This window comes from Sciurus vulgaris (genome assembly GCF_902686455.1).
Source record: "Sciurus vulgaris genome assembly, chromosome: 12".
NCBI lineage: Eukaryota > Metazoa > Chordata > Mammalia > Rodentia > Sciuridae > Sciurus > Sciurus vulgaris.
In genome coordinates, this window is record NC_136473.1 from 65,160,525 (window position 1) to 65,304,703 (window position 144,179).

At 38.9% G+C, this 144,179-nt stretch overlaps 1 protein-coding gene, 1 long non-coding RNA gene and 1 pseudogene across 3 annotated transcripts; 2 read left to right on the top strand and 1 right to left on the bottom strand.

The window, feature by feature from the left end:
• The first annotated feature begins 6,826 nt into the window (after positions 1 to 6,826).
• Positions 6,827 to 8,447, top strand: LOC306641744 (cytochrome c oxidase assembly factor 7-like; annotated as a pseudogene). The gene is made up of 2 exons (XR_013766851.1): positions 6,827 to 6,932; positions 7,021 to 8,447. The product of XR_013766851.1 is annotated as a cytochrome c oxidase assembly factor 7-like (transcript).
• Positions 8,448 to 32,237: 23,790 nt separating this feature from the next.
• LOC306641629 lies at positions 32,238 to 112,193 on the bottom strand. The gene is made up of 2 exons (XR_013758221.1): positions 111,954 to 112,193; positions 32,238 to 32,602 (listed from the first exon to the last, which is right to left on the bottom strand). It is a non-coding gene; the product is annotated as an uncharacterized lncRNA (long non-coding RNA).
• On the top strand, positions 87,379 to 88,921 carry LOC306642467 (26S proteasome regulatory subunit 4-like). Its single transcript, XM_079108227.1, has one exon. The coding sequence runs from the start codon at positions 87,408 to 87,410 to the stop codon at positions 88,728 to 88,730; it is 1,323 nt and encodes a 440-aa protein (XP_078964353.1). The 5' UTR covers positions 87,379 to 87,407; the 3' UTR covers positions 88,731 to 88,921.
• Positions 112,194 to 144,179: the final 31,986 nt, after the last annotated feature.

Genomic DNA, 144,179 nt, shown 5'->3' on the forward strand with positions numbered 1-144,179 from the left:
TATTTTATTTAGAGACAGGGTCTCGTTAAATTGCTTGGGTCCTAGTTAAATCGCTGAGGCTGGCTTTGAACTCGCAATCCTCCTGCCTCAGCCTCCTGAACCGCTGGGGTTACAGGCATGTGCCATGGCACCTGGTTCATTTAGGATTTTGATGTCTTTTTCCTGGCTCAAGTCAGGGGCAATGTGGGGTTAGGGCTTCCTAACCTACACTTGGAAGATTTCATGTCAAAGGAAGTTAGGATGGGGGAATCTGTAGGAGGCAGACCATGAGCCAACACTGCCAGTTTAAATAGATTCAAGGAATTTTCCTAACCTAATTGTGAATTATTCTGGCACCTAAGAACGAGAGGCTCCTTGATCCTGAGTTTGGTATATGATAGAGGGACAGCCCTGGTGATGTTCACATGAGGGGGTGATGGTGGTGAAGCAGGGACAGAAAGGTGTTCTGCACCCAGAAGTCACTCCATAATTAATGACTGAATGAAAGGTAGTTGGTGATAAACACTGACAAATTATTGCCCAAGAATATTTGAATAAGTGTTCATTTTTGAGGTTCACAGCTGTTTCCTCTTTCTGCTCAAGCATCATATACCTCCCAGTAGGTAGAAATGTGGAGATCACCCCAGGAAAGCTTGGAAAGTGAGGAGATTTTGTTCCTCCTTATTGCTTTCATGTCAGCCACAGTCTTCTGATATTTTTTTTAAAGGACAGAGTGTAGATACCGATTTTCTCATTTCCTGTGGAGATGGTGTAACTCAGAGAAATCTCTTAGGAAGCCAAGCAATCATAACTCAAGGTAATTCACTCTTATGAGAGCCGTCCAATGATGATTTAGATTTACAAAGTTAAGTGATGCCATCTTGAAGACGATATATTGCTTGGAAATGGGCACAGGATCAGGTAAACCTGATGTAGGGTGAGAAGTAGTATTAGCCCTTGGAGGAGGCCAGTGACCTGTGTCCGCATGAGGTGTGACATTCCAGATTGTTGGGACTTTGTGGTACAACATGTGAGGGTTCCTACATTATAGAAATATTTGAACAAATGATTGGAGGAGAGAGAGACAGAGCAAGAGAGAGAGAGAGTGAGTGAGCGAGCTACGGATTCTTTTTTTGTCTCTGAGTAATGAACCTCTCGAATGAAAGGCTACCTTATTATATATGTGTGTTTCGTCTTCATTTTCCACTTCCTGTCATCTAGATCTGGGCGGGAGAGCATCTTTAAAGTGGGTGGCAGTTCAGTGTTTCTAATTTCACCCCAGACTGGTTTCACATTGTGCACGAGCTGTTGGACACACGGGTAAATTACCTGAGCGTCTTTGAGTCCTGGAGAGACCAGGGAAGATGCTGGCCTGAATGGGGGGCTGTGGCTCTCAGTTCAAGTGGAGGACTAACAAGAGCTGGCCCATGACCCCAACATCACCCAGTTGCCTTTTTCTCCTGCCAATGAGCCTGAGAGCTCAGGATAAAGTGGCTGGGAGATCACAAGGACCAATGTGACATAAGGCAGAAGTCTGTCCCAAGCTTGCCAGCTAGTTTGCATTTCCTCATGGGACAGGAGCTTTCTCCTGTGGGGTGGAAAGGCAATGAGATCGCCACACAATTTTGGCATCAATTTTCACTTTTCCAGATGCAACACAAGGAGTCATAATTACCTTGCATACGTTTCAATAATATCCCCTGGGCAAGGGGAGGGAGTAACTCACAACAGATAAACTCTGTTTTTGCTCCAGCATGGTCTCCTTCATCTCAACATGGGGGTGTTGAGTGATGGCACAGGCAGCTGGAAGGGCTCATTTATTTGACCTAATTATTCCCAATGTAGACCTGACTCATCATAACGGGCTCTTCTTCAAAGGAAATGAGAGCCAGATTGTCTCCTTGGCAGCAATGGAAAACAAATGCTATCCACAGAATGGCTGTTAGATTAAAAAAAGGTGCAACCTGCCTTTGGGGCCAGGCAACACTTAATGATGTTACCAAGAATAGAGGACTGGAAAGAGAGCAGTGTCAATTTCTGACATTCTAGCTTTCTAAAAATGTTCTTAATAAAATTAACTTGCCCTTGGATGCCATGGACAAAAGTAACCACATATTCAGAACCCAGGGGGAAAAAAAAAGGAAACTTTAGGATGCTTTTATTAGTAATTGACTAAATCCCTATGGGTATCATGGGGGACTTTTCAGATGGGGACCTTATTATTTCTTGGTCCTCTTGGATGCTCTATGGAAGAATTCAGATTGTCTTCTTTTTAAGGGATGAGGAAATGGAGAAAGAGTTGAAATGACTCCTATTACCCTTAAACAAATCAACCACAAAACAGAACCAGCATGCCACGTTCCCTCTGTGAAGCTTCAGGACATGCCGTGTCATCTCCAGGATGTAGTTTTGAATGTTACAACTTTATCTTGGATCATCGCTGCAAATTTTCCATATTGAAATATGGGTAAGCTGAAAAAAGATCATTTAAACTTCCCTGGGTTCCACCTTCCTGTCTTACAGTACAGGCTGAGAATGTCACAGCCCTAAGAACACAGGAAAGATGCCTACTTGGCTATTGAGCCCCATAGCACAGGCCAACGCGCTGCCTTTTGTTCAGCAATTTCCCAGTGCACTGGACCGCGTCCATGCCCTGTTGACAATACTGTTCAAAAATCAGCCTGTTTTTTCTAGAACCTCCAAGAACACTCTTTTTGATTGCAGCCTGGATCCTGCCGTGGAGAAGGAGAGGGAATCCCCCGAGCTACTTGTAAAGAGGATTGTGTTGTTCAGTCAAGTCCTCTGACACTAGAGCTGTCCATGCATGCAGTTGAAGTTGGCATTTGACACGTGTACATAGTGTTTTCATCTCTTCCCTAGAGTTGCAACTAGAGCCTGAGGTTCCTTTTGACATAACTCGGAGGAAAAAAAAAAAAACCCAACTCTGGATATGTGCTTCCTTGTGGTCTGCAATAATACACCAGCCCTGCGGTGTGGCCAATGTTTACTCAATTGGTGGGAGAACTTTTTAATATCAAAAAGAAAACATTTCTTCTTCATTCCACATAGGTAAGATGTGGTTTGCTGTTCTGTAGGACTGAGGATTTGGGGTGGGGAAAGAATGAAGAAAATAAAAAATCCAGTCCCTCCCTGCCCCACTCAGGGCTAAAGTGATGGGTGAGGGTGGGTGAGCAAGAAAGAGAATCAAGCAAGGGGGAAAGATGAAAGTTCATCAGACATTGCTTTAGAGTCAGAGTCATGACAGCACACGTTCCCTTTGCAGTTAGTTCCAAAATAGAGGGTAAATAGTGAGAAGCAACTCTTTTCTGATGCTTATGTGAGGTTCAGGTGATATCATTTCCAACTGTTGGGGTAAGGTGTCGGGTAGGCATTCTATCTATCTAACAGAAAAGAGTCACTAAACTTCACGTTGCCTTGCATTAGATTTCACAGAGCTGTTTGCTGGGAAGACAAAACTGTTAGTGGAGTAAGAGGAATTTGCCTAGGTAAAAAAGGAGCTGGCAACTTACAATGGTCATTCCAGATATTCCTTTTTTAAAGAGCACTAATCTGTTGGCCATTGACCAGCCATGCAGGACTGGGGGTGGGCAGGATGGGTGAGAAGGGACACACTGCAGACACAGATTCCACTGGGGCAGTTAGGACACTGCCTTCTCTGCAGACTCTATCATGGGCAACACACAGGCCAGAGATCTTCCAACCCTTTAACATTACCCAGAAATTCAAAGAGGCCAAGGGTGCCCTGTGTGCAGGAACGAACAATCTTGCTCCAAGTTGTATTGTTTAAATGGTTTGACAGTTCAAAAAATATTCCAAAGATTCTCCCCAGGATCTGCCCCACTTATTATACAAATCAGGAAGTACCAACAGGACAGAAGAATTTGGACAGGTAAGAATAGCACTGGAGGTGAGAATATGGCAACAAGAGATCCCAGGACTTAGCTAAAGTACTGATTTGGCTTATTTTCTAGACATAAATAGTATAGTGCCACTATTTCTCCTTAAAATGATGGCAGTGCTAGAGGTTTTAAATTTGCTTGAAATACGAGTCCTTGGAGTGGACTGCAGGGACTTACGATGGTTGTTGTAGACTTGTAGACGAGACACGCTTCACATGGAAGGTTACTGACTGTGCTTTGGTCCCTAGGGCTAACATTCCATCTATGGATTATTCTATGCAGCTTGCAGGTTCAAGTTAAACTCTGAACAGCTGTTAGGGTCACATCCCCAGAGCACAGTCTTGGAGTTGGCTGCTTGTTGCCAACTCCAAGTACCTAAGGATAGAAGAGTTGCATACTGACTCAGTGATGCTTTGGTCTGGGAATGATCCAGGTCACTTCCGATCAGATTTTCTGGTTACAAGGCAAAGAAATGTGGGTGACCTTATGGGTATTTGGTGAGCATGCTACACTAAATAAATTAGTCAGTGCTTGCTAACTAGTGCTGTAATACCCTGAGGAAGTAACTCCAAGTACTCCAAGAACCTGGTACCATGCACTCTGGGAGTAATGTAGGAAGCTGGAGGCCTGATCTCCTTCTTAGGCACTGGTAGGGAAAGGTTGAGTTGGTGAGGGCATGTGTAAGAATACAGATTGATTGGTTCTTTTATAACATAGCTTTTCTTTTCAGACTGAGGGAAACAATATAGCAAAGTTAGTATATTCTACAAATACTTATTGGGCATTTACCCTGTGTGAAACTGAGATTCAAAGTTTAATAAGACAAGCAGTCATCAAGGAATTTTTACTTGCTTTATTTTCTCTCCCTTCACTTTACTCAGCTGGTCAACCTCAGTATTATTTTTATTTATCTTCGAATCTCCAGCACCCAGCATAGGTCCTGGTCCATAGTGGTTATTCAATAAATATGGAAATTAAATGCACAGAAAAGTTTGCCTTGATACATATATATTCCCCTTTCTCCAACAATTTCACTTCACACAAAACAAGCAACCTTTTTCTAGTGAAATATCAGAAAATGTCTCCCCTGGGCTGCTTATTTACCATTGAGTCTCTTACAACTTCTGTTATGAGAAACAAATCTTTCCCTTTATGCAAGAGTAACTTCCCACAAGTACATATTATGTCCCATAAAGGCAGACCGTTTTTGTCCTTTTTGTTCACTGTTATATCCTTGCATTGAGAATACTGCCTGTGATAGAGTAAGTTTTCAATACTTATTTGCAAAAGAATATATAAATTGAAATTAGGACAAAAGATTTTAGTCAGGTGAGGTTAAGTTTTGCTGCAGTAATAAATAAGCCTGGCAATCTCAGTGTCTAACTATAGAGAGGTTTATTTTTCTTTTGTACAATGTCATCTGTGGGTCCTGCAGTTTTCCTGGTCAGTTGCTTTCTCAGGGACAATTTAATGAGTTAGTCAGATTGTATCCTTTAGCTATGTAATATGGAACATGTAGCTTTTGAGTTGTGGTATGGGAAGAGAGGATAGAAGAGTTGCATACTGACTCATCGATGCTTTGGTCTGGGAATGATCCAGGTCACTTCTGATCAGATTTTTCAGTTACAAGGCTGAGAAATGTGGGTGAGCCCATGGGTATTTGGTGAGCATGCTACACTAAATAAATTAGTCAGTGCTTGCTAACTAGTGCTGTAATACCCTGAGAAAGTAACTATTGATATCCCACCCCCAGTCTTACCACTTCAGTGCATGTAGGCCATCTGTACTTTGTTTTGCTTAAAGTCTATTTTGGGAAGCCAAAGGTTGCTTTGGCTCTTGCAGAGGAGACTCCCAGTGACTCCCTGTATCAGGTTGGGATTCAAAGTTTAATAAGACAAACTCCATTAATGACTTTATATTGTTGAATTTTCTGTCTCTCCCCAAATGGACTAAGATGTCAAAGGTAGCATTGACTGAACTAATGACTGATAGAAGTATACATACACAGATCCTTTACTACTCAGGTGAGATGATTTTGAAGTGCAGTTTCTACATGGCTCTCAAAGACACCCGTTGGATTAAACCCCAATCATCCACTGTGGTAACTTGATGGGCAACAAACCTGTCATTGGCTATCTCCTCTTTCTTGTCTCATTTCCCTACTTCCCTGAGAGTGTTTCTTGAGATTCCCTAGACAATTAACTATTAGTACTTGAATTCTGTCTTAGGATCTGCATATGGGGAAACCCCAAACTAAAAGAGAAAGAAGTTACTTAAATAGTTCTCTCTCTCTCTCTCTCTCTCTCTCTCTCTGTATGTGTGTGTGTGAGGGGAGAGAGAGAGAGAGAGAGAGAGAGAGAGAGAGAGAGAGAGAGAGAGAGAGAGAGAGAGAGAGAGAGAGAGAGAGAGAAACATACTTGAGGCTGATTTGGGAGGAGACACTAGAGACGCCTTGTCCACAATGTGCATTTGTACAACTGCTTAGGCAGCTGAAATGAAGGATGTGAAGGCATGCAAATCAGGGGAAAGGAGAATGCCTGAGATGCCTAAATGACTTTCTCCTATACTATGTGCTTAAACACACACACCTGGATCCTGTAATGAAAGTACTGTCTACCTGAAGTCCAGGTGAGAGGAATTCACAAAGGCCTTCTGAAGTGGCACTTCCAGGGCAGTCAACATGAAACCTCAGGTAACTGGAGCATTAGCCATCTCAGCATTCCTTACAGGCTCCCACAAGAGTATTTGGGAAGGTTGGCAAGAAGCTCGGGTTCATCATAATGACATTGTAGGGCTGAGAGTCCAGGCTGGACAAGGTACTGAAGGGGTAAATCTTGTTGCTGTTGGTTTGCCATGTTAGCAATAAGGAGGTGCAAGAAAATCAAACACGTGCTCAAAAGCTGGTGGTCAAGGAAGGAGCCGGAGTCATGGCGGGGCTAGTGGACTTCCAGGACGAGGAGCAAGTGAAGTCATTTTTGGAGAACATGGAAGTGGAGTGCAACTACCAGTGCTACCGCGAGAAGGACCCGGAAGGCACTCTACCAACTGAGCTATTACCCCAGCCCGAGAAACTGGCATTTGAATAGTGCTTGAAGAAGCCTTGAAAGAAACCTTAAAGAAGGTTGCTATCGGCTGGTGGACTATTTAGAAGGGATCCAGAAGAATTTTTATGAGGCTGCCAAGGTGTTGAAGTTCAGCTGTGAAGAGAACAAGCACAGCGATAGCTGCTACAAACTGGGGGCCTATTATGTGACTGGAAAAGGTGGACTATCTCAGGACCTGAAAGCTGACTCAAGCTGTTTTTTGATGGCATGTGAGAAACCTGGAAAGAAGTCTGTGGAAGCATGTCACAATGTTGGTCTCCTGGCACATGATGGACAGATCAATGAGGATGGCCAGCCCGACCTGGGCAAGGCCAGGGACTACTACACAGGGCCTGTGATGGCAGCTATGCCTCCAGCTGCTTCAATCTTAGTGCCATGTTCCTTCAGGGTGCCCCTGGCTTTCCCAAGGACATGGGCCTGGCATGTAAATACTGCATGAAAGCCTGTGACCTAGGCCATGTTTGGGCCTGTGCCAATGCTAGCCCCATGTATAGAATGGGGGATGGTGTTGATAAGGATGAGGCCAAGGCAGAGATGCTAAAAAAATCGCGCCCGACAGCTGCACAAAGAGCAGCAGCAAAGTGTGCAGCCGTTAACATTTGGGTAACGTGTCACACTTTCTCTCCCAGGCAACAAACAGCTTGAGGCTGGCACCTTCTATTTCTGAGACCTGATGCAGCCCTTAAAGGTCAACCTGCTGGGGCAGGAAAACTTGTGACTTAATATTGTAGCTCTGGTTACATAAATCCATTTGCTTCAGAGTGTCATGTGGATGTGGCCCGTAGTGAGTGTGTTCTGTCAGTAATCTTTTATGTGGCTGTATTCTGTGAAGACTCCCACATTTATGGGGTCTTAATATTCAGTCTTTTGGAGCTCTGTGAAAAATGGGCACAAACTAGGGAGCCATAAAGATTTGTGTGAGGGATTAGAGGGCTGAATACCAGGAAGGTGAAAATTAGCAGCCAAGGCATGAAGAATCAGCTGTCATGACCACCACCACCACCACCATCATCATCATTATTTTAGTTGGGTGGGCCTTGAAAATCAGAGTGTTTTGATTTATATAATGGAGGTCTTAAGGAGCTAAGAACACTTAAGTAGTCACGACTGCCGCCCTCTGACTTATGTAATCATTGGTGTGGGCTTCCTTTTTGCCTTTAGATTCAGATCTTTCAAGAAATTAATATAGATCAGGAAAGCCATGCAACATGAAGATTAAAGGCTCGTGTTGCTAAGATGAAACGGAAACCTGCCTTCCCATAGAGGAGACATTCACAGCATCCCAGGGCACTCACCTAGCATAGCTCATGCCAAGGGCAGACCTAGAGCAGTTCTAGCTAGGAATTCGTAAGCAAAGACTTTGTGACATATTTTGCCTACTGATACTGAGCCTTTTTAACTGTTTTTGTGAATAAACTATTTTGATTGATTAAAAAAAAAAAAAGCTGGTGGTCAAAGCAAACCTTTGCTTCTGGGAGAAGGGCGTGCCACCTAGCAATGGCGCCTGTGTGGGAAGTCCACCTGCTTATATCTCTAACCTAACACAGGGCTGCCCTTCACTCTGATTGGAGGCGTTTGGGCTTACTCTCTACAGTGATTGGCTAATTTTAGAATTAGGGCGGGCAAAAGGGAAGGGCTACAGTTGGATCCAATTAAGGCTCAATACTATATTCTGAAAATGGACCACCAGATTTTCTATTTCTCAGTCACCTCTTCTTTGAGTGTCCTCTATTCCTTCTTGGTAACCTTCTATGCCTCATACTTATATAATAGTCAAGTGTTTTTGACGTTTATTATCCAAACCAGGGACTTTTTTAGTTACCTCCCCAATAACCAATGAGAAGACTGAGGAGAAACATAAGTGCTCCAGAGTCACCCAGGCAGCATATGGTGGTGCTGCTTAAGGTAAGACCTTTTTTTGGTTGTTGTTATTGTAAACCTGTTGGGATTTTGATTGATGTTTTGCTGATTCTATTGATAAATGTGAGGAGAATTGACATCTTAACAATATTGAGTTTTCTGAGTTATCAATGTGCAAACTGGGACACATATGGGAAAGAAGGGGACCACAAATAAACTAAGCAGTTATGGGGCAGACTGGGAAGTATGGTCATCCTACCTTGTGCCTTCTCGTTACTTCATGTAATGACCTCTCACTGATGGCTTTGTTTCCAGAACTCTCATCTATTCTCATCTCATCTCACTGACTTCAAAACTTATTATGCTTCCAGTGGTATTAGATACATTCCTGGCACTAAAGTATTGATAGATAAAAACCTAAAGTCACAGTGTCCCCTTGACTATTTCCCTGCTTGTCAAGAATGATAGATTTGTCTGATCAATCAGTTCCTAGTAAGAATTATGTCACAAATATGTTATTCTATTAATTTACTAATTCTCTTCACTCATAAATACATTCAACACATACATGTTGGATACTCAATAATGGGCACCACTTGGGAGAATTCTTTAACTTTTTTTTTTTTCTTGGTAGCAGGGATTGAACTCAGGGGCCCTCAACCACTGAGCCACATTCCCAGCCCTATTTTGTATTTTATTTAGAGACAGGATCTCACTAAGTTGCTTAGCACCTTGCCATTGCTGAGGCTGGCTTTGAACTCATGATCCTCCTACCTCAGCCTCCCAAGCTGCTGGGATTTCAGGCATGCACCACCATGCCTGGCAGAATTCTTTAAATTTTGAGAACTAATTTTGAAGGCAAGTTATAAGGAAAGTGATGTAAATTGCTTTTAAGCATCCATCTCTCCAAATTAAATAATAGATGTGAAATGCTCAGTACTGTTTCTTGTGCATGTCAAGTCCTCCATGCATTCTCCTGCCTTGCAGTACAGTAGAGACTGGATAGTTCCTTTGGCCAGTCAGGAGGGGCTTTCCTGGGAAGTGAGTAAAGGATGTGAACCCTAGTGTTCCTATATTCTTCTGGGTGGATCAAAAGGAAAGTTCATGTAAAGTTGGCAAAAGGAAAACTCAAAATATATTGTAGCAAAAAATCTGGCTTAATTCTTGGTATCACTGCCAACGATCTTGCAAGATGCGTGAGGACATGACCTTCATTGCTCTTTGCTGTCATGCACTCAGGGGTCAGGGTTTGGGTGGAGTAAGGAAAGAGATGGTAACTTTGAAGCTCTCTGCCATTATTGTGAGGAGGAAGTGAAGTATCAAGGATGTTATTCAAGAATTCTCTCTCTGCTTAGTTCTGTGTCACCATGGTTTCCTGTGTATCCCTTCTGTACTATGCCCTTCCTCTCTTCCTGTGAGGTTCTGAATCCATTCAGGTGGTCAACATGATTAGCTTAGCTGGTGAGGTTATGAGGCTAAGGAGATCAAGCTCACAGATTTAATTTCCATGTAGCTATTTAACCTGGTACCCAGAGCAATCTGTCCAAGTCCTCAGATTGCCTCACTGAGTCTCACCAGCTGGCTTGGAAATATGTGCTGAGCAGGGCCTGGAACAGGGATGCCTAAACAACAGGCCCATCCCCAGCTTGGTACAATTCCCTTCAGATGAGGACTCCAGACGTTAGAAACCGCTCATTAGATTCTGGAACTGTTCATTAATCTGGCAGCACTTCACTTCAAGGCCTAGTGTTTAGTGTTTATCTTGAAGTAATTTACGAGTGGCTGAGGAGTTTGCATTGTTGTAAAAATTGGTTGTTGATAGTGTACCAGCCTACTTGATAAATGATTCCTTGCTTCAGTCTGCTGGAATGCAGAGTCAACTGGATGAGACTTGAAGAGGCAGACCGCAGGCCAGCCAGTGTGTATGGGTATGTGTGTATGTGTGTGTGTGTGTGTGAGGGGGGAGTTCTGAGATGTAGTTAATCATTTAGAAACTTCCATAGGTCACCTTCTATGGGCCAGGCACATTCTAGAGACTGGGAATTCAAATAATCATCATATCCACAAATATTTCTTACCTATTGTATCTTAGATATTGTGCCAGATCCTAAAGGATCAGCAGAGAAAGGGGCACAATCCATGCCCTCAAAGGAGATCTGGGTTTAGGGAGGGGGATATTAATGTTTTTTTTTTTTTTTTTTTTTTTTTTTTTTTTTTTTTTTGTATCATGGACCCCTTTGGCAATCTGGTAAGGACTGTGGAAGCCTTAGAATAATTAGAATAATGATCGTAGTGACATGCAATTAAGCACATAAGATTATAAAAGGATCCAGTTGTAATATATAACAGTTGTCAAAATATTAAACAATACATCAGTGCTAAGTATTGAGCATGTAAACCATGCTCCATGTCTGCTCACAGTTATTTCTCAGGGAATTGGCCCTAGCCTCAGCTCTTGCTGCTGGGGTGGTCCCAACTGTGTGCCTTTACCATCCAGGCACAGCTGAGTGAAGATAGGGAAGCATGGACCTGAAGGCTGCCCTCCCATCTCTAAGCAACTGAGATGCTCTGGCAGATCAGAAAAGAGCTAGCTCCCTGCTCCCTGTTTAAGCCTCACTCTGAGGTAGAAGGCAGGACAAATTTTGGCAAGGACAGGGAACTGAAGATTTAGAAATGCAAAAAGCAGACTCTGATATGGAGCTGTAGTCCTGAGGTGTCATGGGCAAAGTAAAGTGAGGAGGCTTAAACCAACGAATAGGTGGAAGGTACTAAGAAACAAAGAAGAGAGTGAATATGTTATTCACTAACTTACACTAACAAGCAGAGGCACACTAACAAGGTATACTAACAAGCAGAGGCAGCAATGCAGAATAGCTGAGTGGGATTTTAGCAGGGACTTTGCTAAAAGTAGTGACTTCTTGGATCTGCAGATGCCCAATGGGCAACTAAAAGCAGGATGGAGCTTGGCATCTGCCTTCCTTTTGTGCCTGTGTCCTTTATTATTTTAAACTGGTGAGCTTTGCACTTTGGAATGTTAATCATTTAAGGAATGTTCATCTAAAAACTGGTAATACAAGGTTTTCTAGCCATAAATTTACCTAATCCATTTCATCCCTCTTTAAGATTGAGGCAAGATTTGTAGACATCTAGGGGGTCCTGTTTCAGGCCCCTGGAGTGGTGCTTAGAAGTCACCAGTTACTATCCTACACCTTCCCAGTACAGCTGCACCTTGCAAGCATATCTGCACCACTGAACAGCAACAATTATCTCATGGGAACCAAATGATCCCCTTCCAGGATCACAGATTTGGTAGGTAAATATCCTGCAAAGCCAATGGAAGTTGCCTCCTCAAGTGATAAAGACTTCTCCAGAGCCACCTCACAGAAGTGGAAATGAGAGAATGATCAACCAGATCAGAGATTAACCAAGACCGCTTAATTCTGCATACCTCCTACACCTTTCCCCACTTCTTCTTCTGTTTAACCAAAGCTCATGTTGTTACTGAGCTGGGGCCTTCCAAGAAACTGAGGCAGTGTGAAGATCCCCTTTTTAGATCTCGATTCTCATAAAAAAAAAAGTCAGGAGGATTTCAGCCATGTCACTCAGAGTAACATGAATGAGTTTGTTGAAGGGAAAAGGGACAGTCTCAAGGGAGAGAGTAGGTCTTCTCAGGGAGAAGAGAGATGGTGTGCCTCTCCTGCACTCTAGTTTTACTGGGGATTCCAGAGAAGTTTCCAGAGACTCCTGCCCAGGACCACCTCTTCTTTAATTTTTTTTTTTTTATTAATTTGTTCTTTTTAGGTACACATGCCAGGTCCACCTCTTGACTTTTGGCTAACAGGGTGATATCAGACTTTCAAGTTCCCACAGTCATGGCAACTCTGGGTCACCTTTGCCCATGCCGACTGGTTCTATTTGGATTTATTTATTTATTTATTTATTTATTTATTTATTTATTTATTTAGTGGTGCTGGGGGTTGAATCTAGGGTCTTGTACATGGGAGGCAAGCACCCTACCTGCAGAGAGCCCAAGGATGGTGGCTGGCATTGAGCCAAGAGGTGGCTCATAATAAGTGTTAACAAGGCGTGATCTACTTTTGCCTGATTAGTTAATGTCTCATCTGCGCTATTGTTCAACAGATGTTCCTCATTCTTAATTGGTACCATGGCGCATGCTCCAACTGTGCTACTTAATCCTAAGCTGATTGGCTGCCTTAGGGTATATAAGACATTCTCTTCGCCTGGGAGATCACAGAATGCAGGACTAAGCAGACAATCTAGGTTGCAGATTGCAGGACGGAGAACTAAGAACACTCCTCTAGGTTGTAGGTCGCAGGTTGCAGGACGTAGGCTGCATGCCGCACCCTGCACCTCCAAGAAGCCACCCACCTTTAAGAAGCAGTAGACCTTTGATAAGCATAGCCTCTCTGAAAGAGTAGCACCTCTAAAATTAAGCAAAGTCTCTCTTCCTCTAAGCAAAATCTCTCTGCCTCTAAGCAAAGCCTCTCTTCCTCTCAAAGCCTCTCTTCCTCTAAAACTAAAAGTAAGCAAAGCCTCTCTTTCTCTATAAACTAGCGAACAAGCAAACAAGCAAGGAAGCAGCCCACTAGATAAAGTAATAGAAGTAGTTCATTTCCAGTCCACCTCTGATAAATTACCACGGGATTGTTGCTGTGGGCAGCAACACCTCCCAACTGAGCTATAACCCCAGTCCCTCTAATTGAACTCTTAACCATACATTCTTTTACATTTTATGGTTAGGAAAAACTATCCTTATCTCCCAGAGTTTCAGATCTGGTCACAAAAATCTCCTGAGTTCCTCCCATTGATATTAACTTGGGCCTGCATTTCTCCTGTACTGAACAGGTACTTTGCTGAAGAATGCGATATATCCTGTGCAGTTAGGCTGGGCAAGGCTGCAGCTAAATTACTTCTTGGAATAATAAGCTTGTGGGGGTCAGCACTGTGGACCCATGTTGTAGAATTATTCTCTTAACCTCGTGTTCCCACCGTCCTCATCTACCTCTCCCCTCACGATGTTTGCACCCTGAAGATAGGGTTGAGAGGCTGGATCTCTCTTTGCCTTCCCAATATGGCCATGTTGATTAAAGTTCCCTTCCTGCTTTTCACCATCACCTTTCCTGTTTGCTTTTTTGAAAGGAGTGACTGGATATGGTTTGTTAGAACTCCCAGAAATGAGTTTTTAGCCTAGCATTCCAGACAGGAACACGGTTAAGGGAAGAACCTTAGAATGAAAACCCAGAAACCATTCTCTTGGGATCCCTCGAGGTGGTTTGAATTCAGAACAATGCTTTAGTTTGTGTCTCCATGGGCCTGGAGTGTATTGAAGGCTAACTTCCTCACTGACATCCCTATCTTCTTTGTTAAACTGAAGATTTTCACATTCAACTTTCATTTCCTCAGGCAGCTAGATTGCATCTCTGTTTCTTGTGATTCAAAGAGTCAAATCCATATGTGCGGGGTGGGGGTGAATCTGGAGGGGACAATGCAGGCATCTGACCCCCCTCCAGCAGTGGGTGTGGTCAGGGTATACTAGCTCCCTTCTAAGTTGATTTTTGGATTTGTCAAAAAATATCCAGTTAGTTCAAAATTTTGGCAGAAAATTTCGCAGTTTATTAAAAATTTGCTTCTTTTTCATGTTGATGACATTGTAATTGTATTGCATTATGGCGTTCGTAGTAAAAGCTCATTTGGTGTGTTAGCAGAAGGGTATGGCAAAAGGGAAAAGTCAGTATGGGGAACAATGCAAGGTAACTAGAAGTCGTATTTAATCCTGAAGTCTCATGCACACCTAGATCACTTGATAATTGGTGGAAAGGTGAGAAAAACCAGTCAATAACCTCTAAAATTGGAAATTGTACCTGAAGCATTTTAATAGAAAAGACAGCCTCTCCTAGATGGAAGGAAGAAGGAATCAGAACCAAGTAGGGGCTCATTCGTTTATCCACTGAAGGGCTGCTATGCTGTCAAGCAAAAGCAAGGCATTCCCTAAGGAGTGCACATTCTAGACCAGGAAGATGAGCAATGCATACAAATACATACATGCATTGTGAAATGGGCTGCTAAGAAGTATATAAAAGGGGACATGATAAGAGAAGGGTTTGAGATCAGATGGATAAGGTGAAATTTGAACTGAGGTTTGAAAGGGAGATCAGCAACCATGGGCAAAGCTGGAGGAAGTACATTCTAGCCCAGGGGGATGTGGGTGCTCCTGGGGGAGATTGGCAAGACAAGAGCATGGGGAGGAAGGGGGAGGGTAGCACAAGAGAGGCTGGAGATGAGTGAGGGCTCTTGATTAAACAACTATGGATGGAAGGTCCACAATGAACCAGACTTGGTGCCAGTGCTGGAGATACAGTGGTGAATGAACCCGACAAAAATCTGTCTTCTTCTTTTCTAGTGTGGACCAGGTTACAATGTGCCTTGTGGGTCATAATAAAGACTCTAGATTTTTGTCTAAAGATGACAGAGAGCCTTTTTGAAGTGCTCAAAGCTGTCTTGTGATATAATCATATCTGCCTTATAGGAATACTGGTTCTGATACTAGTGTGCAAAGTATTTGGACAGGGTAGTCTATAAACAAGGAGACTCTAAAAGAGGCTGGTGCAAGCAAGATGGTGGTATTTTGAATTTAGATGGTGCAGCATGCTAGAAATAAATGGAGAGATTCCAGAGATATTAAGAAGGTACAGTGGACAAGGTCAAATCAGGGACAGGTGAAAGAACTAGAAGGATATAGAAGTGTAAGATCAGGTTTCTGACTTTCAAAAACTGAATTGGGGCTGGGGGATGTAGCTCAGTCATAAAATGCTTGCTTAGCATGTACATGGCCTGGGTTTGATCTTAACACTGAAGGAAAAAAAAAATTGAGCAGATGTTGTTGTTTTTATTTATGGAGAAAAATCAAATTTTATCTTGCCTGTCCTAGAAGAACTTTACACTTTATCCAGGAGACAAACATGAAAATAAGACCAGTCTATCAGTCAATGCACCAGTCAGGATAAGCTGAATTATGTGGTGTTAATAAACAACCACCAGAAAAGGGGTTTAATAAGGTAAAGGTTTATTTTTCTTTCACGCTACATGTCTAATGTAGACAGGGTGGAGTTGGGGGGATTCTTACTGTAGTCAGTGGATGGAGGCCAACATGGGTTTCATCTTGACACACGTTTCCACCAAGACAGGGTAAAAAAATCAAGAGTAGTGAATCACATGCTGGGTCCTAAATCTTAAATGGAATCTGTGGAGGATATCTCTGGCTTCTCTTTCTCAATTTCAGCCTCAAATGAATTTATTTTGAAAAATAAGTAAGTAATGTAAGTCCTTTTACTCATTTCAGAGTTATCTAAAGGTGAAATGACTTGTGTCACTTCTGCTCATGTTTCATTGGCCCCAACAAGTTATGGGGTCATGCTTAACTTCCAAAAGTGGGGAAGGACAACCATTTGTGTACTGAGAAGGAGGAAGACTTTTTAAAAATTGGATCCTTTCAGGCAATATACAATTTCAGTTTTTGTCCTTTATTGATAGCAGTTGTTTCTGTAGCTTGATTAAGATAGTCTCTGCTAGACTTCTCCACTGTAGGATTCTTTACCCCTTTAGAATGAAGGAGCATACTGTAGAGAGTTACCTTGAAACTATGTAAACCTTTCACTTCTCACTAAACTTTTAATTAATTAATTTCTGAACAGGCTCATGGTTTCCTGTTTATTCAGTGAATTATCATTCATTATCATCATTTACTTTGATATTCTAATTGTCCCAGATTTGGGCAAGGAGAAACCCCTTCCATCTGACTTTTGTGTTCCTTCATCACGGCCCCAACATTTTTTGAGCACTCTCTTGCCTCTGGCTCCAGGCTCATTTTGAACTTTTCCTTGATTTGGCTGAAGCAGTGGAACCCGCCATTTCTTTAAGGAGCTCTGATTGTGTTTAGTGGAGAATGGTATTTAGAAGTGAAGATCAGAATGCTTAGTGAGCTGTTTGCTTTTGGAATGTTGCTGCTTCCAGGTCCTGAGTGGACAGAGCTATAGGATGTAGTATGTATATATGTACAAACACAGACACACATGCCATATGTACATTTACATCTGTATGAATTCTGTTACTAATAGCATAATTCCACAGTCTGGGTAAATTATGAAAAAAAGAGGTTTATTTTGGTTGCTGGTTTTGGTTCAAGGCTGAGGGACTGCATCTGGTGGCCTTCTTGCTGGTAGGGTCCTAAGGCAACCCAGGGCATCCCAGAAAAAGATAGGGAATGCACATGTGACATGTATGTTTTGGTCTCTCTCCCTCTTCATAGAAAGCCCCCAGTATTCAATCATGGGAGGTCCATCCTGATGTCCATATTTAATCTAAATCACTTCCTCAAAGATTCCACCTGTAAATACCATAATTGTATTAAGTTTCTGTCCTTAATAACTCACAATGGGGATTATTTTAAAACCAGGAAGTATGTTCTCTCACCTGGCTTCCTTAGCTCTTGTGAAAGTAGCATGGCATGTGACTAGCTGCTCACGTTGTGTCTGTGGGGAGACAATTGCTGAAGGATTTTACTCAGCTGTCATCTTGTTTCATTCTCCTCCACAAGGGGATTAAATTTCAACACATGGAGTCTTGGGGGACACACTCAAACCATATCAAAACAATAGCAACCTCTATACTTGTATACTTGTATCTATATCCATGTATTATGTATATTGAGAGCCATGAGTTCACAGGGACACCTCCAATTCTAATTCAACACCATTTCGATACCATAGTATATATTCTGGTCTTCTATCTTTCTATATTAACAAATCCTTTCTCTTCCATTGAGAAGCTGATTCTCACATACTAATATATTTATTTCATCTGTCCCTCTCCCAATAGGTAACTAACTCCCATGGTCAGTGCTAGCCTCTTTCTTACATTGGAGCCCTCCTCATCTCTGGCCTCCCATGCTGGCTACTGCCCTGATGTGGGTGCCCTCCTTGCTCTGCTTGGTCTCATGACACCTGGCTCCTGCATGGACATTCTCCCTGTGATCTCCCCGTCAGTGAAAACCTTCAATTTGTTGGGCTTTGACTTCTTACACCAGGTTAATGGGAGCGTTTCATCAGCAAAGACTTCAGTAGATTTATATTCCTATATTCTATCAGGTATCTGCTTGGGGCTCATTTTTTTTTTTTAAACAGAGTGTGAAACTGGGGATGGGTTTCAACCAACTAAGAATTAGTAACTCAACTTTTCTGATTCCCATTTCTTTTTCTCTAAAGTCTCTGGCATCAATAGTCATTAGTGGAATCCATGGAGAATTTCTGTGGCTTCTCCTTCTCAGTTTCAGCCCCAAATGGATTTATTTTGGAAACTAAATGTAAGCCCATTTACCCATTTCAGAGTTATCTAAAGGTGAAAAAAAATGCTATTTTTCCAGCAGCTCAGAAATTTTTCAAATGCTTTTTTGTCTTCAGATTACTCAAAAGCAGCTTTGTTTGGAAATTTCAAACTTGGCATCTTTGGTATATAACCCTGAGTGAGGAATGTGTGCTTTGCCTTGTTTGAAGAAATTTGGTTTTGAAATAACAAAGTTATGGATGTTTAAAAATACTGCACTGAGCAGACACTGGGTTATTTTCCTTTGCCTTTGAAACATGCTCTATATTGTGAAGCTGGTAATTTTCATGGGTGGGGGAATTTAATGGCATTAACTGATGAAAATGTGAGATCATTTGATAAGCCACATGGGAATCTAGTTGAGGCATCTTTTCAATTTTTACTCAGTAAATTCATTTGATCTCTGAATAACAGAATCCTTGGGCACAGTGCCTGTGTACATATCAGGTGCTCAATAATTGCTGAACTGATGGGAGTTGAATATGCATGTTCTCATTTGGCTACTCATTTTTCCTCCAGCACTGTTTCTAATAATGGTCTATAACAGAGGTTGGCAGGTTACGGTCCAAGGGCTGAATCCAGCTTGCCACCATTTTTTTTTTTTTAATGACCTACAGGCTGAGAATGGGTTTTGCATTTTTAAATTGTTGAATAAAAATGAAAAAGACTAACATTTCATGGTATGTGAAAATTACGTGAAATTCAAATTTTAATGTTCATAAATACGGGCATGTTCTTTCTTTCATTTCTCATTGTCTAAGACTGCTTTCCCATTAAAACCTCAGTTGAGAAGTTGTGACAGAGACTGAATGACCTGTGGTGTCTAAAATATTTACTCTCTGGTCACTTGCAGAAAACGTTTGCTGACCCTCAATACATTATTCATTATTAAGATTACTTGGTATAAAAGATAGTGCTTGAATATTTAGGTCTTACAATATGCTCATACAAAGCCTGAAATAATAAATATCTGTTGAACGCATGAATGATTTTTCTTAACCTTCATTATCTGTTATATATCAGGCTCCTATTAGTTGCTATAGACAAAAAGAAAACTGAGATGCAATTATATTTTTATCTAGGAAGTATAAATAAGCACCAAAAAGCATTTTCAACTAAGGCACATACAAGGAAACAGGCAAAAGGAAAAACAGATAAAAGCACTAAACCAGTTTAGAAGGGAAACACAAAATCCCAGAATGTAAGCTCCATGGGGCAAGGAACTTCTGTTTAATCTCACTTTTATTTGCATTAGCTCGAGCAATGATTGGCATAGAGTTGGTACCAAAAATGATTTGTTGAATGAACGAGCTTACTGAACTCATTCCTTGTAACATCTTTGTGTTTGCTGTTCCTTCTGTTTGGTAGACCTACACTTGGCTTCTTCTCCGTCATCCTATAGGTCTCAGTTCCAATTACTTTTTCAGAGAAACCTGCCGGCCTTCTGCTTCCCATCCCTACCCCTGTGACTGTCTAGTACAGAGAGAGGCAAACTTTTTCTTATTTACAGGGTCAAATAGTAAGTATTTAAGGCTTTGAAGGCAGAAGCTCTACTTTACAGGTCACTCCATCCTCAGTTTCTACAACATTGGCTATCACCTGCCCAGACTGGAGTTGCTCCTGAGACCCTGTCCCTTCCCCATAGCCTTAATGCATCATAAACTTCTTCATGTTCCTCTTCTGTATTGACAGCATCTGCCTTAGGAATTCAGAGTTCATTTCAGGAGAGGGAACCAGTAAATTCAGTAGCTGGATGGAACAGAAACCCAGGCTTTCAGTGAGAAAGAGTCCAGTTTATCTTGATTTCAGCTGAATTGCCAGCACCAAATTGTTCTGATGGTGTCCTCTTCACCCTGCAGTAAAGGAGGTATCCCCCTCCATAAATAGTATGAGATGGTCATGCACGAGGCACTTGACACTAGGCACATACGACTGACGGAAGTTTATTAGTCACACATATTCATTCACTGTGGAGGTGAAGGGCACAGCATGTCATGCAGGGCTCCCTGACATTGCACTCAGGGACTGTGAGAGGTAGGGTCTGTAGTGACAAGGGGATGAGGTGAACTTTGCAAGAGATATGATTGGCTTCTTTGAATAATTTAATGGGCTTGGAGGGGGAGTGAAACCTATTAGGTTGAGGACTGGGTGGGATGCAGATGATCTGGATGAGAGGAACCATCAGTGTGGGGACTCTTTCCTGCTGAGTGGGGGGCATGTTTGGTGAGAGCAGGGAAACTCATGACCAGGTCTTTGGGGACATGTGGAATTTGAAGATGTCCAGGTAGAACCTGAAATTTCAGTCCTTAGAATCTACTACAAAGCTTGGGATGATAAATATCTGTTGAATAAATGAATGATTTTACTTAACCTTCATTCAGTATGATGTATCAGGACCCATATTAGCTGCTATGAACAAAAGGAAGACTGAAATGCAGTGAAATTTTCATGACTGGGTGCTGTACAATTACAGGGAAGAATGGTAAACACTCTGATGAATGTGTGTCCCAAGATTGGTCGGAATTGCTGATGACAGGCTGGCAAATGGGGAGGATGGAAGCAGAAGGGATTCATTGAGTCATTCTACCTTTTTGTTCTCATCCAGCCATCCGTTCACTCACACATCCATTCACCCAGCGTTGTTGGAGGGTCTATCACGTGCCAGACTAGGAAACTAAGCTTTCATTGTTTTCAGTCTAATCTAGGAGAAAAGCTCTCATCAAGAAATACAGGGGACAGATTGGAATTAGCATATGAACAAGAGCACAAAGCATGGGGGTGTAAATCATCTGTAGGAATGTGGAGGTGACATGTGTTCTCATGCAGGTTTGGTGAGTCAGTGTACACCTGGGAGGGACTTTAGGAGTTCAGGGGAGTGATGGTCATGGATTGGCAAGAAGGAGAGTAAGGCAATCCAGGCATGAGTCACTCTCTGGTTGATTTCCTTGTTAAATGGATTTCTCAGAGGGAAGAGTCATCTCCTGTCCAACTACTTTTCTCTGCTGGATTTTCACAGCAGTAGACCACACCGTGCCTCTGTTTATGAGCATTATAAGTCTGTCTTTGCAGCTGAAATTTAGTCAGACAGAACCTCTCAGGATCCAGAGTTTGGACATAATCATAAAATATTAGCAGGAAATGGGAACTACAACTTCTTGGCTCTCCTGGATCAACTGAGTTTTGTAATTCTCTAGTCCTTATTTTTCTCTTTGTGTGGAGGGAATTTGGATATATATTAATTTAGCAAACGTTTATTGAACAACTGCCAATTATACAGCTCAGGGCCAGGGTCAAAGAAAAACAGTAATAATATTCACAGCAGACGTCCTTGTCCTCAAAGAACTTGCAGTTGAATGGGGTGGGGGGCAACAACAAAAATAGCAAATTAAAGTACAATGTGATAAAGTATGAGGCATTGACTCTCAAACCAGAGAGCTCTTGGGTTGAGTTTTGGTTCAATTATCTACTAGCTCTTGGACTTTGGAAAAAAAAGAACCTATGTGCTCTTTTTCTAAAATGGGAATAATAATCCAGGTAACTCCTAGTGTAAAAGTGAGGATTAAACAGAAGAAATTAGAGCAGAATCTGCACAAAGCAGTCAACAATTGGTCATTATTATTGTGACAGACATTTTCAGTGTGCAATCAGTGCACCTAGGATGGCCACTTTAATAAGGAGGAAAGGTTTGATGGAAGGTTTCCTGTAAGCAGCGATGCTTGAATTGAATCTGAAAGAAGAGTAATGAAAATAGTTGTGCCCCATTCGTGTACAATGAATCAAAATGCAGTCTGTAAAAATAAAAAAAATATAAATTTATTAAGTAAAAAAAACTGAGAAGAAATAAATGATTTAGAGCTTATGATAAATTTCGAACTTTTAAATAAATGTTTTATGCTAAAGTGAAAATGCTCACATAATAATCTAGATGAATAAAGAATATGTGGTAATTATAAAAATAAAAAAAGAAAATAGCTAAAATGTATAGAGTGCTGCCCCCAACCAGGTACAGTTCTGAGAATATAAATGAACAATCTCCTTTTAAGTCTCACAACAATCCTCTGAAAGATGTGCTAATATTATCTCCATCATGTCAGATGAAAGACAAGTGGGACATAACTGGGTAGAGAAGTAGATGTTGGGGAAAGCCTTTTGGGTAGTGGTACAGATGGAAAAGTCCAGAGATGTGAAAGAACAGACCGAAGGAACTGAAAACAGTGCAACATGGCTGGAACAAAAAGGATGCAGTGATGTGAGATGAAGCTGGAGGAGCAGTCAGGTCAGACTGTTGCTGTCGTCTGGAAGATTTACTGGACTCCCAACTGAATGCCGTCCAGCACTGTCTCCCACAAGGCTCTGTCCATCCATTTCCCATTGTATTGATGGGAAGCAGATGTCATGGGCTCTTCACTGGAATGATGTACTCTTCATTACAGAAACACATCACAAGGTTCTTGGGAATTAATTGCCAGAAACCATTTGAGCAGAGACTGGACCAAGATGCTTGACTACTGTTGTCTCTTTTTATGTTGTCTAGTTCAAGTAACAAACCCAAAAGTTAAACCTATATAAAAATAAGCTCCCTTTCAGGCTCAGAAATACATGCACAGAAGTGGTTCTGTCTCCACTCTGTGACTTCCTCTGAAGTTTGTCTTCTTCATAGACCTTAGTCTTTTTTTTTCCCCCCCGATTGCTTCACCCAAAGTAATGAAGTACTGATGTAACTTACCTTCAAGGATCCTAGGAAGTATAAACAAACTCCAAAAGGTATTTTTATCCAAGGTACATATAGAGAAACACGCAAAAGGAAAAACAGATAAAAACACTAAACCAGTTCAGAAGTGACACACAAGAGCCCAACATAGCTTAGGGCAGTTGTTTGAAAGGTACTGAAACCTTCTTATTCTTAGGAACCCTAAAGCCTCCAGAGCAGGTGGGCAGCACATTTGCAGACAGACATTGGACTGGCTTAGTTAAAATTTCAGCTCACATTCTCTGGTTTGTGATCCAAGAATGACTGAGAAACTTATTACTGCCTAACTTATTACTCTTTCCCCTCTCCCCTGCCCAGTGCACCACTGGGGACTTTCATTAATAGCATATGCTATTCCAGTGACCTGGGAACTTCAGATTTAGACATCATTGCCTTTCTCTGCCTCTCCCTCTGTTTTATAACATTACTTCTGGAATAGTACATGAAACCAGGGACACTCCAGTGTGTCTACTTACTTTGATTACGAGACCAGGACATTGAACATATCTCTGAACTTGGGGGAAGAGACAGAAAGGGCAACGTAGAAAGTCAACAAATAAATAATCTAGCATTACATCTCAAAGCCCTAGAAAAAGAAGAAGAAAAAAAAAAAAACACTAAAAGTAGAAGACAGGTAATAATTAAAATCAGAGCTGAAATCCATGAAATTGAAAGGAAAAAAACCAATCCAAAAAAAAATCAATGAAATAAAAAGTTGGTTCTTTGAAAATATAAATAAAATTGATAAACCCTCAGCCAAGCTAATGAAGAGAGAGAAAACTCAAATTACTAACATTTGCAATGAAAAAGGAAATACCACAATGAACACTATTTTGAAAATTTATACGCTAATAAAATAGAAAAATCTTGAAGACATCAACAAACATCTAGAGACATATGATCTACCCAAATGGAATTAGGAGGACATAGAAAATTTAAGCAGATCAAATTTTGAGCAATGAAATTGAAGATGACGTCAAAAGCCTACCAACAAAGAAAAGTCCAGGAACAGGTGGAATTTAAACTGAGTTCTACCAGAAATTCAAAGAACTAACACAAATACTCCTCAAAGTATCCCATGAAATACAAAAGGAGAGAACACTTCCAAACTCATTCAATGAAGCTAGTATCGCCCAGATACCAAAACCAGACAAAGATTCATCAAAGAAAGAAACTTCAAACCAATATCCCTGATGAACATAGATGCAAAAATTTTCACTTAAATACTGGAAAACTGCATACAAAAGCATATTAAAAAGATAGTGCACCATGATCAAGTGGGGTTCATCCCAGGGATGAAAGGGTGGTTCAATATACATAAATCAATAAACATAATTCATCATATCAATAGACTTAAAGACAAAAATCACATGATTATCTCAATAGATGCTTAAAAAGCATTTGACAAAATACAGCACCCTTTCATGTTCAAAACACTAGAAAAACTAGGGATAGTAGGAACATACCTCAACATTGTAAAAGTTGTGTATGCCAAACCCAAGGATAACATCATTCTAAATGGAGAAAAATTGAAAGCATTCCTCCTAAAAACAGGAACAAGACAGGGATGGCCTTTTTCACTACTTTTATTTACCATCATCCTGAAAACTCTAGCCAGAGCAATTAGAAAAAAGAAATTAAAGGGATACAAATAGGAAAACAAAAACTCAAACTATCCATATTTTTTAAAGACTGGTTCTATATTTAGAAGACCCAAAAATACTCCACCAGTAAACTTCTAGAACTCAAAAATGAATTTAGCAAAGTAGCAGGATATAAAATTAACACCCATAAATCAAACACGTTCCTGTATATGACTGATGAATCAACTGAGAGAGGAATTAGGAAAACTGTCCCATTCTCAATAATCTTAAAGAAAGTAAAATACTAACAAAAGAAGTGAAAGACCTCTACCATGAAAACTACAAAACACTAGAAGAAATTGAAGACCTTAGAAAATGGAAAGATCTCCCATGTTCTTGGATAAGCAGAATTAATATTGTCAAAATGGCCATACTACCAAAAGCACTATATAGATTTAATGCAATTCCAATTAAGTAAGGTTCTGATGACATTCTTCACAGAAATAGTAAAAGCAGTCATGAAATTCAGTTGGAAAAATAAGAGGCCCAGCATAGTTAAAGCAATCTTCAACAAGAAAAGTGAAGCAGGAGGCATCACAATACTAGACCTCAAAACTATATTACAGAGCTGTAGTAACAAAAAGAGCATGGTATTGGCATCAAAACATATGTAGACCAATGGCACAGAATAGAAGACACAGAGACAAACCCATGTAAATATAGTTATCTCATACTAAACAAAGGTGGCATAAATATTCATTGGAGAAAAGATAGCCTCTTCAACAAATGATGCTGGGAAAACTGAAAATCCATATGTAATATAATGAAGTTAGAGCCCTATCTCTCACCCTGCACAAAACTCAACTCTAAGTGGATCAAGGACATAGGCATTAGACCAGAGACCCTATGCCTACTAGAAGAAAAAGTAGGCCCAAATCTTCATCATGTCAGATTAGGAACTAAATTCCTCAACAAGACTCCTAAAACACAAGAAGTAAAATCAAGAATCAGTAAATGGAATGGTATCAAACTAAAAAGATTTTTTAGAGCAAAGGAAACAATCAAGAATATGAAGAGAGCCTACAGAATGGGAGAAAATCTTTGCCATCTGCACCTGAGATAGAGCATTAATCTCTAGGATATATTAAAAAATTCAAAAAAACTTAACACACACACACACACACACACACACTTGCACACACACTTGCACATGCACACAAACCCTTCCCCCCCCAAAAAAAACCCAAAAAACAAATAGCCCAATCAATAAATGGACAAAAGTGCTGAATGGACACTCACAGAAGAATTATGAATGGTCAACAAATATATGAAAAAATGTTCATCATCTCTAGCAATTAGAGAAATGCAAATTAAAACTACACTGAGATTTTATCTCACTCCAATCAGAATGGCAATTATCAAGAATACAAGCAACAATAAATGTTGGTGAGGATGTGGGGGAAAAGGTACATTCATACATTGCTGGTGGGACTACAAATGAGTGCAATCACTCTGGAAAGCAGTATGGATATTCCTTAGAAAACTTGGAATGGAACCACCATTTGACACAGTTTTCCCACTCCTCAGCATATACCTAAAGGACTTAAAAATAAGCATACTATAGAGATAAGGCCATGTCAATTTCATATCAGCTCAACTCACAACAAATTATGGAACCAACCTAGGTGCCCTTCATCAGATGAGGGGATAAAGAAAATATGGTGCATATACACAATGGAATATTGTTACTCAGCCATAAAGAAGAAGGAAATTGTGGCATTCACCAGTAAATGGATGGAACTGGAGGCTATCATGCTAAGTGAAATAAGCCCAAAACCAAAGGTCAGATGCTCTCTTTGGTATGCAGGTGCTGACTCACAATAAGCGGGATTGTGGGTGGGAAGGGAAGAGTGGAAGTTCAGTGGATTAGACAAAGGGGAGTAAGGGAAGGGGGGGATGGGAATAGGAAAGACAGTAGAATGAATCATCCATAACTTTCCTATGTTCTTATATGAATATACGACCAGTGGAACTCCGCATCATATACAAATACAAAAATGGGAAGTCATAATCCATGTGTGTGTGATATGTCAAAATATATTCTACTGTCACGTATAACTAAAAAGAACAAATAAAATTTAAAAAAAAGAAGAAAAGAAAGGCAGTGTCCAAATGGAGGAGAGAAAGAATATGGGTGCCCACAATATAACTCTTGCAAATATTTTCTTTCTTTTATTCTTCCTTTTGTTTTCTCTGAACTGAAGTTCTTGGGACAGAGAGCTTGGGAGTATCATGCAGTTGATTTCATCACTGAATGTTTAGTTTAAAGGATTATGCCCCCTACTCCACCTCTCCACCTCTCCATTTCTACCCGCCACACCTACCTTAACCTTCTCTTCCTCTTATACTTCCTGGTTTAAACATCAGCATTCCAGAACTCTCTCTTTCCCCTGGTTGTATCCTCCCCATATATTATTGGTTACTAAGTCCTAGTGGTCCTGCTTTTTGTAAGCATCACCCACCTTTCTTCCCTTTCTGATCCCCACCACTCTTGCCTCATGGAAGCCCTTATCTGTGCTAGGCATATGGCTTCTAAACTAATTTTCGTTTCTTTCTCCTGCTTCCTCTACTTGACCATTGTCAAAAGCCCTGGATGACACCCCATTATATTGAGGGTAAAATGAACTATAATTGTTATGATGTTTCAGAACCTTTATAAATCAGCTCTAGGCTAACTTTCCAGATTGCCCTCCTGCGCCTTACTAACCACCCCCCCCCTATCTCATCTTGGGGCTCACTTTCCTGGGGGTGCCAGCATTTTCTTTCACATGTGTCCCTCATGATTACTAGCAGTGTAAAGCTCCCTTTGCTCAACTATGCTCTCTGTCTAGGCTGCTTCTCTGGCCTGGCTGTGGTTTTATAACTTCAGGGCCAATCTCAGATTTCATCTCCTCTCTAAAACTTGCCTGTTTGTGGACACAGAATAATGCAATTATTGTAGCATTTCTTACATTTTATTATAGTAAATTATTTGTGTCTGCAGTTCCTATTAAGAAAAGGGATTTTCCCCCTTTTGCTCCTCTATATCTGGAGAACTTTCTCAACAAATGTTTGTTGGATGAAAATATGAGTTATTTTGGATTATCCTATGTAGACTGGAATAAATTTTCTTTAGAAGGTATAACTTTAAATATAATTCTATACACTTTGTATTTATTGTGAATTGAGTTGGCTTTTAAGGGAGGAAGAATAGCTCGTTTTGGTATAGACATCTTTGTCACCTGGAGTACTTATCAAACATATAATCTTTACAATTCAGCAAACTGCTAGACATTGGCAGTGGGAGGAGGGGACTATTGTTACTCTTTAACTGGTACTAATGCAGAAGCTCAGGGAGGTTGTAGGATTGGTGAAAATCACACTGCACATTTAATCATCCAGGAATAAGAACCAGATGTGGGAGAGCTGACTTGCAGATGCCCAGGGTAGGTAAAAAAGATGATAATGAATTGGCTGCCCTGAAAGACTTGGAGTAGAAAACAATTATCTAGGTTTAGTGCAGACATGAGCAGTAGGAGATTTGGAGCTGTTAGGCTGCTGGTGAAGATGGGCCAAGCCAAACAGGTTCTCGTTGTGGGAGTTCGAGGGGGGTGCCTGCCAGGGATGGGGTGGGTCTCATCCTAAAATTAATATGAGACTGGCAAAAATCCAGAGCTTGACTCAGAGATGAACTCGAGTCCTTCAAGAAGACTCTTTCTAGGAGGCAGAGGGCATGCTTGTGTTTTGAGCTTATAAGACCAACTAGGATCAGAAGAGATGCTGTGCTGGAAGAGCCCTGTTTAAGTATCTTGCAGACTGCTGTGCTTGTTGTTTTTCCTTAGTCAACTCTCTAAGTGATGGGGATTTTTCTCCTGGTTATCCAATATCATGTCAAAGTTCCTGAATTATTGAAAGAAAGGATAAATTAAGTAGAGAATGAAAAACGCCCATGGACTTTTATTCAACCTCCTCTGTGTTAACTTGAAAACTCACCCTAGTCAAGATTGTCTGTGTAAGTTTTTATGTCTTTTTTATCTCTAGTTTTGGAAGCTCTCTGTAGGCAGCAATGAGATGGCTTGGTTTAGTCTTTCTTGTATCACCTCAGTGCTCAGCAGGTTTAAAAAAACAAGAGTCCTGTGCTGCAGAGTCCTCAAGACTACTTCAGAGAATTGAAGTGGTGGTGACCTAGGTAGAGTTGGTGGGGATGGTGGGAGGTGGCAGGACAGAGAAAGAGCAGACTTTGCTTGTGACACAGTGAAGACTTCAAGGTTTCTGTCTTTTGGTTTCTATGTCATATCTTCTTAAATCTATTCTCATATTCTCTAAAGCTTCCTATTATGGTTTGGATGTGAAATGTCCCCCAAATGTTCATGTGCGAGATAAAGCAAGAAGGTTCAGAGGAGAAATGATTGGGTTGAGAGCCTTAACCCAGTCGATGAATTAATCCCCTGATGGAATTAACTGAGTGGTAACTGAAGGTGGGTAGGGTGTGGTTGGAGGAGATGAGTCATTGGAGGCAAGACTTCAGGGTATATATTTTGTATCTGGAGTGGAATCTCTCTCTCTGCTTCCTGATCATCATGTGAGCTGCCTTCCTCTGCCATGCTCTTCTGCCATGATGTTCAGCCTCACCTCGAGCCCCAAGGAGTTGGCTGTCAATGGACTGAGACCTCTAAAACTGTGAGCTCTCAAATAAACTTTCCCTCCTCTTGTTCTGGTTGGGTCTTTTAGTCACAGCAGTGAAAAAACCAACTAGACCATCTCCTTATCTTCTATTTCTATCCCCAGTTCCCTGTCTAGTGGCTGTCACATACTGAGGGTTTGACAAATACAGTGAAAGGTAATGAAAAAGACCTGAGGTTGAGAAACATGAATTGACCATGATTACAACTAATTGCTAAATTTTGCAACTCTTTTTCCAATAAAGGATATCTTTAACTATTCATTTTCTTTTGATAACATTGTGAAGGGCATGGAGTATAATTTTATCCAAATTCAGGACACTTCCCACATCCAGATAATTGTGGGTTTAGGGTTATGCAAAATGACTTTTTGATTGAGCAGCTTGAGTTCAGATTCAGAAGAAGAGCATTTTGTTTTCCTCCCACCACCATGAAGCTTGACCTCTGTATGGCCTGAAGTAGACTCAATCTCCTGTGTCCCTCCCCATCCTCTTGACAACTTGCTGATCTGGTATTGATCTGGGGCAGTATCTTCAAGGGTTGACCTAAATTGAAAAAAAATGTTAGAGTGGTCCTCCGGGAAAGTAGCTCTTTGTTTAGCTTCCTTAACCTGAGTGTTGAACTTCCTTAGTCATTAGCCAGTGACAAAGGTCCTCATATATTTCTTTTCTTTTTTTTCCTAATAAGAATACAATTTGTATGGCACAAACTGGGCACTCAAATATATACCATGAAACTAATATTAATTTCAATAACAGAAAAGAAAAATAATGTCTGTGGAATACTTAAGCACTGTGTTGGGGTTTTCACATATATTTCATTTAATCCTCAAGTAACTATGTGACAATGATTTTACTGTGTTGAAGAAGCCAAGGATGAGAGAACTTGGTACCTTTGCTGAGAATCTGTCCACAGTACATGGTGGAACCAAATTTTGAGCCAAGTTTTGTGTTTAGATGTGGTTTCAAAATCCAAGGTCTTCCCAATGTAATGCTGTAACCAATCAAGCTGATTAGCTTGTGTTTACATGATTTTTGCATTACTGGTTGATGAGCAAACATTCTAACTTGTATCCCTTATGAGTACCTGTAAAGCAATATGCATGAAGCAGAGCTTACTATATTTACATGGAAACTGCTCCTCCTCCTAGCATCCCTAATGTAGTCCAAAGTACTGCTTTCTTGCCAATCACCCAAGGTTAAGGCACTGTTTCTCAACCTCCACACTATTGGCATTTGGAGTTGGATGCTCCTTTATCATGAGGTATCTTGTTCATTGTAGTATGTGGAGCAGCACCCCTTGCCTCTACCTCCAAGATACAAACAACACCCCTGCTATCCCAGTCATGACAATCAAAAATATCTCCAGACATTACAAAGTGTTCCCCGAGGGACAAAATCATCACTGGTTGAGAACCACTGCTTCATTAATTTTTTTTTTTTTATTAAGCATGTTTTATTTAAAGGTAATAATACAGACTTCTCCCGGCAGGAAGAAGGGGGCCATGGCTGATGTTCTAAAGTCCAAAGAAGTGAGTGCACCCTACATCTTTTATAGGTTAAATTTTCTTTTGTTCTCCAGTTCTTCCCCCCCTTATCTCTCCTTCCTGCCTACGTGACTAGGCCTGGTTTTGCATTAAGTGAGAAGCCATGGGCAGGGGGAGGGCCAAGATGATTCAGCCAGGCAAGGGCCCACAGGGCATTAATTAGCAGCTCCTTGCTTGCAGTCCTTGATAAAGGCAGGTAAATCAATGAGCTCCCAAGATCCTTGACATTCCATTCTTCCAGGGGCAGTCTCCAACTTCCAGAGGCAGATGGCTTCATGGCTTCATTTCCTCGAATTGACCCGATTTCCTATTTCTACACTAACAACCTGTCCTTAATTCTGGCTTCATTTCCCCCTTTAGCTTTAGGAACTCCTAACTGCTGTAAGAAAAAGAAAGGGGGCGTCGGTCATTCTGACTGCTTCGAAGCTGAAAGGGGGCAGAGAGGGGCAAGCAGTTTGGAGTTCCTTTTTTAAAAAAATCGGGTCAATTGAGGGGTCCAAGGTAGAAGTCTGGTTGGGGAAAGAGCAGGTTGTAAAGTCATCTGGGGGTGGGTGCTTCTATGATAGAAGAACAAAAAGACATGAGTACTGAAATGAGATTAGTACAAAGTAAATGTTGCAGCATCTGAAATATGCCACTGAGTATCATGAAAATGACAGAAGTCAATCTCTCACCAGGAGGTGGAAGAACTGAGAAATTGTTCCCATAACTAGGCCTAGCAAAGGCTGGAGAGGACAAGGCCTTTATTTGGGGACTTTAACATTGTCCAGGTTATCAGGAATGTAAACACAACATTTAACTTTTAATGTCATAGATGTCCTCAGAAAATATAGTTAAGCTACTTAATGTCATCTGATTTTGTAAAATATCTCTTTATTGGTATAACCTGTGTTTAGTAGAGATCTCTATACTTCTGTTACTTAGGGATAGATAATCATACGAGCAAACATAGATTAAGTCTTCCTGTGTAGCTTAGGAAGGTCTGCAGGCCTTAAACTGACTAAAAACTTCTGACTCTGGCAGTTTCTCTTGAAAGTTATCAGACACATTTGCTGAAGAATCTTTCTTTCATTTGTAGCTTCCAGTCTTTATTCTAGTGGGCTAATACAAGTGTACATCTTAAGTTACATTTAACTATTATTTCTTTTAAATGCCCAAGAATGGCTATATTTTGGTTTTAACTGTTTTGCTGGGTGTCTAAGATCAAGCTGTTCAAATTGACCTGGTTCCTGTCTTGTTAAAGAGTCAGCTGAGTTCCCACAGGGGCCACTCGTAGAGAACTTAAGAGCAGCTTCTTAGCTCCACCAGTGCCTTTGGTTAGGCAGGGTCTCTTTGATCAGGTGGCTTCCTTTGGAAGCATCGAGGGATGTCTCCCTTTTTCCATGACCCTCCTCTGCAGCAGATGCACTGAGTGATTTTTCATCCTCTAGTCTCAACAATCTCCTTGATCAGGAGGTTGTGTGACCCAGAGTGGCAAGGCTCCTTAGAGAAGTTCTCTTGTTCGTGGGTTCAGGCTGACTGAGGGCAAAAGATCCAAATACTGGTCTGTTTTGCCTTCTGTATTTAATTCCAATCTCTAAGTTTGATCTTAATCATCCAACAAGCCAGTCTCACCAGTCATAAAGTAAGAGTACTGGGCTTTAACTTCAATGTCCATAACTTTACAGTTATTTACCTTTTTATCTAACTGGAGTCTGTATTAGTACTGGAAGTTACCACTATCTGTTCTATAGGTGATGGCTTATTATCACAAGTTACCTAGGTTGTGTGTTCTTGAAGCAGCTACTTCTGCAAAACATTAACAGGTAACAGTTTTACAAAATGAAATTAGCAAGAGTAAAAATATATTCAGCTTTTATAATAGCTATCTTGAATTTTGACTGAGAATCACATTATATCCCCTATTTGATATCACACTACATTTACAACAAGAACCAATATTTTGACTATAACTTTAAATAAGCTGAAGTCTGACTTATTTTGGAGTCACTCTCACATGCAGTAAGGTGGGAGGCAGAGCCTTATCTCAGGTAAGGCGTGGCTCCTTACAGATCTTAAGTGTTCTAATTCTGATGTTGATCTTTGCTTCTTTCTTAAATGTCATTTTAAGAAGTTTACATATATTGTTTCCTGAGCCTATATATAAACTTTATAATTGACACAATTTAACATTGTATGTAAAACATGAATCAAAGAAAGGCTGAGAGAGCTTTTAACTTTCCTTTTGTGTGTCAAAGTGGCAAAATGTTTTCATGTTTCACAAAATTAACCTTTAAACAAGTCAGGCTCTAACTTTTATAAATACATTTATATTTGAAATTCTTTATCTCAGTGTAAAAAGTAACAAATTTTACATATACCCTATTTATAGCAGGTCCTATAATAGAACATTAAATGATAGAAATAAATCCCTAATAAAATTTACTCTTTATAAGTTTAAAATTACCATTACAGACAAGTTTAATCTGGAGAATAGCAGAACTTGATAAATTCCCTGCTTTAAAAAGTTGTATACCTGGAAAATATGAACACATTTAATATACAACTAGTGACCATTTCACAATTACCTTGACACTTTTATCTTACCAAATTTAGTTTTTAAAGAAAAATGTAGACTCTGTAACATAGTACAATACTCTTAACAGTTGTTTAACCATAATTGTATAAACCCCAATTTTTAAGACTAATTGTTCTAAAGAATAAAACTTAATAGACAAAGTTAAAAGTAAATTAGTGTTTCTAAGAAATCCTTGTCATTTTACCATATAGATTAAACTTTGGTTTACATCAGAACATTAGTATTTCACCTTAGGAAAAACCTTAAATAGCTTTAGCTGTCTCACATACATACAACCAACTTAGTTTCATGCAAACTTGCTGAAACTTGCCCTTTACTTACACATAGACTTTCTTAGTACTTACTTAGACCCTCATGTATTTCATCACACAAGCACTTTCTTACCCAGAAACATTTCCTTTTCCCTTTTACTAAATATATTTCCATACCCATAACCTTTTCTTTTCTTTTTCCTATTTGTTGACCCCTTTTTGTTCACATTCTGAAACAACTCTTATGAAATTTCTGAATTTAGATAAATTACTCTATTTTAATAAGATTAAATATTTTGTTGTTTATAGTGCTCTAATTGAAGCACAGTGGAAACTTTTGGGACCCTTTGTATATTGAATTGCACTTGTTAGGACATAACTCTTAGTAACCTTGTTTTTAGTTTAGTGATGACACAAAGCAAGTTTAAACCCTTTTATTTACTAACCTATGAAAACACCAATAATGTTTAAGTATGATACCCCATGGAATTTAAGGAGTTAAAAGTACTCGATGTTATTTAACAATTGGCATCTTAACTTTGTAAATTAATCCGATGTCTCTACAAACACATTTGAGTAATCCCATACATGTTAACTCTAATTCACTTATTCTGCAAAAATCAAGATATCAGACATGTGTCCTGAACAGTATTTGCGGTCTCTTTCCTGTTGAAGAAAAGTCCTAGAAACAATTGATATTAGACATTTTATTAACATCAATATTTTATTAGCTTGACCACCTAGAGACTTGCGAGTTATTTTCAAAGACATTTTACTTTTATTAGTTTACCCAATTTGAACCTTTTAAAATCACATGAATTAAGAGTATCTGGATCCATTTTTAAATTTTAATTTTAGGAGCGCTCAGTTTTGATACAGACAAAACATGACATTAGACAGCACGACATACAAATAACACAAAATCAAAGGCCTTGTACCTTTATAGGTGAATCTCCATTGCAATGTAACAGATGTTCAAAAACTCTAGTTGAATAAAAAATAGAACTGATCAAAAAAATTATGAGCTCAAAAAAAATATAGAATTAAAAAAAAAACAAGAGTCCTGGAAAAATGATACGGCCGTTAATTACTTCAGTAAAGCACCATAAAATTTACTTTTGCTTGAGTTCAGGTAAGACTCTTTACCTTTTTTCCTTGGGTTTGAGACCAGTCTCCTACTGAGCCTTTAGGCTTCTTTTATTTACATTTCAATGTAAGCCTTGACTGAGATCTGGAAGGATCTAACAGGTTTTAACAGAAACCTTGTGCCTAGGGCATTTTAGCCATCTCATCAGGACAGGTTGGAAGTCAAAGAAAATTATGAGACCTTATTTTCCATTACTTTTGAGAATGAAGCTACTTTGCTAAGTTCCTCACTGAGATATGCCATTGGTTATTGAGCTGTCTATGGCTGCCTATCTAGGATTTATTTTCCCCTTTATGACAAACAGGTTAAATCTTGCTTCATAGGTAAGCTGAGGACAGGAGCTTGAAGTAAGGTCCCTTCTTGATATTTCTGGGGCAGAGTATTGTCCTATGGTGGCTATTTCCTGTAGTATTGAACCTGTTGATGACATAATTAAGCTTTATTTTTTGAGATCTTATAATTCCTATCAGCTAAGAAGTTTAGGAGTTCTGTAATGGCCTTTTGATATAACTCCTAGGTGGAGGCACATAAAGGATGTCATTTACTTACTGGAGAACAATTACAGATGTTTTATCTCTGAATTTTGTTAAGTCCTTAGCTAAGGTTTGTCCGGAACAGGTGAGGGCCATCTAAATCCTGAGGCAATACTGTCTAGGTTAGTTGAGATACAGTATCTGGTTCCTCAAAGGCAAACAGAAATTGCCATTCAGAGTCTAGCATAAACAGGAAAAGCCATCTTTTAAATCCAACTTAGTAAACCAAGCAGCAGTTGGAATCCAAGATAATAGTGTATGAATTAAGAACTACAGGGTGGGGGAAATTACTGCTTCATTATTCTAAGGTTCTGAACTAGGCAGTTTGCTTTTTAACTCCTAAAATGGGCAAATTGCATGGACTATTGCAAGGCATTAAAAGTTTCTGAAATTTTGAATGATCTTTAATAAGTCCTTTTTCTTGCCTATATGTTCCCTTTTCTTTATTTTTGGTGTCTATTAAAAAAACGGAAGACACAAGCTGGAGAAGATCATCTGAGGATTGATCAGGGCCACATGCCAATTTTTGTAATTTCCTCTAAATATTTGGGGCTGACTAAATGATAAATTTATACTTTAAAAGTAGGTGGCCCTTTATGGATTCAGGATTCAGAGTGGTGTGTTTCTTATTGCTTTCCTAAGTCTCTCCATGAAAATAGCAGGACTTTCCTGAAGGCCACATAATAGTTTTTTTAGGCATCCTACTCATTATTTGAATCCCAATTAGGATGGTTTCTGAATCCCAGTTAGGATGGTTTCTGGGAACTACCTGTGCTCTAGATGGTTAATAGCATAATTTTCCAGGTGAAGTCTGTCTTGTCCAGCGAATACAATGAAGACTCGGCCTCAGATGAAGTTTTAAGGTCTTTATTTTTATGGGAGAGCTTCTGAGCCGAGTGCCTGGTTCTTCTTCCTCCTCCACCGCCGCCGTCTTCTTCTTCTTCTCTTGTCGCGCAGCTCTCTCTCTCTCTCCTTCTTCTCTCGTCGCGCCGCCGCTGCCTCTCTTCTTCTCTCGTCACGCAGCTGCTGCCTGCCTGCCTCCGCCGCGCAAAGTGCGCAGCTTTATGGGATGTAACAGCCAATCACCTTAACGGGTCAGGCATTTGGCTCGTGGAGACTTAATGGTGGGTAATGAGGACATGTACTGATCACGAGCTAAGCACGGATGTGGAGGAGATCAGTCAGCCAATAGAAAGCACTTCCTTAAAGTTGTTTTTCTTTGTAGTTGGGCTTCTCGGTGCCATCTTAGGGCGAGGCCAGCTACCACTGCGGGCCCTACAGGGCAGCAGTCTCCAACAGAAGTCAAATACCTGGCATAAGTTTTGAAACATCTCAATATTTATTAGGATCCTCCAAAAGCCTCCTTAATTTTATTTTTGTCTGTCTTAAGTTGGGAGGGTCCCCTCGATTTTCCTCCCTTAGTGGGCGATTCCTCAAGGCTTTCTCCTCTCATGGCAGAGATTATGCTGTCAAGCATGGTAACATATGAAAGGCACTTTTCTTGATCATTTGTAATTTAGCAGTATGCAGGCTAGTGGTGAACCTGGCAATACTGTTGAGAGAGAAGCTCCCTTCTGAGTTAGAAGTATTAGGGATATCTCCCTAACTTTGAGCTTCTTTACGGTCCAGAAAAACCCATCTCTCACTACCTGGCTTTGCCAAAGTTATTTTTGGCTTTCTTTGGCAAAGTGCTAGGGTCCTAGTTTGCCCTGTGCTAGAGACCCTGGGAGGATTCAGACTTAAGGGCATTACTGCTTTCCTCCTGCCACTATAAACTCCTAATTATGAAAAACGATAAAAAGTGTGCCTTTTGCCTATCTTCTTGCCCTGTAGACTAAAGGAATCTTTGGAGGGTGAGGGGACATCTATTGGTTGTTAGGCGTATAACGCCCTTTGCTTGGAGGGTCACATGGGAGGGGTTTTTAAATGCGCCCCTCTTGCAGCTTAAAGAGAGCACATTTAAGCACAGGAATAGTAATGGGGAGACTCTAGTGTCTAGACTAGTGAAGGTTAACTATGTGGACAAAGGGAACCTGGGCATTTTCATACTAATCATCCCAGGCCTTAATCCTACAGCTTGAATTCCTAATGTCTGACCGGCAAGGGAAGGGGAACATCCAGGAGGGAGTGGATGTGCGGGAGTGTTGTGCACTGTGCGGCCCATACGGAGGCAAAGGTAATTGGTGCTTTCCCTCAGTGCCATTCGTCTACCCATCACCCTGGATACCCCTCAGGGCGGTCGGGAGGGGGAGTCCAGAGAAGGAACCTTTGGGGTCCACCCGAGAGTAGCCCAGGCCGAGAACCCCGCAGTTGTTCCAACCCTTCCTCCACCTCCACACATCCTGGGCAGATCAGGACTAGGGACACTGTGTACTGGCGGCAATTGCGCTCTGGGCCTGGACAGAAAAGTAGGAAACGGCTTCAGCACAGTCCAACATGCCTACAGAGCAGGTGATTGGAAACTTGCCTGGGCCGGGAAACCTTTCACCCGAGTCTTAAGAATGGCGGCTGCACTAACTGCATTTAAGTAGCTGACCAGTGCCCACTTTGCCCTCCAAATATAAAGAGACAAAAAGATGCACCTCAAACAGATGTGGGGTGCATGGAGAGAGAAGCTTACTTACCTCGGTGTAAATCTCGGTGGGACCTCCAAATCTGATACCGCCGTTTACTGGTGACGAGTTCTGCTCCTTCTAATGTTGAAGGTTGAACACTAGAGAAGCACGCCATGGCAAGCATATTAAGCAGGTTTTATTTAAAGGTAATAATACAGACTTCTCCCGGCAGGAAGAAGGGGGCCATGGCTGACGTTCTAAAGTCCCCTTCATTAATTTTTATTTGAAAGTTTCTTTTCTTCTATTGTTTTTAACTTATTCTCTTTTTCTAGTTTCAAGAATTGAACATTTAATGCTTTGGTTTTATTCCTTTCTAATTTTAAATAAATGTATTTGAGGAATAAATTTCCCTAAGAAGATGACTGATTATATATATCCCTTAGTGTTTTAATTCAGTACTTTTGTCTCTTTCCATTTCTAAAAATTTATAACCTCTATTGTGATTTCTCATGAGTTATTTAGACATGTCTTATAAAGTTTCTCTAACAGACTGTTCTGCTTTTGAATTTTTATTTTTAGTCTGCCTGTTATCTGGTAATCTTTATATTGCTAATAGTTGAAGTTAAGTCATTTTATTTTACAGTTTGAATTTTTATCAAAGGTCCGTAGAGGTGTTGGGACCCCTGCTCCCTAAGGATATTGGGTGTATTGCAGATCCAGTTATGGGACCAGGGTATGGCTGCGTTCAGCTTCAGGTCAGAAGCTTGGGTTTTATTTGTACACTCCTCTAGGTTTCCAGATTCCTCTAAAATCACAGACCACCTCTCCCCTCCAGTTCCTTTTCTGGACAGGGAGGGAGAAGCATGGCATGCCAGATCCTCCCCTGAAGTCATGGACCTGGCTTTGACCTGCGCACTTTGCATCTCCAAGTCTCTGCTTCAAGACTTGGGATTCCACACCCTCACAGCCTAGTTGCCTCTGTGTACCTTTGCTTCTTTTCTTGCCCATGACAATGTTTTTGAGCCTGTCTTAGGTCTTCTGGTTTTGGTTTTTTAAGTATTTTATCTTGTATTTCTTTATGGTTGAAATAGAGGGGTGCACCTAAATGTATTCACCTAACGTCTTGTTTGTAAACTCCTGAGGATAGAGAATTTATTTTCATCTTTGGATTCCCCACCATGATTAGCAGGATGCATGGCTTCTAACAGATGTTCAACTAATATTCAAGAGTCCACTAATAATGAGAAGACTCTATCATTAGTTTATTCAGTGATACTTGGATTATGTGGGCAGGTAGAAGAGAGAGGCAGAGCGAGGCTACGTTAGGGTAGTACCAGAGGATGGGTTCATATCATGGAGATCTTAAACTTTGAGTTACGGTTCTCAGAATTATGGAGTTGATATGTCCTTGATAGTAAACTTTCTTCCACTGGTGATTTGTAAGCAGAGGTTGATGATTATCAAGAACACAGATGCGTGATTTCCAAGTCAGATGGAAGGTTCCTTAGATGTCTTCTAGGGTTTTCTCTACTAAAGTATCTGGGTCTATGATTTTATAGGGTAATTGGATTAAAAACTGGGGCAGTGAAGGTTGTTGAACAGAGAGGACAGCTTCAAGTCCTGTGTTTGCGTGTCTTACTATTTACCCTCCTGGATCAGCTTCTACTGGAGGAGAGAGTTTTACAACTTAGGAAGAGGCTTAAGTGTGAAATCCTGTTTTTCTGGTTCTTCACTCCCAACTCTCCTGGTCCTGGAGTGGAGTCAGCACGTTGACTCTCTGCCTACATAAAGCCCAAGGAAGGCTTCTGGAATAGATGCATTGCCCCGCCAGGCACTGTCCCACTGTCCTGGCACTGCACTGACATTGCTCACAGGAGCCTAAGCTGAGAAGGAGCCAGGTTTCATCTGTAGGGAGGCTTGCAAACTTTTGGTTTCACTCAACTGAAAAGAAATATGCAGACCTCCCTGAGAGAGCGGATGAGATTTTCCAGATTTAGGGAGCCTCCTGTTCTTGGCTTGCTAGGGCACGGTTTATTTTGTCATTTGTTTGAGTGACCTAATGCTTGTAAAATTGTCCATTCCTTTATCTATCTCTGTGCTGACAAAATTTCAGTTCCTCTGAGAATTTAGTGCCAGGAAAAGGCTCATCTTCTGCAGAAAAAATAACCACAATGTTATCTCTTGAAGTCCAATGGCGAACGAGGTGCTTTAAACATCTTTAGTAATGATATTATTTTCTTCATTTTTTACATGAGGGAACTCATTTTTACATGAAACCCAGAGCATTGAAACCCTGAGTCTTAGGTTCTACAGCAGACCTGGATTCAAATCCTGGTCCTTCAACTCCAAAGTCCAGTATTCTTTACCAAGGCGTAGTTGTCAGCTTCTTGTTACAGCACCTTCTGGATTTCCTTGTCTTGTTTTGGCTGCCAGTCAGTGATGGCCAAATTTAGTGTTTTTAGGAAGTAATCATTATCTCTATATATTTTTTTTTTATTCTAGATTTTTTTTCATTGTTTGGATTTGGTTTGTAACATTTTTTTAATATATGTTTGAAGTTCTAAGTATAATCTGCCTCAGATTGCTGCTTTATCTGGAGAATCACTGTAGTTTAGATCATGAATAGATGACTAAATGAATTCATCCACTCTTTGCTCTTTATTTAGAGCTAATAAACTTCATTGTTGATATCAAATTTTATTTGGGGATCCACTTGCATGTGCTATCTCATATTGCATGCGTGTTTCCACACGGTCAGAGTCCAACTCTTAGGCCAGACACCTGAGTCAATCCATCCCTTCTCTATCACTGCCATCTGCAATTAGCCATTTGGCTCTCCTGAGTCTACTTCCTTATCATGTCTATAACTTTCCCCTCCTTTCTTTCACAAGTAGTTCAGGCCTTGCCATTCCTCTTGAGTGTTGTAATTATTTTCTGACTTGTTTCTGTCTCTAGAAACAAGAGAGCAATCTTTGTAAAGTGACTATCTGATGTAGCATTCATTCATTCATGTACTTGTGATCAACAGATCAAGACCAGCTCTCTCAGTATAGTATCTAGAATCATCTGAAGTCTTGCCCCTGCTTACCAGATGCCCTCCCTGCCTTTCAATACTGTTCTACAAGCTTTCTGACAGCATGAAGGACTTTGAGAATGCTGTGCTTTCTCACTCTTCAAGTTTTCCTGTGTGTTGCCGTCTCTGTCTAGATTGTTGTTTGACTGCCTAGACTCATCAACTCTGTACATTTTCTACCTTAAATATATATAACTATTCTCTTTTATGTTCACCTTAGGTCTAGTACCTCTATCTATTACTCCATTCATCCTGTAGAAAAGTGATAGTTAGCACTTGTTTATGCATCTGTTTCTCCATGAGTATGTCATCTCCTTATGTGTCGGGAACAATATGAGTAGTGCTGAGTAGTGCTCTGATTGTATGTGGCAGTCAGAAAGCCAGATATGATCCCTAGAATGAAATTAATATACCCTTCATAATCATCACACACTTAAAAACTTAGTTGCAAACTTTTAAAACCTGAGATTCTAAGCTGATTTTTAAAGAAAAGTGAGCAGCTGGAAATCAAAACTGCTCACTTTTCTTTAAAAATCAGCTTAGAATCTCGGGGACTCCATTACTGCAGAGCAGTTATCAGCTGAAGAAAGGCAATGCTCTCCGGTTCATTTCTCTGATTAAGATTCCATTTCTGGTCCACTGGAGGTATAGGAATTTGAAAACTCTGGCAGGTGTATGGGACTTGACCTGGATTCTGATTCCACTTTTTTCCATTTATAGGTGGTATTACATAGTCAAGCATCTTAACTTCTCTGAACTCCAGTATATTTAGTTGCAAAAAGTGGACAATTGTAGAATGTATCCTAAAGGATTTTGTGAAGTTTAAATGGAAAGTGAGCACAGAACAGTTAGTTTATGGTAAGAATTCTGTGTTAATTATTAATATGATATTATTATTATTGTCTTTGTTTTGGAAAAATATCAATTAATGAACAGGAATCTTCCTTCCCCAACTATAAGATGCCTTTCTTGAAGACAGGGAACAGAATTGTTCTTTATAGGAAAGAGGCTGTATTTTATATTTGGTATCTTGTGCTATGGGGTAGGCAGTATAAATGAGGTTTAAAAAACAATAAAAAACAAAACAAAACTTGTGCCATTAGGTTTTCTCTATGTTCCTTAGGGTAAAGTTTTTGTTTTCTAGGTCTGCAGAAAAGTTAAATGTCAGGGAAGCATTCCTTAACATCCAATTTGGGTAGCATTTTTCTGTTGCAAGTTTTTATATCATCTCATACTTGTCTTTTACAGTGCTTTCATTAGTTTGATTAATCAACAATGATCCTGAATGTATGTTTCATCTACTAGTCAGTATGGTCCACAAGGCAAGGATCATGCCTATTTTTCATCACTCAATAACTAGTTTCCTGTGCCATGCTAAGCCCACAGTGGGCACTTGGTGGAGGCAAAAGATGATATGGTAAAGAGTGGACATTGGCGTCATGCCTGTTTCCTCATATGTGCAATAGCATATCCTTGAGGACTAAGTAGGATAACTAAGGTAAAACCCATGGAAGAGTACTTGGCATGCAAAAGAACATAGAAGAATTTGCTATTCTTTTCTGCAAATATCTGTTGACTTTATGAATGAATGAATGCATATATTCTTCCTTGTTAAGTATGCAAGGGTGAATGATCAGACAACATACCCAACTGCATTCTGATGTAGAATCTGTCAGATGAAACTCATGAGGACAAGACCAGAGGCAGGTATGCAGGTCTTTTGTTGGTCATTGCATGCATGCTAGGTCAATGCACAATGATCTAGCTGGGATCATGTCAGATTCCAGATGAGGAACTCTGGACCTTGATCTCTTACATTTATGTGATATTTTCCATGTCTTATATTCTATTTTTGTGCAGTGTACCAGGATATGACCAAGCTAATGGATGGCCTGGACCATTGGAACTGGCAACCTGTTACAACAATAAAGTTGAGCAGTATTTCAGTGGCTTAGGCATAATGTAGTAAAGGAAACTTTGAAGGAGCCAGGCTGGGTCTAGAAGTGGTAATCAGGTGGAACAGAACAACAGGGATTGTTAAGAAGTGGAGATTCAATCTAATAGTATCAGTGTCAACTTTACGGTCTACTTTCCATTTTGACCTGAAATTCCAGGAGATACAGCAGAGACAAGTTCTGGTTCCCAGGGAAAGCCTGGCAAGTGCTTAGCAGGGACTCCCACCAAGTGGGCTTGGGACAGGGTAGAACTGTTTGTCAGGTAGAAAATTGATGCAAAACATCCTGAAATGAAAGCAGCCAAGTTTGAGTACAGAAAGAGGAGAGACAATGTGGCAGGTTGGAAGGGGAGTAGTTGGTGTTGAAGAGCCATCCAAGGTGTGCTGGCCATCAGGAACTGGTCAACAACTCATGCATTCCTGGTCCTCCTTCTCTCTGCTTGTCATCTTACATCTCTCAAACGGCAGCAGACCCAGTCGTCAGTACAGTTGTACCTTGGTATCTTGCAGGGGGTTGATTCCTGGACTCCCACAAATACCTGATCCATGGTTGCTCAAGTTTGTTGTATAAATGGTTTAGTATTGCCTTACGAGCAAAGGCCCTGGGTTCAAATCCCCATTACCATAAAAAAAAAGTTTTCGTATTTACATATAACCTATACACATTTTTTAAGATATTTTAAATAATTTCTAGATTAATTATAATGTTTTTAAATGTATTTTTTTATTGTAAGCAAATGGGGTACATCTCGTTTCACTGTTTGTACATAAAGTAGAGGCATACCATTGCATAATCATACATTTACGTAGGGTAATGGTGTTTGATTCATTCTGTTATTTTTTCCTTCCCTCCCACCCCTCCCACCCCTCTTTTCCCTCTAAACAGTCCCTCCTTCCTCCATTCTTGCCTCCCTCCCATCCCCCATTATGTACCATCATCCACTTATCAGCAAGATCATTCGTCCTTTGGGTTTTGAGATTGACTTATCTCACTTAGCAGGATATTCTACAATTTCATCCATTTGCCTGCAAATTCCATTGTTTTATCATTCTTTATGGCGGAGTAATATTCCATTATATACCACAGTTTCTTTATCCATTCATCAATTGAAGGGCATCTAGGTTGGTTCCACAATCTGGCTATTGTGAATTGAGCAGCTATGAACATTGATATGGCTGCATCTTGTAGTATGCTGATTTTAAGTCCTTTGGGTATAGGCCAAGGAGTGAGGTAGATGGGTCAAATGGTGGTCCATTCCAAGCTTTCTAAGGAATCTCTACACTGCTTTCCAGAGGGGCTGCACTAATTTGCAACCCCACCAGCAATGTATGCCTGCACCTTTTTCCCCACATTCTTGCCAACACCTGTTGTTGCTTGTATTCTTGATAATCACCATTCTAATTGGGGTGAGATGGAATCTTAGGGTAGTTTTGATTTGCATTTCTCTTATTACTAGAGATGTTGAACATTTTTTCATGTACCTATTGATTGTTTGTAGATCTTCTGTGAAGTATCTGTTCATTTCCTTAGCCCATTTGTTAACTGGGTTATTTGTATTCTTGGTGTAGAGTTTTTTGAGTTCTTTATATATTCTGGAAATTAGTGCTCGATATGAAGTATGAGTGGCAAAGATATTCTCCCACTCTGTAGGCTCTCTCTTCGCATTGTTGATAGTTTCATTTAGAGAGAAATCTTTTTAGTTTGAATCTATCCCAGTGGTTGATTCTTGCTTTTATTTCTTGTGCTATGGGAGTCCTGTTAAGGAAGTCAGATCCTAAGCCAACAAGTTGAAGATTTGGACCTACTTATTCTTCTGTAAGATGCAGGGTCTCTGGTCTGATTCCAAGGTCCTTATCCATTTTGAGTTGAGTTTTGTGCAGGGTGAGAGATAGGGGTTTAATTTCATTCTGTTGCATATGGATTTCCAGTTTTCCCAGCACCATTTGTTGAAGAGGCTATCTTTTCTCCATTGCATGTTTTTGGCACCTTTGTCTAGTATGAGAAAACTGTTTTATTTGGTTTTGTGTCTGTGTCCTCTATTCTGTACCATTGATCTACCTGTCTGTTTTGGTACCAATACTATGCTGTTTTTGTTAATATTGTTTTTGTTAATATTGCTTTGTAGTTGAAGTTCTGGTATTGCGATACCCCCTGCTTCACTCTTCCTGCTAAGGATTGCTTTAGCTATTCTGGGTTTCTTATTCTTCCAGGTGAATTTCATGATTGCTTGCTCTATTTCTATGAGGTACATCATTGGGATTTTAATTGGAATTGCATTGAATTTGTATAGCACTGTTGGTAATATGGCCATTTTGACAATATTAGTTCTGCCTATCCAAGAACAAGGGAGATCTTTCCATCTCCAAAGGTTTTCTTTAATTTCTTTCTTTAGTGTTCTGTAGTTCTCATTGTAGAGGACTTTCACCTCTTTTGTTAGATTGATTCCCAAGTATTTTATTTTTTTTCGAGGCTATCGTGAATGGGGTAGTTATCCTAACTTCTCTTTCTGAGGATTCATCACTTATGTATAAAAATATATTAGATTTATGAGCATTGATCTTGTAACCTGCTACTTTACTGAATACACTTATGAATTCTAAAAGTTTCTGGTGGAATTTCCTGGTTCCTCTAAATATATAATCATGTCATCAGCAAATAGGGATAGTTTGAGTTCTTCTTTACTATTCGTATCCCTTTAATTTCTTTGGTCTCTCTAATTGCTCTGGCTAGAGTTCCAAGGACAATGTTGAATGGAAGTGGTGAAGGAGGCATCCCTGCCTTTTTTCAGGTTTTAGGGGGAATGCTTTCAGTTTTTTCACCATTTAGAATGATATTGGCCATGGGCTTAGCATAGATAGCCTTTACAATGTTAAGGAATGTTCCCTCTATTCCTATTTTTTTTGTGTGTTTTGAGCATGAAGGGATGCTGTATTTTATCAAGTGCTTTTTCTGCATCTATCACAATAATCATGTGATTCTTGACTTTAAGTCTATTGATATGGTGAATTACATTTATTGATTTCTGGATGTTGAACCCACCTTGCATCCCTGGGATAAAACCCACTTGATCGTGGTGCACTATCTTTTAAATATATTTTTGAATATGATTTGCTAAAATTTTGTTGAGAATTTTTGCATCGATGTTCATTAAGGATATTGGTCTGAAATTTTCTTTCCTCAATGTGTCTCTGCTGTTTTAGGTATCAGGGTGATATTGGCTTCATAGAATGAGTTTGGAAGGGTTCCCTCCTCTTCTATTTCATGGAATACTTGAGGAGTGTTGGAATGAGCTCTTCTTTAAAGGTTTTGTAGAACTTGGCTGAGAACCTATCTCGTCCCAGACTTTTCATTTGTCGGTAGGCTTTTGAAAACTTCTTCTATTTCATTACTTGAAATTGATCTGTTTAAATTGTGTATGTCCTCCTGGTTCAGTTTAGGTATTCATATGTCTCTAGAAACCTGTTGATGTCTTTGAGATTTTCTATTTTGTTGGAGTATAGATTTTCAAAATAGCTTCTAATTATTTTTGTATTTCAATCATGTCTGTTGTGATATTTCCTTGTTCATTTCGAATTTTAGTGACTTGGGTTTCTTTCATCTTCTCTTTGTTAGTGTGGCTAAAGGTTTATCAATTTTGTTTATTTTTTCAAAGAACCAACTTTTTATTTTGTCAACCATTTGATTGTTTCTTTTGTTTCAATTTTGTTCATTTCAGCTCTTATTTTAACTATTTCCTGTCTTCTACTTTTGGTGTTGCTTTGTTCTTCTTTTTCTAGGGCTTTGAGCTGTGGTGTTAGGTCATTTATTTGTTGATTTTTTCTTCTTTTATTGAATGCACTCCATGAAATAAATTTTCCTCTAAGTACTGCTTTCATAGTGTCCCAGAGATTTTGACATGATGTATCTTTGGTCTCGTTTACCTCTAAGGATTTTTTATTTCCCCCTTGATGTCTTCTGTTATCCATTCATCATTCAATAGCTTATTATTTAATCTCTAGGTGTTGGAGTAGTTTCTGTTTTTTTATTCTGTTATTTATTTCTAATTTCAATCCATTATGATCTGATAGAATACAAGGTAGTATTTCTATCTTCTTGTATTTGCTAACAATAACTTTGCGACATATTATATAGTCTATTTTAGAGAAGGATCCATGTGCTTCTGAGAAGAAAGTGTATTCGCTCTTTGTTGGATGGTATATTCTATATATGTCTGTTAAGTCTAAATAATTGTGTTATTGAAATCTGTGGTTTCTTTGTTCAATTTTTGTTTGGAAGATCTTTCCAGTGGTAAGAGAGGTTTTTTAAAGTCACCTAGTATTATTGTGTTGTGGTGTATTTGATTCCTGGAATTGAGAAGTATTTATTTGACATACATAGATGAGCCAGTGTTTGGGGCATAGATATTTATGAATGTTATGTCTGGCTGTTTTGTGCTTCCTTAAGCAGTATGAAATGTCCTTCTTTATCCCTTCTGACTATCTTTGGCTTGAAGTCCACATTATCTTATCTGATATGAGGATGTATACTCTGACTTTTTTGCTGAGTCCATGTTCATGGTATGTTTTTTCCCATCCTTCTCCCTTAGTCTGTGGGTATGTCTTTCGATGAGGAGAGTCTCTTGCCGGCAGCATATTGTTGGTTCTTTCTTTTTAATCCAATTTGTCAGTCTATGTCTTTTGATTGATGAGTTCAGGGCCATTAACATTCAGGGTTTTATTGAGATATGATTTGTATTCCTGGTCATTTGGCTCATTTTTGTTTTTTGACATGATTTGGTTCCTCCTTTATTTGGCTATTCCTTTAGGGTAGTTCCTCCCTTTGCTGATTTACATTGTTGTTTTTCATCTCTTCCTCATGGAATATTTTGCTGAGAATGTTCTGTAATGTCGGCTTTCTGTAAATTCTTTTAGCTTTTGTTTATCATGGATGAATTTTATTTTGTCATCACATCTGAAGTTTTGTTTGGTATAAGATTCTTGTTGGCATCCATTTTCTTTCAGAGCTTGAAAATGTTGTTCCAGGCTCTTCTAGCTTTTAGGGTTCTGGGTTTAAAAATTTGCTGATATCCGTATTGGGTCTTCCCCTGAATGTAATTTGATTCTTTTCTCTCACAGCCTTTAAAATTCTGTCTTTATTTTGTATGTTAGGTATTTTCATAATAATGTGCCCTGGTGTGGTGTCTGTTGTAATTTGTATATTTGGAGTCCTATAAGCCTCTTGAACTTGATTTCCATTTCATTCTTCAGACTTGGGAAATTTTCTGATATTATTTCATTTGAATAGATTGTTCATTCCTTTGGTTTGTTTCTTTAAGCCTTCCTCAATCTCAATAATTCTTAAATTTGACCTTTCATGATATCCCATAATTCTTGTAGATTCTGTTCATGATTTCTTACCATCTTCTCTGTTGGTCAACTTTGTTTTCAAGATTAAATATTTTGTCTTCAATGTGTGAGGTTCTGTCTTCCAGGTGTTCTATCCTATTGGTTATGCTTTCTATAGAGTTTTTAAACTTGGTTTATTGTTTCCTTCATTTCAAGGATTTCTGTTTGTTTTTTTCACTATGTGTAATTCTATCGAAATATCTTTTGCTTCCCGCATATGCTCTTTTAACTGTTGATTGTTGTGATCATTCACGCCTGCATTTGCTCTTTCATCTCATCATTTGCTTCTCTGATCATTTTAATTACGTACATTTTGAACTCCCTTTCTGACATTTCTTCTGCCATGGATTTTATTGACGTAGCATCCAGGTTTGTTTGTGATATTTTCTTCCTGTTTTTTTCATATTGGTCAGGTATCTTTCCCTCTGGTAGTGAAACTCTGAGATATTGCAGATTTCCTCTATGGACTTATAGTGTCCCTGTAGATTTCCAATAACTCACCTCCTAGTCTTCAGTAGCCTGACGTCTTGGAAGAACTTGATAATGCAGTGATCCAGAAGGAAGCTGCCCCTCTAGGGATGTGGCCTTAGGTGGGGTGTATTCCCTGCTGGTAGGCAGAGGTGCTCCACTTGTTGACCAATGGTCAACCAAGGGGGACTAGACTGCGGGCTGGGGCATGGCCGGTCTGGGCCTGTGTCTCTGGTTATACCGCCCCAATTGGAAAGCCTCGCCTGGCGGGGAAGACTCACCCAGTGGGGCAGTCTTGCTGGGCAGCTCTCCTCTGAGAAGTTCCGTTTGGTCCAGAACTACCACCTGGGCTGGGGCATCCTTCCTCTGTGATGTTCCCAGGGGTCCAGATCTACCACCTGGGCCTGGGACCCTCGCTCTGTGCCGAAGACTCTTACCGAGTGGGCCCTCTTCTACAATGCTCCCGGTTGTCTGGGTTCATGGCTCCAGTGGCGGAGTCTCACTGGGCAATCTACTCCACAAAGTTCTGTGCGTTCTGGGACTTCCGTCCTGTCCAGGGAGCCTCACCCCATGGGAGAGCCTCACCCAGAGGCTCTGAGTTGGTCCTATGTCTCTCAATACCCCCTCTTCTTGAATCCTGCATCCTGGAGTGACATGAAATGCAGTCACCTCTAGTTTGCCATCTTGAAAACTAATATAATGTTAGTTCCATATAAATGTAATATATAAATAGTTATGTATAGAGAATAATGACAAGGTAAATGTATGTCTTCAGTGGAGATGCAATTTTTGTTTCTAATATTTTGCAATTTTCATTTTTGTATCTATAGATACAGAACCTCACCCCATGTGCCAACTGTACTGATTTAGGAGTTGGTTGGGCTGAGTATCCTACTTTTTTTTTTTTGAAGAGCAAGAAGTGCTTCCATGGGAAAGCCAGTTCAGTTTATTATCTATTCCAGGGTCATATCAAGTTACATTGGGTTACATAGTGCAGTTAGCTTTGCACATGTGCAGATAACATAACTTGCTTGCTTCTCAGAGTCCACTAGTACCAAATGTTATTATATAAGATAATGTCTCCAGGACTTAAGGACAGAGGAATTGCAAAGCATTTCTAAGCCATTCAAATAGGGTGCCTATTGTCCTGAAGAGTTGAGAATCCTACTTTCATTACCAGATTCTGAGTATTGGTGAGAAAGGTGGAACTTACCAACTCAACTGTATGCCCCCTTAAAGTACACTTGAAGATGTGATTTCCTAACCTCTCAGACCTGCTCTGAATGATTTTGTCTTTTGTGTTAGTCAGCTTTCTGTTGCTGTGAACAAAAATACCTGAGAAAACAACTTAAAGGAGGAAAGATCTATTCCGGCTCATGCTTTTAGAGTCTTCAGTTCATAGTTGCCTGGCTCCATCACTGAGGGCTTGTGGTGAGGTAGAACATCATGAGGGTGTGGTCGAGCAAAGCTGCCAGGAAGGAGAGAGAGGGAAAGAGAGATGGGGGGGGAGGGCGGGAGGGAGGGGGAGAGAGAGAGGAGAGAGAGAGAGAGAGAGGAGAAGAGAGAGAGAGAGAGAGAGAGAGAGAGAGAGAGACGAGAAAGGGAAGGAGGAGAAGAGGGAAGGGAAGGGAAGGCAAGGAAAAGGGTTGGGGACAAAATATAGTATTCAAGGTCATGGCCTAGGGCAAACTAGACTCTACCTCCTTCAGTTGTCTACCCTTCTAATAGTCCATTCAATTATGAACCCATAAATGAATTAATCTTTGGTGAGATCAGACTCCTCACAGTCCAATCACTTCCCAAAAGCCCCACCTCTTAACACTGCTGCACTGGGGACCAAGCCTTCAACACATGGGCCTTTGGACATTCCAGATCCAAACCACAACATCTTTTATTGATTTCAACCCTTTTTCTGCTCAGCCCTGGGGATGAGCTCCCCTGAGGAGGGGTCTGGCCATTGCACACAAAGCTGTTGCCCTGACATCCACAATCAGATTGGAGCCAGGAATGACCTGTTAACTCATGATCAAACTCAACTCCAAAAATTTCCATTCGCAAAACCATCCAAAGAAGCCTCAATAGTGGTTAGAATCTTTGAAGTTTAAGTTAGCTAACCTGATGGATCCACTCTAAAGTCATTCAACTTCTCAGGGTGAAGGTCAAGTGGGTTTTTTGGATGAAGGACCAAGGGCTGAAAAACACTAGGTGGGGGTGCCTGCTCTAGCTTCTCTTGATTTTGTCAGCTGCAGTGCGGAAACCCTCTTCCCTGATTTTTTTTCCCTTTCCCTCAAGCAGAGTGGTATTTTAAGGAGTGTTTCTTTGAATATACATAGAATTCCCTGAAGATCTGTTAAAGGCAGTTTCATGTTCAGGTGGCCTGAGGTGGGCACCCCATAGTCTCTTACTGCTAGATGCTACCATGCTGCTGGCCTAAGGACCACACTGTGAACGGCAAGGATTCAGGTTGTATTTCATGTCCATCAGCCAAGCAGTGACTCCAATCAAGCCTAAATCAAGCTAGATGTATTGGTAGAATTTTAGCAGAATTAATTGCCTGAGTGGTAGAATCCTATTATGAAGTAAATTTGGATTTTGAAATTTATGACAGAGATGCTTCAGTCCATTTTTTTTTTTTGGGGGGGGAGGACACATCATGTGACCTACCATATGACCAAAGTAGTATTACAGTGAGGCACTTCAGAATGGCATTTAATTTTCAGGTAGACTTAGGTTTCTATTGCAGAAACACATTTTGGATAAATGCCTGAAAAGGAGAAACAGAATGTTTCACGCAATTTGAGTTTTATGTGAGTTTGCAAAGAAGAGACAAAGAAGGGGAATATTTGTAGGGTTGGGATATAGCACAGAAGGGAAAAAAAATTTAAACAAAAATACCCAAATCCAGTAGGCCTATCATTTAGGTCTGAGCCAAAAAACCAGGCTTGAGATCAATCAGCCTGCAGCCCTGAATTTTGAAGGCAGGAGAAAGGCTAAAGTTAGCATGTGTGGCTTCCTACACACAGGGAGTAATCTAAAACAGATATTCTCCAAAGGACACTTCCAGTGTTTCCTGGCCGTGGGCCAGACACTTCAAAGCTCCATTATCAGTGAATTGTGGTCCCTCTGTTGGGAAAGTTGGGCGATGCTCTGAGGAAACGTCAGCTCTGGGTCACAGTTTCCTTTCACTTCAGTGCAAAGAGGTCAGAGTAGCTGAGGGCTGCCCATACTCCACTGACCAGGCCTGCTGCCAACTCTGTGTGCCTTGAAGCTTGCCTTCAATTTCGTCATGAGTTAGGATGCTATCTGACAGGAAGCAGAGTTTGAAATGGTGTTCTCTGCCTGATTGATGATTCCTCTCCTGAAATCCAACTTTGCCAAAACCCTCTCACCCTCTTAATGAAAGGAGTGCAGGGAGATTTTGTCTGTGGCTTCTCAACCACCCCTTTGTGGGTCAGTCCATGGGAAGCACTGGGCACCCATGCATTGGTGGTCATCAAATGTTAACAAGGTCCTGGGACAGGGAATCACTGAAAGTTGATTTTGAAAATCTGAGGATATTGCACATTTTTGTTTCCTCTGTCTCTTGAGTTTTCTCTTCATATCTGAGCAATAGTGGAGTTGAACTTTCTCAAACCCAAGCACTCCTTCGCTGGGGAGCAAATATCCTCCTTGTAGTTTAATGTCCCAAAATGAAACCTCCTCCACAAGCAAGTCAGAGTCCTGACTGTAGAGCCAGACACAAACTGTTCCCAGATTTGGTAATCTGTTTCCCTCTCTTGACCTTGAAGGAAGAAGTATGCAGAGGTTAATGTGACTAAAGGGAACCCAGGAAATTCTATTATTTATGGAATTGATTGATCCCTGTTTCAGGGACCAGGGTGGAGAGAGGAGAGAAATTGTTAAGGGGCACAGAGTGAGAAAAATTGCTCCAAGACAGGTACTAGCTACCCCTTCATCCTGCATGGGCTTGAGAGGCATCTTTGGGTAAAAAGGAAATGTCTCTAGTACATTCAGTATTATATGCCTTTGCTCAAACTTCTGTCAGAGTTTCGGGTTGTCTACTTTGTCATCAGTACCAATTTTGGAAAAATTATGAAGTTCTTAATATTAACTTTTCATTTTATTTCCCCAGGGTGGTATTATCTGATAAGGCTTAGGAGTATGATTTCTTTCAGGGATATTGGTATCTTATTAGAGCACATTGTTCTTGTTTGATTTTGGAAATAAAAGACAGTTTAATGGAGGTTTAATTGATATAAATTACTCAAATTTAAAGTGCACCTTGTGATAAGTTTCAACATATGTTTACATCTGTGAAACAATCACTGAACAATAAAAATAATGAATATATTCATTTCCTCCTAAAAGTTTCTCATGCCTCTTTGTAATCTCTTCTTGTTACCCTTCTCTGAATCCCCCCGTCACTAGGCATTGACCTATTTTCTGTCACTATAGATTAGTTTGCATGTTCTAAAACTTAGTGTAAATATTATACATACCCTTTTTTGGTCTGGCTTCTTTCAGTCAAAATAATTGCTATTAGATTCATTCATGTCATAGCATGCATCAATGATTCTTTTGTATTTAATGTATTAATATGCCACAATGTATTTATCCATCCAACTTTTGATAGATATTTGGATTGTTTCCAGCTTTTGGCCATTATATTTCTGTTATGAGCATACCGGCTGCTAGTAGCATTCCTGTCCAAGTATTAGTAGGGACAGATGGTTTTACTTCTCATAGGTGAATATCTAAAATTCAATCTGCTGGATCATGTTATTGAAGCATGCTTAACTTTTTAAGAAACTGTAAAATGTTTTTCAAGGTGCTTGCATTTTATATACCTATCAATTCCTCTACATCCTCACCAATACTTGATATAGTCAGTCTTTTTAATTTGATCCATTAAAATATACATATGGTGGTATTGCATTGTGGTTTTATCTTATATTTATCTAGTACCTAATGATGTTGAGCATGTTCATGTGCTTATTTGTCACCTGTGTATTTTCTTTGGTGAAGTATGTATTCAAATCTTTTGCCCATTTAAAAAAATTGTTTGCTTTTTCATTTAGTTTTGAGAATCCTTTACATATTTTAGATACCAGTACTTCATCAAACATATTGTTTGAAACTATTTTTTCCAAGTAAAATGGCTTGTTTTCTCATTGCCTAATCAGTATCCTTTAAAAAGTAGAAATTTAAAATTTTGGTAAAGTCTAAATTTTTATATTTTTTCCTTTTATGAATCCAACTTTGGTATTATATTTAAAAAAAAAAAAAAACTTGCCTAACTCAAGCTCACAAAGACTTTCTTCTATGCTTTTCCCTGAATGTTTCATAGTTTTAGGGTTGACTTTTGGGTCTATGACCCATTTGAGTTATTATTTTTATATAATGTAAAACTTTGATATGGATCAAAGTTTATTTATTTTGCCAATGAACATCTAATTGTTCCAGAACCATTTGTTGAAAATACTATCCTTTATCCACTGAATTATTTCTGCATTTTTATTGGAAATCAATTGTTCACATGTGTAAGACATAGAATCTCAGTCTGTTCCACTGATCAACTTGTTTGTGCTGACGCTAATACCACACTGTCTTGATCCCTGTAGTTTTAAGAAGTCTTAAAATCAGATAGTATTGGTCCTCTAACTTTGTTCTTTTGCAAATTTGCTTCAGCTAGTCCAGATCCTTTGCATTTCCCAATAAATTTTAGAGTTGGTTGCCAGTTCTTACAAAAAGTCTGCTGAGATTTCTTATTTGGGTCTTTCAACCCATGAACATATTATACTTAATTTTTACTTAAACTTGGTTTAGTTTTCTTCGTAATGTTTTAGGTTTTTGACATACTCTTAAATATATTTCATGGGATTTACACCTAAGAATTTCATATTTTTTTTGCTCCTATAAAACATGTTTTTAAAAATTTCAAGTTCAAGTTGGTTATTGCTAATGTATAGAAATACAGTTGATTTTTGTACTGTGATCTTGTTTTCTATAACCTTGCTAAACTCATTTGTCACTAGTAAGCTTTTTTATTTTGGTAGATCTTATTGGATTTTCTACACAGACAATCATGCTGTTGAGCATTCTTTCAGACTAAAATTACTTTAAAAGCAGAAATTTTGGCACTTGCATATGTGATCTTAATGAAAACTTCTCAAGGAGAAAAGTGAGTGCTTTAACAATTCACTTGTGATGGTTGTTCCCTAGGAAACCAGCAGGTGAAGAGTGGCACAGAGGTTTCATGAGCACATGTGGATCCTATATCTTTGATTTCTCTGCACAACAGTGGATCGTCTCACTTTCACTTGCTGCAGCCCAGCCTGGCACTGGGCTATAAATTCCACTTTACAGTCACAGTTCATGTGCACTTAGAATAACTCTGCAGACTACACAGGAACACTCTAGATGGGTGGCTAGCTGCTAGCACACATTTCAGATTAATAATAGCTTTCAATTCATTGAGGGTGAGTTATAACATTTTAAGCTATTTTATAAAAGTAGAAAATTGAAAAAGAAAAACCCAATTCCAGCAGCAGGTCTTTTACCTCTTCATCCTTTCTTTGCAGTCCCACAGGTTTAAAAAATAGAAATTTTGCTTTTTTATTTTTCTTTTGAAAGAAGAGTTGTAGAGGGAGCTAAACCACATGGTGAAAACTCTGTGAAGACTAAGCTTTTGATGTGTTTATTTTTACTGGCTCAGGGAGGTGCGGTAATTGACAGGTGAAATTGCTTGCCTCCCAGATGGTGCAGGCAGATGGATTATTGAACAAGCATGCTCTGCCCGCATTCTCTCATCCTTATATGCAGGCACTGACTTGTGTCACCTGCAGAATATCTTTGAGTTGCATGTGTACTCCATATTCCTCATCTCACACTTGCCTCTCCTATCCTTCCTGGATCAATACATCTTGATGCATTTCTTGATACTGCAGACAGTATTGTTCATGTGTGTGATTCTGGAAGAAAAGGAGAGAGTTTAAAAAAAATCCTATACATGCATTCATGACAACATTTGGGTTTTAATGCTCTCCACCTCCAGAACAATAGAAACCTGAGGGAAGACACTGAGTGTCAAAAAGAACTTATAATCACTCATTGAGTGTATTACTTACAGAGTAGAGGTAGGGTGAGTGACAGACAATACAAGATGGTCTCTGCTAGCATTCACTTATTTGACAAATATTTTGAGCACCTACTATGTGCTAACCTCTATCCTAAACACTTCAGATATCAATGAAAAGGACAAATATCCCTGCCTTCTAGGAACTTACTTTCTAGTAGGGGAAAGGGGAGACAGAGAATCAATAATACACAAGTAATACAGTTTTATAGTAGAAATTAAACATTATGGAGAAAGGAAATAAAGCAGGGTTCCACATAATTGGAGAGGAATGGAATCTGGAGAGCAATCTGGAGAGGGGAGAATGACCACAATTTTAAATAAGAATTGAAGAGTGCAGAATGATATTTAAGGAGGTGAGAGAGTTAGGCATGCTGAAAAAACATGTTAGCCAGTGTGAAGGATTTAAGTGGGACCATGCCTGGCATGATTGAATAATAGAAAGTGTCTAACACAGTGACATGGAAACCTTGTCCAGTCCATTTCAGCCTCTGATAGGTCTGACCCAGCTGGAGAGTGAAGAATGGGTAAGGTGTCTTCTTTAGGTCCCCCTCTTCTATCTAATATCTAATGGGGTTTTGGACAGCCTCTCCAGGGAAGGTACCAACCTGTGCTTGAGTCATGTTATGTGTTACCTTTAGTTACTTCATTAAAAAATGGATAAGTATGAACAATAATAGAAGCTTTGCATTTGAAAAGAAGTTTGAGTGCTTAGAAAGGTATTTGGGGCTGTGTGAAATGGGGTGGCATGGGGAATATGCGTGAAGGGAGAGATGTTGCCTGTACTAAAAAATGACAAAGTTTGGCTTCTTATTAAGATGCAAGTCCCAGTGTGTACAGTGGATGAGAAAAATAAAATATAATGAAATTGACGCTCTCAAGTGAGCTGAAACGTGGATGGGAAGGTGATTTGCAAAGTGAATTTCCTAGAGCGGCTTTAGTATCAGCAAGTCTATGAGGATGTGTGTGGCAAGAGGTCACTTTAAGACCTTGAGTAAATAGGCTTGATTCTCAAAGAAGGAAATGGTGTCTCCCCCACCCCCTGAACATCGGAAGCCGGACCATCTCTTCTCTAAAACTGAAGTAACTATAGCATTCTAGTTTCCTAAAATGTGGATGTGTCAGAGGTCAGAATGCTTGGACCTTAGATTTTCTAGAGATCCAGGAGCAAATCTCCATTGCTGTCTCTGTGTGTTTCTCAGTATTATAATGCTATGTGACTGCTGATATTTTATGAATATTTGATGAATCTCTAAGAGAAGCGTGGTAGTACCCTCACAGGGGGTAAGAATTTTCTGATATGCGAACAGGTTAGTAAATTGTACAAGCAAAGAGATCATGAGACAATTTTGGGTGTAAATCTAATTCTGTTAATTGAATCCTCAGTCTTAAGCAGGAATGAAGAGGTTGTAATGTTTCAAAGGTGGGACTTATCAGGATGGCTTCTTTGTGGAGATGGGCTGGGAGTTAGAAGTGAGGAAGCAGGAGGGGACTTTCTAGCTATACCAGTCCTTTGGGGCTTGAGTAAGTTTCTCAGGAAAAGCATACAGTAGGACAGAGTCTGTGAACCTTGGGACCAAGTCAACTAAAGTAGGATTAAAATTCAGACTTTTTTTTCGTGTTTCTTGCTCTCTTCTGGTCTTTGTGTTTGGGATGGGAATGGAAAAGAGAGTAGAACGAATTGTACATAACTTTTCTATGTTCATATATGAATAGATGACTAGTATAACTTCACATCATATACAACCACAAGAATGGGAAGTATACTCCATGTATGTATGATATGTCAAAATACACTCTACTGTTATGTATAATTAAAAGGAACAAAAAAAATAAAAATATTGCAAAAACTACAAAAGAAGATTATGAAGTTTTGAATTATGCTAAGGCAAGTGTTGAAGTAACTCATTGTGAGGCCAAGTAAAGTGGTGATAGTGGGGATTAAAATGGGAGGACTCTAAGGGAAAGGACAAAGAAGCTAAGGGATCAAATCTAGGCTGAAAAGTTCTTCATCTCATTTCACCTGGCAATTTTCCTTCTCAAGTTAAGTTCTCAACCTGGCAGTTTTGACTTTAGCTTGGTTAGGAAAACATACCTTTATAAGGTCTCACATCTTCAGTTGAAAGTCAGACCCATTTTCATTTCTAGTACTTAAATGAATCCTGCCCACCAAACATGGTATTTATATATACTTCTCTGTCATTGGTGCATTTATTCACAAGATACATTATCAAGAGGGTTTTGGGTAATTAGCTTTGGTGGTCAGTGTCATGTTGGCCCAGTGGGTCCTGGCATATAGAGCTAATCTTATGCATCACTTCTGACTCTTCATTCAGTGTCAGCACATTGATACATTGCATTTGATCACCTTGGGGATATTTACACCATGGAAATTGGCAAATTGTACAAATCGGGAGTTTCCCCACAAAAATCTATATGTTAAACCTTTGCTGGCATGACACTTGTCCTCAAGCTTTTTTTTTTTTAATTTTAAAAGAAGGAAATAACAAAAGAAAAATTATTTTTCTTGTAGATCCACAAGCAACAACAAAAAGCTACCAAAAAGTTTTGGTTATTTGTACAGTTGCTCAACTTCACTTGCAAAATAACAGGGGCATTTAGCCAAAGATACTAAGAGTCATTTCAAAATTTTCTAGGAATCTTATCTCATATTTCTTTGCATAGTATGATGAAAGATTTGAAGTATTTTTTGAAGTTGGAGAACACTGGAACTTGAATCTTAACCTGCCATCTTTAAGACAGGTGATAAGAGATTAAATTTTACTCTAAACTTTGTTTTCTTTATCTATAAAATTAGAATAAAAATAATTTTACATGTGAGGGAGCTTGGTACTTTGTAGAACTTCAATCTTGGTCTATTGTTATTATCATTATACAAACTCTTTTTAGTAGTTATTAGATTTATGTGGTTGTTAAGGACCAGTTAACTTTTTCCTAAAACAATCAGGTTTCTTTTTTCTTCTTTCCTTTCTTAATAGCTATTATGGTACTATACAATACATAACATATACAATATATGCATAATATTAAACAATACCATAATAGCTAAAAAGCTAAAAGCACTTGTTTGATCAAGCCCTTCCCTTTTTGAATAGTTGTAGAAGAGGTCTTTTAAGTCCCCAATGCATAACTGTTTAGCTTTAACATTTGAACCATAGAAACCGTGTAGGTTTATCCTGCTGCTGATTGGTAAATAGTAAAATATAAATACACATAGTTTACAGGGCAGAAGAAACAAAGAAAGGAAGCTTTTCCACATTCATTTCCCCCTTTCCCCACCCAGTCCCCTTCTCTGACTAAGCTTCCTCCTTCAACCCCTTTGGAGTGTCAGTTGTTGATAATGACCTAAGTACAGGGGTGTACTTAGTGAGCATGCCTGCTGTTTATCAACGCTGTATCATCCTGTTCAAAGATTTCTGACTTCCTCCCTTATCTTTGGAACTTCTCTTTGCTCTTCATCACCCACACCCATCTCCAGAACCAAGTGAATACTTGCAGAAGCTCTTCCAGTGTGTCATCTCTGTTCTGTGGCTTTGCTGGTTGTTGATCACATATTATGCTCTCATTCTAAACCCCACAGAATTTGCTTTAAAAAGCAAGCTCGTTCATCCACTTTGAATGCAGTTTAGACAAGAAATTTTGCAGTGGTCTTATATTATTTCATGTATGTTTATTTTGTATTGGAAACTAACCAAACTCTTTTGTGTCTTCTCCACAACATTTCTAAGCCTTAGTTTCTTCATTTATAAAAAAAAAAAAAAAAAAAAAAAAAAAGAGGATATTAACACTTTTCCCTTAGAATTGTGTGGATTAAATGAAGTGATGCCTAATATTTTCAAGAGTTGTTAATATAGTGCCTGGCACTTTGTAGGTGCTCAATAATTATTAGCTTCCTTTGCTCCTTATGGCCTAAGACCACATTTATTGCCAAAGAAGCACTCAGTGGATTCTTAAGGGATGACCAATAGTAGAACCCATTTGGATAGGAACTGTTCTTCCCCAGTCTTGGTGTTTCTTTCTATGTTGAGGACTTCTATTAGCAGAACACCCCTATACCCCCAGTAAAGAATGTCTTACTGGAGAATAAGTGTGAGATGAGGAAGTTTGGGACAGGGAAATGAAGAAATTTTGGGAATAAATAACAACAACTTTTTTTGCTGCAAGTGTGCTTGTGTGTGTGTGTGTGTGTGTGTGTGTGTGTGTAGCATGGAGAGGTAGAGGGCAGAGAGGAGATTTGACTGCCTATAAACACATTCTGATCTGCTCTTTCATACTAAGAGTTTTACTAGCAAACTCTCACATGTGGAGATCTATGTTTTTCAGCCTTACATATTCCTACTTCTGGGATTCTGTAATAAAGGGCTCATTGTTGTAGCACATGTAGGCCACATTCTCCAATATGAGATTGATAAAAAATAGAAGTAGTATTTTTATCTCCACTTACTTTGTGCCTCTCAATTGGATCTAAAATTGAGTATGGAAAGTAGTTTTTATTGTTTTTAAGCCAGTTCCTTCTAAAAAGTCCTGCAATCTTTTTTCAGTTTGTGTAATATAAAATTATATCAGTCCAAAGACATCCTATTTTTCTTCCCCTACCTTTAGAAGTCTCTTTCAAATGAATTCACAAGTTTTCCAGAATCACTGGAGGCCATTGAGTGACTTTTATAATCCAAGGCTTCCTTCATTACCTTGACTCCTTCAAGACGACTCTTTCAATCCTTCTAAAAATAATAGTTTTTGAGGTTTTGATAATTTCAGTGTACCACTATCAAACTGAATATTTAGAATCATGATTGCTGTGTTTTTTATCTTAATCTTTATTTTACTTATTTTTTTTTGTTCATCCTAAACCTTTACCAAATGACAAGATTTTGATATGGAACATGGTTAGCAACCAAATTGGTCAACTTCTGAGTGATTATAAAGTACTTGAGTGCATTCTTTTATCTATTTCTCTTGGTTCTGAGTCTGCACCTCTGTAAAGGGCCACAGAGAAAAGAGACTGGGGAGGGGGTGATGAGGAAACAAAAGGCAGGGAGATAGAGGTGGGACCCCCAAATAGGCTTGTGACTGGGATTGGGAGAGTGGGGTTTTGCTCCATACCAAGCTGCTTCTTCATATCTCAGTGAGGCCTGGGACAATTGACCACCTTCATGACACTAGTGGGAGTGGGTCAATGTCACTGTTGAAAGGAGGGGATTGTCAAGAAGGTACCAGTTCCAAAAGATGAGCTGCATTCTGAGCATTTCAAAGGAGAGAAGATGGCTGGTGAACTGTTGACTAAGGAGCACTACACTGGGCTAAAGGAAAAGCATACGGGGCTTAACTCTCTAGAATCCTGGTGGGTTTTGTCTACAGCATTTCTTGGGGTTGAAGTTGGGGAAAATTGATTATTATTGACTCCAGAGCAGCTGGAATGGTTTGTATTGATGACTTGTGTTTCTTTCAGAACCATGGTTCAGTCCCTTGCTTATAGCATCCAGTCACTTGGGTAATGTAATGAGGGAGCACCAATTCTATGAACGCCTAGCCTAACCTGTATAGTCACATTTCAGCTTTTAGCTTTTTCACTTCCTTGGCCCTCTCCACAGAAAACCAATAAGAATGGATTCTCAGGGTCGTGTCCATTTATTAGCTAATTAACAGTTTATTCATTTGACATTTTTTTAGACCCTTGACATTGGGTTTGACATGGAAATGTATGAAATCAGTGAACTGTGGCTCTTCGTCTGGTGTGGAGGGAACTCATAGACTCTGGGGAAGGCAAATGTATAAATAGATAACCACAAGCTCAAACAAATCGAGAATTAAGTGCTGTGGGAGCACAGAGGAGAAGGAAATGAATTATTCACATGGCATGAGGATATGTGTGGTATGTCTTTTCCAGGGGAAAGGGGGATCAGAAATGACTGCCATTCCTGAAAATTGCCTATCATGAGAATTTGCATGCAGGGTGAGTTGCTTCTCCCTGAATGAACTACAGGGAACACATCAGCATGAAGAGAATCTGTTATGATCACAAATGATTTTGGTTATCTCAGTAATCATTATAAAATCCAAATAAGAAAAATAAATGCCTGTGAAAGTATTGCCTTCAAACAGAGTATGGTTGAACTGGATTATTGCAGTTGCACAGGAATTTCATTTTTCAAACGTATTTGTAAACCATGCACAGGCTTATCTGTGTGACCTTCTGTCAAGTAGCAAAGGCAAATGTGAACTCTGTGTGTCTGGGAGTGGTGGGGTTTGAGTTGTTTATGCCCAGGAGGAGAAATAGAAGGTTTTTATTCTCCAGACACCTCTTATCTGATGCAGAGTTGGAAGTATCCTTATAAATCTGGCTCTAGTTAAACATCCGCTGAATTATATGCTCCCATGGGAAAAAGCAACCCTTGAGAACTTGGTCTCTTTATTTGCTCTGAGAACCTCAGTTGCTAAACTGTACAATTCCTGGAAGCATCTTGACAGCCTGAATTGATATGAAGATGGTGTAAGTAGTACTAAAGTTCCGGTGCATTAGGTCACTGAAGTTCTTCATTGTGAAGGAATGGTTCGGACATTTGCTGAAAGGCTGATGACATGAAGGCCACTCCAACTTCTGCCCCAAACGTACAAAGCATTACCTGCAAGCAGCTTGCAAATATAGAAGGCATTTGACCAGCCTATGGGAACAGGTCTTTGCATGAGTAGCTACTGAGAGTGGCATGGCTTTTTCAAAATGCCACTTTATTTTCGTGGTCGTAAAAGTGTGGCAACTCATTGTCGACATGGAGGCCAGGCGTGGTTCTGGGATTGAAGTATTAGGTGGAAGGAAGGAAAATAACTTTATCAGGTATCTCCTAGGCACAGATGTGAAATCACCTCATCATCACAAAAGGCAGTTAGAGATCATTGTCCGCATTTTCCTGTCCAGGACACTAAGGCACAAATGAATGAATTGAGTCACAGCTGGAAATGGGAAGGACTCTGGATTTAGACATAGAAATTGAACTTTAACAACCCCAGCTCTCTTTTCTTTGCACTGGAGCCTTGGGTAAGTTATTAGTCTCTAAATGCAGGGTCTAATGTCTCATTTTAATAATTGAAGTGATAATTCCAACAATAATATCATAGTGTGCTAGTTTATTCTATCTGCAAGATTTTCATTTTAATCATGTCATTTTTTTTCCACCTACTGCCTGGTAGTAGCTGGGGTAAGATGGTGCAGAAGAGTGGAAAGTGCTGGTATCCTGGGTTCAGATCCCAACTCTGTCTTCAGTCTGCCTCTCTGAGATTTAATCTCACTTTCAGTAAAATAGGGGTAGTAATACCTACCTGGCAGCACTGTTGTGAAATATGAAACAAATAGATGTAGGTAGGTTAACAAAGGGTGGCTACTCTTTAGTTTCCATTTGAGGAACAAGAAGAGTGATGCTCAAGTGTTACATGATTTCCTCAAAATTGTACACGTTCCACTAGGCAGTGAGATAAGAAGTTGGGAGCTTGGGTTCTAGAGCTTGGTGACTGAGATTTAATTCTGGCTTCTCGTAAGCTGTGTGATCTTAGGCAAGTGATTTAATCTCTCTGAACTTTAGTTTCCTCATATATAAAATAACTTCAACCTCATAAATGAATAGTAAAGGGGATGATAAAATTATAAAAAGCCCTTAGGTCAGTACTTATCTCCTTTCCTTCTTTCTTTTCTTTTTTCTCTCCTTCCATTTGTCATTTGGTGCAAGCTTAGTACATTTTAGGAGATTAAATATAACCTTTATAAGAAGGACCAACTTGATATAAAAGCGCATAGGATTTAAAATTGGAAGAATGATGATTGAGATCTAGGAGTCCTGTTCTGCCACTCTAGCTCAGTAATCTTGTATAAATTACCTTACCAGACTGTTCATTCTCTCATCTGTTATTATCCTTATGTTATAGGGTCTTGTGAGGACCATGGGAGATGATGATTCTGTTGGAACTACCTAATGAGAATAAAAGTAGAATATATAGAAAGAAGTGTTATCATTACAGATGTGGAATTTGGAGCTTCAGGCACTGATGTAATTTTGAAACAATAACAAAAACAGAACAAAAAACAAACCAAGCAAAACAAAACAGAGCAAGAAGCAAATCCTGCCTTGCACGGAGCTAAGCAATCATCACTCCTTGTTATGTTTCTTTTGGTATTCATCTCATTAGCTCAGAGATTCTCTGCCCCTATACTGAACCAGATTTACTGCAAGGACTATAGGTCCATAACTGTAGGTATTTTTCCAACCAATAGATTTTAAGAGTAGATTTACTTTGAGTGTTCTCACCAAAGTTTATTTTTATTTTTTTGGTATCGGGGATTGAACCCAGGGTTGCTTTACTACTGAGTCATATCCCCAGCTTTATTTGGAAACAAGTTCTCACTAAGTTTCTGAGGGCCTCACTGAGCTGATGAGGCTGGCCTTGAACTTGCAATCCCCCTTTCTCTGCCTCCAGAGTCACTGGTATTACAGGCATTCACCACTGCACCTGGCTCACCAAAGTTTTTGATGTTAGAAAGAAGCCCAGGACAGCAAATGTGAGAAGCCACTGCATCCGAGAGGGGGACTTCTTTGGTGGCAAGTGTTGGGTATATTTATCTTCACATCCTAGTGCCTACCACTCTGTGTTAGAAGCCTCTTAGATGTTCAGTAACTAGTGTGAAAAGATGAATGAATAAATGTGTTTTTTCTTGGATGTCGTGCTATGGCCTAAAGTCCTTTTTTGGGAACTTACACAGTTCGGGTGTGGCCAACTTGACCTCTGGCTTCCTTTGCCTTTTCCCATGGGTTGGTTTGCTTCTGTGCTTACAGAGCTCTTTGTTTGGACAGCAACCTGCTCCCTTGGAGTCCTTTGTCTCGTAGACCTTTTCCCTCACAGGATGATGATATCACTTCAGAATTCAACTCTTAAATCCCATGGCTCTTTCAAATAGGAAATGAGCTTATCCTGTGAAGCTGTATACCTGTTCTAGTATCTTCATGATACCTTGCCTATCATCTCTTTGTCTTGTTAGAGGAAGAAGAAAAGTTCAACCTCAAATCACCCCATGTGAAACTTATCTGAAAGATTTCCGCACTTAACTTATTTCTTATCACCTCCCATGGGACAGGGCCTAGGCAAATGTGGCGAAAATGACTCTTTAAATGCGAAAACATGAGAAAGGGCAAACAAATGAGATCAGTGAAAATGAATACAGTACAAAGGCTCTACGGTGATTCAGTTTCTGAAAAGTAAAGTGTGATCTTGATAGGTTATAGCGGATCTAATGAGATTTCAGGTTATTTTCTGAAACCCCAACCAAGGGATTTGGAAGTTGAATGGCAAATCTTGTCTCTGGACTTCCCAGAGAGAGCCTTTCAGGGAGCGGCACTAACATCTGCCTAGCTGTTTTGGCAGGGCTCACCTATTAACAAGAACATTGAGCCCTGAATCCATGTGGGGCTAGCATGCAAAGTCATGACATTCATGGGTCAAGATGTTCCTGAATGTGGAGTGTCTGCAGTCAGTTAGACTGAGGGTATTTTTTCAGAACTGGGACATAATCCTTGTCCCTACAGACTCTACAGTTTTAACCAAACACTAGACAGGAACTCTCCAGAGGATCTAGGGTCCTTAATATATTCAAATGACAAAACCATTTTGTCCTAGGGAGTGTTCTTAGTAGCAGAAATGTATAATTTGGGATACCAACATATTCTTTTCTAGGTGGGTGGTTGCGAATGATGCATGGTGTGGTGATAAGGTCCAAGAACAACGTGGCAATTCTGGAATTTGAAGTAGGGTACATGGTTCAGTAATCCTTGTGTTTCCTTTTTTATACTCATTTTGGTTCTTCTTAGACATTTACTAATCTAAATAAATTTTCATAGTTATCTAATTCTACAACAAGCCCACCTTTTGAATTCTAATTAGAATTGCAATTACATGTATAAATTAATCTGGGGAAGATTAAATTTGATCTATAATGGGACATTTTCTTACCTAAGAACTAATGTTTAGATAAACACAAATTAAAGTAGGAGGCTAATCCTTCTTATTGAAAATAAAGGAAGAAACCTCTTTTCCATATCACTTTTCTTTCAGAATTTCTTCCTGAAATCTCTGTTCTGAAGACAGTTGGGTGTATGAGTCTGGAATTCAGTGAGAAGCCTGGACTAGAGATATTAAATTGGGAATCATTAGCATATAATATTTAAACCATGAAATTGTTTGAGATCACTAATGGAGTATAGATGAAAAATAGTAAAAAACCAAAGTAAGACACTGGGGAGTTTTAAGAATCGCCAGATTGCTGAGAGAAAAACTAGGTGGATTATGGTGTCTTGAACTAAGTGAAGAAAATATTTTTAAAGAGAAGGGAATTATCAGCCAAGCCAAAATGCTGCTTATAGACTGAGTAAATTAATATTGAATTTATCATGGAGTAACGTGGAAGCCATTGGTGACCTTGACAGGAGGTCACTCATGGAGTGTTGACAGATTTAATGATAATTAAATGTATGATAATTAAATGATAATTAATGTACAATCAATCCTTGATTGTATCTTGGATTAAAACATCACCACTTCCATCACCATTGCTACTACAATCACCACAATAATAAAAAATTTTATAAAGGATATTATTGAGATAAATGGAGGAATTTAAAAATGGATTATTAAATAATATTGTAGCAATAGTAGATTTTCTGAGTGTGAGCACTATATTGCAGTCTTATAAGAATATATCTTTAGAGTACATATGCTAAAGTACTCAGGAAGAACATGATGTCTATAACTAACTTTAAATAAATGTAAATAGTTCAGTCAAAGGAATGTATATGTGTGCGCATATACCACACATGCAAATACATACATACATGTATATATAATGTTTATTTGTATATAAAATTGTAAAGGGAGAGACTTCAAGAAAGTTTGGAGAATGTAATAGTGTATTTAAGTAAAGGGTTCGTGAGCTTTCCTTGTACTATTTTTTTTTTTTTTTTGAGTGTTGCTGGAGATGGAATGTGAGGACTCACACATGCTAGGCCCGGGCTCTTCCACTGAGCTACTTCTCCAGTCATTGTACACTGTACTCTTTTCGTGACTTTTCTGTAGGCTTAGCAGTTCTCTAAATTAAAAGTTGTAATGAGAAACAATGAGAATGGGGGAAGAGAAATTGGTGATACAGGACAACTGCTTTTGGATCTAGTGCACAAGTAAAGGAATTGGCTTTAGATGGAAACGCAGATGCTTCCTTTTTAGTAACAGCCAGGAATGCAGAGTTTATAGGTTCAGATGTCAATAGCTGTTGGTAGACATGGTAGAGTGAGTCTGCCGAAATTATCTTCTGATTATTCAACTTTCTTACTAAAGTGGACAATAAGGTCAGGTGAGCATGAGAGAAGTATGAAAGAGAGAGGAGGAAAAGTGAAAGTGAAGGTACTAGGGAAATAAACTATGATTGCTGAGCACCATTAAGGGGCCACCTGAAATTCAATGACAAAAATACTTAGTGTGAGACCACTCGAGGTAGTGATGTGTTTTTCTTAGTCTTGTTCAGATTCTTGGTTAAGGATATGAAAGTTTTGAGTGTTGGATTTAATCAGGGTTGTGGTTTTACAAGAAAGTACAAAATTAGAGAGGGCAGGAATTGTCAGTGATGCATGTAAGGGCTTGAGTATAAGTGATTGCTCATGGAGAAAAGCTGGTGAGGGATGAAGACTGGAGAAAAAGTTGTATGATCAATGAACTGGAGATCCTGTTGAGAATAGGAGTAAGAGTTTGGTACCAAAGAGAATGAACCACAAGTAAGAGGTGGTGGTCAGAGAGCAGAAATATGAACGGAGTTTATAGAGTGATAGTTACTACGAGTGTTAAACTATCCTTGCATTTCTGGAATAAAGTTTTCTTAGTCATAATGTTTTATTCATTTGATAGATTACTAGGTTTCTATTTTATTTAGATATTTTCATTGATATTTGCAAGTTAAATAATTCCTGTTTGCTTGTTCTTGCATTAGAGATATAGTGGTTTTAGAAATTAAATTGGGAAGCTTCTCATAATTTCAAACTCAGATAAAGCTTAACTGTTGATCATTTATCTATACCTTTCCCCACAGTAGATTAAGTCACCTTTACAATTTCTTCAATAGTTACTAGTCTATTGAAGTTTTCCACATCTTTTATGTTCCTTCTTTGTGGGGCCGTCAGGTAAGTGCTAAGGGCCTCGCGCATGCCAGTTATAGTGCTTTTCCACTGAGCTACATCCTCAGCCCTCCCTTAATAAAAATTTTCATTTAAAAATTGATTTTTTTTTAATGAGACAAGGTCTCAATAAGGTGCTAGGTTGGCCTCAAACTTGAAATCCTACATCAGCCTCCTAAGAAGCTGGGAGGCAGGCATGTGCCACTGAGCCTCGCTAAGCATTCCACATCTTTTAAGAAATCATCTGATATCATTAGCAAATTATTTCCTTCTTATGGGCTTAAAATTTTGTTGCCAGAGTTGTGTGAAATATTCTGTTACAATTCCCTTCTGATCACTGCTGAATCGTGGTTTTATACCTTTCTCATCCCCAGTCTTGTCTATTTGTGCTGCTGTAGTTTGGATCTGCAATGTTCTCAAAGATGCAGTGGAAAAGACTTGGGTCCTCAGGGAAGCATTGTCAGGAGGTGGTGGACTAGTGAGAGCTCACGGAGGACATCAGGAGCTTGTCCTCGAAGGAAGCCTCCTTCCTCTTCTTTTTTCTTTCTTCTGATTTCAGGTTATGAGGTGAATGATTTGCTCTGCCACGTGATCTCTCCATGATGACCTGCAAAGGCCCAAAGCAATGGGGTCAACTGATCATCCACTGAACATTCTAAAACTGAGAACCAAAAGAGACCTTTTTCTCGTTTACAAACTGATTATCTCAGGTATTTGTGTTAGTAACAGAAATCTTACTAATAGTGCCTATAAGTTGGGGTCAAATGGTTCTATTTTATCTTATCTTCCCAAAGTCAAGCTCTTGGATTTATTTACTGAAATCTATGAATTTTATTTTAATCTTCCCTTATACAAATGTTAGATAATTCCTTCTTCCTATTTGTTTTTCTTTCATTTTAACACACTATCTTAAATTTACTAGTATGTGAATTTAGTTCATTCCTTTATTTTTTTTTCATTTGTAATTATGAAGCCATTGTAAATTATGCATTTAGTTTTTCCAGGTCTCAGAGATGCGATCTAAATTCCTTTTCATTGCTCTTCAAATAGTTTTTGTTTTCCTGTTTAATCCAGGGTATGTGTGAGTTTCCAACTATTCAATATTTTTGGCATCAACTTTTATTATTTGTAATTTTATTATATTATGATCAGGAAAAATGGCCTGTAAATCTATATTGCATTCAGTTTGTTAAATTTTCCCTTTGTGGCCAACTACATAACTTGATTTTGCCAAATGTTCCATTTAAAGTATGTATGTTCTATTTAAGGGATGTTAGTTTCTGTTTTATGTAAAAAAAGTTGTTATCTAATTTACCTTTGACTTAATGTTTGTAATATTTGCTAAATTTCTTAAATATGTTTAAATTTCTTTCTATTTGTATTTTCGTCAAATTTTTTAATTTCTACTTTTATAGACTTAATACGATGTGACGTGGTATGTTATCACTATTTTTCTTCGAAAATTATGCTTATTATTAATGTTATTTTTTCACTGTTAATGGTTTTATCTTTAAATTCTATATGTTTGATATTTGTCTTGCTACTTTTTTTAAGCTTTATTTTATTTTAGGTGGTGCTGAGGATGGAACCCAGGGACTCATGCATGCTAGGTGAGCACACTACCACTGAGCTACAACTCCAGCCCACTACTTTTATTTTCTTGTTCTTGATATTAGGCTGATACTTTCTTGTGTTTTGCATACTGTCAATCATTCTTTACAAGTTTTAAAAGTTTGTTGCTTGTAAACAGAATACAGCTTTATTTACATATTTAATCCACCATCATTCTTTTTAAATGGGAGAATACAGTTATATATTTACATACACTTGCTTTGTCCTCACACACTGTAACCTTCTTTGGATGCTGAGCACCCTCAGATGGTTGTAGGGGGGCTTACTCAGGGTTAGTCTGGTCGTCTGCATAGTGTATAGCAAATGACTACAATTCTCTCAGAGAGGAGGTTGCTGAAGCATCCTTTCTCCCAGGTTTCTTGCATCCTTCAGCTTCAGGGAATAGAAGGACTCAATCCCTTCCTCTTTCTCTTTCTAAGATTCCTTTAGGCTAACTCTCCAGAGAAACATTAACCAGCTCCTTTTGCTTAATTTTCTGTGAAGCCCAAGATTTAACGCACAGATAGGTAACTATGATCCTTAGCAGAAATTTGGCTCCAAGAGGTGTGTACAGATGGATTTGGGAGTTGAGATGTTATGATTTCGATGTGTTGTCCCCCAAAAGCTTATGTGTGAGATGATGCAAGAAGGTTTGGAGGAGAAATGATTGGGTTATAGCCTTAATCAAATCAGTGAATTAATCCCTGATGGGATTAACTGAGTGTTAACTGGAGGCAGGTGGGGTGTGGCTGGAGGAAGAGGTGTGTGTGGCTATGGGTATGTATTTTGTATCTGGAGAGTGGAGTCTCTCTTTCTCTGCTTCCTGATCACCAGGTGAGTTGCTTCCTTCTGCCACACTCTTCTTCCATGATGGCCTCCCTCACCTCCAATCCTGAGGAATGGAGCCTGCTGTCTGTGGATCCAGACCTCTGAAACCATTAGCCCCCAAATAAACTTTCCTCCCCTGCAGTTGCTCTGGTTGAGTCTTTTAATCAAAGTGATGAAATAGCAAAATAACTGACTAAAACAGGGTACGTCATGAAGTGAATTGGGGCTACTATTTTTCTAGCGTATTCTCTAGGACTTTGTACTAATGTTTATGACAGAACACTCCTCAGTTTGGATATATGTGGGGTTTAATTAACTTTATCACATGATGGAGTTGTGTTTTGAAAAATCTCAGTTATCTTCTTTCTTGAAATATTTTGGCTCATGTTTACAAATAATGCATAATTGTAAACAGGCCAGTAGGATTATTGAACATTAATCAAATGGGAAAGAGCAAGTAGTTCGTTTTTATGATCAAGCTGCTTGGCATTAGTTTTTGAAAACACTCTTCAAGTACTTCATGTTCCCATATACTTTAAGCTGGTCAGAGACTGCAGGCGAAATCTAAAATATTCCTTCTCTCTTTTTCTGTTTTGTTTGAGTCTCTAGTACTTTTATATGAACCTGTCTATTTCATGATTATGACAATGGTTCTTAAATTTGATTCTGTGTAAGGATTACCTAAAGAATTTTTAAAAAATTACATTCAGGGTTGTATGATGATTAACTTGGTGTCTATGGAGCTCAAACTTTTTTTTTTTTTTTTTTTTTTTTTGGTGGTGAGGGAGTAAAAGCTCTTAGGTAACTGATATATTCCTAGGGACATAGTTTTTCATTATCTTTCTCATTTCCCTTTTCCTTGAGCACACCAAATAATTGAAACTCAATTCTAGCTTTAAAAAAATGGCTTTAAAAATTTCAAAAAGAGTAGGCCCTCCTAATCTTTATATCGTACATTAACTCTGAGCACTGGTACTGTGCTGAGCATTATCCATTTATTTTCTAAGGTGTCCTTTCAATTGCAAAAGCAGATTGATCGTCACTCTCTCACATGTTCATTGCTGAAAATGGGAGCAAGTGTGGGCACGATGTTTTGAGCAGCATATATCCCTTTAAATCCATGGCAGTTTATCCTTGTGTTTCCAGATCCATTCTTTTCTTTTCTTTCCTTGCCTTCTCCCAGAAGACTGACTTGTATGGACTATAGTGTTAGGTAGGAGACAGGGCTTAGGGATGGGATAGGAAAGAGTCATCCCTGAAGCCCTCAGCCTCCACCTAAACCTGCGCCTGACTCTCTGCCTGTGGAGGGAAACTGGGGCATCTTGCAGTTAAAGGTAGGAGGATAGATGACCACAAGGGGACTTCTCCCTGAAGGAAAAGTACCTGATTTGGGTTATGTACAACAGACTGAGGGGACTGACCTAAAGTTAACCTGTTGCTTGTTAACATATCATTAACATTGTGATTTGTACCCTTTCTACATTTTGGTGGTGAGGGAGAAATACATGGTAGAAAACAAATTATATCAGGTCCAGCTGTCCATCAAGGTGTCAATCACTCCAAATCCACGTAGGGGAGGAGGAGAACTAGCATAGTCCAATAAAAATGAGCTCCACTGTATAGATAGGGACTTCAGGTGGTTCGCTCTGCTGTATCATTGTGTTCTTTCACTTTTTTAAAAGTATTTTTTTGTTGTAGGTGGACATGATACCTTTATTTTATTTTATTTATTTTTATGTGGGGCTGAGGACTGAAGCCAGTGCCTCACACTACTCAAGTGCTCTACTACTGAGTTACAGCCCAGCCCTGTTCTTTTGCTTTTGATAAACCTTTACTTTTCTGGCCAGCCTCTAGTGTCTAACTCAGTTCTTTATTCTGGACACTGAGAATCTGGACCTGGAACCCCCTGGGGCTCTCCTCCAGTGCACTGGTAACAAAATAGCACAAGGATCCCTTCTTGGTGGGTTTGGGCTGGTAAGAGTAAAGCTGGCATATTCAGTTCCCTAGCTCCCTCTACCTGAAGACTGTAGTCTGACCGTGGCCTCAACTGAGGGTCCCTGTTACTTTCAGTACGCCTTCCTTTACGTGGTATTTGCCTTATGAGTTCCAGTATCCTCTCCTTTCTTTTGTTCCTCTGGCCGAGGACAAGTAATAGCTGCATAGTTACCTGGTTATTCCCTTGTACTTGACCTGCTTCTTTACAAAGAGCTCACAGTAATTAAACCCTTCCTATGCTTCCCTACCATGATTGTGTCATCTCTTTCCTGTGGTACACTGACTGACCCCTTCTCTTCCCCATGATAACAATGATCTTGATCTCTCTAGAGCTTGATAGGTCAAGGCAAAAGAATGAAAGGGACAGAATGGTAGATTTTATGGTAGATGCTGTGAATGTGTTGCCCAAGTCTCTTCTTTGAAGACTTAAATATTCACCCCCCCAGTTGCCAAGAGTGTTGATGGCTGAGTTCCCTTCTGGTGATGGTCCTCCACTGCGGTGGATTGTCTCCACCAAGATCATATCTCTTCCTGGGGGCAGCTGCATCCAGCGACTAGTCAAGTGCAATGTGGGGACAGAGACACATGGCTCCCTTATCCCAATTTGGGATGACTGTGAGGGCTATTCCACCTGTAGAATTCTTTGTCCTGTTGGTCAAGACCTTTGTTGAGATTGCCCAACTTTTCCCTCCGTCTTGTCCTCCTTCACTCCCCAACAGGGGTCTATCCTGATAATTTTTACCAGTTTATATGTGTTGGTGGAAAATAGATGAACTTCTTTTTTAAATTTAATTCAATTTTTATTTGTTCTCATTAGTTATCCATGAAGCAGAATACATTTTGATTCTTTGTACATGAATGGAGCACAACTATTCCTTTTTCTGGTTGGGCATGATATAGAGTCATACTATTTGTGTGATCGTAAAGTACCTAGGATAATGATGTCAATTTCATTCCACAAGCTTTCCCACCACCCTGCCCCCTTTCCTCCCCCCATTCTCCTCTGTCCAATCCAAAGTTCCTCCATTCGCACCCCCTCATTTTGGATCAGCATCCACATATCAGAGAAAACATGTGGCCTTTGGATTTTTGGGATTGACTTATTTCACTTAGTATGATATTCTCCGATTCCATCCATTTATTTGTAAATGTCAAATTTCATTCTCCTATAAGGCTGAGTAATATTCCATTGTATGTGTGGTGTGTGTGTGTGTGTGTGTGTGTGTGTGTGTATCAGTTTCTTGATTTGTTCATCTACTGAAAGGCATCTAGGTTGGTTTCATAGCTTAGCTATTGTGAATTAAACTACTATAAGCGTTGATGTGACTGTGTCACTGTAGTATGCAGATTTGGGTATAGACTGAAGAGTGGGATAGCTGGGACAAATAGTGGTTCCATTCCAAGTTTTCTAAGGAATCTCCCTATTGTTTTCCAGAGTGGTAGCCTTTTCCCCACATCCTCACCAAACTTATTGTTGCTTATATTCTTGATCATTGCCATTCTAACTGGAGTGAGATGATATCTTAGAGTAGTTTTGATTTGCATTTCTCTAATTACTAGAGATGTTGAGCATTTTTAAATACATTTATTTATCAATTACATATTTTCTTTTGTTTTTTTTTTTTACTTTATTGTAAACAAATGGGATACATGTTGTTTCTCTGTACGTGGCATAAAGGCATACCATTTGTGTAATCATAAATTTACATAGAGTAATGTTGTTTGATTCATTCTGTTATTTTTTCCCTTCCCCCCACCCCTCCCACCCCTCTTTTCCCTCTATACAGTGCTTCCTTCCTCCATACTTGCCCCTCTTCCTAACCCTAACTCTAACCCTAAAACTAACCCTTCCCTCCCCCCATTATGTGTCATAATCCACTTATTAGCGATATCATTTGTCCTTTGGCTTTTTGAGATTGGCTTATCTCACTTAGCATGATATTCTCCAATTTCATCCATTTGCCTGCAAATGCCATAATTTTATCATTCTTTATGGCTGAGTAATATTCCATTGTATATATACACCACAGTTTCTTTATCCACTCATCAATTGAAGGGCATGTAGGTTGGTTCCACAGTCTGGCTATTGTGAATTGAGCCGCTATGAACATTGATGTGGCTGTATCTCTGTTGTATGCTGATTTTAAGTCCTTTGGGGTATAGGCCAAGGAGTGGGATAGCTGGGTCAAATGGAGGGTCCATTCCAAGTTTTCTAAGGAATCTCCATACTGCTTTCCAGAGTGGCTGCACTAATTTGCAGTCCCACCAGCAATGTATGAGTGTACCTTTCTCCCCACATCCTCGCCAACACCTGTTGTTGCTCGTATTCTTGATAATCGCCATTCTAATTGGGGTGAGATGGAATCTTAGGGTGGTTTTGATTTGCATTTCTCTTATTACTAGAGATGTTGAACATTTTTCCATATGTTTGTTGATTGCTTGTAGATCTTCTTCTGTGAAGTGTCTATTCATTTCCTTAGCCCATTTGTTGACTGGACTGTTTGAATTCTTGGAGTAGAGTTTTTTGAGTTCTTTATAGATTCTGGAGATTAGTGCTCTATCTGAAGTATGATTGGCAAAGATATTCTCCCACTCTGTAGGCTCTTTCTTCGCATTGCTGATAGTTTCCTTTGCTGAGAGAAAGCTTTTTAGTTTGAATCTATCCCAGTGGTTGATTCTAGCTTTTATTTCTTGTGCTATGGGAGTCCTGTTAAGGAAGTCTGGTCCTAAGCCAACATGTTGAAGATCTGGACCTACTTTTTCTTCTATAATCTGCAGGGTCTCTGGTCTGATTCTGAGGTCCTTAATCCATTTTGAGTTTAGTTTCGTGCATGGTGAGAGATATGGGCTTAGTTTCATTCTGTTGCATATGGATTTCCAATTCTCCCAGCACCATTTGTTGAAGAGGCTATCTTTTCTCCATTGCATATTTTTGGAACCTTTGTCTAGTATGAGAAAATTGTATTTATTTGGGTTTGTGTCCATGTCGTCTATTCTGTATCATTGATCTACCTTTCTATTTTGGTACCAATACCATGCCGTTTTTGTTACTGTTGCTTTGTAGTAGAGTTGAAGATCTGGTATTGCAATATCCCCTGTTTCACTCTTCCTGCTAAGGATTGCTTTAGCTATTCTGGGTTTCTTATTCTTCCAGATGAATTTCATAATTGCTTGCTCTATTTCTGTAAGGTACATCATTGGGATTTTAATTGGAATTGCATTGAATCTGTAGAGCACTTTAGGTAGTATGGCCATTTTGACAATATTAATTCTTCCTATCCAAGAACATGGAAGATCTTTCCATCTTCTAAGGTGTTCTTTAATTTCTTTCTTTAGTGTTGTATAGTTCTCATTGTAGAGGTCTTTCACCTCTTTTGTGAGATTGATTCCCAAGCATTTTATTTTTTTAGAGGGTATTGTGAATGGGGTAGTTTTCCTAATTTCTCTTTCTGAAGATTCATCACTTATGTATAAAAATGCATTGGATTTATGAGCATTGATCTTGTAACCTGCTACTTTACTGAATTCACTTATGAGTTCTAAGAGTTTTCTGGTGGAATTTCCAGGTTCCTCTAAATATATAATCATGTCATCAGGGAACAGGGATAGTTTGAGTTCTTCTTTTCCAATTTGTATCCCTTTAATTTCTTTGGTTTGTCTAATTGCTCTGGCTAGAGTCTCAAGAACGATGTTGAATAGAAGTGGTGAAAGAGGGCATTCCTGCCTTGTTCCCGTTTTTAGGGGGAATGCTTTCAGTTTTTCACCATTTAGAATGATATTAGCCATGGGCTTAGCATAAATGGCCTTTACAATGTTAAGGAATGTTCCCACTATCCCTATTTTTTCTAGTGTTTTGAGCATGAAGGGGTGCTGTATTTTATCAAATGCTTTTTCTGCATCTATTGAAATAATCATGTGATTCTTGACTTTAAGTCTATTGATATGGTGAATGACATTTATTGATTTCCTGATGTTGAACCAAGCTTGCATCCCTGGGATGAAACCCACTTGATCATGGTGCACTATCTTTTTAATATGTTTTTGTATGCGATTTGCTAAAATTTTGTTGAGAATTGTTTGCATCGATGTTCATTAAGGATGTTGGTCTGAAATTTTCTTTCCTTGATGAGTCTCTGTCTAGTTTAGGTATCAGTGTGATATTGGCTTCATAGAATGAGTTTGGGAGGGTTCCCTCCTCTTCTATTTTATGGAATACTTTGAGAAGTATTGGAATGAGCTCTTCTTTAAAGGTTTTGTAGAACTCGGCTGAGAACCCATCTGGTCCCGGACTTTTCTTTGTTGGTAGGCTTTTGATGACTTCTTCTATTTCAGTACTTGAAATTGGTCTATTTAAATTGTGTTTGTCCTCCTCGTTCAGTTCTGTCTTTATTTTGTATGTTAGGTATTTTCATTATATTGTGCCTTGGTGTGGGTCTCTTGTAATTTTGTGTATTTGGAGTCCAATAAGCCTCTTGAACTTGATTTTCCATTTCATTCTTCAGATTTGGGAAATTTTCTGATATTATTTCATTGAATGATTGTTCATTCCTTTGGTTTGTTTCTCTAGGCCTTCCTCATTCCCAGTAATTCTTAAACTGGGCCTTTTCATGATATCCCATAGTTCTTACAGATTCTGTTCATGATTTCTTACCATCTTCTCTGTTTGTTCGACTTTGTTTTCAAGGTTAAATATTTTGTCTTCAATGTCTGAGGTTCTGTCTTCCAGGTGTTCTATCCTATTGGATATGCTTTCTATGGAGTTCTTAATTTGGTTTATTGTTTCCTTTATTTCAAGAATTTCTGTTTGTTTTCTTTTCAATATTTCTAACTCTTTATTGAAATGATCTTTTGCTTCCTGTATTTGCTGTTTTAACTGTTGATTGGTGCGATCATTCAATGCCTGCATTTGCTCTTTCATCTCATCATTCAGTGCCTGCATTTGCTCTTTCATCTCATCGTTTGCTTCCCTGATCATTTTAATTATGTACAATCTGAACTCCTTTTCTGTCATTTCTTCTGCCATGCTGTCATTGGGTTTTATTGATGTAACATCTAGATTTGTTTGCAGCATTTTCTTCCCTTGTTTTCTCATATTGTTCAGGTATCAGTGGACCACTGAGATATTGCAGATTTCCTCTATTGACTTACAATGTCTCTGAAGATTTCTATATATATCCCCTCTTAGCCTTCAGTAGGCTGAAGTCTTGGAGGAAGTTGATAATGCGGTGCTCCACAAGGAAGCTGCCTCTCTAGGAGTGGTGGCCTTCAGGTGGGGTATATTCCCTGCTAGTGGGCAGATGACTAATGGTCATCCAAAGGGGAACTAGACTGCGGGCTGAGGCAAGGCCTGTTTGGGCCTGAGTCTCTGGTTTTATCATCCTTGTGGGGAAACCTCACCCGGCAGGGAAGACTCACCCGGTGGGGAGGTCTCATTGGTCAGTTCCCTCCTAGAGTTTCCCCTCAATTTATAGCTACCACCTGGGCTGGGCTGCCTTCCTCTGCAAAGTTCCCAGGGGCCCGGCCCTACCTCCTGGGCCTGGGAGCCTCACCCTTCGCAAATGAATCTCCTTAGGCTGCCCCTCCTCAGAGAATCTGCCCGCAGTCCTGGAACCTTCACTGCGCCCCTAAGCGTGTCTCTGTGGGGCTCTTCCACCATGAAGTGTCCTAGATCCTGGGACCCTGCTCTGCACCTAATCGCCTGGCTATGCGGCCCCTCCTCTGAGCAGCCACCTGGGGCCCCGTACAATCACTCTGAGTCCCAGAGACCCGCCACACACCTCTTCCTCCAGACAGCCACCCAGTATTTCGGTGGGGTCACTAGGAGTCCAACCAACTCACTGCATGCCTCCTCCCACCAACCACCCATAGCCCTGGGCAATCAATCACTCCGAGTCGAAGTGACCCTCCCCGTTCCTCCTCCTTCTCCAGATAACCCCCCGGGTGTTCAGGAACGGTTGCTCTGAGTGGCTCTGAATCCACGTGACCCGCTCACGCATCCTCTGGGCAACCGCCCGGAGCTCTGGTGCGGCCACTCGAGACCAAGCGACCCACCGCGCTTCTCCTCCAGGCAGCCCCCCTGTGTTCAGGAGCGGTCGCTTTATGTCCAAACAACTCACCACTCGCCTTCTCCTCTGAGCAGCCGCCTGGAGCTCTAATGCAGTCACTGTGAGTCCAAACGACCTGCCGTGCTCCTCCTCCTACTCCTCCTACTCCTCCGGGCAGGCCCCGGTGTTCAGAAGTGGTCTGAGTCCAAACAGCTCGCCACACAGCCCCTCCTCTGGCAACTGCCTATAGCTCTGGTATAGCCACTCCGAATCCAGGCGGCCGCGCTCCTCCTCCTCTTTGTCCTCAGGGCAGGCCCTGGTGTTCCGAAGCATCGCTCTAAGTCCAAACAGCTCGCCGCACGGCTTCTCCTCTGGCAACCGCCTGTAGCTCTGGTGCAGTCACTCCGAATCCAAGCGGCCACGCTCCTCCTCCTCCTCCTCAGGGCAGGCCCCGGTGTTCTGAGTCCACACAGCTCTCCTCGCCACTCCTCCCCTGGGCAGCCACCAGAGCCCCAGTGGTTGCTCCGAGTCCCAGCGCTGTGCTGAGCGGCCTCCTTTACGAACGCTTCCAGTTGTCTGAGTTCACTGCTCCAGCGGGGGGAGGGGCGTCTCGCCGGCAGCTCTACTTCACAAAGTTCCCTGTGTTCCGGGACTACCGTCCCATCCGGGACGCCTCCCCAACGGGAGAGACTCACCCGGCTGCTTTGAGTTGGTCCCAAGTCTCTCAATATCTCCTCTTTTGAATCCTGAGTCCTGGAGCAACATGAAATGCAGCCACCCTCTAGGCCGCCATCTTGAAACCTCACGTATTTTCTTTTGTGAAAAGTCTTCTCAGTTCCTTAGCCCCTTCATTGACTGGGTTATTTATTTATTTATTTATTTTGGTGTTAAGTTTTTTGAGTTCTTTAGATATCCTGGAGATTAGGGCTCTATCTGATGTCTCTATCTCATTTCTCCCACTCTGTAGGCTCTCTCTTCACATTATTGATTGTTTCCTTTGTTGAGAAGAAATTTTTTAGTTTGAATCCATCTTATTTGTTGATTCTTGATTTTATTTCTTGTGCTTTAGGAGTCTTGTTAAGGAAGCCAGATCCTAAATGGACATGATGAAGATTTGGGCCTGCTTTTTCTAATATTGGGTACAGGGTTTCTGGTTTAATTCTGAGGTCCTTGATCCACTTTGAGTTTCGTGCAGGGTGAGAGATAGGGATTTAGTTTCAGTTTGCTGCATATGTATTTCCCTTTTCCCCAGCACCGTTTGTTGAAGAGGCTATCTTTTCTTCAATATGTGTTTTTGGTACCCTTGCATAGTAAGAGATAATTGTGTTTATGCGGGTTTGTATCTGTGTCTTCTATTCTGTACCATTGGTCTACCTGTCTAGAAAATAGATGAACTTCTTAATCAGTAAATGTACGATCAGACAGTAGAATAACTGGGATTCCCGTTGAACCTTAAGCAGCTGGTAAAATTTGATGAGGGGTGGATGAAAGGGATAGATTTCTGAATTTCAAAGAGTTGCTACAAGTTAGCAACTTATCTAAGTGTCAATTAGATAACAGGACTATCTGGAATGCACCGTGAAGAACTCATTGAGTTGACTAGAAATTGAAGAGAGATCTTAATGGCTTATCTAATTGGGTTCTCTGACTTCCATAAGGACCACTTCAGTGTGGAATTCTGAAGCACTGTAGTGGTCATCGGTTTAGCTGACAGGAGCAAGAAGCATCACCCAGGGGAGGACTGGTTTGCTAAAGCGTCAAGGGTTCCTGAGATCTTATGCTTAAGATTATTCAGTAAATGTCTTTCTGTCTTCTTTTCCCAGTATATTCAATTGTGAAAAGGAGATATTTAATACCCAGACATCTTTGTGAACCAGTCTGAATGATAAGGATATTTATATATCTCCTATTTTTGAGCACCAAAATTCCCATGTGTAAAGGTAGATTCTATTGACTCCTGGTAGTGATGCAAAACCTCAGTGCATGCATGTTAGTATGCTAACTTTATCATGGCTCCCCTTTTCTATGCTACCATGATTATCTCTTCACTTTGATTTTACTGTCCTCTGAGGTATTTAAATAACTTTCAAATATGGTGGCATCTAAATAAGCAAACAAAAAATCCATTTTCCTTGCTAAGCAACATGTTTTTGACTCCTATTCTTACTTTATTTCAACCTTTCCTTCTTCTTGGGGAACCAGTTTAGACTTGTATATAATGAAAATAAAGAACAGACCCCTTTCATCTTTCTGGATTCCTCAGTCTTACTTTCTAGAATTAACCATTAAGAGTATCTTATGTATGCTGGGCAATTAATTTTAAAATTAGTCTGAAAGTTGTTTGATTGGAAAGATTCTTTCCCTTAAATCTTATGAAGCATGAATAAGAAATATGGAACTCATTACTCTCTGAGATCATGTTGGATAAATATATGAGCAGGCTCAAACAAGTTATAGTTAAATTCATGGATAAAACATCCATCTAATAAATTTAAATGGCTCACAGGGATGTTCAGAACCCATAACATATAAAAATAATAAATGGGAGTCAATTCTCATGGATTCCTATACCATCTCTGCATCTAATGTCTAATGATATGTGGTAAATGTTTAACTACACCAAGAGAAAGGACAAAACACACACAGAGTCTGTTTCGTTTTTTTGTGACAGAATACTTGAGAGTAGGTAATTTTAATCAATGGAAATTTTTTGGTTCATGATTCTGGAGATGCAGAGAGCAAGTTGCAGGCTCCTGCATTTGGTGAGGACCTTCTTGCTGCATTATCTCTTGGTGAAGAGCAAAAAGGCAAGAGAGATATAGAGCAAGTGAGAGAGAACCAGATGGGTAAGAGGACACCAAATGTGTCCTTTTGTAAGGAACCCATTCCCATGATAACAAATCCACTATTGTGGAATATTGGAATTAATCTGTGCATGAACGCAGGGCACTTGATCTAATAGTCTCTCTAATGTCCCATCTCTTACTCTTATTGCATTTGGGATTGAATTCTAACACATTTCTTTCTTTTCTTTTCTTTATGTGGTATTGGGGATTGAACAGCCTGGGCCTCACACATTCTAGGTAGGTGCTCTACAACTGAGCTACACCCCCAGCCTTCCAACACATGTTTTTTGGCAACGCATTCAAACCATAATATATTTGTGTTAATTATGTACATATATTCACACATACACTTTGTGGTAAATATTGCCAGAAATATTACAGATATCCAGATAAGTAGCACACATTTATGAATAATAACAAATGTAATACTCCTTTTTGTAACTGATAACTGATTACATAACCGATTGTTACATAACTGATTGCTTCTCAAAGAATGTTTTTGTTGATTTTTGCTAAGCTTGTGTGTCTGTAGCTAACCTGTAGTTGCAATTCAACAACAGCCTGACAAATGGCATTTCATACCTACCTGCCAACTCTTTTCTCAGTAAAATTTGTCATTATATCTGTTGTATGATCTACAATTAAATTATTTTTCATTCTTATAAAAATCACATTCATTTTACTTTTTAAAATATATTTAGTTGTGGATGGACATAATACCTTTTGTAAAAAAATTATTTATTATGTGGTGCTGAGAATTGAACCCAGTACCTCATACTTGCTAGGTAAGTGCTCTACCACTGAGCTACAACCCCAGCCCCACATTTATTTTAAAATATCACTTTGTGGTTCAGTACCATGTATATCAGAACCTCACTCATTCAGTGATGAATGGCTTCTTCATTGAAATCAGATAATAATTTTCAAATGTGGAAGAATGTTTAAAAAATCTAGTGTTATTTAGAGTACTGGGCTACAGATATGCTACACTTTTAAGTTTAATCTGTATCATTAAAGTTTTCTCAATTTCTTTTTGTTTATTTGTTCTAATTAGTAATAGGTGACAGTAGAATGCATTTTGACACATCATACATAAATGGAGTATAATTTCTCATTCTTCTGGTTGTACATGATGTAGAATCACATCAGTCATGCAGTCATACATGTACATAGGGTAATAATGTCCAATTCTTTCTACTATCCTTCCTATCCCCATCACCCTGCCCTCCTTTCATTCCCCTCTACCTAATCCAAAGTACCTCTATTCTTCCTTATCCATGCCCCCACCAGGTTATTGTGAATTAGCATCCATATATCAGAAAAAAAAAAAAAAAAACATTTGGACTTTGTTTTTTTGGGATTGGCTTATTTTGCTTAGCATGATATTCTCCAGCGACATCCGTTTATTGGCAAAAGCCATAATTTCATTCTTCTTTAAGGATGAGTCATATTCCATCGTGTGTATATACCACATTTTCTTTATCCATTCATCTGTTTAAGGACACCTAGGTTAGTTCCATAGTTCAACTATTTTGAGTTGAGCTGTTATAAACATTGATGTGGCTATATCACTATAGTATGCTGATTTTAAGTCCTTTGGATATAAACCAAGGAGTGGGATAGATCCATCTCTTTCTTAAGTCTATATAATCAAAACAATGAATCAAACCCTGACTTTTAGCTTTTGCTGATTTCTGTGGTATAAATCCTCTCATCCTGCCGATTTCAAGTTAGAAACATGATGTCAGTAAGAGGAACTAGGAAGAGATGCACAGCAACACTGTTTAATGGTAGTTCCATCATACTTTTTTGATAGATGTACCTAACATTGGTAGCATAGATGATTGTTAAATGTGGTAAAATAACTCAATGAAAATTATATTTATTATCAATTTTAATATAATCCATTTAATTGTAATCTTACATAATTTAATCTTGAAAATGGAATTTTGTAACCCTGGCTTACAAAATTCCTGAAACTTTAAGAAGTGGCTCTTTGCCAACCTGGGTAAAGCAGCTGCTTCACATCACCAGTAATGCCATTGTCATAGACAAAGTATTGGACTAATTTTGGTTCATATGGAAATTTCAATTTTTTAAAACTGAATTCTCAAAAATTAAAATTTTTTCAGTGTCTTTCCCTTCTACACTCACAAATAAAGGTTAGCATTAATTTCTTATCCTCCTCTCCTCTTCTCTTTTACATCTTTTATTCTCCTGAATATCTATTCAGGAATAATGAGCTATAAAAAGGCAAATTATCTTTGAAAAGAAAAAAAATAATAGTGGTTTCCAAAAGGAGTTCTCCTTCCTAGAACTTCCCTAAGGAACAAAAGCCTTCTTTTCCTTGCAATCCCTGACTGGAGTTACGATGACAGCCTGTTGGGTCTTGTGTGCCTTAACCTGTCAGGAGGGTGGCAGAACCTCCTTCTTCTGATGTCTGCAGTGCTAAGGCCAGGAGACCTTTCATGGAGTGTTCTGAGATTCTGCTCTCAGATCCTTGGTGGAGTAGGTACCAATTGCTGAGCTGGACCACCATCAACTGCCATAGCAACAGCTTGAGGTCACTTTTTGAGAAGGGTCCACTCTTATGAGCAGCCTTTACCTCCTGCTCCCTTCTTTTTTAAAAATTTTTTTAAAATTTATTTTTATTGTAAACAAATGGGATACATGTTGTTTCGATTGTACATGGAGTAACAGCATACCATTTGCATAATCTTACATTTACATAGGGTAATGATGTTTGATTCGTTCTGTTATTTTTTCCTTCCCCCCACCCCTCCCACCCTCTTTTCCCTCTATACAGTCCCTCCTTCCTCCATTCTTGCCCCCCTCCAGCCCCCCATCATCTGCTTATCAGTGAGATCATTCGCCTTTTGGATTTTTGAGATTGGCTTATCTCACTTAGTATGATATTCTCCAATTTCATCCATTTGCCTGCAAATGCCATAATTTTTATTATTCTTTATAGCTGAGTAATATTCCATTGTATATATATATACCACAGTTTCTTTATCCATTCATCAGTTGAAGGACCTCTAGGTTGGTTCCACAGTCTGGCTATTGTGAATTGTCTTGCTCCCTTCTTAACAGGCAGAAACACCCTCTCTGCCCACGCTTATCATTGAAATGACTCCTTCTTCTATTGCTACTGATGACATCTGTGAAGGATATGATAGAAATCTGCCTGCATCATTTTTTGCTTTGTATGTGCCTAATATTTCCATTCCTTCAGCCAGATTTGTTTGTCTGAACCCAATGTGATAGATAAGGAAGGTTAACAAGAGTGTACTGGGACATATAAAATACAATGAGGAACGATATGGAAAGGACTCGTAAAAGTGTTTGTTGACAAGGTAAACTAGCACTACAAACTTTTAAGCTATATTGAACTCATGGCAATTCAGTGAAGATGTTTTACCATATTTGAAACATCAATGACAAGAATTAACAGCCTCAAGAGATTTTCTTTGATCCTTTTTGATCTTAAAAAGAAACATAATTTAGAGTGGGAAAAAAAGTAGACCTAATTAAGAAAATCCACGAACTCATTTTTTCTTTCTTTCATTCAAATGGAAAGATGAGAACTGTGTCTAGAAAAGCAGTTTGGTGAGTTTTCTCTTGCCTACCTATAGTGAATACGACCCCATTGTCTTAGAACTTAATGCATTTCTCATAAAACCTTGAAGTCGAGTTTCAGAGCTATGCTTTCAGACTTGAAAAATAATACTGGAAAAGGAGCAAACAATTGCTTTTATGTACAGGGCTCAGCTAGGGATAGCAGCTGATTCAGAAAAGGCTCATGGCTGGGAATGTAGGTCCATGATAGAGTGTTCGGGTAGCAGCTTAGCATGTGCAAGGCCCTGGATTTAATCTTCAGCTTTTGGAAAATAAAAGGACTCAAAACTGGAAGAGAGTGTTACAGAGCTGGGGACTTTCATGAAACTGAGGCAATGCCAAGACCCCCTTTCAAACCCTGATTCTTGCGATCAAGTCTGAAAGATTTCAGACATGTCACTCAGAGTAATAGGAATGGGTTTATTGATGGGATAGGAAAAGGGGAACAGACACCCTCAAGGGAAACAGTGGGTGCTCTCAGAAAGAAGGGGGACAATGTGCCTCTCCTGCACTCCAGTTTTATTGGGGGTCCCAGGGAAGTTTCTAGAGAGTCATGCCCATGTCCACCTCTTGACTTTTGACTGACAACAGGGTGACATCAGACTTTCAAGTCCCCACTGCAACTCTAGGTCACCTTGGTCCATGCTGAGCAGTTATAATTGGATTTTTAACCACACATTTTTACAGATTTTATGACTAGGAGGAACTATCTTTATCTCCCAGAATTTCAGGATCTGGTCACAAAAGTCTCTTGGATTCCTGCCATTGACATCTACTTGGGTCTGCATTTCTCCTGCAGTGAACAGGTAGTTTGCTGAGGAATGTGACATATCCTGTCCACTGAGGCCAGGCAGATCTGCAGATAAATTTCTTCTTGGAAGAGAAAGCACATGGGGGTCAGCACAGCGGGCCCACTTTATAGAATTATTCTCTTAACTTTGTGTTGCCACCATCCCCATCTGTCTGTTCCCTAACAGCAGGATCAAAAGAAGGCTCGAGAACTATGTCCCAGCTCTGGCTAAGGAGGTAATTCAGATCCAGGAAAGGATAAAGAAGTTGGCAAACAATTTGAGAAGGTCAAGACAGTTCATAATAAACTGAGTCAGAGGGGATTTATGGTGAGAGGAGGTCTTCTATGGGAGCCCCTTGGATGAAAAGTTGTGTTTGTTGATGTTACAGTAATATGTGTGCATCATGAAATGGCCAATCCCAGCACTACCACAGGGAAGCCCTGTCTCTCCCCAAGCTCTGCCGATCTTAAGAAATGAAACTCAGTTATGGCAGAACCTTGTAAAAAGTGACTTAATATTATGACATTTCCTAGCTTGTGGCTGTGAATTTGAAAGGTCACAACCTTGTGGGATCAAATACTCAATGATCGCATCTGTTTTCTCAATCAGTATGTTAGGGGACAGATGGATGAGGATGGGCCCACTGTTTTGACCCCCACATACTTTCTTGAACCCACATGCTTTCTTTGCCAAAGAGCAATTTACCTTCAGCTCTACTTGGTCTAAGTGAATAAAATCAGTCATAAAATCAGTCAGGATATGTCATATTCCTCAGCAAGCTACCTATGATCTGCAAGGAAATGCAGGCACGAAATAATGTTGATAAGAAGAACTCAAGTTCTTTTGAAGGGAGAGACTTTTGTGACTCTTTACACAGACCAGATTCAGGAAATTAAGGATAACAATAAAACCTGTAAAGAAAATGTATATATTAAGCATCCAATAAGAACTGCTCAGCATGGGCCAGGGTATAGTTGCAGTGGGGACTTGAAAGTCTGATGTCATACTGTTGTCAGTCAAAAGCCAAGAGGTGGACATGGGCATGACTCTCTAGAAACTTCCCTGGGATCCCCAATAAAACTGGAGTGCAGGAGAGGCACATTGTCCCTGTTCTCTCTGAGAGCACCCACTGTTTCCCTTGAGGGTGTCCCTTCCCCTTTTCCTATCCCATCAATAAACTCATTCTTGTTATTCTGAGTGACATATCTGAAATCTTTCTGACTTTATTGCAAGAATCGGGGCTTGAAGGTGGGGGGGTCTTGGCATTGCCTTAGTTTCTTAGAAGCTCTGCAACAAAGATATCATTTCCGAACAAATCATTGTGAAGGATGCAGAGGATGAATCTAGTGAATATGGGAGCTTATCAGCAGGCTGTTGATTCTATCACTCAGCTCATTGTTCATTGAACATTTTCTTTTCTTTGGTGATACAATTTAAAAAGAATTTAATTCATACCAATGTATTTAAAAATTTGTTCTCTCTTCCGGCAGCGGCAGCCGGAGCGGCCGAGGCAAGATGGGTCAAAGTCAGAGTGGTGGTCATGGTCCTGGAGGTGGCAAGAAGGATGACAAGGATAAGAAAAAAAAATATGAACCTCCTGTACCGACCAGAGTGGGGAAAAAGAAGAAGAAAACAAAGGGACCAGATGCTGCCAGCAAACTACCACTGGTGACACCTCACACTCAGTGCCGCTTGAAATTACTAAAGTTAGAGAGAATTAAAGACTATCTTCTCATGGAAGAAGAATTCATTAGAAATCAGGAACAAATGAAACCATTAGAAGAAAAGCAAGAGGAGGAAAGATCAAAGGTGGATGATCTGAGGGGGACCCCAATGTCAGTAGGAACCTTGGAAGAGATCATTGATGACAATCATGCCATCGTGTCCACATCTGTGGGCTCAGAACACTATGTCAGCATCCTTTCATTTGTGGACAAGGATCTGCTGGAACCAGGCTGCTCAGTCCTGCTCAACCACAAAGTGCATGCCGTGATAGGAGTGCTGATGGATGACACAGATCCCCTGGTCACAGTGATGAAGGTGGAAAAGGCCCCCCAGGAGACCTATGCAGATATTGGGGGGTTGGACAACCAAATCCAGGAAATTAAGGAATCTGTGGAGCTTCCTCTCACCCACCCTGAATATAATGAAGAGATGGGTATAAAGCCCCCTAAGGGGGTCATTCTCTATGGTCCACCTGGCACAGGTAAAACCTTGTTAGTCAAAGCAGTAGCAAACCAAACCTCGGCCACTTTCTTGAGAGTGGTTGGCTCCGAACTTATTCAGAAGTACCTAGGTGATGGGCCCAAACTCGTCCGGGAATTGTTTCGAGTTGCTGAAGAACATGCACCATCCATTGTGTTCATTGATGAAGTCGATGCCATTGGGACCAAAAGATATGATTCAAACTCTGGAGGTAAAAGAGAAATTCAGCGAACAATGTTGGAATTGTTGAACCAGTTGGATGGATTTGATTCAAGGGGAGACGTGAAAGTTATCATGGCCACAAACCGAATAGAAACTCTGGATCCAGCACTTATCAGACCAGGCCGCATCGACAGGAAGATTGAGTTCCCCCTGCCTGATGAAAAGACCAAGAAGCGCATCTTTCAGATTCACACAAGCAGGATGACACTGGCCGATGACGTAACCCTGGATGATTTGATCATGGCAAAGGATGACCTCTCTCGTGCTGACATCAAGGCAATCTGTACAGAAGCCGGTCTGATGGCCTTGAGAGAACGGAGGATGAAAGTAACAAATGAAGACTTCAAAAAATCTAAAGAAAACGTTCTTTACAAAAAGCAAGAAGGCACCCCTGAGGGGCTCTATCTCTAGCAAACCACAGTTACTTTCAGGAGTTTTCTTGACCCTCGAGAGGGTCGATCGTGGGGAAGTTGCCCAGAGGAAGCCACGTTCCTGTTGATTTTTATTAGCAAAACGCCCCCTGTATCTTTTGGAGCACGCCGTGTGGGGTGCCCTCTGTTGGTCACCGTGCTGCGCTCTGCTTCCCTTAATAAAGTGTGCTCTTTCACAAAAAAAAACAAAAAAACAAACAACAAAAAAAAATTTGTTCTCTCAATAGAAAATTGGTGAAGGATAGGATCACAGAGAACACTGATGCTGCAACATGGGCATAATTCTGAAAATTAATCTCAAAATGATCTTCATATATTTAAGTTTCATTTATCTGTTGGAAATTCTTATGTAATATGCTGATATGTTTCTACTACTTAAACAAACTAATGTTTACAGAGATATTGTGATGATTATTATATGCAACTTTATGGGGAATGAAGGCTATATATAAGCAGTGCATTGTTCATGGAGAGAGTTGTACTAGGCCATTTTTTGTTACTATAATAATATACCAGAGGCAGGTTAACATTATAAGGAAAAAAGTTTATTTAACTCACAGTTTTGGAGGCTGGAAGTCCAGACAGCATGGCCTGGGTTCTGGTGAATTACCCTCACCTCCTTTGGCAGTGTTACTGCATGGCACATGATAATTGCAGGAAGAAAGCACATCACCAAACAGAATGCCAGAGAAGCTCATTGGGGCCAGGCTTGGGCTTTTATAATAACCTTCTCAGGAGAACTAACCCTAGTGCCCTTAGAAATACATCAGTCTTTTCTGAGAGGAGTGCCCTCATGAGCCCAAGGACATTCTACTAGGCCAACTCTTTAAGATTCACACTATCTACCAATTTGACTGACCTTGAGGACCAAGCCTCCAGCACAAGAGTATTAAGCTACTTAGACTCTGTCTAAAGCACAGCAAGGATGTATAAGTACAAACCTAAAATGTTTTTCCTTCCTTCTCTTTTTGGTACTGGGGATTGACCCTGGGAATGCTTAGCCACTGAGCTATCTCTCGTCCTTTTTTTAAACTTTTGAGACAGGACCTTGCTAAGTTGTTGAGGCTGGCTTTGAACTTGCAATTCTCTTGCCTCAGCCTCCCAAATCACTGGAATTACAGACTTGCACCACAACACCAGCTTTTTTTCTTAATGTGAAACAAAATATAAAAACTGTGAGAAGTCCAATTGTGCCGCATTATTCAATTAAATTTCAGTCTATTTAATATATATTATATATATATATAATATGTGTATACAACTTTTATACCTACATTATACTTGAACAAAAGCATATATATATTTTAAGGTTCACAAATTAAGTACAGGTTGAGTATCACTTATTTGAAATGCTTGGAGAAATGTTTTGAATATTTTCACATTTTGGAACATTTGTATATCCACAATTAGATATCTTGGGGATGCAGAAGACAGGAAATGAAAATCAGAACTAAAATCAATGAAATTGAAGTAAAAGAAACAATTGAAAAATTGGCAAAAAATGTTGGTTCTTTGAAAAAAATCAATAAAATTGATAAACCCCTAGCCATGCTAATGAAGAGAAAAAGAAAACCCTAATTATTAAAATACATGATGAGAAAGGACATATCACAACAGACACGACTGAAATACAGAAGATAATTAGAAACTATTTTGAAAATTTATACTATAATAAAATAGAAAATATTGAAGATATCAACAATTTCTAGAGACATAATGACCTACCCAAATGGAATCAGGAGGTCATACATGATTTAAACAGAACAATTTCAAATAATGAAATAGAAAATGCCATTAAAAGCCTACCAACCAAAAAAAGCCCAGGTCCAGATGGATTCTCAGATAAGTTCCATAAGACCTTCAAAGAAAATCAACACCAATACTCCTCAAAATATTTCATGAAATAGAAAAGGAGGGAAACCTTCCAAACTCATTCTATAATGCTAGTATCACCCTGATACCAAAACCAGCCAGAGACACATCAAGAAAAATTCAGACAAATATCCCTGATAAACATAGAAGTAAAAATTCTCAATAAAATTCTCTCAAATCACATACAAAAACATATTAAAAAGATAGTGCAACATGATCAAGTGGAGTTCATTCCAGGGATGCAAACAATTAGAAGAAAGAAATTAAAAGGATACGAATGGGTAAAGAAGAACTCAAACTATCGCCATTTGCCAATGACAACTCCATCAAAAAACTTCTAGAACTAATAAATGAATTTATCAAAGTAGCAGGATATAAAATCAATACCCATAAATCAAATGCATTCTGTATATCAGTGATGAATCCACTGAAAGAGAAATTAGGAAAACTATCCCATTCATAATAGTCTCAAAAAAAAAAATAAAAAAGAAAAGAAAAGAAAAGAAAAACCTTGGAAATCAATCTAGCAAAAGAGGTGAAAGACCTCTACAATGAAAACTACAGAACACTAAAGAAATTGAAGAAGACCTTAGAAGATAGAAAGACCTCCCATGCTCCTAGATAGGCAGAAATAATATTGTCAAAATGGATATCCTACCAAAAGCATTATACAGATTTAATGCAATTCTTATTAAAATCCCAATGACATTTCTTCATAGAACTAAAAAAGCAACTGTGAAATTCATTTGGAAAAATAAGAGACCCAGAATAGCCAGAGCAATTCTTAGCAAGAAAAGTGAAGCAGGAGGCATCACAATACCAGACGTTAAATTATACTACAGATAGAGTACAAGGTAGTATCTCTATCTTCTTGTATTTGCTAACAGTAGCTTTGTGGCATAAAATATGGTCTATTTTAGAGAAGGATCCATGTGCTGCTGAGAAGAAAGTGTATTCATTCTTTGTTGGATGGTATATTCTATATATGTCGGTTAAGTCTAAATTGTTGATTGTGTTATTGAGATCTATGGTTTCTTTATTCAATTTTTGTTTGGAAGATCTGTCCAGTGGTGAGAGAGGTGTGTTAAAATCGCCTAGTATTATTGCGTTGTGGTCTATTTGATTTCTGGAATTGAGAAGGATTTGTTTGACGTACATGGATGAGCCAATGTTCAGGGCATAGATATTTATGATTGTTATGTCTTGCTGATTTATGCTTCCCTTAAGCAGTATGTAATGTCCTTCTTTATCCCTTCTGACTAGTTTTGGCTTGAAGTCCACATTATCTGAAATGAGGATGGATACTCCAGCTTTTTTGCTGTGTCCGTGTGCATGGTATGGTTTTTCCCATCCTTTCATCTTTAGTCTATGGTATCTCTTTCTATGAGATGAGTCTCTTGCAGGCAGCATATTGTTGGATTTTTCTTTTTAATCCAATCTGCCAGTCTATGTCTTTTGATTGATTAGCTCAGGCCATTAACATTCAGGGTTATTATTGTGATATGATTTGTATTCCCAGTCATTTGACTCATTTTTGTTTTTTGACACAATTTGGTTTCCCCTTTATTTGGCTATTCCTTTAGGCTAGTTCCTCCCATTGCTGATTTGTATCATTGTTTTTCATCTCTTCCTCATGGAATATTTTGCTGAGAATGTTCCGTAATGCCGGCTTTCTTTTTGTAAATTCCTTTAGCTTTTGTTTATCATGGAAGGATCTTATTTCATCGTCAAATCTGAAAGTAAGTTTTGCTGGGTATAAGATTCTTGGTTGGCATCCGTTTTCTTTCAGGGCTTGAAAAATGTTGTTCCAGACCCTTCTAGCTTTTAGGGTCTGGATTGAAAAATCTGCTGATATTTTTATTGGTTTCCCCCGAATGTAATTTGATTCTTTTCTCTCGTGGCCTTTAAAATTCTGTCTTTATTTTGTATGCTAGGTATTTTCATAACAATGTGCCTTGGTGTGGGTCTGTTGTAATTTTGTATATTTGGAGTCCTATAAGCCTCTTGTACTTGGTTTTCCATTTAATTCTTCAGATTTGGACATGGACACAAACCCAAATAAATACAATTTTCTCATACTAGACAAAGGGGCCAAAAATATGCAATGGAGAAAAGATAGCCTCTTCAACAAATGGTGCTGGGAAAACTGGAAAACCATATGCAATAGAATGAAATTAAACCCCTATGTCTCACCCTGCACAAAACTCAACTCAAAATGGATCAAGGACCTTGGAATCAGACCAGAGACCCTGCATCTTATAGAAGAAAAAGTAGGTCCACATCTTCACCTTGTGGGCTTAGGATCAGCCTTCCTTAACAGGACTACCATAGCACAATAAATAAAAGCTAGAATCAACCACTGGGATAGATTCAAACTAAAAAACTTTCTCTCAGAAAAGGAAACTATCAGCAACATGAAGAGAGAGCCTACAGAGTGGGAAAATATCTTTGCCACTCATACTTCAGATAGAGCGCTAATTTCCAGAATCTATAAAGAACTCAAAAAACTCTACATCAAGAATACAAATAACCCAGTTAACAAATGGGCTAAGGAAATGAACAGATACTTCACAGAAGATCTACAAACAATCAACAGGTACATGAAAAAATGTCCAACATCTCTAGTAATAAGAGAAATGCAAATCAAAACTACCCTAAGATTTCATCTCACCCCAATTAGAATGGCGATTATCAAGAATACTAGCAACAATAGGTGTTGGTGAGAGTGTGGGGAAAAAAGGTGCAGGCATACATTGCTGGTGGGGTTGCAAATTAGTGCAGCCCCTCTGGAAGGCAGTGTAGAGATTCCTTAGAAAGCTTGGAATGGAACCACCATTTGACCCAGCTATCCCACTCCTTGGCCTATACCCAAAGGACTTAAAATCAGCGTACTACAAAGATGCAGCCACATCAATGTTCATAGCTGCTCAATTCACAATAGCCAGATTGTGGAACCAACCTAGATGCCCTTCAATTGATGAATGGATAAAGAAACTGTGGTATATATATCAATGGAATATTACTCAGCCACAAAGAATAATAAAACAATGGAATTTGCAGGCAAATGGATGAAATTGGCGGCTATCATGCTGAGATAAGCCAATCTCAAAAAACTAAAGGACGAATGATCTCGCTGATAAGTGGATGAGGACATATATTGGGGGGTGGGAGGGGTTAGCGTTAGGGTTAGGGTAAGGTTTAGGGTTAGGGATAAGGAGGGTGGTAAGAATGGAGGAAGGAAGGACTGTATAGAGGGAAAAGAGGGGTGGGAGGGATGGGGGGAAGGGAAAAAATAACAGAATGAATCAAACAACATTGCCCTATGTAAATTTATGATTACACAAATGGTATGCCTTGACTCCATGTACAAATAGAGAAACAACATGTATCCCATTTGTTTACAATAATAAATAAATAAATAAATAAATTATACTACAGAGCAATAGTAACAAAACCAGCATGGTATTGGCACCAAAACAGACATGTATACCAATGGTACAGAATAGAAGACTCAGACAAACCCACATAAATAGTTATCTCATACTAGACAAAGGAGCCAAAAACATTCACTGGGACCTACGTCTTAAGCACAACATTCATTTATGTTTCTTTTATAACTTATACACATAGCTTGCATAATTTTATACAGTATTTTTAGTAGGCATGGCTTTTGACTATGACCTGTCACATGAAGTCAGTGTGTGGGGCTTGTGACATCATGTTGGTGCTCAAAAAGTTCCAGATTTTGGAGCATTTCAGATGTTGGCATTTTTGATTAGGAATATTTAACCTTTATGATGTATGCCATTTAAATTTTTTTTCTTGTAAATTTTAATACTTTAAAATTAATTTAATGAAACTTAGATCCAAATGACTTTTCATATTTTATGGTCATTATTAATGATAATATTAATAGGACTTTTATGATACAACTGATATTATTCCAATCTAAAACAAAAGGAAGTGTTAATTTAAAATAATTTCTTTGTCATATATGACTCAGTAATTTAAAAAATTGTCCTTAGAGGATTTGGGGAGGTTTATTCCTGAGGAAGGAATTCATAGTTCATATCATACTAGACATGCTGCTTCGTAATACTGAAACTGCATGAGCCCTTTGAAAACATCTGGGCAGTTGCCTCTGTGGTATAGGTGAAGAATAATACCATTTAAAATTGCAGGCATTTGTATGTGATACAGACCAAATGCTGTACCCTGGGACCTGCCACACACTGTGAAAGTTTGATATAATATGACTTGTTAATAGTCCAGATGGTACTCAAAAATACTTTCCCTCTGAGGTTTTCTCTTTTATAAACAGAATGCTTAAAATTCATTATTTTTGTAAGAAACACTGAGCAGGAGGCATCAAATAATTAAATCTCCTGGCTTGAAAAACAAGGGCCAGCTTCTTTGTTAGTCTGTGAACAGTGGATTGAGAGTCAACTTATTGTCAAGTGTCAAAGAAATATAGTGTTTGGGGACAATTGTTTTAAACAAATATTCTTTAAACTGATAAGTATAACTATCAAGCAAGGAAACCTCGTTGGAACTTTTACTCTCATTTCTATTTACAGGATGGACTTTTGGGATAAATATCTTTCCCATCCATCCCACTCTAATCTAACCGGGCTGGGCCCAGGGGTCCCACACCCTTCTATCCTATGGGAACCTGAGGATAGAAGCAGATGCAGAGACTTTGGGAGTCCCTGAAGTGTCTTTTCTGTGCTTACATACAGCTTGATTTTATTCTACTCCCTGCCAGTACCCACTGTCTACTGGCAACTGGAGGGAAATAAGGGGGTGGACAACACTGGAGAGTGCTGGGACACAGGGCTGCTTCCAGGCTTGATTGACTGGCAGGAACCTTGTAGTTCCAGAAACAGTAAGCCTCCATATCCATGGATTCTAAATTCTGAGCATGAAGGAGGACCTGAAAAGAACAATACGACTGTCCCTCAGTATCGATGGGGAGTTAATACCAGATACACAACTGCAGATACGCAAATGATCAGATGCTCAAATCTCCTTACATGCAATGGCCTAGTGCTCGCACAAAACATATGCATATCTTTTATGAATTCAACCAAGTGTAGATCAAAAATACCTAGAAAAATTTCACTTATACAGAATGTGTAATTCAAACCTTTTTCCTTGTCATTATTCCCAAAACATAGCATAACAACTATTTACATAGCACTTATGTCATATTAGCTATTAGTAATATAGTGATGATTTAAATCTCATCCTTATCTGATAATTGGACACTAATTAGAACTACTTGGCAGATGTGATGAATTCTACTTGGTGAACTAGAAAACATCTGGTTTGGTTGTAAAATGATATTTATGCATTATAGCTTTCTAAAGATAGAGTGATGTAGCGTAAATCCTTGGACTGAGACTCAGAATACTTGGACTTTTGCTCAGGCTCAGATTCTATATGGCTATGGAAATTAACATCAGTACTGGATCCCCATTTTTCTTATTTGTCAAATAGCCACTATAGTAGTGGTTAGTTAGATGACTGAGGTTCAGTTGAGGTAAAGTTGTGTGAAACTCTTGGGAGTAACAATGAGTTCACTAGAGGCACCCATAATAATTAAGGTGTGTCTTAGAGTGTATCTGCTTTGATAATGTAATGTGTGTGTGTGTGTGTGTGAGAGAGAGATAATATAAAATGCCCGGTACTAGGTAATTTAAAAAGAGCACAAATTCATTTCTTTCAGTTCTGGAGGCTGGGAATTCTAAGATCAAGTTTCCAGTGGGACTGGTGTCTGGTGAGGGCTGATCTCTGCTTCCAAGATGGTGCCTCATTGCTTCATCCTCTGGAGGGGAGGAGTGCTGTATCCTCACATGGTGGAAATAATGGAAGGGTAAGATGCTTTCACTCTCTGGGCTTGGGACTAGGTTGTGGTAACATGGCTAAATGTACCAAGAAGGTAAGAATCATCAGTAAATATGGGACCTACTGTAGTGCCTCATTTTGGAAAATGGTGAAGAAAATTGAAATTGGCCAGTATGCCTAGTATACTTGCTCCTTCCGTGGCAAATTAAAGATGGTGAGATGGGGCTAGAACTGTGGTTCCCACGTGAAAACAGCAGCTTGTGGTACCTGGACTTGCAACACCACTTCCACTCTCACAGTCAAGTCTACATCAAAAGACTGAAGGCACTGAAAGACCAGAAGAAGCTCCACCATTTGAGACAATCCCTACTCTATAATAAATAAGTTAATTTATGTGATAAATAAAATAAGAGACTGGGCATAGTGGTGCATGCCTGTAACTCCAGCAGCTCAGGAGGCTGAGGCAGGAGGATCGAGAGTTCAAAGCCAGTCACAGCAAAAGTGACGTGCTAAGCAACTTGGTGAGACCTTGTCTCTAAATAAAATACAAAATAAGCCCGGGAATGTGGAATGGTAGAGTACCCCTGAGTTTAATTCCCTGTACCCCCACCAAAAAAAAAGGAGAGGGTACTCCCTTTAACCATGAGCCCTTTTGTATGGGTGCTAATCCCATTCATGAGAGCAGATTCTTCATGACTTAATCATCCCAAAGGCCACACCTCTTAATGCTGTTAATTTGGGGATTAAATTTCAATGTGAATTTTGGAGAGGACACCCTTGCCTAAATCATTGCAAAGCACTTAAATCTACAGTGTCCTCAACACAAACCCAGACTTCAATGAAGTTGCATGAATGTCATTCAGTTGTTACTCTGAAGGATAACTGAACCATGGAAATTGTCTTTTATAGCTAAAAATGTACTTTCTTCTTCCATAAAGATCACTGATAGACATATTGGAGTTAGTGATTCTGATGCTTGGGCAATTTAGCAAGTATATCAGCTCCATTGTATATTAGGGGCATCTGCTTTTGTCTCCTACATCTAAAGGGCCATTAAGGATGTAAACCAGCATGCTATTGTGAATATTTTATTGTCAACAAAGCTCCTCTACTCTGTTTGTGTGGGGTTTAGGAGTATAGGAACTCCAGAAATTTGAAGGATGACTAAGATCTTTTCTCCTTGGTCCCATCTGCTATAAAAAAGGAATTGAGAATTGTTCCCTTTGGATCTGAGTACAATGGAAACTTCAGGTTGAAGATTAAGTATTTGTCTTACAAACATTTCTTTTATAAGGATATAGATGTTAGTCCTGATCCTTAGCTTTTGGGGATGAGGGTGGATGAAACACTAGTGATTGTGCATCTTGAAGTCACGTAACTGTGGTGGTAACTTTTCCCACCTGTGACAGAGGATGGTATGCTATATTTCCTTAGAAAGCTTCCTTTCATCTCTCAAAACAAAGTTAAGGGGAAAAGTAAGATGGAATGAAATTCTACTATAACGGGCTTGATCAGATAGAACCACATGAGTGATATGAAATCAAGGGTTTAAGATAGGGGTTAAACCTTATGTAATTGTGGGACCCAGTAAAGAGCAAGACTGTGGTTTCTGCATATGGTGTGAATCTGAAGTTACTATAATTCTGGAGGACTGACTGTCAGGAAGAAAAGCAGAAAGAAGTGGAAAAGAATAACACCAACTGGAACCCACTAGGTTCAATTGGACCCCTAAGGACAAGCTAGCTAGAACTTTTGGAAGCTGAAGAAGGTTCTCTGGTTTGAACTGGAGCTGCTGCAAGTTGGGAGGGTGCCACATCATAAGGTGAGCTGGCTGATCAATGACTACATCCATGAGCTGCAACCGTGCCTCATGCCCTTGACCAACCTTCAGAGTGTAAAGGGTGCTTCTTCCTACTACCCTCCAAATTCAAGGAAAATTTCTCTCGTTACCCATGCTAATCTGGCACTTTGCAGGGAAGGACATTCTGAGAAATAGAATCCAGTTTATCTAAGGTGACACAGTACCAAGTCACCAACTACATCTCCACAGGATTCTTCTTTCACCTATATATTCAGAGGAAACCTTGGAGCTAGATGACTCTCTCCCCTCTCCCACAGAGTTCTTCTGCGATCCTCTCAGAAGAGAGAATGGCATTGCCCTCTGATTCAGCAGAGGTTTAATTCTAAAATGTATGGATTCATGTTCTTTTGTGGCTCTTTTCTCATTTATTCCTCCCAACAACCTTGAGAGATAGGCATTATGTCATCACAGAATTACATCATCCATGTTTTTCAGTTGAGATACTGGAATACTTACTCAAGGTTGGGAGAGAAGAAAGGACAATAACTATAACAAAGAAAGCATTCCTTGTCTTTAAGGTCAGTAGCATTAAATTGATGGTCACAGTGAGGTCTGAAGGGAATTGCTGAGATAGGGTAATGCTATTTGGAGTCATTCTTTCTGGGGTGGCATGTGCTTGAATGAACTTCCTTGGAACTGGCCTTCAACTCTGCGATGTTGATTGGCTTTTCAGTGAGCACATGAGAGCACTTTCTGGGTGAGTATGGACTTCTGCCCTTGCTCATTCTGTTGTCAAGTTCATCTGAGAAATAAAAAATTGTTCTGGCAGCCTCCACCCTCCCTGTTCTTTTTCACCACATCAAGAGCATTCCTAGAATTTTAAAATATGAGGTTATACTCATTTTGATCATAACTTAAAGTAAGAATGTTGATATTTGTCAGTGCATTTCTAAAATCTTCACCTTCTGGAATCTTTCTCTTCTTGCTGATGAGAAACATCTGATTTTGGAAGCATCAATTGACAGAAAATGTTCTGGCAACAAAAAGCAAATAACCTATTGGGTACTTAGAACTCAGTTTCATAGGGTAGACTTTTTTTTTTTTATATTTATCATTTGAAATACCAACACTTTTGTTATAGTAGAAGTTTGGAAGTTTTCCTCTAGGGAAGAGGGTTTAGGGCAAAAGAAATAAATGGCTTTCATTTTATAAAACAATCTATATATATATAAAAGTGATGATTGAGAGAAATCAATCCAACATCTAAGGTACTTGGACTAAGAACTCTTGGATCTTTCTAGTCTTTCTTTCTGTTCATTACTCATTCATCTGGGCACCATCATTGTATTCTAAAAATTCACAAAAGGGTAAGTAGTGTTCTTTTCCAGAGGGGTTTTTGATTCCATATAAAAGTCTGGAATATTAAAAAATTAGGTATTCAGAGTGTTATTAAAAAGCCTTCTAGGCAGTAGTGGAATCACAAAAGTGAAAGAAAAGACTTCATGGAGGAAAGCTACTCTTCAACAAGACTTGAATGTTGAACTGATAGTTCCCAAACCAGTTTCCCAGTCCGAGGGCATGTGTACTTTTGGTATGTCAAGTTTTCCAGTTCCTCAGCCCTTGGGCTCTGAGGGCCCTTATACATTTGCTGGCCTGCTGTGTGTAAATGATATAGTTTTTAAACCTATGTCATGATATGAAAAATATTGGGGATCACTGCTAAGGTGACATACAGGGAGGAAAAAGAATGAAGGGATGTTCCAGAGCAAAGAGACAGGTATAAATCATCATCATCTTTAGGGACACCTGAGAGAGAAAGTCGTGTTCAGATTTTTGTTTTAGGAAGTTTGGTTTTTCTCAAAACATGTGGTTGGATAGGAATACTATGAGATTAGAAATATGAGGACCTTTGGGGGAACATTTGCATCTGATTAGGTGAAAGAGCTTTGGATTTTGCAGCTGATTAGGAGATTAGATTTGAGAGGTCTGAATGCAGAGCATTGGGGATGTAGAAGTAGAGATGAATATGAGGGGTGATAAGAAGGTAAGATTGAAAAAAGAAACTAGGCTGCAGATTGTTTAGAGGAGAAATAGAGAATTCATTTATTATTTATTTACTACTTACAATGCACAGGGTATTGTACTAGATTCTGGAGAAATAATGGTAAGACAGATACAGTCCCTGCTCATGGATATTATATTTTGATAAGGAACTTACTAGTACAAAAATCACAGATTAGATTTTTTTTTATTATGTAAAATCACAAGAGGTCTGAAATACAGCAGCAGGATGAATATGGGTGGTGTATGTATAACAGAGAGCCTAACCTAGTCTACAATGGAGGAAAGATCACCTTGAGGAAGGGAGGCTTGAGTGGGGAGCTGAGGATAAACAGAATTACACTAGATGCTGGAAGAGGTGCTTTAGTGTGGGAGAGAACTACAGGCAGAGCCAGCATGTACAAGGCAGATGACTGAGGTACTGAAAGAACAGGTCAGTGAAATAAAATTGAAAGGTAGGGCATGGTGTGAAATGAGACAGGAGAGAAGGTAAGAGCCGGTCAGGTAGGGCCTTGAAGACTACACAGAGGTTTCTGGGTTTTCTTCAGGGTGTTGGGGATGGGTGGATACTAGGAGAAGTATAAGCAAAGTGGGTTAGATGTGTCTTTTTAATTTATTTTTATTTTTGCAGACTGCATTTTGATTTATTACACACAAACGGGGTGTAACTTTTCGTTTCTGTGGTTGTACACGATTTAGATTCACACCGTTCATGTAATCGTACGTGTACATAGGGTAATGATGTCTGTCTCATTCCACCATCTTTCATACCCCATCTCCTTCTCCCTTTCATTTCCCTCTAGGTAAAGTTCCTCCATTCTTCGGATCTGATCACATTTGAATTTTATGAGTTTTATAAAGACCACATTGTCCGCGGCATGGAGAAGGATTGGAGAAGAGCAAGAGTGGCGACTGGTGGGAGGCCAGTCAAGCCCCCTGCAGTGGTCGAGGTGGGACCGGAAGGTAAATAGGGTGGTGGCATTAAGGATGGAGAGAGCTGATGGCTCTGCAGGACATTCACTGTCAGAACCAACAGGACTTGGTGATGGTTCAGCAATAGGAAGTGAGAGAGAGAAAGGTGGACTTGTGGGTGTCTGGTTTGAATCATGGGTAGATGATTATTTTCTCTTTTCAGAAGCTAGAAACACAGGGAAAGGCCTAGATAAGGGAGGAGTGTTAGGGGTTTCAAGTTGGTTGGGTGCCTATTGGACTTTGTGGTAGATCTATGCACTCATCATTTAGGGTTCAGAAGTATGATCTGGGGGAAGGTATAGCTCCGTAATCATCAATTCGAATACATAATGGATGATATATGATGAGAGTTAAAGGCAGAAGCCTGGGCAGTGCCAGAGCACAAAGGAGGCAACCTGGCAAAGGAACCAGTTGTGGTGGGCAGGAGAAACAAGACTCATCTCTAGTCAGAGCCACTGATGACATCAGAGGGGATAGATTTGTCGATCTCTTGGAGAAGAGAGAGAATCCTTGTGTGTTGTCCTAAGAGGAATAGTTACTACTCTTTGTAAAACCAAAGACTGGGTCTATGAATAGCAAAATAACTCGTTAAAAAACCAGCAAGTATTTCCAACCATCAGATATCCTTCTGGACTTGTTTGCCCCTGAATATACTCTTTCCCTCTTTCTCCCTTTTTTAATGGCTGCAGCACATTGAGACTAAATATGTCTCCTCTCCAGAACTAGATTAGACTGAAATCAGAAGAATAAAAGAAACAGCAGCCCACCAACCTATTGAACTTAATCGAACAATTAATTTTTATGTGTTCTCCACCCTCCCCCACCACATGTACAGAAAGGATCTTTGACTATCAATGTGTCAATCAATGGATTGGGAAGTCCCTGGGAAAGTTGGTGCTTCCTGGTTCCTCCCCAGCAGGCTGCTAGAAGTGCAGGAAGGTACATTTGTTCTTTGGGACACACAGGGTTCTAAAACCTTGGAATGCTGTTTAACAAATGTTTCCACTAGCTGAAATCTCAAGGACATCACTGTTGGTGATTTATTGAGAAGTATATTAGTCTTTATTGGCCTCTCTTTTCAATCAACACATAGTTATTACATATCTAGCATTTGTAAGACATTGTTAAACACAGGAGTGACTAGAAAGGAATATAAATTATGGCTTCCTCCCAGCCTGCCTCTTATTTGCTGCCCTCTGTAAAACTCCTTGATGCCTCCAGTCCCCAGTAACACCACTCTCTCTGAATGCCTGGCGGGTTTCTCATGCTCTTCTGCAATCTGGTTTCAGCAAGATGATGGCGCAGAGATGCTTGGACTCTGCAGTTCTTCCAAGATAGTGTTTGGCAGGTTAATTGTAAATTAATCAGAGGCAGATGGATTTAATCAGACTTGCAGAAAGATTTTAAAAGGACCTGGACTCACCAAAATGTCCACCAGCCCTGGAATCATTCTGATAAAGATAACAAGGTTCATAACACTCAGGAGAATTCTACATATTTATTTATAGGCCGGGCCTTAAAGCTTTCTGATGTAATTGATACAAGTATTGACTTTCCCAATAGAATAGAGAATTCTTAGACCTACACGTGCTTTCCTATCTCTCCCTGGTGGTATGATCTGAACTGTTTCACAGGCTGCATATGTTCAGCTGCCCTATACATGCTTGGTTCACACAGTTACAGAGAAGTTAGCCTTTGGAACCTTCTTCTCCACACCTCCATGCTCTCTCTCTCCCCCAGGTGCTGACACTGTCCTCTGGACTCTGCCTGACTTAGATTCTTCCTCTGTACCCAAGCTCTGGGTGCACCGTCTTCTGAGGGTAGCTTGTCCAGGGTACCATTCCCTCAATTCTCTACTCTTGTTACTGAAAGCTCATTCCTTGTCCCCATTGCCAATTCAATAATGAGGACCGGTTTTGAGAAAAAGGAAAGGAAGGTTTATTGCTTTGCTAGCAAAGGAAAAGCACAGGGGATTTCAGTCCCAGAGACCATGATTCTGCCTATCAGGGAGAAGGGAGGGGTTTTTAAAGAAATGATTCATTCCAGGTGTTCCCTGTTGGGGGCTGTGATTCGCTTGTTAGTTTGGGAGATGGCCATTCCTTAGATCTTCTGGTGCCATCTCTGAAAGTCTGAATGACTTGGTTCCAGTGGTTGAGGTGAGATAACTCCACCTAGGATGGGAAAAAGGTAATCCTGTTCTCTGCTCCCAGGTTGGGGAGGGGGAGAGGAAGAAGAGGAAAAGAAAACATATCCTTTTAAGAAATAAATCTCAGTGGCAGAGCAGCAAGGGCTATATTCAAAGCATAAGGTGGACCACGGTCATACTCTCTTCTTTCAAAGGTGATTTCTAGTTATTTAATGCAATAGCTGGGGTTCGGTTTTTTAACAGCTGAGAGTGATGTAATGTGTTACCCTTCTCTGGAACAGATACACCTGGACTCTCAGCACTCTAAATTGAGTGAAATAAACAGCATTTCAAAAACTTGATGGAGAGATGCTGCAGGCTAGAAAGCTGGACTTGTTCCTCGTGACTGATATCTTCTGAACAAAGAATCAGATTGTCAAACTCAGAATGTCAAAAATTAGTTAATGGCTCTTGAAATAAATGTGGTAATCTGAGTCCAAGGTTTAGAATAATATCTACTTCACTTTTAAGGAAAATTTGTTGCTGGCTAATTTGTCAATGACTTGAGCAGCAAAATAATGACTCCAATGGGTAAAATCCATAGGCTTCCTATGGTACCATAATTTAAGAATGTGCATGAATTCGTTTTTAATTATGCTAATCGAATTTAGTTTAATGATATACTGCCTAGATTTCAGCTTCCTATCCTTTGTAATCACAGAACTAATATAGCCAACATCGCTGTATTTATTTCTCTCTGTTCCCCATTTTCTTTTATGTCCTCTTTCTTTCTTCATTAGATCTGTCCCTTCTTCCTCTTGCAGGGGTGCTATGACCACAGACTGCTGTACTGCATCAGAGATTCTGGTAGGGCTGGGTCAAATCAGGGTGTGGGTGACTGAGCTGCCAGAAGGTTCCAGAAGCACACATGGGTCATGCTCTGAGCTCTCCTGCAGGCCAGCTTTTGTTGCAGCTCCCCTTACTGTCTGCTCTCATCCCAGGCAAAACATCACCAAGTTATCTCCTTGTGGTTTCTCTACAGTCTGTTCACTTGATCATGTTAGTCATCCTTTTCGTTTCTTCTTGGGTAGTGTTCATCAGTTACCTCAGTTAATTCTATGGATCATGTTTCATGGATTGTCAAGTAGGTCCTCCTTTTATCACACTGTGTACATTTAACCATGTACAATTAAATAGGGACCACACTATGGCTCTGCATGTGTTTCTTATTGGATGCTTGCCACATCCAATATGCAAATTGGGCTGAGGGAAAGGAAGTTAACTGGTACAATGGCCTACTGCTTCAAAACCTTCTGTGTTCCTAAATATTGGTCTCTGTTATCTTCTTTTGCAGTACAGTGGTGTCCAGATCTTGTCTTTATCTACAGTTACTCAATTGCTTCAGATGTGGGAATCTATAAGCACTTCCTATAATCATACCTCCCATTCCCTACCCCTCCATCAATGTGGAGCCATCATGGGAGAAAGTTTCAGGGAAGTGCTGGGAGTCCCATCGGACCTTCAAAGTGAGGATGACAAAAGTGTTCCTAAGCCAGAAAAGTCCCAGTATGACGGCCGGAGGCATATCATGGGAACTGAGTAAATAATCATGAACGGCATAGACGAAGGAACTGAGCAATGACCAGCACAACCGTTTATGTTTATTATGTGTATTATATGATGATGTAGTACATTTAGCAATTCCGAACCATAATATTTAGGTACAGAGCTGTGCAGCAATCCATCATGAGGCTTGTTTGAGATGAGTTACAACAAAGTTTTCCAGTGACTTACTAAAAGAAATGGAAATTTCAGCCTAATTCAAGGCCACCACAGACAATTCGATAAACTTTTCTGAATGGGAAAAAGTAGAGGACAACCCAGAATTTGTCTAATCTTTTCATAGCCTGAAGTGAGAGATTTTCAAATCTCTCAAAACTTTGCTGAACTGTTTTATATATTTGCCAATGAGAGAATGATTTTTTTTTTCTCAAAATCTGGCCATGCTCATAAATTAAGCATATTGTGACAAGACTATGTAATGGATTCACAGTTACTCACTAAACTGTTTTGTTATCCATCTGGACACAGGATATAATTATATCTCACATTCCTCTAGGATCTAGATAGGATATGTGACTAATCCAAGCCAACAAAGTACAAGCTACATGTGTGCTACTTCTAGGAAATTGTGCAGTATCTGGTAAACCTTCCTTATTCTGTCTCCCATTCTTGTCTTGTTGGGACAAGAATGGAAGGATTCCAAGATGGTGGAATAGTACAATGGAAAGATCCTGAATCACTGAGTCACCACATGGAGGAGAGCTGTGAACTCAAAGCAGATTGCGATGTGATTGAGAAGTGGATTGTTATTTCGTTAAGTCACTGGATTATTGTTTATAATTAGTGTTACTTATCACGATATCTACCTCATAACAGGAAAGTCAAGAATCACTGGTTTATATTTTTAACTTTAAGTTTACTACAAAAGTGCATTTCCTAACTCTGACATTCGAGAATTTATTCTACTTTATTTCTAAAGCATGACTGTCGTCATCATCACCATTATCACCATCATTGCACTATTCAACAGAGCACTTGTTATGGGTCAGGTAGGATCCAAGACTTGTTAAATAAGTTCTTACTATCTGCCTCTCCATCCTATGCTCTAGCCACATGCATCAAATTCTTTGATCCTTGAAAAAGTCAACCCTGTTACTGTCATAGGGCTTTGCATTTATTGCATCTGGCTGGAACATTTTCCCCCAGATCTTTGCTGGATGGTTCATATGAATTATTCAGGTTGCATATCAATTATGAGCATCTCAGTGAGGCCTTTTCTATTATTCAAACTAAAGTGTTCATTAGTTCCTTTCTCTCTGGCCCTGTTATCTTGTCCTCATGGCTTATCTCTGAAATTGTCTGTTTTCTTATGTATTGTCACTGTCTTCCTTGGTCTCTTCCTGTTCACCATTGTTGCTTTAGCCCTGGAATAATGCCTGGGAAATAGTAGATGCTCAGTAAATACTTTGTGAAAGAATTACCTTGTGTGGTAGAAATTCCTATTATTTTTTTCTCTTTCTAAAATGGTGTCTTATTATGGAGGTTGTCTATGGGATTGAAGTGAAAAGTTCAACCCACTAACTAAACTTTTATGTTTAAAAAATGCCAAACATCTAGATATTTCAGTACATTAAATATTTAGAGTAATGTAGATCTAGCTACTTGTCAGAGTCAAACTTAATACCTAAACTCATTGACACAAATTATTTGATGCACATTTGAACCATATCTACTATTTTAAATGTCTAAGTCATGCAAATAGAGTTTTCTTCACAAATAGAAATCTTTCTCTTCTGAGGAAAAGTCCTCTTCATAAAGTTAGCTTTAGAAATGAGACTCACCATGTACATTAGCATATGCAAGGCTCTGAGAAGTTCTGTACTTAAGAAAGCTATTTAATTTTATTCAAACTACTAGAACATTAAGAGTTCAAACAGAACTCACTGGGAAATGTTCCTTCAAGGTCTGGTAAAAATTCATAGTGATTCTTTTAATGGTTGCTATGAAGAGTTTTGCTTCCTAAGTTTTTAGCTATGTACCCAAGTTTTATCATTGTATTTCACAAAATTCTGGAACATAAATGGAAATAAGTTATGCATTGTTACATATTTGAAGTTCTTTTTCTTGTTGAAAGGCCCATTTATTTATTTATTTGTTATTACCTCATTGATGTGGTCTAATCAACTTTCCTGTCCAAGGATAGGGATTTCCACATCTGTGTGCGTACCATATTTTCTTTAGAAATGTTGTACTCACCAACTATTTTCTCTTATCTTAATCCAATTCCACAAATGCACACAGAATTTTTTAAATAAATTTAGAAATGAAGTGTTGACTGAAAAAGAAGAATATGACCCAGATATAAGACCATACTAACAAAAGATGTCTCTTTTTCTTTAGGGATTTTCTGAATTTGAAGTTCTCAATTATTCAAGAAATCATCAATACTTATTAGTACATTTACTGTGTATCCAGTTTTGTATTTGTTGCTGAGGTTTATGAAAAAGGATGAGACAGTGTACCTATTCCAGTACAACTTACAGTTTGACTAGAGAGAAATCATAACAGTTCACCAAACAATTAGAATAGACTTTAGTCTATAAACTGTAGGGAGGGCCTGAAATTCATAGCAGAACAAAAATCTCTTGATTGGCCAAAATAATCACATATTTCAAGATTATTGGTATAGTTATTTCTTTACAAAATTCCTACTACTTGCCTACTGTAATCAATTTTGAAAACTTAAGGAGTTCTTGTTGCATAATTTATAATTGTATGTGAATCTGCTTAAGTAAATTAGAACATTTTGACTAGTCTTATGCATTAGGTTGGTCAATGTTTTGGCTCATTTTTCATAGCTAATATATAAGGTGCAGTCTTACTTTTAATTGTCATTTTTCCTATATAAAAATGGATTTGGATTTCCTTAGATTGATCACTATAGCAATATTTTTCTCCTGAATTTCACTTCTCTTATATAAATGTGAGTTACAAAATTAAAGTAAAAAATTTTAAGATTGTTCTACATGCAAAATCCAGTTGTCCTAAGGAAGGATTAGATAATACCCAGAAAGTTGAGGATCTTGGTACCTTTAGACAACAGGCCAGCGAATAACCTGAGATCCTCAGACAGATGGTGAGGATCCATGAGTTTCTTTGGACCAAGAGTATAAAGGAAGGACATTATTTGTGAATATGATCCAAAGGCCAGTAGGCAAAGTAGACAGCACTCCATGAACAAAGTTTATAGAGGAGATTGATCGCTACAGCCTGGGGCTGTGACCTGTCCTCCATATGATCACTCAGGCCAGGAAACTGCCCAGGCTATGGAGGTCTCTCTGACTGAGTCCTGGTCAGATGCTTACCCTTCATATGGAGCCAAATGCACAAATGGCTGAGAAGATGAAACCAATCTGTACCAAAAAATGGAAATGTAATTCTCTCCCTGCCTTCTTCATCAGATGTTCCTTTACTGATTCAGTACTCACTTCTCCATGCTTTCAGTAGATGATAACAAGCTGAAGAAGTCTGAAAAAATTCCTTTGAAATTAATAATTTAAATTGAATTTTGAGTTATGTCCTTTTTTTCATTTCTGAATTGCAAATGGAGGATACAGAGTTGATATCGTTGGGAGGAAACAGACCTTTACTTTTGCAACATCATTGTAATTGAGAAATCTCATCCTTACTACACATATAACAAGCTGGAGCTCAAATGTTCCCTTCAAAGTGTCATGAAATTAACTGTGGATGGCCCACTCTATCCACATAGATTTTTATGTTAGGTGGATACATAATACAAAGTCTTTTGTGACTTTTTTCATCAAATACAAACCTGGGTATTCATTGGTATGAAAGGCTGTTACAGGCAGGAAGTGTGGAGAGAAGGAAGAAAATAGATCCTACATATTTATTTGCTCCATAGACCTAGGTCTATATATCAGAAATTCTGGGTTTGCTCCATACCTCATTCATTCATTTATGGAATTTGTTTTCACAATATTACTATTTGGAGCCCAATCTTAGGGATGCTTTTCCTAGCGGAGCACAAAGTGTTAGAAATGAGTTCTGGCTCCCAAGGATAGTCTAATAAATCCCAATAGACAGCTATAATTTTAAATCCTTTAAAGTATTTTCAAAGGCTAATGTTAATAGTAAAAGAATAAAGAAGAAAAAATATCCACATGCATCATAAATATGACATGGCTCACTGAGTCTTCTCATCTCCTTGACCTTTTCCTGTGATAGTGTTGGCATTATTTCTATTAAGGAAACAATACATGGCATTTTAATACAAATTAGAGTTAGATGGATTTGGGGAGATTTCATCTGGGAAGTAAGATCAAAGTTTTTTAAAAATACTTCTCTAAATTTTTTGAGCACAGTGTCTTTGGAGAATGTTATTAAAATATGAAATGCATTTAAGGGCAAAGTGGAGGAGAGAGATATAGGAATCCAGGAAAAATATTTCTTAATTATGTGATAAGCCTATTATATGACTTCCCTCTGCCAAGATTAAATAACTGGTAGGTGGTTTGTTGTGTACATGTCGGAGTGGAAAAGATCCAAGGTGGAAGAATTTTGGTCCTGGGATACATGACTGTGGGTAAGTAAGTGGGGGGAGGTTCCTCATCTTTAGGTACAGGAAGAGATGATATGTATGCAAATAACTGTCATATATGTAGTAGGACTATCAACTGGAGAAGCCAAGCTGTTTCTGTCATAGCATTTGCATGTGTCTTGGCAGTTTTTAGGATATCAAGTGGACTAGCCATCCTTCAATACAGCCATATCCTTGACAAAGTAAGTTTGCAGCACCTCTCCTTAACTTGCCATACCTGGAACCTGGGCTGGTCTCGTAATATGTTTTTGCCAACAGAATGCAAATGAAATTAGGACCATTCTAAGTCTGATGTCAAAAGACCATGAGTGCCTCTATTGTCCTTAGAATCTTGTCAGTATCATATGAACTAGCCTCAAGCCAGTCTACTGGATGAACAACATGTGACCCAGTCATCCTTAACCCTGCAGCTGAAAGTCAGTTAAACTGGTGCTATACATATGAGACAACTTAAGATCAGTCAACTTCCCATCAGTTGACCCCAGCTGCATGACTCAGTCCAGCAGGAGATTTACTAAGTTGACACTAATCAGCAGAAATATTTTTTGGAACCACAGAAAGATGAGCTCAGTTTAACATTTTTATTTGTTTCTGTAAAGTCTGAATGTCCGGAGCTATATTAGTATTATTCCAAACTCCTTTAAGATGATTCTTTACCTTTTCCCAATTAGTGTCATTATCTACCTTCAAAGGAGTAACACAAATCCATTTATAGAGGCCTGGTTTTGCATTAAGTGAGAAGCCATGGGCAGGGGGAGGGCCAAGGTGATTCAGCCAGGCAAGAGCCCAGGGGGCATTAATTAGCAGCTCCTTGCTTGCAGTCCTTGATAAAGGCAGGTAAATTTAGTAATAAATGAGCTCCAGAGATCCTTGACATTCCATTCTTCCAGGGGAAGTCTCCAACTTCCAGAGGCAGATGGCTTCATGGCTTCATTTCCTAGATTTGACCTGATCCCCTATTTCTACACTAACTACCTGTCCTTAATTCTGGCTTCATTCCCCCCTTTAGCTTTAGGAACTCCTAACTGCTGTAAGAAAAAGGGGGCAACGATCGTTCTGGCTGCTTCGAAGCTGAAAGGGGGCAGCGAGGGGCAAGCAGTTTGGAGTTCCTTTTTTAAAAAATCGGGTCAATCGAGGGGTCCAAGGTAGAAGTCTGGTTGGGGAAGAGCAGGTTGTAAAGTCATCTGGGGGTGGGTGCTTCTATGATAGAAGAACAAAAAGACATGAGTACTGAAATGAGATTAGTACAAAGTAAATGTTGCAGCATCTGAAATATGCCACTGAGTATCATGAAAATGACAGAAGTCAATCTCTCACCAGGAGGTGGAAGAACTGAGAAATTGTTCCCATAACTAGGCCTAGCAAAGGCTGGAGAGGACAAGGCCTTTATTTGGGGACTTTAACATTGTCCAGGTTATCAGGAATGTAAACACAACATTTAACTTTTAATGTCATAGATGTCCCCAGAAAATATAGTTAAGCTACTTAATGTCATCTGATTTTTGTAAAATATCCCTTTTTTGGTATAACCTGTGTTTAGTAGAGATCTCTATACTTCTGTTACTTAGGGATAGATAATCATACGAGCAAACATAGATTAAGTCTTCCTGTGTAGCTTAGGAAGGTCTGCAGGCCTTAAACTGACTAAAAACTTCTGACTCTGGCAGTTTCTCTTGATAGTTATCAGGCACAGTTGCTGAAGAATCTTTCTTTCATTTGTAGCTTCCAGTCTTTATTCTAGTGGGCTAATACAAGTGTACATCTTAAGTTACATTTAACTATTATTTCTTTTAAATGCCCAAGAATGGCTATATTTTGGTTTTAACTGTTTTGCTGGGTGTCTAAGATCAAGCTGTTCAAATTGACCTGGTTCCTGTCTTGTTAAAGAGTCAGCTGAGTTCCCACAGGGGTCACTCGTAGAGAACTTAAGAGCAGCTTCTTAGCTCCACCAGTGCCATTGGTTAGGCAGGGTCTCCTTGATGAAGTGGCTTCCTTTGGAAGCATCAAAGGATGTCTCCCTTTTTCCATGACCCTCCCTGCAGCAGATGCACTGAGTGATTTTTCATCCTCTAGTCTCAACAATCTCCTTGATCAGGAGGTTGTGTGACCCAGAGTTGCAAAGCTCCTTAGAGAAGTCCTCTTATTCCCTGGGTTCAGGCTGACTTTGAGGACAAGATACATTTTTTTTTTCTTGGTCTCTGTATTTAATTCCAATTTCTAAGTTTGATCTTAATCATCTAGCAAGCCAGTCTCACCAGTCCTAAAGTAAGAGTACTGGGCTTTAGCTTCAATGTTATAACTTTACAGTTATTTACCCTTTTATTAAAGTACTACCACATACTATCTGTTTTGTAGGTGATGGCCTATTATCACAAGTTACCTAGGTTGTATGTTCTTGAAGCAGCTACTTCTGCAAAATATTAACAGGTAACAGTTTTACAAAATGAAATTAGCAAGAGTAAAAATATATTCAGCTTTTATAATAGCTATCTTGAATTTTGACTGAGAACCACATTATATCCCCTATTTGAGATCATAGTACTTTTACAACAAAAACCAATCTTTTGACTATAACTTTAAATAAGCGAAGTCTGACTTATTTTGGAGTCACTCTAACATGCAGTAAGGTGGGAGGCACAGCCTTATCTCAGGTAAGGTGTGGCTCTTTACAGATCTAAGTGTTCTAATTCTGATGTTGATCTTTGCTTCTTCCTTAAATATCATTAAGCAGTTTACATATACTGTTTTCTGAGTCTATATAAACTTTATAATTAACACAATTTAACATTGTATCTAAAACATGAATCAAAGAAAGGCTGAGAGAGCTTTTAACTTTCCTTTTGTGTGGCAAAATGCTTTCACCTTCTATGATATGAACCTTTAAACAAATCAGGCTGTTACTAACTCTTAGATATACATTTACATTTAAATTTTTATCTCCGTGAAATAAGTAAACAATTTTAAATATATCTTATTGATAATAGGTCCCATAATAGAACATTAAATGATAAAAATAAATCCCCAATAAAATGTACTCTTTATGTTTAAAATTACCATTACAGACAAGTTTATTCTGGAGAATAGCAGAACTTGATAAATTTCCTGCTTTAAAAAGTTGTATACCTGGAAAATATGAACACATTTAATATACAACTAGTGACCATTTCACAATTACCTTGACACTTTTATCTTACCAAATTTAGTTTTTTGTTTAAATGTAGACACTGAAACATAGTACAATACTCTAACAGTTGTTTAACCATAATTGTATACACCCCAATTTTTAAGACTAATTGTTCTAAAGAACAAAATTTAATAGACACAAAGTTAAGAGTAAATTAGTGTTTCAAATCCTTGTCATTTTACTATGTCATTTTACCATATAGATTAAAGTTCAGTTTATATCAGAACATTAGTATTTCACCTTAGGAAAAACCTTAAATAGCTTTAGCTGTCTCACATACATACAACCAACTTAGTTACACACAAACTTAGTTACACACAAACTTGCTGAAACTTGCCCTTTACTTACACAGACTTTCTTAGCACTTACTTAGACCCTCATGTATTTCATCACACAAGCACTTTCTTACCCAAAAACATTTCCTTTTTTCTTTTACTAAATATATTTCCATACCCAGAACCTTTTATTTTCTCTTTCCTATCTGTTAACCCCTTTTTGTTTACATTCTGAAACAACTCTTATGAAATTTCTGAATTTAGATAAATTACTCTATTTTAATAAGATTAAATATTTTGTTTAGAATACTCTAATTGAAACACAGTTGAATCTTTTGGGACCCTTTATATATAGAATTGCACTTGTTAGGACATAACTCTTAGTAAACTTCTTTTTTAGTAATGACACAAAGCAATTTTAAACACTTTTTAATTTACCAACCTATGAAAACACCAATAATGTTTAAGTATGTTACTCCAAGGGGCACATTTTTGCACAAAATGAAAAAATCTTTTTAATTGAGCTGTTCCTACATGCGTTCCTCTTTTAGTTAATAAGTGCTTAGCAATATCAAGTGAAAGCAATATTCTTTGCTTTCACTACCTCCCATGGTAGCTGTTCTGTCTATCCCTGCCTCTCCTTTCTCTGCCTTCTCTACCGAGTGGTCTGCGGCACCCCAGGCAGGATCCTAGCTGTCTCGAAAAGGAAAGAAATTAATATTAATAAATGGAAGGTTCACCAGAGGGCCCCACGTTGGGCGCCACTTGCCAGGATCCAGCCCCAGCAGGGGTCCATGGGTTCCACACTGGTAAGGGGGCACGGGGAGACAGCGTTGGCGATGGATGGAGAATGAAAGACACAGACTCTAGTTCTGGTGCAATCATTCCCACTTTATTCTGGAGAAGGCTGGGTTTATATACATTTTTCTTCAGGCTTTGATGACAGGCTTGTGACTAATAAAATCAAAGAAGTTTCCAAAGCATAGGCAGAAATTGTTTTTACCGAAAGATTATGAGAAAACAGTAACCTTACAGATTATCCTTACTTAATCACTAGGGCTTGCCATTGATAAAATAAGCTGGTCCATATCTGGTAGCTACTGTGGGAGGTGCGTTGTGCTTAGAACTTGGGGAAACATTGTTATTTATAAGTTTCTGTGCCCCAACAGGTTCTGGCTGTGCCAGTAAATGCAGTGTTTGGTTTTTAACATAATAAAAACATTCTGCTATTGTGAGGTTAATCATCACAGGGTTTCAACGTGTGTTTTGTCTCCATGATGTTTTTCTGGAAATTTGTAGAATTATTTCCATCACCTCTAGCAAGATCCCCAGACTGAAGTGAGTAATATATTATTAGGAAAACTCCACAGAATAACATCCAAGCTAGGGAGGCATACATCTGGCATGCAGTCCTTTTAGGATGAGTCTCTGCAATCATCCTTCAGTGGAACTCTGTCAAGCACTGCAAGGAGAGCCACGTGCCCCCGCAGTTCCAGGCCCTTCTTACTTTTAGGATTCTGGGCTGAGAAATCTGATGATATCCATATTGGTTTCCCCTTATATGTAATCTGACACTTTTCTCTCACAGCCTTTAAAATCCTATCTTTATTTTGTATGTGAGGTATTTTCATTGTAATGTGTCTTGGTGTGGATCTGTTGTAATTTTGTACACCTGGTGTTCTGTAAGCCTCTTGTATTTGATTTTCCACTGCTTTTTTTTGGGGGGGGGTTGGGAAATTTTCTGATATTATTTCATTGAACAGGTTGTTCATGCCTTTGGTTTGTATCTCTGTTCCTTTCTCAATCCCAATAATTCTTAAATTCAGTCTTTTCATGATGTCCCATAGTTCTTGGAGATTCCGTTCATGACTTCTTAATATCTTCTCAATTTGGTCAACTTTATTTTCAAGATTAAATATTTTGTCTTCATTGTCTGAGATTCTATCTTCCATGAGGTCTGTTCTGTTGGTGATGCTTTCTAGTGAGTTTTTAATTTGGTTTATTATTTCTTTCATTTCAAGTATTTCTGTTTGTTTATTTTTCAGAATCTCTATCTCTTTTTTGAAGTGTTCTTTTGCTTCCTGCATTTGCTCTTTTAACTTTACTTGAATGGTCATGCATTGCCTGCATTTGCTCTCTTATCTAGTTTTTTGCTTCATGGATCATTTTAAGTATGCAGATTCTAAACTCTTTTTCTGTCATTTCTACTGCCCTGCTGTCATTGGATTCTATCACAATAGCATATTGGTTTGTTAGGGACACTTTCTTCACCTGTTTTTTCATATTATTTGTATATATTCCCCTCTACCATTGAAGATCAGAGATACTGAAGTTTCCCCTGCTGCAGGCTTATTATGAGCCTGCAGTTTTCCATTACCTCTCCTTTGAAGGGGAGATCAATACCAGTAGTACCCAATGCAGAGTAAATGTAGCCCTGAACCAGATAGCCCCTATAAAGAGTTTAACATTATTAAAATAAACAGGATCAGTTCAATTACTATTTACAGTATTTCTAGTTGTGAACAAGAGGATGGGGAAGGGTGTAGGATGTAAGTGAGTAAATAGAGGTACCTGTCAAAGGGCCTCTAGTCTCCTGTAGGTGTCTCAGGAAGGGAGCCACACTTCCAATGATGATGGCCAAGCCCTCAGGAATAATTCAAAAAGGCTGCACCAGCCTCCAAAGAAGCTGGGGAGCCCTAGCAAGAGTGTTCTGAGTCAGCACAGAGGCAGGCGTAGTGTCCCTCAGCAATAGGGGGGCAGGCAGGCAGGTTCAGCTACTGGCCTCTATACTCTGTGTGGGGGTGGGCTGGGGGCTCTGCACCAGTCTGTCCACATTGGGGTTGGATTCAGCAATGGCATCCGACCTTGGTGTGTGGGGAGGATTGGCTCAGCACAGGTGTCCGACCTCAGTGGAGGGGCAGGTGGGCTCCAGGTTTTGTATTTTGACAAATGATTTTTCCTGCATTTATTGAGATAATCATGTGGTTCTTGTCTGTAACTCTATTTATGAGATGAATTATGTTTATTGATTTATGAACTCCACTTGATCATAGTATACTATCTTTTTAATATGTTTTTGTATGCAATTTTCCAGAATTTTATTGAGAATTTTTCCTGTATGTTCATGAAGGGTATTAGGCTGAAGTTTTCTTTCCTTGATGTGTCTTTGTCTGGTTTTGGTATCAGGGTGATACTAGCCTCAGGGAATGAGTTTGGAAGGGTTCCCACCTTTTCTATTTCATGAAATGATTTGTTAGTTCTTCAAAGGTCTGGTAGAGCTCAGCTGAGAATTTGTCTGGTCCTGGGCTTTCTTTTTTTTTTTTTAATTTATAATTTTAATTAAAAATCATAAATTTACATAGGGCAATGGTGTTTGATTCATTTTGTTATTTTTTCCACTTCCCCCTCCCCTCCCACCCCTCTTTTCCCTCTATACATTCCTTTCTTCCTCATTCTTACCTCCCTCCTTATCCCTAACCCTAAACCTAACCCTAACACTAACCCCTCCTACCCCCCACCCCCGTATGTCCTCATCCGCTTATCAGCGAGATCATTCGTTCTTTAGTTTTTTGAGGGTATCACTTAGCATGATACCCTCCAATTTCATCCATTTGCCTGCGAATGCCATAATTTTGTCATTCCTCATGGCGGAGTAATATTCCATTGTGTATATATGCCACAGTTTCTTTATCCACTCATCAACTGAAGGGCGTCTGGGTTGGTTCCACAATCTGGCTATAGTGAATTGAGCAGCTATGAACATTGATGTGGCTGTATCTCTGTAGTGTGCTGATTTTAAGTCCTTTGGGTATAGGCCAAGGAGTGGGATAGTTGGGTCAAATGGTGGGTCCATTCCAAGCTTTCTGAGGAATCTCCATACTGCTTTCCAGAGTGGCTGCACTAATTTGCAACCCCACCAGCAATGTATGAGTGTACCTTTTTCCCCACATCCTCGCCAACACCTATTGTTGCTTATGTTCTTGATAATCGTCATTCTAATTGGGGTGAGATGAAATCTTAGGGTGGTTTTGATTTGCATTTCTCTTATTACTAGAGATGTTGAACATTTTTTCAAATATCTGTTGATTGCTTGTAGATCTTCTTCTGTGAAGTGTCTGTTCATTTCCTTAGCCCATTTGTTGATTGGATTATTTGTATTCTTGGTGTAGAGTTTTTTGAGTTCTTTATAGATTCGGGATATTAGCGCTCTATCGCTCTATCTGAAGTATGAGTGGCAAAGATATTCTCCCACTCTGTAGGCTCTCTCTTCACATTGAGAGATTGTTTCCTTTGCTGAGAGAAAGCTTTTTAGTTTGAATCTATCCCAGTTGTTGATTCTTGCTTTTATTTCTTGGGCTATGGGAGTCCTGTTAAGGAAGTCTGCTCCTAAGCCAACAAGTTGAAGGTTTGGGCCTACTTTTTCTTCTATAAGATGCAGGGTCTCTGGTCTGATTTCGAGGTCCTTGATCCATGTTGAGTTGAGTTTTGTGCAGGGTGAGAGGTAAGGGTTTAATTTCATTCTGTTGCATATGGTTTTCCAGTTTTCCCAGCACCATTTGTTGAAGAGGCTATCTTTTCTCCATTGCATATTTTTAGCCCCTTTGTCTAGTATGAGAAAATTGTATTTATTTGGGTTTCTGTCCGTGTCCTCTATTCTGTACCATTGATCTACCTGTCTATTTTGGTACCAATACCATGCTGTTTTTGTTACTATTGCTTTGTAATAGAGTTGAAGATCTGGTATTGCGATACCACCTGCTTCGCTCTTTCTACTGAGGATTGCTTTAGCTATTCTGGGTTTCTTATTCTTCCAGATGAATTTCATAATTGCTTGCTCTATTTCTGTAAGGTACATCATTGGGATTTTAATTGGAATTGCATTGAATCTATATAGCACTTTAGGTAGTATGGCCATTTTGACAATATTAATTCTTCCTATCCATGAACATGGGGGGGTCTTTCCATCTTCTAAGGTTTTCTTTAATTTCGTTCTTTAGAGTACTGTAGTTCTCATTGTAGAGGTCTTTCACCTCTTTTGTGAGATTGATTCCCAAGTATTTTATTTTTTTTGATGCTATTGTGAATGGGGTAGTTTTCCTAATTTCTCTTTCTGAAGATTCATCACTTATATATAAAAATGCATTGGATTTATGAACATTGATCTTGTAACCTGCTACTTTACTGAATTCACTTATGAGTTCTAAGAGTTTTCTGGTGGAATTTCCAGGTTCTTCTAAATATATAATCATGTCATCAGTGAACAGGGATAGTTTGAGTTCCTCTTTTCCAATTTGTACCCCTTTAATTTCCTTGGTCTGTCTAATTGCTCTGGCTAGAGTCTCAAGAACAATGTTGAATAGAAGTGGTAAAAGAGGGCATCCCTGCCTTGTTCCAGTTTTTAGGGGGAATGCTTTCAGTTTTTCGCCATTTAGAATGATATTGGCCATGGGCTTAGCATAGATGGCCTTCACAATGTTAAGGAATGATCCCACTACCCCAATTTTTTCTAGTGTTTTGAGCATGAAGGGATGCTGTATTTTATCGAATGCTTTTTCTGCATCTATTGAAATAATCATGTGATTCTTAACTTTAAGTCTGTTGATATGGTGAATGACATTTATTGATTTCCAGATGTTGAACCAACCTTGCATCCCTGGGATAAAACCCACTTGATCGTGATGCACTATCTTTTTAATATATTTTTGTATGCGATTTGCTGAAATTTTGTTGAGAATTTTTGCGTCGATGTTCATTAAGGATATTGGTCTGAAATTTTCTTTCCTCGATGTATCTCTGTCTGGTTTAGGTATCAGTGTGATATTGGCTTCATAGAATGAGTTTGGGAGGGTTCCCTCCTCTTCTATTTTATGGAATACTTTGAGAAGTATTGGAATGAGCTCTTCTTTAAAGGTTTTGTAGAACTTGGCCGAGAACCCATCTGGTCCCGGACTTTTCTTTGTTGATAGGCTTTTGATGACCTCTTCTATTTCATTGCTTGAAATTGATTTATTTAAGTTGTGTATGTCTTCCTTGTTCAGTTTAGGTAATTCATATGTCTCTAGAAACTTGTTGATGTCTTCTAGTTTTTGTGGTTTTTGGAGTATAGATTTTCAAAAGAGCTTCTATTATGTTTTGTATTTCACTCGTGTCTGTTGTGATATTTCCTTGTTCCTTCCGAATTTTAGTAATTTGAGTTTTCTCCCCCTTTCTCTTTGTTAGCGTGGCTAAGGGTTTATCAATTTTGTTTATTTTTTCAAAGAACCAACTATTTATTTTGTTAATTTTTCCGATTGTTTCTTTTGTTTCAATTTCGTTGATTTCAGCTCTGATTTTAACTATTTCCTGTCTTCTACTACTTTTGGTGTTGGTCTGCTCTTCTTTTTCTAGGGCTTTGAGCTGTAGTGTTAAGTCGTTTATTTGTTGATTTCTACTTCTTTTGTTGAATGCGCCCCATGAAATAAATCTTCCTCTCAGTACTGCTTTCATAGTGTCCCAGAGATTTTGATATGATGTGTCTTTGTTCTCATTTACTTCTAAGAATTTTTTAAATTCCCTCCTGATGTCTTCTGTTATCCATTCATCGTATAATAGTGTATTATTTAATCTCCAAGTATTGGAGAAGTTTCTGTTTTTTATTCTGTCATTTATTTCTAATTTCAGTCCATTATGATCTGATAGAGTACAAGGTAGTATCTCTATCTTCTTGTATTTGCTAACAGTAGCTTTGTGGCATAAAATATGGTCTATTTTAGAGAAGGATCCATGTGCTGCTGAGAAGAAAGTGTATTCATTCTTTGTTGGATGGTATATTCTATATAAGTCGGTTAAGTCTAAATTGTTGATTGTGTTATTGAGATCTATGGTTTCTTTATTCAATTTTTTTCCAACGATCTATCCAGCGGTGAGAGAGGTGTGTTAAAATCGCCTAGTATTATTGTGTTGTGGTCTATTTGATTTCTGGATTTGAGAAGGATTTGTTTGACGTACATGGATGAGCTAATGTTCGGGGCATAGATATTTATGATTGTTATGTCTTGCTGATTTATGCTTCCCTTAAGCAGTATGTAATGTCCTTCTTTATCCCTTCTGACTAGTTTTGGCTTGAGGTCCACATTATCTGAAATGAGGATGGATACTCCAGCTTTTTTGCTGTGTCCGTGTGCATGGTATGTTTTTTCCCATCCTTTCACCTTCAGTCTATGGGTATCTCTATGAGATGGGTCTCTTGCAGGCAGCATATTGTTGGATTTTTCTTTTTAATCCATTCTGCCAGTCTATGTCTTTTCATTGATGAGTTCAGGCCATTAACATTCACAGTTATTATTGTGATATGATTTGTATTCTTATACATTGGACTCATTTTTGTTTTTTGACATGATTTGGTTTCTCCTTTATTTGGCTATTCCTTTAGGCTAGTTCCTCCTGTTGCTGATTTACATCGTTGTTTTTCATCTCTTCCTCATGGAATATTTTGCTGAGAATGTTCTGTAATGCCGGGTTTCTTTTAGTAAATTCCTTTAGCTTTTGTTTATCGTGGAAGGATTTTATCTCATCGTCAAATCTGAAAGTAAGTTTTGCTGGGTATAAAATTCTTGGTTGGCATCCATTTATTTTCAGGACTTGGTAAATGTTGTTCCAGGCCCTTCTAGCTTTTAGGGTCTGGACTGAAAAATCTGCTGATATTCTTATTGGTTTCCCCCTGAATGTAATCTGATTCTTTTCTCTCACGACCTTTAAAATTCTATCTTTATTTTGAATGTTAGGTATTTTCATAATAATGTGCCTTGGTGTGGGTCTGTTGTAATTTTGTATATTTGGAGTCCTATAAGCCTCTTGTACTTGGTTTTCCGTTTCATTCTTGAGATTTGGGAAATTTTCTGATATTATTTCATTTAATAGATTGTTCATTCCTTTGGTTTGTTTCTCTAAGCCTTCCTCAATCCCAATTTTTCTTAACTTTGGCCTCTTCATGATATCCCATAATTCTTGTAGATTCTGTTCATGATTTCTTACCATCTTCTCTGTTTGGTCAACCTTGTTTTCAAGATTAAATATTTTGTCTTCAATATCTGAAGTTCTGTCTTCCAGGTGATCTATCCTATTGTTTATGCTTTCTTTGGCGTTTTTAACTTGGTTTATTGTTTCCTTCATTTCAAGGATTTCCGTTTGGTTTTTTTTCAGTATCTCCTAACTCTTTATTGAAATGCTCTTTTGCTTCCATTATTTGCTCTTTTAACTGTTGATTAGTGCGTTCATTTAATGCCTGCATTTTTTCTTTCATCTCCTTGTTTGCTTCCCTGATTGTTTTAATTATGTACATTCTGAACTCCCTTTCGGACATTTCTTCTGCTGTGCTGTCATTGGGTTTTATTGATATAGTATCTAGGTTTGTTTGGGACATTTTCTTCCCTTGTTTTCTCATATTGGTCAGATGTCAATGGGACTCTGTGATATTGTAGATTTCCTCTATTGGCTTATAGTGACCCTGTAGATTTCCAGTGTATCACCTACCAGCCTTCAGTAGCCAGAAGTCTTGGATTAATTTGATAATGCAGTGCTTCCGAAGAAGCTGCCCCTAGCAAGCTACCGGTTCCAGGGAGAGAGACCTGGAGAGGTCTCTTGTTGCACAGCCCTGGTTCCAGAGGCTGGTTGTAGGTTGGAGGTCTCCACTGGCTTGGGGACTTGTGGCTGGCTCTGTGTAGACAGGCTCTCATGGGTGATTTGCCCCGAGAAGCTAGCCTAGAGAGGTGCTTCCCGCTGGAGGGGGGCTGGGCTGCTTGGGGAAGTCCCTGGCACCCTGTGCTGGTCACTGAAGCAACCTGCGGGTGGGCTGTAGCTGGCAGTGGGGCGGGCTGGAGCTGGCTTGGGTGGGCCGGAGCTGGCCGTGCTTCTTCTGTGCAGAAGGGCTCTCACTGGGGGGCTTGTTCCGAGAGGCTGGAGGATCTGTCCCTGTGGGTAGAGCCCACTGCCAGACTGCACCAAGCTGCCTGGGGGAGACGCTATCTGCCCTGTCCCACTCTAATAATCCACTCGAATCCGGGCTTGCCGCCCAGCTGAGCTTCGCTGGGTGGGGGAGACTCACCCGTGGTTCTATCTTAGTCTGAGTCTCTCAATGCCTCCCCTTCTTGAATCCTGAGTTCTGGGGCGACTGGAGATGCAGTCACCCTCTAGTCCACCATCTTGGATCACCCCGTGGAAAAAGCCTGCAGCTGGAGGAGGACAATGCTGCCTGGAGAGGTCTCTGGCTGCCCAGCCCTGGTCCCAGAAGCCGCTTGCGTGTCGAATATCTCCACTGGCTTGGGGACTTGTGGCTGGCTCTGTGTCAAGAGGCTCTCACTGGATGGTCTGCCCCGGGAAGCTAGCCTAGAGAGGCGCTTCCCGCCGGAGGGGTCTGGGCTGCTTCGGGGAGTCCCTGGCGCCCTGTGCTGGTCACTGAAGCAACCTGCAAGTGGGCCGGAGCTGGCAGCGGGGCGGGCAGGAGCTGGCAGCAGTGCGGGCCGGAGCTGGCCTCGCTGCTTCTGTACAGAAGGGCTCTCACTCTGGGCTTTCTTTTTTGGTAGGCTTTTGATGGCATCTTAAATTTTGTTTCTTGAAATAGATCCATTTAAATTTTCTGTGCCCTCCTGATTCAATCATATGTCTCTAAAAATTTGTCAATATCTTCAAGATTGTATATTTTCTTAGAGTATAAATTTTCAAAATAGTTCCTGATTATCATCTGTATTTCAGTGGTGTCCATTATGATATTTTCTTTTTCATTATAAATTTTAGTAATTTGAGTTTCCTCTTTCTCCTTGTTAGCTTGGCTAGGGATTTATTGATTTTATTAATTTTTTTTTCAAAAAAGAAACTTTCTGTTTTGTCCACTTTTTAGATTGTTTTCTTTTTCTTCTGATTTCATTGATTTCAGTTCTTTTCTTTTTCTTTTTTAAATTTATTTTTATTGTAAACAAATGGGATACATGTTGTTTCTGTTTGTACATGAAGTAAAGGCATACCATTTGTGTAATCATACATTTACACAGGGTAATTGTGTTTGATTCATTCTGTTAATTTTCCTTTCCCCCCACCCTCACACCCCTCTTTTCCCTCTATACAGTCCCTCCTTTCTCCATTCTTGCCCCCTTCCACCCCCCCCATTATGTGTCATCATCCACTTATCGGTGAGATCATTTGTCCTTCAGTGTTTTGAGATTGGCTTATCTCACTTAGCATGATAGTCTCCAATTTCATCCATTTGCCTACAGATGCCATAATTTCACTATTCTTTATAGCTGAGTAATATTCCATTGTATATATATATACCACAGTCTCTTTATCCATTCGTTAATTGAAGGACATCTACGTTGGTTCCACAATCTGGCTATTGTGAATTGAGCAGCTATGAACATTGATATGGCTGTATCTCTGTAGTATGCTGATTTTAAGTCCTTTGGGTATAGGCCAAGGAGTGGGATAGCTGGGTCAAATGGTGGTTCCATTCCAGATTTTCTAAGGAATCTCCACACTGCTTTCCAGAGTGGCTGCACTAATTTGCAACCCCACCAGCAATGTATGAATGTACTTTTTCCCCCACATCCTTGCCAACACTTATTGTTGCTTGTATTCTTGATAATTGCCATTCTAATTGGGGTGAGATGGAATCTTAGGGTAGTTTTGATTTGCATTTCTCTTATTACTAGAAATGTTGAACATTTTTTCATATATCTGTTGATTATTTGTAGATCATCTTCTGTGAAGTGTTCATTTTCTTAGCCCATTTGTTGATTGGATTATTTGTATTCTTGGTGTGGAGTTTTTTTGAGTTCTTTGTATATTCTGGAAATTAGTGCTCGATCTGAAGTATGAGTGGCAAAGTTTTTCTCCCACTCTGTAGGTTCTCTTTTCACATTGTTGATAGTTTCCTTTACTGAGAGAAAGCTTTTTTGTTTGAATCTATCCCAGTTATTGATTCTTGCTTTTATTTCTTGTGCTATGGGACTTCTGTTAAGGAAGTCTGATCCTAAGCCAACAAGGTGAAAGTTTGGACCTACTTTTTCTTCTATAAGATGCAGGGTCTCTGGTCTGATTTCAAGGTCCTTGATCCATTGTGAGTTGAGTTTTGTGCAGGGTGAGAGATAGGGATTTAGTTTCATTATGTTGCATATGGATTTCCAGTTTTCCCAGCACCATTTGTTGAAGAGGCTATCTTTTCTCCATTGCATATTTTTGGCCCCTTTGTCTAGTATGAGAAAATTGTATTTATTTGGTTTTGTGTCCATGTCCTCTATTCTGTACCATTGATCTAACTGTCTGTTTTGGTGCCAATACCATGCCATTTTTGTTACTATTGCTTTGTAGTATAGTTGAAGTTCTGGTATTGTGATACCCCTTGTTTCACTCTTCCTGCTAAAGATTGCTTTAGCTACTCTGGGTTTCTTATTCTTCCAGATGAATTTCATAATTGCTTGGTCTGTTTCTGTAAGGTACATCATTGGGATTTTAATTGGAATTGCATTGAATCTGTATAGCACTTTAGGTAGTATGGCCATTTTGACAATATTAGTTCTGCCTATCCAAGAACATGGGAGATCTTTCCATCTTCGAAGGTCTTCCTTAATTTCTTTCTTCAATGTTTTGTAGTTTTCATTGTAGAGATCTTTTACCTCTTTGGTTGGATTGATTCCCAAGTATTTTATTTTATTGTTTTTGAGACTATTTCAAATGGAGTTGTTTTTCTCATCTCCCTTTCAGATATTTCATCACTTGTGTATAAAAATGCTTTAGATTTATGCGTGTTGCTTTTATAGCCTGCTATTTTGCTGAATTCATTGATGAGGTCTAGAAGTTTTCTGGAGGAGTTTTTTTGATCCTCTAAATATAGAATCATGTCATCAGCAAATAGTGACAGCTTAAGTTCTTCTTTTCCTAATTGTATCCCTTTAATTTCTTTAGTCTGTCTAATTGCTCTGGCTAGAGTTTGAAGGACAATTTGAATAGAAGTGGTGAAGGAAGACATCCCTGTCTTTTTCCTGTTTTTAAAGGGGATGCTTTATTTTTCTCCATTAAGAATGATGTTGGCCATGGGCTTAGCATAAATAGCCTTTACAATGTTCAGGTATGTTCCTACTATTCCTATTTTTTCTAGTGTTTTGAGCATGAAGGGGTATTGTATTCTGTTGAACACTTTTTCTGTGTCAATTGAAATAACCATATAATTCTTATCCGTAAGTCTATTGACATGATGGATTATATTTATTGATTTACAGATGTTAAACCATCTTTGCATTCCAGGGAGGAACCCCACTTGATCATGGTGCACAATTTTCTTAATATATTTTTGTATATAGTTTGCCAATATTTTGTTAAGGATCTTCGCATCTATATTCATCAAGGATATTGGACTAAAATTTCTTTCCTTGATTTTTCTTTGCCTGGTTTTGTTATGAGGGTGATATTAGCTTCATAGAATGAGTTTGGTAGGGTACCCTCCTTTTCTATTTCCTGGAATACTTTGAGAAGTATTGGAATGAGTTCTTCTTTGAAGGTCTTGTAGAACTCGGCTGAGAATCCGTCTGGTCCTGGACTTTTCTTGGATGGTAGGTTTTTAATGGCTTCTTCTATTTCATTGCTTGATATTGATCTGTTTAAATTGTGTATGTCCTCCTGGTTCAGTTTGGGAGGAGCATATGTCTCTAGAAATTTGTCAGTGTCTTTGGTAGTTTCTATTTTGTTGGAATACAGATTTTCAAAGTAGCTTCTCATTATGTTCTGTATCTCAGTGGTGTCTGTCATGATATTTCCTTTTTCATCACGAATTTTAGTAATTGAGTTTTCTCTCTCCTCTTTGTTAGTGTGGCTAAAGGTTTATCTATTTTGTTTACTTTTTCAAATAACCACATTTTTGTTTTGTCAATTTTTCAATTTTTTCCTTTGTTTCAATTTCATTGATTTCAGCTCTGATTTTAATTATTTCCTGTCTTCTACTACTATTGCTTTTATACTATTCTTCTTTTTCTAGGGCTTTGAGCTGTAATGTTAGGTCATTTAGTTGTTGACTTTTCATTCTTTTCTGGAATGCACTCCATGCAATGAATTTTCCTCTTAGTACTGCTTTCATAGTGTCCCAGAGATTTTGATATGTTGTATTGTTGTTCTCATTGACCTCTAAGGATTTTTTTTATCTCCTCCCTGATGTTTTCTGTTATACATGTTTCATTGAATAGCATATTATTTAGTCTTCAGGTGTTGGAGTAATTTCTCTTTTTTATTTTGTCATTCATTTCTACTCTCAGTCCATTATGATCTGATAGAACACAAGGAAGTATCTCTATTTTTTTGCATGTACTAAGGGCTGCTTTGTGGCATAACATATGGTCTATTTTCAAGAAGGTTCCATGTGCTGCTGAGAAGAAAGTAAATCTGCTCATTGATGGATGGAATATTCTATATATGTCTATTAAGTCTAGGTTATTGATTGTGTTGTTGAGTTCTATGGTTTCTTTGGTTGGTTTTTGTTTGGAAGATCTATCTAGTGGTGACAGCAGTGTGTTAAAGTCACCCAGAATTATTGTGTTGTGTTCTATGTGATTTCTGAAATTGAGAAGGATTTGTTTGATGTACAGGGATGCACCATTGCTTGGGGCATAAATATTTACTATCATTATTTCTTCCAGATTTATGGTTCCCTTAAGCAGTATGAAATGTCCTTCTTTATCCCTTCTGACTAACTTTGGCTTGAAGTCCACTTTATCTGATATAAGGATGGAAACCCCCACTTTTTTACAGAGTCTATGTGCATGGTAGGTTTTTTTCCATCCTTTCGCCTTTAGTCTGGGATGGATTTTTTCTATGAGATGAGTCTCTTGCAGGCAGCATATTGTTGGGTCTTTCTTTTTAATCCATACTGCCATTCTATGTCTTTTGATTGATGAGTTTAGGCCATTAATGTTCAGGGTTATTATTGAGATATGATTTGTATTCCTAGTCATTTGGGCTTATTTTTGGTTTTTAAGTTGCCTTGGTTTCTCCTTTGAGTGGTTTTTCTCTAAGGTAGTTCCTCCCTTTGCTGACCTCCATTGTTGTTTTTCATTTCCTCCTCATGGAATATTTTGTTGAGAACATTCTGTAGCGCAGGCTTTCTATTTGTAAATTCTTTTAACTTTTGTTTATCATGGAAGGATTTTATTTCATCTTCAAATCTGAAGGTTAGTTTTGCTGGATATAGGATTCTTGTTTGGCAACCATGTTCTTTCAGAACTTGAAATATGTTGTTCCAGGCCCTTCTAACTTTTAGAGTCTGGGTTGAGAAGTCTGCTGCTATCCATATTGGTCTCCCCCTATATGTAATCTGATGCTTTTCTCTCTCGGCCTTCAAAATCCTATCTTTATTTTGAATGTTAGGCATTTTCATTATAATGTACCTTGGTGTGGATCTGTTGTGATTTTGTGCATTTGGTGTTCTGTAAGCCTCTCATATTTGATTTTCCATTTCATTCTTCAGGTTTGGGAAATTTTCTGATATTATTTCATTGAAGAGGTTGTTTATTCCTTTGGTTTGTATGTCTGTGCCTTCCTCAATCCCAATAATTCTTAAATTTGGTCTTTTCATGATGTCCCATAGTTCTTGGAGATTCTGTTCATGATTTCTTACCATCTTCTCTGTTTGGGCAACTTTATTTTCAAGACTAAGTATTTTGTCTTCATTGTCTGAGGTTCTGTCTTCCAAGTGGTCTAGTCTTTTGGTGATGCTTTCCGTTGAGTTGTTTATTTGGTTTATTGTCTCCTTCATTTCAAGGATTTCCATTTGGTTTTTTTTTTTTTTTTTTTTTTTTGAGAATCTCTATCTCTTTGTTGAAATGATCTTTTGCTTTCTGCAGTTGCTCTTTGAGCTTATTGGTATTATCATTCATTGCCTGCATTTGCTCTCTTATCTCATCCTTTCCTTCATGAATCATCTTAATCATGTATAATCTGAAGTCCTTTTCTGACATTTCTTCTACCATACTGTCATTGGATTCTATTAATATAGAATCTAGATTTGTTTGGATCATTTTCTTCTTCTTCTTCTTTTTTCATGTTGTTCATGTATCTTCCCCTCTAGCAGTGCAGATCTGGGGTATTGCAGATTTCCCCCTGTAGCCTTATAGTGGCCCTATAGGCTTCCAAACCTTTTCTTTAAGGGGAGGTCAAAATCAGCAGTGCCCAATTCAGACACTATGCAATCCTAGACCAAATAGCCCCTATGAGGACAATAACAATATTGTCATAATAAACAGAATGAGTTTAAATATCTTCAGTAAAACAAACAGATTTGCAATAAGGTCTGCAGTTTCTAATGAAGGACAAAGAGGATGCAGAGGGATGTAGAATGTGACTGTCAATGGGATAAGAAAAGAATGTACAGAAGTTCTAGATAATAGAAAGGATAAGAGCGTAATCAAAAGAAATTGGATGTTAGCATGCAAAAAGGGAGAAAGTGACTCTGAGGAAACAGGTAAACAAGAGGAAAAGAGAGCAAGAAAAGTAAAGAAATAAAAACTTAAAATTTTTCAATAAGGAGAAAAAAATATACAGTATAACAGTCATATAGTAATGAAACCTCCCAGTCTTCAGTAGCCTGATGCATGAGAGTTACCTGACAATGAGCTTCCAGTCTCCACCAGGCATCTCAGAATGGGATTTGCCCCACTTAAAGATTGGAGCTATGGCTTCCAGGATTATCTTAGATGGCTGCTCTGGCTTCCAAATGTGTTGGCAAATGGGAAGTTGCAGCTCAGGGTGTGGACGTGGTCAGCTGGAGGTCCTGGAGGTGGGGTGTGGTTTGTCAGGCAGGGGTCCTGGAGGTTGGGTGTGTTTGGTGGGGTTGCAGGATCCTGGAGGCTGGGTGCAATCAGTCAGTGTGGGGTCCCAGTGATAGGGCGCAGTCAGTTGGTCTGGGGGTCCTGGCAGCAGGGAGCAGTCAGTCGATGTGAGGGCCCCAGAGGCAGGGAGTGATTGATCAGGCTGAGGGATCCTGGAGATGGGGCTCAGACAGTCTGGCCAGGGGTCCTACGGGGCCTGGCTGTTGTCTCAAAATGGTGGCAGCCATGTGTAACCAAACCTGCAGGTACTGTAATAGTGAACTTCCAGGCAACAGCAGGCAGCTGGTGCTCCACTGGTGGTCGGCGATCGGTTTGCTGACTGTTGTCAGATGATCAGCAGATGAACTGCATGTTTTGGGTGATGGATAGGTGTAAGGCAGGCGATGGACAGGGAAGAGGCAGGCAAATGGCAGATGATAGGTGCCTGCCAGTGAGCAATCTGCACTCAAAAAAGGCGTCAATATACTGGCAGACTGCAGTGATCACAGCAGACAAATGGGGTAAACGGCAGGGGATCAATAAGCAGCAAAAACTGCCTCACCAAGAAACAGATATCCTCTGCTTGAAACTGGAGTTATGGAGTGACAAGGAATGCAGTCTCCCTCTAGTCCGTCATCTTGGATCCTCCTGATTTCAGTTCTGATTTTAATTATTTCCTTTCTTCTGCTTTTGGTATTTATTTGTTCTTCCTTTTCTAGGACTTTGAGATGTAATGCTAGTTTATTTATTTGTTGACTTTCTATTCTTTTAATGAATGCGCTAAATGCAATGAATATTTTACCATTGCCTTCATAGGTCCCAGAGATTTTGATGATGTATTCGTGTTCTCATTCACCTCTAAGCATTTTTGTATTTCATCCCTGATTTCTTCTGCTATCCATTTGTCATCCAGTAACATATTACTTAGTCTCCCAATGTTAGAGTAGCTCCTATTTTTATTTTATCATTGATTTCTAATTTTATTCTATTATGATCTGATAGGATGCAAGATATTGTCTCTAATTTTTGTATTTGTTAAGATTTGCTTTGTGCATAACATATGGTCTATTTTTGAGAAGGATCCATGTGCTTCTGAGAAGAAAGTATATTCAGTCATTGATGGATGAACAATTCTGTATATTTCTGTAAATCTAGATTATTGTACTTTTAGTTCTATAGGTTTTTTTTTTATCTTTTTATTTTGAGTCATTGTACACAAATTCATTTCTCTGGTTGTACACGAAATAGAGTCACACTGTTTGTGTTATCATACATGTACATAGGGTAGTGATGTCTGTCTCTTTCTCTTTCCATCCCCCCACTCCCTCCTCACCTCTCATTTTCCTCTATACAATCCATCCTTCCTCCATTTTTGCTTCCCCTGCCACCCCATTATGTATCGTCATCCACTCATCAGAGAAATCATTCGACCTTTGGATTTTTGGAATTGGCTTATTTCACTTAGCACGATATTCTCCAACTCCATCCATTTACCTGAAAAGGCCATAATTTTATTCTTCTTTATGGCTGAATAATATTCCATTGTATATATATACCAGTTTCTTTATTCATTCATCTATTGAAGGACATCTATGTTGGTTCCACAATGTAGCTATTGTGAATTGAGTTACTATATACATTGATGTGGCTGCATCACTGTAGTATGCTGATTTTAAGACCTTTGGTCTTAAAATCCCTCCTTGGCCAAGGAGTGGGATAGTTGGGTCAAATGTGGTTCCATTCCAAGTTTTCTAAGGAATCTCCACACTGCTTTCCAGAGTGGCTGCACCAATTTGCAACTACACCAGCAATGTATGAGTATAGGTTTTCCCCCACATCCTCACCAATACCTATTGTTGCTTGTATTCTTGATGATATGCATTCTAATTGGGGGAGATGAAATCTTAGGGTAATTTTGATTTGCATTTCTCTAATTTCTAGAGATGTTGAACATTTTTTCATATATCTGCTGATTGCTTGTAGATCCTCTTCTGTGAAGTGTCTGCTCATTTTCTTAGCTCATTTACTGATTGGATTATTTGTATTCTTGGTGTAAAGCTTTTGGAGTTCTTTTTAAATTCTGAGATCAGTACTGTACCTGAAGAATGTGTGGCAATGATTTTCTCCCACTCTGTAGTCTCTCTTAACATTCTTGATTATATCCCTTGCTGAGATAAAGCTTTTAGTTTGAGTTCATCCCATTTATTGATTCTTACTTTGATTTCTTGTGCTTTGGGAGTCTTGTTGAGGAAGTCTGATCCTAAGCCAACATGATGAAGATTTGGGCCTACTTTGTCTTCTATTAGGTGCAGGGTCTCTGGTCTAATTCCTATGTCTCTGATCCATTTTGAGTTGAGTTTTGTGCAGAATGAGAGATAGAAGTTTAATTTCATTTTACTGCTTATGGATTTCCAGTTTTGCCAGCACCATTTGTTGAAGAGTCTATCTTTTCTCCATTGTATGTTTTTGGCTCCTTTGTCCAGTATGAGGTGACTGTATTTATGTGGTTTTGTCTCTGCGTCTTCTCTTCTGTACCAGTGGTCTGCCTGTCTATTTTGGTGCCAATACCATGCTATTTTTGTTACTATCGCTCTGTAGTATAGTTTAAAGTCTGGTATTGTGATACCTCCTGCTTCAGTCTTCCTGCTAAGGATTGCTTTGACTATTCTGGGTCTCTTATTCTTCCAATGAATTTTGTGGTTGCTTTTCCTATTTCTATGAGGTATGACATTGAAATTTTAATTGGAATTGCATTGAATTTGTATAGCACTTTTGGTAGTGTGCCCATTTTGACAATGTTAATTCTGCCTATCCAAGAACATGGGAGATCTTTTCATCTTCTAAGGTTTTCTCTAATTTCTTTCTTTAGTGTTTTGTAGTTCTCATTATAGAGATCTTTTAACTCTTTTGTTAGATTAATTCCCAAGTATTTTGTTTTATTTTTTGTCTATTGTGAATGGGGTAGTTTTCCTTAATTTTTCTTCCAGAGGATTTATCACTTATGAATAGAAATGTATTAGATTCATGAGTGTTTATTTTATATCCTGCTACTTTGCTGAATTCCTTTATGAGTTCTAGAAGTTTTCTGGTGGAACTTTTTGGCTCCTCTAAATATAGAATCATGACATCAGCAAATAGGGATAATGTGAGTTCTTCTTATCCTATTTGCATCTCTTTCATTTCTTTGGTCTGTCTAATTGCTCTGGCTAGAGTTTCAAGTGTGATGTTGAATAGAAGTGCTGAAAGAGGGCATCCTGTCTTGTTCCAGGTTTTAGAGGGAATGCTTTCAGTTTTTTACCATTTAGAATGATATTGGCCATGGGCTTAGCATAGATAGCCTTTACAATGTTGAGACATGGTCTTACTATCCCTATTTTTTCTAGTGTTTTGAGCATGATGGGGTACTGTATTTTACCAATTGCTTTTTCTGCATCTATTGAAATAATCATATGATTTTTAACTTTAATTTTGTTGATGTGGTGAATTACATGTTTTGATTTCCATATGTTGAACCCACCTTGCATCCCTAGGATGAAACCCACTTGATCATGGTGCACTATTTTTCAAAATATATTTTTGTATGCAATTTGCCAGAGTTTTATTGAGAATGTTTGCATCAATGTTCATTAGGGATATTGATCTGAAGTTTTCTTTTCTTGATGTGTCTTTGTCTGGTTTTGGTATCAGCGTGATACTTGCTTCATAGAATGAATATGGAAGGGTTCCCTCCTTTTCTATTTCATAGATTACTTTGAGGAGTATTGGAATGATTTCTTCTTTGAAGGTGTTGTAGAACTTGACTGAGAATTCATCTATTCCCAGACTTTTCTTGATTGGTAGACTTTTGATGGCTTCTATTTCATTGCTTGAAATTGACCTGTTTAAATTGTGTATGTCCTCCAGATTCACGTGAGTGAATCATATGTCTCTAGAAACTTGTCGATGTCTTTGAGATTTTCTACTTTGTTGGGGTATAGATTTTTGAAGTAGCTTCTAATTATGTTATGTATTTCAGTGGTGTCTGTCATGATCTTTCCTTTTTCATCAAAAAATTAGTTGAGTTTTCTCTCTCCTTCTCTTCATTAATGTGATTAAGGGTTTATCAGTTTTGTTTAATTTTTCATGGAATCAACTTTTCATTTTGTCAATTTTTTGAATTGTTTCTTTTGTTTCAATTTCATTGATTTCAGCTCTGATTTTAATTATTTCGTGTCCTCTACTACCTTGGTGTTGATCTGTTGTTCTTTTTCTAGGGCTTTGAGCTGTAATGTTAGGTCTTTATTTGTTGACTTTTTCTTCTTTTATCGAATGCACTCCATGCAATGAATTTTCCTGTTAGAACTGCTTTCATAGCATGGAAGAGATTTTGATATGTTGTATTGTTCTCATTTACTTCTAAGAATTTTCTTTTAATCTCCTCCCTAATGTCTTCTACTATCCATGCATCATTCAATAGCATATTATTTAATCTCCAAGTGTTGGAGTAGTTTCTGTTTTTTATTTTATCACTGATTCCTAATTTCACTCCATTATGATCTGATAGGATACAAGGTAGTATCTCTATTTTTTTGTATTTGCTAAGAATAGCTTTGTGGCATAATGTATGATCTATTTTAGAGAAGGATCCACGTGCTGCTGAGAAGAAAGTGTATTCGCTCTTTGTTCGATGGTATATTCTAATTATGTCCATTAAGTCTAAAGTATTGATTGTGTTTTGAGTTCTATGGTTTCTTTGTTCAGTTTTTGCTTGGAAGATCTATCCAATGGTGACATAGGAGTGATAAAGTCACCGAGTATTATTGTGTTGTGTTTATTTTGATTTTGAAGTAGAGGAGGGTTTGTTTGATGTATGTAGATGCTCCGTTGTTTGGGGCATAAATATTTACAATAGCTATGTCTCATTGATGTATGACCACCTTAAACAGTATGTAATGTCCTTCTTTATCCCCTCTGACTAACTTTGGCTTGAAGTCCACTTTATCTGATAAGAGGATGGAAACCCCCACATTTCCTGAGTCATTGGGCATGGGATTTTTTTTTTTATCCTTTCACCTTTAATCTGTGTGTATCTTTTTCTATGAGATGAGTCTCTTGCAGGCAGCATATTGTTGGATCTTTCTTTTTAATTCGATCTGCCAGTCTATGTTTTTTGATTAATTTGGTTAGGCCATTAACATTCAGGGTTATTATTGAGATATGACTTGTATTCCCATTCATTTTGGCTTATTTTGGTTTTTAACTTGACTTGGTTTCACCTTTAATTTGCTTTTCCTTTAGGGTACTTCCTTCCTTTTCTGAATTAAATTGTTGTCTTTCATTTCTTCCTTATGGAATATTTTGCTGAGATTATTCTGCAGTGCAGGCTTTCTATTTGTAAATTCTTCAAAAAAATTTTTTTTTGTTTTGTTTATTAAGAAGGATTTTATTTCATTGTCAAATCCAAAGGTAAGTTTTTCTGGGTATAAGATTCTTGACTGGCATCCATTTTCTTTCAGAACTTGAAATATGTTGTTCCAGTCCCTTCTTGCTGTTATGGTCTGGGTTGATATCTGTCTTGTTTGCTCCTTATATGTAATTTGATGCTTTTCTTTCACAGCTTTTAAAATTCTTTCTTTATTTTGCATGTTAGGTATTTTCATTATAATGTGCCCTGGTACGGATCTGTTGTAATTTTGTACATTTGGTGTCCTGTAAGCCTCTTGTATTTGATTTTTCATTTCATTCTTCAGGTTTGGGAAAATTTCTGATATTATTTCTTTGAATAAATTATTCATTCCTTTGGTTTGTATCTCTGTGCCTTCCTCAATTCCAATAATTCTTTTTTTTAAGTTAGAATTTTTAAATATTTTTTTATTATTTATTTATTTTAATTAAAAATCATAAATTTACATAGGGCAATATTGTTTAATTCATTCTGTTATTTTTTCCCTTCCCCCAACCCCTCCCACCCCTCTTTTCCCTCTATACAGTCCTTCCTTCCTCCATTCTTACCACCCTCCTTATCCCTAACCCTAAACCTAACCCTAACCCTAACGCTAACCCCTCCTACCCCCCTTATATGTCCTCATCTGCTTATCAGCAAGATCATTTCTCCTTTAGTTTTTTGATATTGGATTATCTCACTTAGCATGATATCCTCCAATTTCATCCATTTGCCTGCAAATGCCATAATTTATCATTCTTCATGGTGGAGTAATATTCCATTGTATATATATGCCAGAGTTTCTTTATCCATTCATCAACTGAAGGGCATCTAGGTTGGTTCCACAACCTGGCTATAGTGAATTGAGCAGCTATGAACATTGATGTGGCTGTATCTCTGTAGTATGCTGATTTTAAGTCCTTTGGGTATAGGCCAAGGAGTGGGATAGCTGGGTCAAATGGTGGTTCCATTCCAAGCTTTCTGAGGAATCTCCATACTGCTTTCCAGAGTGGCTGCACTAATTTGCAACCCCACCAGCAATGTATGAGTGTACCTTTTCCCCCACATCCTCGCCAACACCTTTTGTTGCTTGTGTTCTTGATAATCACTATTCTAATTGGGGTGAGATGAAATCGTAGTGTAGTTTTGATTTGCATTTCTCTTATTACTAGAGATGTTGAACATTTTTTCATATATCTGTTGATTGCTTGTAGATCTTCTTCTGTGAAGTGTCTGTTCATTTCCTTAGCCCATTTGTTGATTGGATTATTTGTATTCTTGGTGTAGAGTGTTTTGAGTTCTTAATAGATTCTGGAAATTAGTGCTCTATCTGAAGTATGAGTGGCAAAGATATTCTCCCACTCTGTAGGCTCTCTCTTCATGTTGCTGATAGTTTCCTTTTCTGAGAGAAAGTTTTTTAGTTTGAATCTATCCCAGTGGTTGATTCTAGCTTTTATTTATTGTGCTATGGTAGTCCTGTTAAGGAAGGCTGATCCTAAGCCCACAAGGTGAAGATTTGGACCTACTTTTTCTTCTATAAGATGCAGGGTCTCTGGTCTGATTCCAAGGTCCTTGATCCATTTTTAGTTGAGTTTTGTGCAGGGTGAGAGATAGGGATTTAGTTTCATTCTGTTGCATATGGATTTCCAGTTTTCCCAGCACCATTTGTTGAAGAGGCTATCTTTTCTCCATTGCATATTTTTGGCCCCTTTGTCTAGTATGAGAAAATTGTATTTATTTGGGTTTGTGTCCATGTCCTCTATTCTGTACCATTGATCTACCTGTCTGTTTTGGTGCCAATACCATGCAGTTTTTGTTACTATTGCTTTGTAATACAGTTGAAGATCTGGTATTGTGATACCCCTGCTTCACTCTTTCTACTGAGGATTGCTTTAGCTATTCTGGGTTTCTTATTCTTCCAGATGAATTTCATGATTGCTTGCTCTATTTCTGTAAGGTACATCATTGGGATTTTAATTGGAATTGCATTGAATCTGTATAGCACTTTTGGTAGTATGGCCATTTTGACAATATTAATTCTGCCTATCCAAGAACATGGGAGATCTTTCCATCTTCTAAAGTTTTCTTTAATTTCTTTCTTTAGTATTCTGTAGTTCTCATTGTAGAGGTCTTTCACCTCTTTTGTGAGATTGATTCCCAAGTACTTTATTTTTTTCGAGGCTATTGTGAATGGGGTAGTTTTCCTAATTTCCCTTTCTGAAGATTCATCACTTATGTATAAAAATGCATTGGATTTATGAGCATTAATCTTGTAACCTGCTACTTTACTGAATTCACTGATGAGTTCTAAAAGTTTTCTGGTGGAATTTCCAGGTTCCTCTAAATATATAATCATGTCATCAGCGAACAGGGATAGTTTGAGTTCCTCTTTTCCAACTCGTGTCCCTTTAATTTTTTTGGTTTGTCTAATTGCTCTGGGTAGAGTCTCAAGAACGATATTGAACAGAAGGGGTGAAAGAGGGCATCCCTGCCTTGTTCCAGTTTTTAGGGGGAATGCTTTCAGTTTTTCACCATTTAGAATGATATTGGTCATGGGCTTAGCATAGATGGCCTTTACAATGTTAAGGAATGTTCCCACTACCCCAATTTTTTCTAGTGTTTTGAGCACGAAGGGATGCTGTATTTTATCGAATGCTTTTTCTGCATCTATTGAAATAATCATGTGATTCTTCACTTTTAGTCTGTTGATATGGTGAGTGATATTTATTGATCTCCAGATGTTGAACCAACCTTGTATCCCTGGGATAAATCGCACTTGATTGTGGTGCACTATCTATTTAATATATTTTTGTATGCGATTTGCTAAAATTTTGTTGAGAATTTTTGCATCGATGTTCATTAAGGATATTGGTCTGAAATTTTCTTTCCTTGATGTGTCTCTGTCTGGTTTAGGTATCCGTGTGATATTGGCTTCATAGAATGAGTTTGGGAGGGTTCCCTCCTCTTCTATTTTATGGAATACTTTGAAAAGTATTGGAAGGAGCTCTTCTTTAAAGGTTTTGTAGACCTTGGCTGAGAACCCATCTGGTCCTGGACTTTTCTTTGTTGATAGGCTTTTGATGACCTCTTCTATTTCATTGCTTGAAATTGATTTATTTAAGTCGTGTATGTCTTCCTTGTTCAGTTTAGGTAATTCATATGTCTCTAGAAACTTGTTGATGTCTTCTAGTTTTTGTGGTTTTTGGAGTATAGATTTTCAAAAGAGCTTCTATTATGTTTTGTATTTCACTCGTGTCTGTTGTGATATTTCCTTGTTCCTTCCGAATTTTAGTAATTTGAGTTTTCTCCCCCTTTCTCTTTGTTAGCGTGGCTAAGGGTTTATCAATTTTGTTTATTTTTTCAAAGAACCAACTATTTATTTTGTTAATTATTCCGATTGTTTCTTTTGTTTCAATTTTGTTGATTTTGGCTCTGATTTTAACTATTTCCTGTCTTCTACTACTTTTGGTGTTGGTCTGCTCTACTTTTTCTAGGGCTTTGAGCTGTAGTGTTAAGTCATTTATTTGTTGATTTCTACTTCTTTTGTTGAATGCGCCCCATGAAATAAATCTTCCTCTAACTACTGCCTTCATAGTGTCCCAGAGATTTTCATATAATGTGTCTTTGTTCTCGTTTACTTCTAAAATTTTTTAAATTTCCCTCCTGATGTCTTCTGTTATCCATTCATCATATAATAGTGTATTATTTAATCTCCAGGTATTGGAGAAGTTTCTGTTTTTTATTCTGTCACTTATTTCTAATTTCAATCCGTTATGATCTGATAGAGTACAAGGTAGTATCTCTATCTTCTTGTAATTGCTAACAGTAGATTTGTGGCATAAGGCATGGTCTATTTTAGAGAAGGATCCATGTGCTGCTGAGAAGAAAGTGTATTCGTTCTTTGTTGGATGGTATATTCTATATAAGTCGGTTAAGTCTAAATTGTTGATTGTGTTATTGAGATCTATGGTTTCTTTATTCAATTTTTGTTTGGACGATCTATACAGTGGTGAGAGTGGTGTGTTAAACTCGCCTAGTATTATTGTGTTGTGGTCTATTTGATTTTTGGAATTGAGAAGGATTTGTTTGACTTACATGGATGAGCCAATGTTCGGGGCATAGATGTTTATGATTGTTATGTCTTGCTAATTTATGCTTCCCTTAAGCAGTATGTAATGTCCTTCTTTATCCCTTCTGACTAGTTTTGGCTTGAGGTCCACATTATCTGAAATGAGGATGGACACTCCAGCTTTTTTGCTGTGTCCGTGTGCATGGTATGTTTTTTCCCATCCTTTCACCTTTAGTCTATGGGTATCTCTTTCTATGAGATGAGTCTCTTGCAGGCAGCATATTGTTGGATTTTTCTTTTTAATCCATTTCTGCCAGTCTATGTCTTTTGATTGATGAATTCAGGCCATTAACATTCAGGGTTATTATTGTGATATGATTTGTATTCCCAGTCATTTGACCAATTTTTGTTTTTTGACATGATTTGGTTTCCCTTTTATATGGCTATTCCTTTAGGCTAGTTCCTCCCGTTGCTGATTTTGCATTGTTGTTTATCATCTGTTCCTCATGGAATATTTTGCTGAGAATGTTCTGCAATGCTAGCTTTCTTTTTGTAAATTCCTTTAGCTTTTGTTTATCATGGAAGGATCTTATTTCATCGTCAAATCTGAAAGTGAGTTTTGCTGGGTATAAGATTCTTGGTTGGCATCCATTTTCTTTCAGGGCTTGGTAAATGTTGTTCCAGGCCCTTCTAGCTTTTAGGATCTGGATTGCAAAATCTACTGATATTCTTATTGGTTTCCCCCTGAATGTAATTTGATTCTTTTCTCTCATGGCCTTTAAAATTCTGTCTTTATTTTGTATGTTAGGTATTTTCATAATAATGTGCCTTGGTGTGGTTCTGTTGTAATTTTGTATATTTGGAGTCCTATAAGCCTCTCGTACTTGGTTTTCCATTTCATTCTTCAGATTTGGGGAATTTTCTGATATTATTTCATTGAATAGATTGTTCATTCCTTTGATTTGTTTCTCTAGGCCTTCCTCAATCCCAGTAATTCTTAAATTTTGCCTTTTCATGATATCCCATAATTCTTGTAGATTCTGTTCATGATTTCTTACCATCTTCTCTGTTTGATCAACTTTGTTTTCAAGATTAAATATTTTGTCTTCAATATCTGAGGTTCTGTCTTCCAGGTGTTCTATCCTATTGGTTACGCTTTGTATGGAGTTTTTAACTTGGTTTATTGTTTCCTTCATTTCAAGGATTTCTGTCTTTTTTTCAATATCTCTAACTCTTTATTGAAATGATCTTTTGCTTCCTGTATTTGCTCCTTTAACTGTTGATTGGTGTGATCATTTAATGCCTGCATTTGCTCTTTCATCTCCTCCTTCAATGCCTGCATTTGCTCTTTCATCTCCTCGTTTGTTTCCCTGATTGTTTCAATTATGTGCATTCTGCACTCCCTTTCTGAAATTTCTTCTGCTGTGCTGTCATTGGGTTTTATTGATATAGTATCTAGGTTTGTTTGGGACATTTTCTTCCCTTGTTTTCTCATATTGGTCAGATGTCAGTGGGACTCTGTGATATTGCAGAATTCTTCTATTGGCTTATAGTGTCCCTGTAGATTTCCAGTGTATCACCTTCCTGCCTTCAGTAGCCTGAAGTCTTGGAGTAACTTGATAATGCAGTGCTTCCAAGGAAAGCTGCCCCTAGCCCTCTACTGGTTCCAGGACTTGGAGCTGGCTCTGTGTGGAAAGGCTCTCACTGGGGGGCCTGCTCCGAGAAGCTAGCCTGGAAAGGCGCTTCCCGCCAGAGGGGGCCGGGCTGCGGGCTGCTTGTGGAAGTCCCTGGCTGCCCTGTCCTGGTCCCTGAAGCAACCTGCAGGCAGGAACTCGCCGCCCTGGTTCAGGGACTTGAAGCTTGGTTCTGTGCAGGAAGGCTCTCACTGGGGGTCCTGTTCTGAGATGCTGGAGAATCTGGCCCTGTGGGAGAAACCCACTGGCAGAGTGCACAGAGCTGCCTGGGGAAGACTCTAGCTGCCCTACCCTACTCTAATATGCCACCTGAATCCGGGCCTGCAGCCCAGGCAGCGCTTCACCAGGTGGGGGAGACTCACCTTGTGGCTCTATTTTAGTCCGAGTCTCTCAATGCCTCCCCTTCTTGAATCCTGGGTTCTGGAGCGACTGGAGATGCAGTCACCCTCTAGTCCGCCATCTTGGATCCTCCAATAATTCTTAAATTTGGTCTTTTCATGATATCCCATAATTCTTGGTGGTTCCATTCATGATTTCTTACCATCTCCTCTTTTTGGTCAACTTTGTTTTCAAGATTAAATATTTTGTCTTCATCGTCTGAGGTTCTGTCTTCCAGGTGATCTAGTCTGTTGGTTATGCTTCTATTGAGTTTTTAATTTGGTTTATTGTTTCCTTCATTTCAAGGATTTCCCTGTTTTTTCCCCCCAAATCTCTCTTTATTGAAATGATCTTTTGTTTCCTGCATTTTCTCTTTTGACTGTTTATTGATGTGACCATTCATTGCCTGTGTTTGCTCTCTCATCTCATCCTTTGCTTCTCAGATCATATAAATTATGTACATTCTGAACTCCTTTTCTGTCATTTCTTCTACCATGCTGTCATTGGATTCTATTGATATAGCATCTAGGTTTGATTGGGACACTTCCTTACCTTGTTTTTTCATGTTTTTCTTGTGTCTTTCCCTCTAGCAGTTAGAATCTGAGGTATTGCATCCCCCCTCCCCATAGGCTTATGGTGCCCCTTCAGGTCTCCAATACTTCACTTTAAAATGGGAGGTCAATATAGCAGCCCACCATACAAATAATATGCATCCTTAACCCAACTAGACCCTATTAAGATATTAACAGTATTGTCTTAATAAAGAGAGATGAATGGTGAGTTTGATAATTATCTACAGCATAAACAATTGGTTTGCAATAAGGTCCACAATTTCTAATGGTCGACAAAAAGGATGGGGATGGGTGCAGGATATAATGTTAATGAGATAAGAAGTGAGTATGTAGAGGTACTATGTCATTGGAATAGTGAAAGAAGAATTGAAAGAAATTGCTTTTTAGCATGAGAAAAGGGAGAAAGAGTCTCCAAGGAAACAGATAAGAGGAAAATAGAATGAGAAAAATAGTAAAAAAAGAAAAGTAGGAATAATAGTAGGAATAATAGGAATAATAGTAATACTACTACTAATAAAAATATTCTACAATAAAACTACACTGTACTCTTCAAACCTCCTAGTCTTCAGTAGCCTGATGCCTGAGAGGTACTTGACAATGCAGTGTCCCAAGAAGGTAGCTGACCCATGAGGGATGGTGTCCTCCAGGTCATGAATAATCCATGATAGTGGGCAGAGGCAACCCTATGTGTTGGTAGATGTCCAGCTGCAGTGAAGGTGCTAGACCACATGGGGTGTGGGTGCTAGACTGTGGGCTGGGACCAAGTGTTGCTGGAGTTGTGCATGGGCAGTGGGCCTAGGCCAGGGCCTCTATAGCTTCCTTATTTAGTTTTTGTTTTGTAGATCTGTCCAGTGGTGAAAGAGGTGTGTTAACTTCACCCAGTATTATTGTGTTGTGATCTATTTGCTACTTGAAATTGATAAGCATCTGTTTGATGTGTGTAGATGCTCCATTGTTCAGAACACAAATTTGTATGATTGTTATGTCTTGTTGATGTATATTTCCCTTAAGCAGTATGAAATTTCCTTCTTTGTCCCTCATGATTAATTTGGGGTTAAAATCCACTTTATCAGATATGAAATCCCCTGCTTGTTTGAGAGATCCATGTGACTGATAAGTTTTTTCCCATTCTTTTACCTTCAGTCTGTGAATGTCTCTGCCTGTGAGGTGAGTCACTTAGAGATAGCATATTTCGGATCTTGTTTTTAGTTCAATTTTCCAGTCTATGTCTTTTGATTAATGAGTTTAGGTCATTTACATTCAACATAATTGAGATATGATTTTTATTCCCTGTCATTTTGATTTATTTCTGGTTTTTAATTGATTCACTATTATTTTAGTCTAGTTCTTCCCTTTGCTGATTTTCACTTTTATTTTTCATTTCTTCTTCATAAAATATCTCACTATGTTTTGTAGTGCGGGTTTCCTAGTTGTGAGTTCTTTCACATTTTGTTTATTAATGAAAGTTTTTATTTGATCATCAATTCTGAAGCTTAATTTTGCTGGATATAGTATTCTTTGGTATCCATTTTCTTTAGAGCTTGGTATATATTATTCTTAGACGTCCTACCTTTGATGGTCTGGGTTGAGAGATTGACTGAGATCCCTATAAATGTTACCTGTAGGTTTTCTCTGGCAGCCTTTAAAATTCTGTACTTATTCTGTATATTAGGCATTTTCATAATGTGCCTGCCTGTGGGCCTGTTGTAATTTTGTATATTTGGGGTAATATAACCCTCCTGTGTTTGATTTTCCATTTCATTCTTTATGTTTGGGAAATTTTATGATAATATTTTATTGAAAAGTTTGTGCATTCATTTCATTTGTATCTCCAAGACTTTGTCTATCCCAGTAAACCTTAAATTTGGTCTTTTCAGGCTATCCCATATTTCTTGCAAGTTCTGTTCATGGTCTCTTAACATCTTCTCTTAACATCTTTTCTCCATGTTCTACTTTGTTTTCAAGATTATATATTTTGTCTTCATGGCCTGCACCATTGTCTTCCAAGTGATCTAGTATGTTGGTGAAGCTTTCAATTCAATTTTTAGTTTGGTTTATTAATTTCTCCATTTTAAGGATTTCTGCTTAATTTTTTTCAGCATTTCTATCTCTTTATTGAAGTGATCTTTCATGTCCTGTATTTTCTCTGATTTCACTCCTTACTTTGCCCTTTACCTCACAAATCAGTTTAACTATGTACATTCTAAACACTTCTCTGACATTCCTTCCACTGTAGTGTGGATGGATTCCATTATTGAAATATCTTGGGATTTAGGGCAGGGCAGGAGGGCAGGTAGGGAAACTGGAAGGGAGTTTCCCTCCCTGGGGCCTATTTCCATATCCTTCACTCTCCACTGGAGCTCATCAATTGTCTGCGATTCAGGAGCCATCTTGGGACTGTGGTGTGGCGGAGCCTACAGAATCTGAAACCCAGATTTGTGAGGTACTGGAAACCTTCAGGGACACTATAAATCTACAGGGTAGAAACTGTACTACCTCAGATCTCCATGGCTGGATGGGAAGACACACAAACAAACAAACAAAAGGGAATAAAGCACTCCAAACAAACCAGGATGCTTCAATTATAGACTGCATTGACAAACCAGTAGAAGAAAGGTAAGAGAAGGAGTTCAGAATTTACTCAGTAAAACTGCTTCACAACTTTAAGGAGGATATAAAGAGTGAAATCAGAGCTATGTTTCAGGAGTTGGAAGATAAAGAAAGAGATAAAGATCTTGAGAAGAAATCTAGAAGAAATCTTTGAAATGAAGGAATCAATAAATCAAAATAAAAATTCAATGGAAAGTAGCACCAACAGAGGAGACCACATGGAAGACAGAACTTCAGGCAATGAAGACAAAATATATAATTTTGAAAATAAAGGTGACCACACAGAGAAGATGATAAATTGCATGACATTCCCTCATCCAGACACAATGCCTGAACAGCAGCTGCTGAAGCCAACTGAGTAGAGCTACTGTGACAACTTCTGGGTTGATAAGAAAGACCCCCAAGGCAATGGCACCTAGGTGGGATTTGAACTGCTGCTCCAAAAGCAACTGAAGGGCAAACAAATACAGAAAGAAATGTATGAATTCATCCAAGAGAGGATAAAAATTGAAGAAGAATATGTGAAGAACTTGACTAAGCTC

Excerpts from the sequence above, each read along its gene's own strand:
- LOC306642467 (XM_079108227.1), top strand. The coding sequence starts at position 87,408 with ATGGGTCAAAGTCAGAGTGGTGGTCATGGTCCTGGAGGTGGCAAGAAG.